Source organism: Diabrotica virgifera, chromosome 3, assembly GCF_917563875.1.
Source record: "Diabrotica virgifera virgifera chromosome 3, PGI_DIABVI_V3a".
Classification (NCBI taxonomy): domain Eukaryota; kingdom Metazoa; phylum Arthropoda; class Insecta; order Coleoptera; family Chrysomelidae; genus Diabrotica; species Diabrotica virgifera.
The window spans coordinates 236,039,939-236,184,117 of record NC_065445.1 but is presented as its reverse complement, the minus strand read 5'-3'; the positions used below and the strand labels follow the sequence as shown (position 1 = coordinate 236,184,117).

Sequence of the window (144,179 nt, the reverse complement as noted above, 5' to 3'; positions counted from 1 at the left end):
CTGGAGTTAAATTTTTGGATTCCCAAGGAATTAAATATAATCCTACTCCCTGTAAACACGTCTGCTTAGCAGATGGTTCTCAAAAATCAGTTGTTGGTACTATTGATCTTCCAATTGAGGCTGATGGTGTTTCCCAAGTAGTGAAATTTCTTGTCGTACCCTCCGTTCCCCATAGTTTTATTTTGGGAAGTAACTTTATGCATAAATTTTCAGTGTTGTTGAATTTTAGAGATGGAACATGGCATTCTTCCCAAAAGGAAGAGAAAACAGAAACTTTGTATTCTGTAGACTCATTTTCCCCCACTGAAAAAAATTTAGTAGATTCCACAGTCGCTTCTTTTGAGGAAATTTCTAGTTCCAAGTACATTGGAAGAACCAATAAAATTGAAATGGTTATTGACACTGGTGATGCAAAGCCATTTAAGAAAAGACAATATCCTTTATCCCCTTATATGAACAAAATACTACATGAAGAGTTAGATGAAATGTTACGATTAGAAGTAATCGAACCAGCCCAATCCCCATGGTCAAGTCCCATATTATTAGTCAAGAAAAAGTCAGGTGAATATAGGTTCTGTTTTGATGGTCGTTCATTGAATGAAGTCACTGTTCATGATACTTATCCTTTACCCCAAATAGACAGAATTCTTTCGTTACTTAGAGGAGCTAAATGCATTAGTTCCATTGACTTAAGAAAAGCTTTTTGGCAAATCCCGCTGCATCCTGACTCTAGGAAAAAGACAGCCTTTAATGTTTCTGGTAGAGGTTCCTTTCAATTCACTTCTGTTCCCTTTGGTTTGTGTAATAGTGCACAGATTCAACAAAGATTAGTTGATGCTATCTTTGGCCCTGAATTTGAACCCTATATATTCTGTTATTTAGATGACATAATAGTGTGTACCCCATCTTTTGAAGAACATATCCGATTGTTGAAAATTATAAGAGATAAACTGAAAGAAGCAAACTTGACCATTAACATCGATAAGTGTGATTTTTTTAAATCTGAATTGAAGTATCTTGGTTATGTAGTTGGTAACAATTCCCTTAAAGCAGATCCTGAAAAAATCTTAGCTATGGTTAATTATCCCAGGCCATCTAATTCTACTGAAATTAAAAGATTTATAGGTATGTGTTCCTGGTATCGTCGTTTCATTAGAGATTTTTCCAGTTTAGCCTCCCCTATTAATGACCTCCTTAAAGGTCATAGAAAGAAAAAACAACCAGTAGTTTGGACTAGTGAAGCTGAAAAAGCTTTTTTGAAAATTAAAGAACTCCTAATTTCTGCCCCTATCTTAGCCCAACCCAATTTCGAACTTCCCTTTGTTGTGCAATGTGATGCATCTGACACTGGTCTTGGTGGTGTCTTGACTCAAACTATTGATGGTGAAGAAAAAGTTATAGCTTATGCAAGTAGGTCCCTTTCCCGAGCTGAAAGAAATTATTCAGTTACAGAGCGAGAATGTCTCGCAGTGATCTTCGCTATCGAGAAATTTCGAGGTTATATTGAAGGAGTTAAGTTTTCGGTCATTACTGACCACCATTCACTTCTCTGGTTGAATAAACTGTCCAATCCTACAGGCAAATTAGCCAGGTGGGCTATGCGCCTAAGACAACATACCTTCGATTTGATTCATAGAAAAGGAACATCCCATTTAGTCCCTGATGCTTTATCTCGAGCTCATACCAATGATACACCCAAAGATGCCCAAAAAGTTGATTATCTAGAAATAGATCTTGACATAATAGACCCTTGGTTCGATGATTTAAGATCAAAGATACTCCGTTCCCCTGGTGATTTTCCACAATGGAAAGTGGAAAATGATTTCATTTACAAGTATGCCCCATCCCCCAATTCTTTCAAGACTAATGATATTGAATGGAAAATTTTAGTTCCCAAACCCCAAAGATTAGAAGTAATGCAATCTTGTCATGAGCCACCTACGTGTGCTCACTTTGGATTCTATAAAACTTTGTCCCGTATTCAAGAAAGGTACTATTGGCCCAAAATGCGTTGTGATGTGCTTAAGTTTGTCAGATCATGTAAAGTTTGTGGTGCTCAGAAAACACCAAATCATGCTCCTTTAGGTAAAATGGGTAAGCAGAGAGAAGCCCAATTCCCCTGGCAAATAGTTGCCATTGATCTGATAGGTCCCTTTGTTCGTTCTAAAAAAGGTTATACATGGTTATTAGTGGTTGCTGATTGGTTTAGTAAATATACCTTAGTCCATCCTTTGAGGAAGGCTACGGCTAAGAGTATTACTGAATTTTTGGAAGATAATGTCTTCCTGATGTTTGGTGTTCCCCAGTATGTGATTTGTGATAATGCCTCAAATCTGAACAACCCTCTTCTAATTAATCTCTGTAGTAGGTATAATTTTCAGAAAGTATGGTTTAGCCCCGTGTATGCACCACAATGTAATTTTGTGGAGAGAAATAATAAAACCATTGGAACAGCAATCCGTATGTATATAAAAGACCACGTAGACTGGGACAAGAATTTAGCAAAGATCAGACAAGCTATTAATACCGCAAAGCACGAAGTAACTGGATACACCCCAGCTTTCCTTAATTATGGCCGTCATGTTCCCCTGAGTGGAAACTACTATGGTGTTGATCAAAACGATCAACGAAAGCAAGATCTAGAAATTATTCCTGGTAACCGTGATATGTATGCTTCAGAAGTAAAAGGATTAAGTCAAGTCTTCGAAAAGGTCAGGGCTAATCTTCGAAAAGGATATGAACGTAACGCTAGAAGTTACAACTTACGAAGAAGAGAAGTCCAATTCCAAGTAGGAGATAGAGTATGGAAAAGGAATAAAGTCCTGTCTAATGCTGCTAACAAGTTTATGTCTAAACTAGCACCGAGGTACATTGAAGCTACAGTCCGTGAAAAGTTGTCACCAGTGGTGTATCGTCTATCTGATTTAAATGGTTCTGATCTTGGTAAATGGCATGTTAAAGACTTAAAACCTTTTGTATGTGATGAAGATAATATGTCATCCCCTTAGTCCTGATCCCCTATTCCCTGTTCCCCCTGTATTGTTCTTCAGTTCCCTTAGTCTTGATAAGAAGTTGATATTCTCTTTGATTTTGGTATGTCGTCTTTTGGTCCCTGTTGTTGTCGTATACCCCCTTGTATGAATTTGTTGTGATTTGGCCCTTGTTGTTGTTGTATCCCCCTTTGTTAGTCTTCTTTTATTTTAGTCTAGTTGTTGAAGTGAGTATATTCCCTGTGAGACGTTTAACATAAAGTTACCGATCTCGACTTGAGACAAATGTTAAGATTACGTTGTCTCATTGAGGTATTTAGAATGGAGATTCTAAATCCTCATTTTTGCTGAACCGTTGCCAACAAAATTCCCTGAAACTCGCTAGGCGTTTAGTGGAGTTTAGGCAGATGCCTATCTGCTGAGCCTAGAGCTCAAATGATTTTTTTAGTTCTCGAAAACCGCTCGCGGTTAGGCAACGAGGTGACAAGGCTGTGCCTGCCCTGATATTTCACTTGTGTTACTGTTGTGGATGTCAGCGAGGTCCACACAGGGCACAATGTTAGCTTCTTCCCCAAGGCACAGAAACTCTTGTCACCTACAGTTCATTTTAGAGTCATTACACATTTCAGTCTACTCGACTTTAAAGAGTCTGGCGATCGATGGTACGCTAGCCCAATCCCTAACGTTTGTTTGTTTAATTTAATCCCCACTAGCCATCATCTAAAAAAAATTTGATGTGATTGTTTAGCCTCACTCAAGGAGTCATGGTTGATTTTTGTTTGGTTTATCGAAAACTGGATAGCTATCCGAGCTTTCTCTTTTCGGAGGAGGCTGTGTAGCGTTTAAAAAACCAGTGAAAATATGATCTTTAGATTTGTATAGATTTTACAATCCCTCTCTAAGAAGTCCAAATTTTTTTATTCAGTTTTTTACTTAAATTCAGATTGCAAGGAATTTTCTAAAACCGCACCTGTATACATCTACAAAGTATTGCGCACATTTCAATGTGTTACAAGATTCCTGTTTATTTGAGACGCAAAAACAGAATTTGTAAGAAGTTTTGACAAAAGTACAGTTCTAATGCGTAGATGAACTTTCTAGAAGAAATGTTGAAAATCAATTTGATTGGTTTGTTTGAATTTGGTACAAAGATCGAAGCTCGTAATTGGCTCTGAAGAACGGAAGCCGGAAATTGCGTAGTGACAGGATCAAGGAATTTTGGCAGGAGACGGAGAAGAAAGCAGGCATTCTTACAATGGTAGTGAATCAGTAAACATCGATAGTGAGTAACCGGCTTTTTGGCGACGCAAAAAGAATTTCCAAGTAAATGGGATCTATCAAAGTTCTTCTGTGTTGTTGTTAAGTAGGTGTACCATCAGTTTGATGGTGTAGCAGTTCCTTTTTTGATGGTAAAAGTGTAATATACGCTTTGTAAAAATACTGCGTATGTATTTATGAAAGCCGGCATAGTACTATTAACGTAGTGATGAATTAAACCCAAGCCTCCCGTCTCCTGGATTAGAAAACCTATTTCCCGAGGTAAATAAGCAAATTTCTTTTGTTTTATGGTATTTTCATGGTATAATGGTATATGGTGCAATCAGTAATTTTCCATTGACATTTTCCCCTTCGAGTGACGTATGAACTACGTACGTGCTGTCAAGTGTCATGTCAAGTTTCACAATGGTGAAGTTTTGAATTTTAAGGTATAGTGACTTTTAATAATTATAAAATTCTCAAACTAATAACGTTAATTTCTTTCAACATAAAAAATAAATCTTTTTGGAACTTAAAATACAAAAATGAAAAAGTAAATTGTTGAACAGAACAAAGAATAATTTTGCTTCCATCATTAAAATATTATTGTAAAGACATAATTGTAAGTTAATGTTAAAATCCTTTTTGAAACCTTTTGAAATAGTTAAAAATAAAAGATTTACGGAATGATATTTGACAGGTGACATAGTTGTTGTTATTTTCAATAATTAAGTACTACGAGGAGTAGTCAGTAATTCTTTAATGTAAACATTGTTCCCTGAATGAATATAAATTTTTGTTTTAATGCAAATGCTATAATATATGTCATAATTAGGTCAGTCAGTCAGTTATACAAGTCATAATTAAGTCAAATATCAAATCCTCAATGCAATAATATTATTGTTTATCTTTTGGTGCACCACAACCTATGTTCAGAAAAGTAGATGTATTTTTTTACAGGTAATCTTTTATGTAATCTGAAAGTTTTGTTATCTCAAGGAATAATTTTTCAATAAATGCCATAACTGTGTATTTTGTCCTGTTTATTTACCGCTAACCTATTGGCAAAATTTTAACCACAAACTTTAAAAGCTTTTTAGAGTCAAATTTTAAGATGTTGGATGATCATAGAAAGTAAAATTCCTGGTAAGGCGCCCTAACAAAATATAGCCAGGATTTATATTTAACACCCCAGGATATCTGTAAGTACCCTTGTTTAAATTTTTGATAGTAGTAAATATTCCCTAATCCCTAACTTCTTCTTAACGAACTCATAACCTTAGCTCTCCAACCAAAACACGAGCCGCCGTAGCAAAGTAGTTTTTAGAAATATCCCCTAGTTTTCTCGACCCTTTTGTATTTAAGCAGTATCTAAATTTTCCAAGCTTTTATCTTCCCCCTTATTTCTAAGTGCTACAAGTTTTTGTAAATATGTTTATCTGGGGTATTTATAGCCACCAATAGAAGCGATTGGAAGAAATGGATAAAAGGCGGAACCTGACATACGACGCCCTGAAGGGCACTAGGGATTATGAGAAAGAAGAAGTTTATCTCGGGTAAGCTAATGTCAGGTTCAAAATGAGTGAGTCGACCTAAGAAGTCTATTTTGGCTCATTCCTAGGTTAAAGTTGGCCCTTCAGCCTAGCCTTTTTAAAAAAGTCTTTTATGGTAGGTGATACTAAAGATGTAGTAGGTCTTAAGTTGACAATGCTCAAATATATTGAGTCTTATCTTATACAACCCAATGCATTCTCATAGAATCTGTTCCACTATCTTATCAGCCTAAAAGATTATGCAGTTCTTACTTTCTGTCAACTTGATTAATGTGCCTCTTGAAGCTATGAATATGTATATCTAGTAGATCAGCGTTTCCCAAACTTATTTTTCCGTGGCCCGGTTATTTTTGTGTTTATCCTTCGTGACCCACTATTTACATACTACATACTCACTACATACACTGGTGTGTGTGAGTGTGTGTGTGAATGAGAGGTGCGAGGTCCGAGGTGCGAGGTTCGTGGTGCGAAGTGCGTGGTGCGAGGTGCAATATGCGAGGTGCAAGGTGTGAAGTGCGAGGTGCGTGATGCAATGTGCGAGGTGCGTGGTGCGATGTGCGTGGTGCTTGGTGCGTGGTGCTTGGTGCGTGGTGCGGGGTTCTTGGTGCGTGGTGCGTGGTGCTTTGGGCGTGGTGCGTGGTGCTTGGTGCGTGTTGCTTGGTGGGTGGTGCTTGGTGCGTGTTGCTTGGTGCGTGGTGCGTGGTGCTTGGTTCGTGGTGCGTGGTGCTTGGTGCGTGGTGCTTGGTGCTAGGTGCGTGGTGCTTGGTGCGTGGTGCTTGGTGCGTGGTGCTTGGTGCGTGGTGCTTGGTGCGTGGTGCTTAGGGCGTGGTGCTTGGAGCGTGGTTTGTGGTGCTTGGTGCTTGGTGCGTGGTGCCTGGTGCGTGGTGCTTGGTGCGTGATGTGTGGTGCTTGGTGCTTGGGGCGTGGTGCGTGGTGCTTGGTGCGTGGTGCGTGGTGCTTGGTGCGTGGTGCATAATGCTTGGTGAGTGTTGCTTGGTGCGTGGTGCTTGGTGCTTGGTGCGTGGTGCATGGTCACCTTCTTTTGTACTTTAAATACAGTTAATTGCTACCTTGTAATGTTATATTTAGATTGTTCGAGTAATAAAAAATACCACAAAGATAGCTACCTTGATTAACCAATTGACATAATGAAAACTGTCTTTACATTGAAATATTGCATCCATAGTCATTGATGGATGTTGTTCTAAAAATAGTGAAATTTCTTCCATTAATTCAATAAGTCTTTTTAAAAAATTCTCTCTTGATAGCCAACGAACTTCGCAGTGTAAAAGATGTTCATGTTCACTTGAAGATCTGAAGCGACGAGGCGAGGCGACCCGGCATTTTGCTTTCATGGCCCGGTACTGGGTCGCGACCCACCGTTTGGCAAACACTGTAGTAGATCGTTTATTCTTTTATGTCTCAAAGATGTCTTGACATAAACCAAGATGTATTCATGTGTTTCATAGATTATAACAAGGCCTTTGATAAAGTACGGCATGATCTGACTCCTGGCAGAAAAGAGTTTAGATAAACGAGACATCCGACTAATAGCAAATACATATGTACTACAATCAGAAATCAGTAGTGAGAGTAGAGAATAATACCACTGAAGAAATTGAAATAAAGCGAGGTGTGAGACAAGGGTGTATACTGTCTCCAACCCTGTTTAATCTCTATTCCGAAGACGTAATGAATAGAAAATTCTCTGAGCAATCCACAGGAATTAAAATATATGGTGTTAGATTAAACAATCTGAGATTTGCCGACGACACCGTTCTGATTGCAGAAACACTTAAAGAGCTGCAGACATTGGTGAATAAGATAGCAGACTACAGCGAAGAATATGGACTATGAACATAAAGAAAACTAAATTTATGGTAATATCGAAATCAACACGAAATGTCCAAAATTTATATTTACACAATGAAATTATCGATCGAGTGAGCAAATACAAATATTTAGGCACTTTTATAAATGAAGACAACGATAGATCAGCAGAAATCAAAATAAGAATAGAAAAAGCCAGATCCATATTCACTAAAATGAAGAGAGTGTTCTGTGGAAGAGATTTGAGCCTTGAAATGAAACTTCGCCTGATGAGATGTTACGTACTTTCTGTGCTGTTCTACGGAATGGAGTCATGGACGCTGAAAAAGATTGATACCAAAAAATTGGAGGCATTTGAACTGTGGATGTATCGCAGAATCTTGAGAATATCATGGACGGTGAGAGTCACAAACGTCGAGGTCTTGAGAAGAATGAATAAAGAAAAGGAAGTCATATTTACGAAAACTGCAATACTTGGGACACATTACAGGAGGCGAAAGATATGAACTGCTTCGAATAATTATGCAGGGGAAGATAGCAGGAAAAAGGTCCATAGGAAGAAGACGAAACTCCTGGCTAAAGAATCTACGGGAATAGTATAGCTGTAGCAAAAACGAATTGTTTCGGTCAGCAGTTTCGAAAATACGTATAGCCCTGATGATCGCCAACATCTAGAACGAAGATGGCACTTAAAGAAGAAGAAGAAGTTACTTTTTATTCGTTGTATCCTAGAAAACACCTAGAATAACTTTGTTAATTTTTTCAATCCAAATCCAAACTACCTTGAAATTAATCATATTCGATACCAGTGCCTTTAATGTCACCTGGCTATCACAAATAATTTTTATAGATCTGTCTCGCAACCATACAATAGGACAGATCGCACATAATACGTATTTCAAGATCTGTGACGATAAACTGGTTTCCACGTCATAAAAGCAATACGTGATATTTCGGTCCTGGTTATTTTCTCTTCATCAAAGTCACAATTTACATTTAACTAGGTATTACAAGGTACAACGGTTAATACGCTATATCTTCTCTCCCTTCAAATATTTTCTCTCTCATACAACGACTATTATTATATTGCTCATGGACGCTACCCCCACCGGCACCTTTAGAATCTCTCCAGTTAAGGGTTAAGGAATAGAAATTTGAGAGAATTCCACTAGCCACCAGTGATTGATTTTATTGGCACGAAGGCTATTTCAACAAGTGGGTTCGACTGTAATACCACATTTTTAGAAAATTTGATGAATGAATTGTGGCCATTTTTGTAGGTAACTTAGTACACAATTTTAACATCTTCTATAAGTTATAACTGAGCTAAAAATAATATATTTGCTATAATTTTTATAGGGAACACAGTTTACATTATTTATAGATTACTTTCTACATATGATTAAATATAAACATAAAATATTAGATTTAATCACTGTCACCTTAAATTACTTCCTGTTCAAATATTTTTCTCAGAATTCCCAAAATCCATTTTAATTTATAACTTATACACTGAAATATTTCTGTGGGTACAGTATCCAAAATAAAACCCCGGAAACTTGTGTCAAAGTATATTGTGCTACTCAGTGAAGAAATTTATTATTTATGTTAGTAACATTCGTATGGGGCTCTATTGAAATCTCTCGCCATATCCACCTAAAGCACGCTTTATAATGTAAATAACATTAATAGTATTTGTCCTTGTGGTGGCTTTAATCTATTGTTTACTCGGTCTGTTCCAATGTTTCGCCCACAAAGGAATGGTGATAGTGCACAGTCAATATTGATATCCAAAATGCAATACAAATGTGTTTGGGTGTATGTGCAAAGTATTTTATGAACGCAAAAAGACTGTAAATATACGTATAATAAACAGGGCAATTATAAAGAAAATAGGCACACAAAGTGAAAGAATTAAAAATTAACAAAAATAAAATTATTTAGTCTATTGGAAAGTTAAATTTACGGTAGCTTCAGAGGACGTATAAGATTGGCATGAGCGGCATTTGGCAAATTGAGCTATAAAAATTGAGGTATAAATCTACTGAAAACCGCACTTAGGCTAACCTCAAAAGTCCTAACCAACAAAATCAATAACTAACAACTTTATCAGATGAACAACAAGGATTCAGATCCGGAAGGTCCTGCATAGACGCCGTATTTGTACTGAGACAAATAACAGAAAAGCCATCGACTGAAATAAACCAGCATATCTATGTTTTCTAGACCTGAAAAAGGCTTTCGATCGCATACAAGTCGAAGACGTCTTACACTTATTCTATAGAAGAAACATACCAATCAATATTATACAAACCATCGAAAACATCTATGTACTTCCATAATCGAATACAGGCAAAGATAAATGAAAAACTAACACAGTTTATACCAGTTCCAAGCGGAGTCAGACAAGGTGACTTGTTAAGCCCACTCCTCTTTAATAGGCGAAATAATAATTAAATGGGCGAAATAATAAAAGCAGTAGGTAAAGGTCATGGTTATAGAATGGGGAAAAAAAGCCAAATATTATGTTATGCAGACGACGCCGCATTAACCGCCGAGACAGAAGACGATCTCCAAAGATTAACGCACATATTCAATAAAACAGCTAAGAAATACAAAATGATAATATCAGCAGAAAAAACCAAATGTATGATATTAACATCTAAATATCCACTACGATGTAAAGTCAATATTGATGGGAAAATAATAAAGCAGGAAGCAAGGTTTAGATATCTGGGAATAGATATAACCAGTTACGGAGATGTTGAAGAGAAAGTACGACAACAAAGCTTAAAAGCAAGTAAAGCGGCAGGATTTCTTAATGACACAATCTGAAAGAACAAACATCTAAGACAAGACACAAAAGCAAGAATCTATAAAGCAGCAATTAGACCTATATTGACATACACGGCGGAGACAAGACCTGACACATCTAAAACGAGACGACTACTAGAAACAACAGAGATGAAAATACTTCGACGAATATCAGGGAAAAGTCTGTTTGATAGGGAGAGAAGCGAAAACACAAGAAAATCATGCCATGTAGAAGATATAAATGGATGGGTGACAAAACGGAAACAGGAGTGGAACGAACACATTAGTAGAGTGGCAGAGGAAAGGACAGTACGAATAGCACGAGATAAGTCACTAAATGGACGAAGAAGTATTGGCAGACCAAGAAAAAGGTGGTGCGATAATTAAAACAATTTAGGAGGCTAATATTGAAGAAGAAACAGGCTTTAAAGCCAACATACAAGAAAGAAGAAGAAGAAGAAGAAGGGCTACATCCTGAAGAATAATAAATTTGAGCAACCTCTTAAGTTCAAAGTCTTCAACCAGTATGTTTTACCATTAATTACATATGGAACATAAAACTTGGACACTAACCAAAAATAATATGGATAAACTTATAAAAATATAGAGAGCAATGAAAAGACAGATGTTGCAAATACGCTTGAAGGGCAAAAGCGAAACAAGTGGATTCGAGACATTACAAATTTAAAGGATATAAGAAAAATGTAGAACATCAGACACAGAGATAGACACGATAGGTGGAACAAGGAGATCCTACACTGTAGGCCATACGAATACAAAAGAAGTAGAGTAAGAGCACACATGAGATGAGATGGGTTGATGATTTTAAGAGGCAAGTCGGACCCAGACGGATGAACTTAGCACAGCACAAATATAAACAGAGACAGGAAGGGGAGGCCTACGTCATAAAATGAATAACGTGGGCTACATATGTAGATATGTGTGTGATTTTGATGTAAACATGTTTGCATCTAGACTCTTTTTTTTTCTAAAGCATGCTGTCTAAGGACCAAACCAGATGGGCGACTGTGCAGCGCTCCTCTGTGGATTCACAACAGGCTGAAAGTTGAGAATGGTTCACAACAGGTTGAAACGTAATGATCTTTTAATTTAGCCCGTGAATTTTTACATCGAAAAAGCACCGTTTTATTTTTTTATTTCTAAATTCGTAAAGCACGTATCCACTATGTTCGCGTTTTTGTTGAGCTCCGCGCTTCTGCAACTTCTCCAAATAGTGGACACGTGGGCTCTCCAATCGGTGGCAGTTTATATAAACCTCATTTTTTACAGTTTCGGATATTACTTTAAGACAACTCTTACAGCACTATAAGTCTAAGACATCTTTGTGAAGTAAACGTTGTTACCATTCTGGCGCTCAAAACATTTTTTAGTAAGTTCCTGGTTTCAGTATTGTTTATCTCACCCATATATCATTTTTCTATCTACTCGTCACATTCATTGTTAGTCAATCTTTTACGGGCATGAAAATTGACTGAATCCTTCCTTGAGTGTTAATTGGTCATTCTCGTCATTTCAGCATTTCAGCAGCAGCATTTAACAATCAGTATCTGATTCTAAAGTAATCACTAATTTCTATTCAGAGAACTCAAACTAAGGTTTACCTAATTATATTTTTATTCCTGACATGACCAACTAAAATCGTTTTCCTTTGTTTTAAAATCAAACGGTTCACTTGCCGAATAGGAGGATCATCTTATCCTTTCGCCAAAAGAATACAAATCCATGCCAACTTACTTTTAAATCTGAGAGGAATCTAAACGTTAGCGTAATCTCCTGCTATTAGTTTTTTTCAACGAAGATTCGTGCAATTGAACTGATATTATTAAGAAAGATATATTTAAGTCGTATTTACGTCGTTTTCAATTTGAGGTTGTTAGATCTTATAATAAGACCACCATTACAATGTTAGCAAAATACGTATTTAGCATTAAATAGTGTTCTTTTGTCCAACAGTTTATGGAAAGTGTGAATTAATTAAAATTCCAAATAAATAAATTTTACTCTCTTGGCCGTAACTTATTAGCTATGCTGACTTACCAAGCTGGAATGTCAAGGTTCGATTGACAACAGAAATTTGTCAAATTCTTATCTAACTGAGTCGCCAAAGTGCTTTGAATGGTACATAAAGCTGTCGATTCCCTCTACGTATGGGATGTGAGAAACGCTGGAGCCACCTTACCTTATTACTAGACCTGAGCTAGAAAGTTAGACAAACTTTGCTTTCCACCCTTGATAAAAAACCAAATGACCCAATAGAGATGTATCTTATTTGCAATATAAAATAATTGCATCACAAAAATTCATTACACGTAAAATAAACTAATGAAAGAGATACAAAAAGAAATAAAAATTAAGTTCGTACTAATCAATGTTACATAAATTACAACAACGACTCTTTAATTTTCTTGTTTTTCAGAAAGCCTGTTCCCAACATTTTTTTTGTGCCCCCATTATTAAATAAAATACAGTTTTTATTTTAACACGAATTTATCATAGCTGCTTAGTTTCCTGTAAGGTTGTAAAATCAAATTTACTTCTGCGCCAATTGTTTTAGTTTTCCTTACTCAAACGACCCACAGATATTACACGTTGTTATCTGTATACTTATCCTTTGCTAAGCTGTTCTTATTTTTTACTATACTATGTTCTGGTTTTCCTTTTCCATGCCTTGTCGTTATCGTTATTTTCCACTTTCTATTTTATTTGTTAGTTTTTTAGCTATCTTTGCTTATTTTTCCCAGTCTGTATTCTTCTGGATTCAATTTTCATATTTCCTTGTCGATAAATAATTTTTAAAATCCAATTAACATGCTTTTCTTTTGTACTTCAGTCCTTTACATAGTTTCTGATTTTTGTTTGTATATTTTTTTCATTTTGTTCATATCGTCATTTATATATAGATGATCTTTTCTTTCATGTTTTTTAATTTATTACATATTATTTTGTCACAACTGTTATTTTTTATTCTTTACTACTTGACTCAACCAAACATGTGTTCCTTTCCCAATTTTTTCGCTGTATTTACTCTTATTTCTGGTCTTATTTCTTTCTTGATAAGTCCTTTTTATTGTAAGTCCTTGCACTTCTATATTTTTTACTCATTTTTCACTTTCTATTATTTTCCACTCTTTATTTCACCAAAGAGTGATCTTTTTTGGGTGCTTCATTTTTTTTTCATGGCTTTTTGATTAACTTCCTTTAGAGGTTTTATTTATTTTTGTATCCTTTTTGTTTTTCTTGAATCTCCTTGATCTCCTAACAAATGACACTATATTAAAGATACCCGTGCCAAATAATTTCAGGCAAATATTATTAAAAGAAATAGAGTAATAGAAAAAAAGAAATACAGAAGTAGTCCAAATTGAATGTAGAATCATCGGTGAAGTATCTATGAACCAAGCCATTTACTGAAAATACCATAGATATAATCAGGAACTGGTCAGCAAAATCTCAAAATCTCTCTGTAAATAATTTTTGTACTCGTACTATCAAATGTAGACAACAGCACATTACAGGGCACTACGAAGAAATGAATACTACGTAAAATCATCAGAATCATGAAATACTCCGCATCAGCAAAAATACATGACGTAGCCAATATTCCTCATATAACCCACAGGATAAAATTCCATGGCAAAAAATAGTATCGATATTTCTTCTATATTAAATATCACATTTTAAACAAATATATCTGGTGGATAGTTATCCCTAGCTTTTCTCTAAAATTTTCTAAATTTGTACAGTCGAACCGGCTTATTGGAATAGCCTTCGTGCCAAGCAAAAATATTCTTATAACCGGGATATTTTAATAACCGATCGTTGGTGGCTAGCCGTAATAAGTGTAGCGAATATACGTAATAACAGTACATACTATGTTAATATGTATATGTATATGGTTTTAGGTCTTTTTATGTCAATAATACAATGGCGTAACATATTTATTAAAAACCAAATTACATTATTATATTATGTTGATGCATACAGTAATTAATATGAAATGTATGCAATATATAGATTATGTAAATATTTTCGTATTAAAATACATAATATACTTAATAAGAAAATTACTTATTTAGTCTTTAGAAAAATAATCGGTAATTGTAGCTTGTTTTCTTGTTACATAAAATACTAGTCACTTTTATTGCTATGAATTATAAAAATTAGAAAAATTTACAATGGTTTGGCCACCCCGAAAACGTTTCATAATTTTACAAGGTATTAGGATGGGCGAACTGTTTCTTAAAAAATTTATTACAGTCAACTGGGTGGCAATATGTATAGTTTCTAGACAAAGGAAATTATTTTACGACTTAATTTGTCGGTAAACGATTTAATTGGTACTCATAACAACAATAAAATATTTACTACCTATCTGACAAACCCAAATAATATAAAGAAAACAGCACTACAGGCCTTCGAAAGCCCTTGGCGAGAAATTATAGTACAAGACATAATTTAAATTTTTAGGAATTTCGAAATTATAGGTAAAAATTTATTCGTTGACCTGAAATATTATTCTAATAAACGGTATTGTCTTATGAATACGTATGCCAATAAACGGATAAATTTATTAAGGAGTAAATGGAAACGTTTCTGGACCTCGAATTTATATTCCATAAACTGGGATATTCCTATAACCGGTACTCTAATAAGCGGGTCCGACTGTAGTTTTATTGAAACCCAAAGGTTTTTGGTTTATCTCAGAGTAAAGAAAACTCAAACACAAGAAAAAGTGAGTCATAAATAATAAATAAAAGAAATTCTTCCAAAACAGATTATGTAAGATTCCGTCTTAAAAGCTTTTAAAGAAATAATTTATTTAAAGTTGGTATTAGCAAATTTGTAAAAGGATTTAGTGCTCCTTAACTTTTACTATTATTAAAAAAAACTGTGGAACGATCCCTAAATTCATGAATAACCAACGGATAATGTTCCTCTAGAATTACATTTCCTTTCGCTCTTACATATTCATAAAAATAAAAACTCGAGCACATCGTTACTCGAAATTAAGAAAATTATAAATGCTAATACCATTAACTAAATTCTTTCCACGCTCGCCTTTGGAGCTGGAGAACGATAATAGACCAGTTATTTTCATCTATGCTTTGACCATTGGCCGGTTTTAGTATTTTTGTTTAAAATTGTAGGGATTAGAGTCGAAATTTTGCTGGGATCACTAGATTGAGATAAATAGTTCTACAGTTTTCGATGCCAGTTTGCTATTTCCTCGATCCTGGAAGAAATTACAGGGCTGTCGTTTACTGAGTCCTATACGATTTTTAGTTAATGCAAAATAAACTTATAATAAATTCGTTTAAGTGTTTTAAGCTAGAGGTTAGATAATTCATATACAGGGTGATTGAAGCGTCTAATGTCTTCTGATTGATGAGTAATGGTCGCTGGGTTTAATTAGTTAGGTAGTAGAGACAATGGACTGTTTAGATTTGTAGAGATAAGATATATATGTGCATTTAGTATAGCAAAAATGAATAAATGTGTGTGTTTGTACGCAAATGTGAAAAAATTGACCTGGCTATATGTTCATAAATTGTATCAATGTTAGAGAAAATATCGCACCTACCTTTAAAACGAATGTAGTTGGATCGCGTCTTCATTAGTGGACCCCATCTCCGCGTGGTCGACGCGTGGTGGACGGCCGCCCTTTTATCAGCTAAAGCGAGGTAGTTCGTTCAACTGGTAAATTCGTACTGATTTGAGTTTTGTCTTCCTTTTCCTTGGCAAGGTTCAGGTACCGCCCTTTCGGGGTAAAGAAAACTTAGAAGTCATAAAAGGCCGACACATGGGGTTCCTTGAAACACTTTCTAGCCTGATACATGTGCCAAGCAAACTTTTGTCAAAGTGAGTGCGTTTTCTCTTTCAACAAGAAAATATTTATGAACAGCCAGTGGTGTAGCAAAGAAGGATTTAACTATGAAATCTATTATATAAAATGAAGTTAAACTATGTATATTGTTATATTTCTATTTGATATGAAAATTAAATTTTGATAATTATAAACAAAATTCACTTTAATATAAAATATTTTTAATTTTCTCAACCTCGGGCATATAAATTTAGAACAACCTGTATACAACAAATTGTTATATTTAATTTTAAGAAGTGATTAGAATAAGCGTACGAAACTCGGAACAATGTGCTTAGATAAACAAAGTGAATGACGCGTACCATTATCGTTCTTCTCGGAAGGTCGATCATTAGCCTATGCTAAATAAAACTCAGTGAAATAGATGATAGTTCATTATCGTTTTTCGCGGAAGGTTTCGATCATTAGCCTATGCTAAATAAGACTCATTTGAAAGAGAGAATAGGTCATTAAAATTTGTAAATAGTTAGAAAGTATTTTAGAATGGGAATTAAATATTTTCTTTTGAAATCCATTAAGCATATTTAGAAAGATTAAAAATTGGTTTTGAGGAATATTACGAATGATAGTTGGTGGTGGAAGGTTGATTTGTGAATCTGGAAGGGATATTTAGAAAGTAGGGGAATGAATGACAAATAGAGATCAGAATGTTTTGAGCTGTGTAGAAGTGAAGTCGAGTAGTAGACGGTAGTGTACGGAGAGTGAGAAAGCCGGTAGTTCCGTGAGTGTGGAGTATCTATCGTGGAACGAGAAGTAGGCCAGGTCGAGAGTAAAAGAACCTCCTTGAGCCAAGAGTGTCCCGGTAGCTGATAGCAGTTTCGAAAAAGGTAGAACACAGCATCACGACCGAAGCAGGAACGAGAGCTATTCGAGCTAGTTTTTCAAAGGAGTACATTACTGGAAGCCAGGACGAGGTTTGATCGCAGCCAAGGATAGCAGGAACGGGTTTTGTGTGAGGACATTTTCAGTTCACCAGGAAAAGGTCAGTCTCATTTGTTTGGACATGAATGTATGGGTTTTTCGTATTAAATTCCACATAAAAAATTGAATAACATAATCAATAATATCAGAAAAGCTTCATCAAACTTGAATAGAGTTGTTCCTAATAACTCCTAATAGTTAAATGTTAATAAAAACTTTCAATTGAAAACCAAAAGGAAATAAGATTCCCATTTGTAAATGTTATGTTTAAGAATAATAAGAAATAGCAAATATTAAGCATTGATTGCCTTTTAAATAAAATAAAAAATATTTTGATTATAATTGTAACCCATATGTGTATTTTTTTTACTCTTTTCTTTTCTGTCCCGATTAGGAACCATTAAGAAATATTTAGAAGCCACGAAAGTAAGTAATTAATTTATAATTCGCCCTGAGATTGAAAACATATTGATATGTGATCTGGTTAATTAATTAGATTAGTATTAATACATTGATTAAATTAAGTGACATATAAGAATATTATCTCATATCAATAATCAAGATCACATCAACTGTCGTCCAACGTGGAAAGCATTGTAAAGTATTTCTAGTGGCAAATTTGAAGGATAGAAAGAGTAAAGCCGGTATTTGAAAATTTATATGCCTGTGGTAAAAAGTGAGATACTTACATTTGACAACATAAAATTTTAGATCTCTTTAGGTACAAATTTTACATAACTGATTTAATATTTTATTTTTACGATATTTACATTTGATATATTTATTGACAATTTATAATATTTGGGTGAGAAAAAGTCGTCTTGGTAACATACTAGTAAAATTTCATATTTGGCGGGGATAGTACTTTTTGAAAACAAATGTCTGTGACAAGAAGCCAAAGCAAACACAACAAAAAACAAAAAGAACAGTCAGACCAAGAAGAGATTTTAGACACGACAATCATGGCATCAGAACAGCAAGAATTATCAGGAATAGATAAACTATTACAACTCATGCAACTCCAGTCACAAAAACTGGATGACAATCAACGAAAAGTGGATCGAAAAATGGATGAAACACAACAAAAATTGGATCAAAAAATGGATGAAACACAACAAAAAGTGGATCCAAAAATGGATGAAACACAACAAAAATTGGATCAAAAAATGGATGAAACACAACAAAAAATGAAACAAGCAATAGAAGAGAACAACAAGAAAATGGAGGAACGCATAGGAAAGTATGAAAAGGAAGTAAAAGGATGTTTGACAATGATCAAGAACGATATGGGACAACAAGAGACAGAGATTAAAGAAATCAAAAGCAAAATAAAGGAAATAACGAATTGCCAGAAAAAGGAAATAGAAAATTTGGAAAATAAGTTGGAAAATGCTATTCAAGTAGACAGAGAAGAAGTGGAAAAAAGAATCACAGAAATAGAAAAACAAGTCAACGAAAACCGGACGCAACAAAATGTCGGAGAAAGAAGAGAAATGGTTATACATAGCACAGATGACGTGAAGATAAGGTTTGGCGGGGATGTAAGAAGATTACACCCAGTGCCGTTCATAAATAGCCTGAAAAAGAAAATACAGCACATCGGAAATTTCGAAACAGCAAAAGAAACTATCAGAAACCATCTCAAAGATGAAGCAAGCCTATGGTTCGATTGCAAAGAAGAAGAATTTGATAGTTGGCAACAATTTGAACAAAAATTTTTGAATTATTTCTGGGGAAAAGTCCAACAATTGGAAATTAACAAGGAATTGCAAAATGGGAAATACAATGATAGGATGGGTATATCAGAAAGGACATATGCATTACAAATTTACTATAACGCAAAACATTTACAATATAATTACTCATCGGAACAATTAGTCGAACTGATTGCAAGACATTTCGAAGAAACGCTGGAAGACCATATCACATTGCAAAACTACAAAGACATAGATAGTTTATGCCAATTCCTACAAATAAGAGAATTACGTGTAAGAGAAACAAAATCAAGAAGGTCGCGAGAAGATTACAGGCCCCGAGAAACACAGGATTACAGAGATAGAAATCAAAATAGGAGGGACTATACAAGACGAGATTTTAATCCCAGAAGGGAAAACGAAAATAGAGACAACGGAAGAGGAAATTATGAACAAAGAAATAGGCAATGGAATGAGGACAGAAATCGAGAATACCAGAATAGAAACACCACACGCTCAAATCAAGAAAACAGAAATAATGGTAGACAAAATGAACAGGGATATCAAGAAAACCGAAGCAGATCCGACAGACCAAGAGAAAATAGAAGAGAAGTAAATAATACGCAGACAGATGGATATGACGGAGAGAGACATTATGACGAAAATATAAACAACGATGAGCAACCGGCGTTTTTTCACGACGGCGCTCACTAAAAACCAAAAATCAAACAGGAATCTTTTGTAACCCCAAGGAGTTTATTAAATTGGCAAGAAACAACGAAAAGAAAAATGGAGTTAATTTAAAATTTGTGGATGGATTTATCAACGAGAAACCAATTAAAATTATGATAGACACTGGATCTGAAATAACATTGGTCAACAGAAAACTAATAGAAGAAGTTAACTTAACAAATTTAATTTACAAAATACCTAGGGTAAATTTAGTGGGCGCAAACAAACGGACATTGGCAACTATAAATGAAGGCATACGAGTAATGGTACGACTGGGTAAGAAGATGTATGCACTACAATGTGTAATAATGCCAAACATGTCACATGACATGATAGTAGGAGTTGATGAATTGGCAGAAAAACATGTAGTGATAGATTTTAAAAATAATACGATGAATCTAACAGAAGAAAAAGAAGAAGAACAGGACAAGGAACAGGAGAAACAAAATACGGACGAATCAGGTAAAGAACAAACAGTGGAAATGAATTTGGCAACGAAGCAAGGACAAAGAAGAAAAGGGAGAAAAAGTCAGAAAAAGACAAAAGAAAATGAAACCTGTGGCTCCTCAAAAGAAGAGTTGAGCCCAGAAGAAGAAAATTTGAGAGTATCAGAAACAAAGGAAACCTGGGATTCCTCAAAAGAAGAGACGAGCTCAGGAGAAGAAGAAATAAAGCAAAAAAATGAAAGCGAAAAAGATATGATCGAAACAGTGGCATTTGAAGAGGAGGCATATGAAAACGAGGATGCAGAATACACGATAAAAGTATGTGAAAAATCTGAGGAAAAAGACAGAAGATTAATATGGGAAAAAGGGAAAGACAACATAATAGCCGACACTCTAACACAGGATGAGGACACTGAAAATAAGGAAACAATTACTCTACAGGTGGGACTAATTAGAGTAATACAAGAAGAAGGGGTATAAGACGTAGATTAAAGTAAGGAAATATACAGGGAGTTGGTTTTGCCTCGAGAAAATTTATTTAAAAATGCAGATAAATTTTATCGAATACAAGGCGGGGATTTGTTATATTTCTATTTGATATGAAAATTAAATTTTGATAATTATAAACAAAATTCACTTTAATATAAAATATTTTTAATTTTCTCAACCTCGGGCATATAAATTTAGAACAACCTGTATACAACAAATTGTTATATTTAATTTTAAGAAGTGATTAGAATAAGCGTACGAAACTCGGAACAATGTGCTTAGATAAACAAAGTGAATGACGCGTACCATTATCGTTCTTCTCGGAAGGTCGATCATTAGCCTATGCTAAATAAAACTCAGTGAAATAGATGATAGTTCATTATCGTTTTTCGCGGAAGGTTTCGATCATTAGCCTATGCTAAATAAGACTCATTTGAAAGAGAGAATAGGTCATTAAAATTTGTAAATAGTTAGAAAGTATTTTAGAATGGGAATTAAATATTTTCTTTTGAAATCCATTAAGCATATTTAGAAAGATTAAAAATTGGTTTTGAGGAATATTACGAATGATAGTTGGTGGTGGAAGGTTGATTTGTGAATCTGGAAGGGATATTTAGAAAGTAGGGGAATGAATGACAAATAGAGATCAGAATGTCTTGAGCTGTGTAGAAGTGAAGTCGAGTAGTAGACGGTAGTGTACGGAGAGTGAGAAAGCCGGTAGTTCCGTGAGTGTGGAGTATCTATTGTGGAACGAGAAGTAGGCCAGGTCGAGAGTAAAAGAACCTCCTTGAGCCAAGAGTGTCCCGGTAGCTGATAGCAGTTTCGAAAAAGGTAGAACACAGCATCACGACCGAAGCAGGAACGAGAGCTATTCGAGCTAGTTTTTCAAAGGAGTACATTACTGGAAGCCAGGACGAGGTTTGATCGCAGCCAAGGATAGCAGGAACGGGTTTTGTGTGAGGACATTTTCAGTTCACCAGGAAAAGGTCAGTCTCATTTGTTTGGACATGAATGTATGGGTTTTTCGTATTAAATTCCACATAAAAAATTGAATAACATAATCAATAATATCAGAAAAGCTTCATCAAACTTGAATAGAGTTGTTCCTAATAACTCCTAATAGTTAAATGTTAATAAAAACTTTCAATTGAAAACCAAAAGGAAATAAGATTCCCATTTGTAAATGTTATGTTTAAGAATAATAAGAAATAGCAAATATTAAGCATTGATTGCCTTTTAAATAAAATAAAAAATATTTTGATTATAATTGTAACCCATATGTGTATTTTTTTTACTCTTTTCTTTTCTATCCCGATTAGGAACCATTAAGAAATATTTAGAAGCCACGAAAGTAAGTAATTAATATATAATTCGCCCTGAGATTGAAAACATATTGATATGTGATCTGGTTAATTAATTAGACTAGTATTAATACATTGATTAAATTAAGTGACATATAAGAATATTATCTCATATCAATAATCAAGATCACATCAATATATTTATTATAAGAAAACTAAGAGGGTATTGGCTATTACATAATTAAGTAGTCATATGCTTAACTATAAAAAACTAATAAACTAAAATACTAAAATCCGTTGCATACTTTCCCAAACAGTGGTCCTTAAGTAATTGTACAAAAAGAAACAGTAGATTGTACACTCTAAAATATTACGATTTAACCCAACTTACTTTAATAAAATGTTGATATTAGGAAAGATACAGGGTGGTAAAGTTGAAATTTAAAATTTAATTTTTCGCCATAACTTTCATGTTTATGGAAATTTATTTACAAAAATTTATAAGTAGAGGTTTTGAATATGAGGATTTATAATTTGATGCATAATTTTGATGTATCTCATAGAGGACGCCACATATGCCAGATATTTGAAATCAATTTTCGCTTAACTTTTTTGCTCTTCGAGTTAACACTATTGTTCTGATAAATAATAAGGATACGATATTTCAACAAAAGAAAAGGTATACTTGTTAATAGCTTCAAAACTGAACAGTTTTCGAGATAATCGCATTTTACAAATCAGCTGCATAACTCTGTTTATAGTGTTGTTCTGAAGCTATTTCCTTGTGGCATTTTTATGATTAATTATTTATATGGGAAATAAGCCACAATTAAAATTAAAAAGAAGTCTCTAACGCGAGAATTTTACTGTCGTTGCATTTGGTTGTCTTTTTAAAGACATATCACATGCTATAATTTTTTATGACGGATATTCTTGAGTTGGGGTTAATTTCATGTAATCGAATGAACTATCTTTCAGTAAGTCGTCCCAGGAACGCAACTCATAAATATTGGCAATATCATTTTAAAGTCTTCTACTTTAAAATGTATAATATATGTCTGAATTGCCAATATAAATGAGTGAGATTAAATAAATTATTAGAAGAATTTTTTTTTTGCTTAGCAACAACACTTTAGTTTATTTTAGTAATATTTTGTATTTTGACAACGGCACCCGATTTGGGCGTCGAAACGTTAATAAAATTCATTTTAATTGTGGCTTATTTCCCATATAAATAATTAATCTGTTTATAGTATAGTATAGTTGATCCAAAAGATGGCATAACCCAGACATCCAAAGTGAAAGTTATCCTTCAACACCAAATTGTTCTATATGGTCCACACAATGTCCAGAAAAAAGTCACACCATTTTGAGCGTCGGGTTTGGGGGGTAGAGGGGGGAGAAATCGGTAAATTCGTAGTTTCTTAAGTTTTTCGTCAATATTTCTAAAACTGTGCGGTTTAGCATGAACAACCCTCTATACAAAATTATTCTACATTAAATTTGAAATAAAAAAGGCTCTATGCATAATCTTTCTAAAATTAATGGTTCCAAAGCTACGGAGGTAGTATAGTATAACTGGTCTAAAAAAAGGCCTAACCCAAACATCCAAAGTAAAAGTTTTCCTCCTACACCAAATTGTTCTATATAGTCCACATATTGTTCAGTAAAAAGTTACACCATTTTGAGCGTCCGGTTTGGGGGGCAGATGGGGGAGAAGTCGGTAAATTAGTAGTTTTTTTTACGTTTTTCGTCAATATTCCTAAAACTATGCTTTAGCGTAACCAATGTTATATACAAAAATGTTCTACATGAAATTTAAAACAAAAAATTCTGTATACATAATTGTTATAACATCAATGGTTCCAGAGTTACGGAGGGTGAAAAGTCGAGGTTTTCGATACTTTTGTATTTTTTGGGAAATGTATGGTATAACTATACCAAAAACCCAGACATCCAAAGTGAAAGCTATCCTCCAACACCAAATTGTTCTATATGGTCCACATAATGTTCATAAAAAAGTCACACCATTTTAAGCGTCGGGTTTGGGGGGGGGAGAGGGGGGAGAAATCGGTAAATATAAAAAGTATCGAAAACCTCCACTTTTCATCCTCCGTAACTCTGGAACCGTTGATTTTATAACAATTATGTATAGAACCTTTTTTGTTTTAAATTTTATGTAGAACATTTTTCTATAGAACATTTTTTACGCTAAAGCATAGTTTTAGAAATATTGACGAAAAACTTAAAAAAAACTACTAATTTGCCGATATTCTCCCCCATCTCCCCCCAAACCGGACGCTCAAAATGGTGTAACTTTTTACTAAACAATATGTGGACCATATAGAACAATTTGGTGTTGAAGGAAAACTTTTACTTTTGATGTCTGGGTTAGGCCTTTTTTTTGACCAATTATACTATACTACCTCCGTAACTTTGGAACCGTTCATTTAAGAAGGGTTATGCATAGGATCTTTTTTATTTCAAATTTAATGTAGAACAATTTTCTATAAAGTGTTGCTCATGTTAAACCGCATAGTTTTAGAAATATTGACGAAAAATGTAAAAAACTACGAATTTACAGATTTCTCCGCTCAAAATGGTGTGACTTTTTTTTAACATTATATAGACCATATAGAACAGTTTGGTGTTGGAGGATAACTTTCACTTTGGATGTCTGGGTTTGGGTCTAACTATACCATACTATTAACGCAACTATTCCAGGCAACGAATGAAAAATAGAAAAAAATATCAATACTTATAAATTTTGGTATGGAATACCTTCAACTAAAGTTGATAGTTTCCAAAACATTAAAGAAAAAAGAGTATACGGTATTATTTTTTTTTACATACGTCATTAAGGTAATAATTAATCTGTTATTGGATTTGACATCAAATATTTTACATTTCATATTAAATTAAAGTCATAATAATATCATATTTTATTTTCAATTGAAATTAAGAAATAGTTTAACTGAATAACATAAAAATTTTATCAAAGTAAGTGTTCGATATGTCCACCATTTTCTTCAGTGCATTTATCAATGCGTTCCATAAAAGATCGTCTCCTATTAAATAGTATTATTGGTTAAAAAGAAACAGCTGCAGCATTTATTTCTTCCCAAAGTTGGTTGCGAGTGTTTATGACATTCTTGTAGACATGTTGTTTTATTGCTCCCCATACACCAAAATCGAGCGGATTAAATTCTGGGTTACGTGGTGGCCAAGGGAAAAGACTACCACGACCAATTCAGGAAAGTTATTATCTAGGTATGTTCTCAGTGCTCTCGTATAATGTGTTGGTGAAACCATCTTGCACGAACCACATATTTTGCCTTAAGCTTAATGGCAATTCTTCCAGCAAATCAATAAAATCATTTTGTTAAAAATGTAAATAGTTATCACTAGACAGCGGAATATACGCAACACAACATTACCAAAATATGCGCATATACAGTATGTCCCTGTAAGTTGTATCCATATGGAAAACTTTTTTATTATTAATTTTACGAAAAAAAGTTATTCTTTATAAAAAGCTCTGCATGGTCCAAAAGCTAAGATTTAACCATCAAATATCAAATTTCTTGAATATTATACGAGGTATGTCAAAAAGTTTGAATTTCACTCAAGAGTAAAGTAGCTTTATTTTTCGTAATATTGGAAATTGCTATTAAGAAAAGTTGTTTGGAATTAAAAACTATATTCTAATATGCAATTACATCCTTCTAATTGAAAAAACAATTTTTTTTGAGAAATTTGGATCTCATTATTTTTTCAGTTATTTCAATTCTGATAACTCTTTTATTATTAATTTTACGAAAAAACGTGATTCTTAATAAAAAGTTCTGTATGGTCTAAAACTTAAAATACAACCACCTTATATCAAATTTTATCATGTTTATACGAGGTATGTCAAAAAATATAGATTTAGATCAAAAGTAAAGGACCTTTATAGTTCAGAATATTTCAATTAGACGGATGTAATTACATACTGAAACATAGTTTTTAATTCTAAATAACTTTTCATAATAACAATTTTCGATATTGTGAAAAATAAACGTATTTTACTCTTGAGCCAAATTCATATTTTTTGACATACCTCGTATAAAATTGATAAAATTTGACAAAAGATGGTTGTATTTTAGATTCTAGACCATGCAGAACTTTTTATTAAGAATCACTTTTTTTCGTAAAATTAATAATAAAAGAGTTATTTGAATTAAAATAACTGAAAATAATGTTAGTTATCCATATTTTTTCAAAAAAAAAATTCAGTTAGAAGGATGTAATTGAATACTAGAATACAGTTTTTATTTCCAATCAACTTTTAATAATAGCAATTTTCAATATTGTGAAAAATAAAACTACTTTACTCTTGAGTGAAATTCAAACTTTTTGACATACCTCGTATAATATTAAAAAAATTTGATATTTGATGGTTAAATCTTAGGTTTTGGACCATGCAGAGCTTTTCATAAAGAATAACTTTTTTCGTAAAATTAATAAAAAAAAAAGTTTTCCATATGGATACAACTTACAGGAACATACTGTATATGCATTACTTTTACTACAAATATGCAAGTATTTTTTCTAAATTTCTATAAATATGCAAATGCATATTAAAAATACTCAAAAATAAAACAATATATTAAGTCGTAAGATCTTTAGAAAAGTTGTCTTCAAAAATACGTACAACTTTCCTCAAACAATCGAAGCCCTCATTTTTTTCTAAAACATTTTTTAATTTATTTCTAATTGTAATCCCTGTGTTTCCGGGAATTTTTTGACAATGAGCAGAAAAAGTGTTAACAAGATTAACCGAATCACTTAATTGTAAATTCCTTTGTTCTAATGACTTTATTAGATCTGGTAAAAAACTAAAATTAACTTTTATGAACATAAGTTCTTTAGCAATTTGTACGTTACTTAAAGAACAAAGTACGTTACTTAACCCGCCATTACACGCGCTATGAGGGAATCCCTCACCATATTTGTTTATAACCAATGAAATTGTGTAAACTAATACGATAACCTTAAGCACCCAGGAATGCCTTTAGCATGGTTCATGAGAGGGTATGAAAAAGTTATAGAATATTTCTGGCGGTCAGTTTGCTGTGTGATAGTTGAAAGAAGAGACATCCCTCTTCAAGTGAGGGAATTCCTCACTGCGCGTGCAATCACGGTGAAATCACGTTTCTGTTATCTCAAAGAAACTTTTAGGTTTTTATTTAATATTTAGGTAGGTTTAATTAAAATATTATTGTTTGGATTAGGTTAGGAACAGTGGCACACCGAGTGGGGGGTTTAGGGGTTAAAAGCCCACCCAGAGCATATAGAAATATATAAAAAAGAAAGTAGGAAAATGTAACTTGTCTTTCACAAATAATACAAAAAACTTTCGGTGCCCAAGCTAAACCCCCCTCCCCCCAGAGGAAAATTCTAGGTGCGCCACTGGTTAAGAACCCATTTTTAAATTTACCTATTCTAATTGGGAAATAATCCACAATTTAACTTGAAAAATTGATTTTATTGACGTTTCGAATTCCAACTCGGACGTCGTTATCAAAATACAAAATATTAATAGTTAATTACATAAATACCACAAAGAAATAGCTTCAGAACAGTTGTTAATTTTAATTTGTATTTTTAGTAAAATTAATTCGCGTAAAGAACGTTAATTTCTTCAGTGGCTTGCTGAAATTGAAAATTAAGAAAACTTGCTTTTGATCTATCTATATTATTTTTACTTTTGTTTTGTTAAATTAATAAAAAAAAGTTGGTATACGAGACTTTCTATAATATGTGAGTACAACCCATTTTATATTTATACATGTTGACATTCATTCTTCTTCGAAATAAGTCGAACTTATGTAGGTGAGGGCGACGCTCATACGCGTGCAACCACGTCCGAATAGAAGACGCGTGTAACGGCGGGTTAAGCTGAAGAACAAAAGCGGAATTGTCTACAATTTGATGGATTTTTGTATTTTGATGCTTCTCTCTATGTCCGTCTTTATAGAAGTAAAAGCGAATTTGTCAAATAAAAACACTCTTTCCAGAAAAATTTCTTTTGTGGGACATGATGCTTTTGTTTGTCAGTTCCTCATTTAAAAAATGAAATGTGAAAATGAATGTAACTTAGGATTTTGGAACAGGCCTTGCAAAATACTTTGTCTCCACTTAGCTTTAACTCGGGAAAACACTTTATCCAAGCACTTTTTTGAATGGTAGACATATGTAAATTTAATATATACCAATCACTTCAAAAACACTAAATACGATACAACGTTTACTTTAAACAAATGTTGGCCGGAAACTGACAAAATAATTATTAGACCCTTAAAAGCAGGTAGGTACCTACGACTTGCTACGCTAATAAAATAATATTTTTCTGGGAACACCCGTAATTGTTAAATTCAGGTAGTAATGGGAAAGTCCAGATGAGCGATAGATAGATAAATAACGAGCTCGTTCATATCGAAGTTATAAAATTCCAACTAAGAGAGGAAAATTTTAAACTTTTGTATTTTTAATTTTTAAATTTAAATTGGAAAAATTTATTTTTAAAATATGCAAAATAAATCGTGTTTAGCTTAAATATGCAATGTTGTGTTTGTTGTCTGAAAATATGCAATATATGCATCTATATGCATTTTGCATATATTCCGCTCTCTAGTTATCACCATTCAAATTACGAGGTAACTCGCATGGCCCTAAAAAATGATTTCCAATGATTCCACACCATACGTTTATTTTGAATTCATGTTGAAAATGCCTTTCTCTTTTAACATGAGGATTTTCAATATCCCAGGAATGATTGTTCCTTAAATTAAAAACCCCACGGCGTGTGAATGTAGCTTCGTCCGTAAATAATATTCTATCGACGAAGGAGTGGTCAAGATTTTGCCTGTTTCGGATATCATTTTGCAAATTTTGTAAATCTGCATCTTAAAGGTAAATAGGTAAAAATAGATTTTGTACAGGTGTAAAGTGGTAAGGGTCAAAATGCTCGCGGTGTAGGATTTTTAAAATTGAAGTTTTGTTGATTCCGAACGGTGAAAATAAACGTCGTGTACTTACTTGAGAATCATCATGAAGGCAAACCATTACTTCATCTTCTTGATCAGGCGTAATCATTTTCGGTCGGCCTAAATTGTCACGTTTCGCCTAAATTCCGAAATATATGTTGAAATGTTTGGTGATTAGGCTGCAGCCTGTCTGGGTATCGTTTTAAATATTCCCTTTTCGCTGCACGCCCGTCAAGATATTGCTGACAATAAATAGCAATCATACCTCTCATATCGATATTTGAAAAATTAATATACCTCTGCATTTTCTGCTTTTGTTTAATAAACCAACATAAACTAAATATTAAAAAAGTCACTCATTTATTGACGCAATACTTATTTGAAGTTTTCAACATCATTAGTGACATCAGCCTACTATGTTAATGAAACCATACTTATTTTAAGTTGTCAAAATCATTCGTGACATCAGACTACTATGTTAAAATTTGCCGTAATGAATTAAATGAGAATGGGGTTGTCTAATAGTGACATCCAAACTGGCTCTAAATGAAGCATTTATCAGGTATTCAGTGCTTTAACGCACAAATATCACAACTAAGAATTATTGTGTAGCTGATTCCAATAACAGTATTAATATGATCTTAATGATGTATGTAAAAAAATAATAGCGCATACTATTTTTTCTTTAATGTTTTGGAAACTATCAACTTAATTTAAGGTATTCCATACCAAAATTTATAAGTATTGATGTTTTTTTTTATTTTTCCTTGGTTGCCTGGAATAATAATTGCGTTAAACAGAGTTATGCAGCTGATTTGTAAAATGCGATTATCTCGAGAACTCTTCAGTTTTGAAGCAAGTATACCTTTTTTTGTTGAACTATCGTATTTTTAATATTTTATCAGAAAAATGGTGTTAACTAGAAGAGAAAGAAAGTTAAGCGCAAATTTATGTCAAATATGTGGCATATGTGGCGTCCTCTATGAGATACATCAAAATTATACATCAAATTATATAATTCCTTATACGCAAAACCTCTACTTATAAGTTTTTGTAAATAAATTTTCATAAACATGAAAGTTATGGCGAAAAATTGAATTTTAAATTCCAAATTTACCACCCTGTATCTTTCTTATTATCAACATTTTATTAAAGTAAGTTGGGTTAAATAGTAATATTTTAGGGTGTAGAATCTAGTGTTTCTTTTTGTACAATTACTTAAGGACCACCCTGTATATTCTAGTGATGTACCATGGCTGGATCGTCCTATGGCTGACTTTATTTTTATACTTTTCTACCTACTGGTTACCTGGCTAATGTGGTAACGGTCTGAAGGGTAATCTGATATATTTTTTATATCCAGAATAACCAGATAATAATTGACCTGCAAAACTTAAATAAAAAATAATAATATTTTCCTGGAACTCCTCGTGCCCGAATTAAACTTCTTACTGTATTAGGTACACCCTCAATTAATGCATTCAAAAAATTTTGATCAAAGTTGGCAATATGTGCTTCACAGCTTCGCTTATCTGTTGAAGCGTATTCACAGGATTTTATAACATATTTAGTTGTCGTGTTATAGCGGCCCTGGCATGTTCTATGCAGTTCATATACATATGGTGACTGGGCTGGCCATTTTCATTCTGACAATTTCGTCGTGGTGCTGTAATCTTTCCTTCACAATTCTTGCACGGTGGGGAGGGGCATTGTCGTCAATATGGACAAAACTTTCTCCGATTGCATCTGCAAATGGCAAAATAATTGGTTCTATAGCCAAACCTCTATTATATCTCTGAGCCATCATCGTAGCATTTGTCAGAACCACCAAGTCAGAGCGGTCGTCAAAACAAATACCACCCCAAACGCAAATAGAGTCTCTCCCAAAAGCAGCTATACGCACCCTATATGTTCGTTATACCTCTCTCATGGTTCCCTTCAAACCAAAATACGACCATTGGAATTGTTTGTACGAAATCTAGACTCATCTTTAAATAAACAGTTCCTCCATTCGTTGATTGTCCCGTTGCGGTGTTCTTCAACCCATAGTCTTCTCCATCTGCGATGCTCTCTGGTTAGTGTTGGATGAGATGAACGTGATTTTGCTCTTATATGCAACCTTCTTCTAATCTAATGGATTAGTTTAAAATTATTCTTCCAGTAGCTTTACGCAATGTTCTGTTGATGCGAGAAACAGTATAATATGTTGGGGTCCGTCTAGCAATAATTCGCATATATCGGTCATCAACAGGGTTGGCACTCCATTGTCGTCCTTCGCCATGAACATATGAGGCTACACTATTTGTCACATAACGATTCCAAGCTCTATTTATAACACTTTGGTGAAAACTCCAAACGTTGGCCACTTCACTTTGCGTTAAACCTTCGTTGATCCACCTCACAATCTGTTGCATTTGGATAATATCTAAACGTCTTCGAGGCATAGTTTATAACTAATTAATAAAAATTATGGCTTATTTCCCATCTAAATAGTTAATAATAAAATACTCCACTATTTAACCTTTAACTACACGCGCTGGCGTATTTTGTACGCCAAATATAAGAATTCGACTGCAAATATATTTAAAAATTTAATTTTTGACCATGTTTATCTACCTAACCTGTCACTGGAATGTACTTTACAATTGGTTTTACTTTCGTTATAATCGGCGTTCTGGGAAGATCGTAATTTACATTTTAGTATTTGTTGTTTCCGGTGGTGCACAATATACGCCACGATTATTGTAATATAAGTAGTAATATAAGTACATCTTTCAATTGTTTTTAAGTCATTATGGCACAAAATATATTTTTCTTTATAAACAATACTTTTTCTCATGTAAAAGATCATATTTAAAAAAAATTTATTAGTAATTTTATTTATCATGGAATCAGATTCCAGTTATAAATCCCAATTGGCTTACTGAGAAGGAACTCCAAGTATTCGCTGATGCCGAATAAGGTTTATAACAAACAACTAAGTGTATTTAAAAAAAAAATAAAGAAATCCGCTATTTTTAAATGTATTTTGTTGTGGCGTATAAAGTACGCGACGCGTGTAGTTATGTGATAACTTGATGCGCGGTTAGTTAAAAATTAAAACAACTGAAGCCAGATTGTGTTAAGAGTGTAGGCGCAAATATTTTACGGCTATCCCTACTTTTTCCGTCTTTACACGGCAAATTATGTGTAGTAAAATTCTCACTGGTATGGATATTTAAACATTACTTGACAATGTCATCATTAACTTTAAGGAGATGACTTTTGAATGTTCTTGGGTAACTGTTACTTGTATAATTGAATTATTAATTCAGTTAATTAATATGATAATTTTTTTCACTAATTATGTACTCAGTGATTGTAATAATGTATATACTGTAAAACAAAAGCTAATACTCAATCGAGAAAAGAGGAAAAGTGATAAAGTGATTTTTTAATAATATATTGTTACTATGGAACGCTTACAATTTTGAACATATTTAACAATATAATACTTGGATCACAGAATATATCCTGTTGTATTCTCTGCTGGGATTTTCCATAAATAATAAACAATAAAAAACTTTTTATTAAGTTCACGTCATAAATCAATTATTTATCAAATAAACTATCAATATTAGTTAATCAACAACTCACAATATTCCCGATGCCATGTTAAATTTTTTAAAATTTTCACTGTCTTGTCACCATATTCTATAAGACTCAGTGCGTTGTATGCCAAAAATAGCGAATGTTTGATTTGGAAAATATCACCACGGATATGGTGTCCTTTTTTTTTCTAATCCTGAAAAAACTAATAATTATTTTTAACAAATTTAAACGCAGAATGAAAGACTAAATTATTATCGAGGGCCGAAAGTCCCTTACAATAAATAAAAAGTTTCTTTTAAATGAGATATTTGAAATTAAAAATCACACTACATATTCTCTGAGTTTTTCACCCCTGTAACTTATTAAAATAAACGTTATAGAAGTTTTCAGGGACTTTAGACCTCGGTAAAAACATAATCTTTTATTCTGCGTTTAAATTTTTCAAATGTACTTATTAGTGTTCTCAGGATTCGAAAAAAATGAATCCCATTTAAATAGCATTGGAGTCGAAACTTTGTACCGATCCCCTTAATATTAAATGAAAATAATATATTACTTTAATATATAACTTTTTGCTCATGAGAGTAAAAGAAGGAAAAACACGGATGGCCACAATAACAAAATTTATTTTATTTCGTTTAAAATTGATGGGGCAGTAAATGAGGTTATTTGGTTCCGAATTCCATCCTACTACATCGATTTATTTGAGATTTTCACAATAAGTAGAGAATAGCTCAAGAAACAAAGTCTACCCTATATCGATGTGCGCTTTTATCTTGGGAGTGGTTCTCACCACTTCTCGAAGGTGTAAAAATTTTTGGTTAAAATAGTGACTAACCTAATTCTAAGCAAAAACTGTTCAATTTTTTTTTTGACAACTCAATAATTTTTGAGATATTCGTGGTTGAAAATTGACCGTTTTCATTGAAAAATTACATCTTTTCGGGCGGATTTTTTCGAATGCCTTAAAATCTATGCATCTAACGAAAAAAACTATACAAACATTTTTGTAGATTATAAAAAAACAAAGAGATTCGTTCCTTCATATACCTTCTAGTTATATTACAAAAAGAGATATGGTAGGTGAGAAAAGTTTGTTTTTTTGGTGCATGTTGAAATCGGTGTATTCAACTTGAAATAAAAGAGAAACGGTCGATTTTAGTTGTATAATGACACCAATACCTTTTGTAGTGATTGAAAAGACCTATAGAATGAGCAACATTAAATGTCGATTACATTCAAAGTAAGCGAGATATGCTGCAAAAAAATTTGCTGACTAATGGAATTAAAAAAAAATGTGAAGTTCATTTAACCCCTCCTCCATAAGAATTTAAATGCATAGTTTTCCTTCTACAATACTTTTTATTATAGTGTTATTTCTATGTTCAAAAAGTTGGATGGGTTTAAAATGAATAGTTTTAAAAAAAATGAGATCAAATTATAGAGTGCATTTTTACATGTTCTTAAGAATCTTCCTTTTTCTCCATGTAACTCGAAAATGATAAGAGATACGAAAAAAAGGTTCCTCACAAAAATGTAGGATTTTGTTGAATAAAAATTTTGTTTTGTGTTTCATCATTGTATCTCTTATCATCTTCAAGTAACATGTAGAAAAATAAGATTTTTAAGGAAATCTAAAAATGCTCTCTATCAGTTGATCTTATGTTTTTTTCAAAAACCATTCCTTTTAAAACCGTCCAACTTTTTGAACCCGTCCATAATGCTATAATAAAAGGTATTGTAGAAGTAAAATGCTGCATTAAAATTCTGGTGGATGATGTTAAAAATATACTTCTCATTTTTTCTTAAAATACATTAATCACCAATTTTTTTGCAGTATATCTCGCTTAGTCTGAATGCAATATACCTTTAATATTGCTCATTTTAAAGATATTTTTAAGCACTACAAAAGGTGTTGGTAACATTATACACCTAAAATCGACCGTTTGTCTGTTATTTCAAGTTGAATACAACGATTTGAGCATGCACCAAAAAATAAACTATTTTCACCTACCATATCTCTTTTTATACTATAACTAGAAGATTTATGAAGTAACTAGTGTCTTTGGTTTTTTATATGCTACAAAAATGTTTTATATAGTTTTTTTAGTTAGATGCATAGTTTTTAAGATATTTCCAAAAAACCGTTCCAAAAAGTGTTATGTTTCAACGAAAATGGCCAATTTTCAACCACGAAAAACACAAAAAAATACTGAGTTTAAAAAAAAAATTATAGAACAGTTTTTGCTTACAATTAAGTTCTCTAGCCACTTCCGTGGTTATTTTAACCAAGTAATTTTCTACCCCCGAGAAGGGGTGGGAACCACCCCCAAGATAATAGCACACATCGTCATAGGGTAGACTTTGAATTAGAAGATAAGTGGAGGCTATTCCCAAAATTTCATTAAAATCCATGCAGTAGGATAGAATTCGGAGGTAATATCCTCTTTTTGCTCCCATTGACTGGCGTATGATAACAAAGTCGTGGTATTAATATTACTTTTTGCACGATTGATCATTTTTGACTGTTTACCGTGACAGATTTTACGTCAGTAGGTGACATCTACTAGCAACTCGACGGTAAGTAATCCATCTCGACGGTAAGTACTCCAACTCGACGGTAAGTAATTCACTTATCGTCGAGTTAAAAAATCTCTTGATTTTAATTTATTTTTTAAAAGAATAAAGAAAACTAACGAATTATTAATTAATATTGATACTTATGGTACAATTTGTTAAATTATTTAATGAAATCCCACTTGTTTGGGCTGTTGTTTCACTTCTAACAGAAACTTCTGCAGAATCGCATACATTAGTAGTATCCAACATTTTTTCTCTTCAAATACGCGATCAAAGTTGAAAACTTGGAAATATCAATGCCATCATAAAGAAAAACGGTGGATTTAATCATTGAATATTCTGCCCAGAGGCTTCTAGGAGCTTTCAACTGCATATGTCTTTGAACGAAATATGCCAATAAAGTCTTTTCTTCGATTCTTAAATTCTTGCCTTCGCACCATTTTTTAAAACTTTGGTAGGTATTTTTTTAACGGATTTTGGATTTTTCGGGAATAATTGCGGAACACCTTTCTTCTCAAGCCCGTTCAATTTCTTCAAATTCACTTTCGCTCATATTTTAATTTATAATAATCAAAATTGTACTTTTTTTTTATTAATGGCTTTGACAGAGCCAATTAGCCAGAAATTGTACTTAAAATTATTGACAACTAAATAAAAACCCAATTCTCCGTTGTTGTTATGCACCCTAGTTACTACCTAACAACCAAAGTATCTACCTTGATAACATGAATGAAACTAGTCAATATGATGAAAATGTTTAATTTTATAATTTATAATGCTATCAATCGTGCAAAAAACGTTATAAGCATGTCGAACGTCAAGGGTAACCGATCTCAGACAATAATTGGAGTCGTCGCTCCGCTCCTCCTCCAAACAATTTTGTCTTCGATCGGTATAAAACCCTTACCGTTCTCCATACTTAATATACTATTTCATTATATTAGATTTTTACAGGCGACCATTTTTGACGATATTACTTTGATCCTTATTAACTGTTGAGCACTGTATATCTGGTATCGTCAATGGCTGTACTACCATAATATGAATTGTATTTCATTATTTAGCTATACAGTAGTGACAGTATGGTGCTAATGAAAGGAATAAATTCATTATTTCGTAAACCGGCGACTTTAAGGAAAAATCCCGAAACATGTGGTTTTTTATTTTTAAACTATGATATGTTAGCATATATCACCGACTGACGTCATGCATCCGTGCGTGATGACGTAATCGATGATTTTTTTAAATGAGAATAGGGATCGTGTGCTAGCTCATTGGAAAGGTTCTTCAATTCTCTATTCAGTAATATAAACATTGACATAAATATTTATACAGGGTGTTCAAAAATAATTTTTTATATTAAATTAATTAACAAAAGAAGATTGTATGTAATTTATTTAATTTAAAGTACATTTACTACTGTCAGAAAACAGAAAAAAAAATATTTATTTGAAATCTAAACATTGCTTTTCGCTTAAATTCAATGTTCAGACCAGATCCCTCTAGGCACCTACTTTTTGGAAGTTTGAACATTTAATTTAAGCAAAAAGCAATGTTTAGTTGTTAAATAAACAGTTTTTCCTGTTCTCAGTCAGTAGTAAACGTATTTTGTATTAAATAAATTACATACATTCTTCTTTTTTTGTCAATTAATTTAATTTAGAAAAAATTTTTTTGGGCACCCTGTATAAATAATGATGTCAACTTTTATACTACTGAATCGAGAATTGAATAACCTTTTAAATGAGCTAGCACACGACCCCCATTCTCATTTAAAAAAAACATTGATTACGTCATCACGCAAAGATAGATGACGTCACTCGTGTGATATATACGCCAAAATATCATAACTTAAAAATAAAAATCGACCTTTTTCGGGATTTTTCCGTAAAGTCGCCGGTTTACGAAATAACGAATTTATTTCTTTTATTTACACCATACTGTATACATTATGGTATACGGTTTTAGTATTTTTGTTTAAAAATGTAGGGATTACAGTCGTATACCGTAAATCCTAATCTACAATTTTTGCTGGCATCACTAGATTGAGATAAATAGTTCGACAGTTTCCGATGCCAATTCGCTATTTTCTCGACGCTGCTGGCTGGAAGAAATTATTCTGAGATAAAAGTTTTTTATTTATACAAGCTGCTTTCAAGTGTTTTTGTTATCGCTATGTACGATTTATGGACCTTAAATATCTTAATATGATACTTCTTTATATTTAGGATTTAGAATTCCATTTTATCTGGTAACTCAAAAACTATAGGACAGTGTTAGGATTTGATAATATAATTCCTTTATGATCTTTTGAATCTTTCAAGGAAAAGCAGAAAGAAAACGAGAACCAGGAAAGAGAAGGATTTCCGGGCTGAAAAATCTACGTACGTGGTTCAACACAACAACCACAAATCTTTTTAGGGCAGCAGTGTGCAAAGTAGAGATTGTCATAATGGTCGACCTAGAATGTTTTCTTTATTTAAACTTACGGCTGAACCATAAACCTTAATTTACATATTTTACAGAAAAATGTTTACAATAAAATAAAATAATTTGATTACCGATTTGACTTAATAACAAGAGAAATATTACCACAATTAGATAGAATCTTGAAACTTACAAACCTTATAAATGCAGTACTCAGGTCACAATATATACTAAAAACGTGGAAAACAGCTGAACTAATCATAATTTTCAATCCACGGAAACCAGTAAATAAAGTAAACTCGTACAGACCAATATCGTTGTTACCAATGAACAAATCCAACTGCCAGAGTTCCAAGGAAGGGTGGACAATCAGAACAAGGAGAAAGGGTGGACACTAGGGTGCATCCAAAAAAATAAAAGTTGGAAAGGTTATATCTAGTAGTGTTGCTACTGTAAGTTGCTACTGATATTTTTTAGCATATCATTAATTTTGTTTTTTTTTTCTAAACGAATTTTCTGCCTTCCCAACGACCTCGAATTTTATTAAATATCTGATTTTTATGGAAATTTCAATTTATTTTATTTCGAATAAAATATGTGCTAACTCGATCTAAGACCAATTATTAAAGAAAACTTAAAATGTTGTCAATTACAAATTTGAACAATATTTAAAGTTTTATTTGTTTTTTCAGTCTCCCCAACCCCTTTGAAATTTCCCGCTTTTTGAGTCCGTGCGTGTAATTTTCGTTTATGTTTAGTGCGGTGCGTTACTTTTGGTAGGGGAACCCAAGCGGGGATTTTTGCAGTAACTCGAGCCCGTCAGATTATCATATCCCTTACACTCCCGAAACAATGTAAGTTGACATATAAAGTTGTTCAGTTTATTTTTCAATTTATATGGGAACAAAGAGATATACTATTTTTTTTTCAGAATTTTGCTATGTCACTTTGACAGATTTTATTGATACTCACGATTGTGTTTCGCAGAAGTATATGCATGACATGCACAATTATTGTGTGGCTGACACATTTGTGAGTATTGGGAGTGTATGACTACTCCCCCTAGGAAACAAAACAAACAAATTACAACATTGCGAATTACAACGAAGCGAATTGTAAAAAATCGAGGCCCTGGAGATTGGAGTGAGTTAAGATATTCATCTGTAAGCTGATATCTGTATAAATTTTTAATAAAGTTCATTCTTAATAAAGCGGCTTCGCACACACAAGTTGAGCCAAACATAGTACACAATTTCATGGCCAAACATTTTCAAAATTGCCAAACACTAGGAATATTCTGAATATAATGACTGTCCGCGTAAAACTAGCCCACGGTCCGGATGCGGACCGCGGTCCGCCAATTGGTGACCCCTGATCTATCATATGAGCACCTGTTGATAAGTGGCTATATTATTGAGAGTAAATATGCTTGTCTTCCGAAGAGTCCAAAACCGTATACTATGAAACACAGTCAACACTCCACGATATATCCGCAACAAACACGCGATCGGGAACTCCGTATAGTAACAAAAAAAAAAATAAATAAAGAAAATTACCAAGGGTCACGAAAAATGACAACGTAACCGTACAAACAGGCAAGTGTTAGAACAGTCAGATAATCATGACTAGATTTCCAGGGTCGAATGCACTACACGTTTTCAATTTTAGACCAGGGCGCATCTGTTAAAATATTAGTACATTTGGACGTTGAGAGGTGACTCAAATATTTTTGCAAAAATTGCTTGAAAATAACTCAAATAATAATATTTGAGTTATCCTCCCTCTCAAAAAGGTCCGGAACATTGTTTAAATAATCAAAATATCAAAAAATGAAGGAAAAATTTGATTTTTTTCTTCGTTTTTTGATTATGACTTTAAAAGTATTCATATCCGAGAAAAGTTGTACTGACATAAACGTTGCGTAATTAAATTTCCTACAATACAGAATTGGTGAAAAATTTAAAAAATAGTCACCCTTGTTGCAAAATAGCAATAATTGCGAAAAAAACATACAAAAACAAGTATTCGCATTTTACGTTTTTCAACCATTTATGCTACACTTAGGACCTTCATATTTCACCCAAAAAAAACTCTATGATACAGTAAAACAATACTGTAAACTTAATTAAGATCGTTTTAACAGATTTTGAAAAATAAATTTTGCAATCCAGCTTTCGCAAAAAAAAATCACTTTTCAAAATGTTACAGGACTGAAAATAAAGCAAATAGAAATTTGAAATTTTTTTTTGCCTATAGAAGTGTACTGTAACTTTCACTTGAAATTTTCAAAATTAAAATCGATTAACTACCACGGCGGCAGGAATTTTTTGAAATAAACATTAATTATTGGTGCTACGCGCAGGATAGCGGATAGCTCTGATTGGGAATTCCAATAACCTTTGAAAATTATTGATAAATTTTAATTTTTATTAAATTTCGATATAAATAAATAAATTTGTTTATTGCAAAATAAAAACACATACTCTATCTTTTGAAATAACACCTTTTTTAGCAAAAACTTTTTTTGTTCATATATTTTATCTTAGAAAATAAAAGTTTATTATTTTTAAACATACGCAATTGTTTAAACAATATTTCACAAACAATACCTAATAAAATTAGTTTGATTTTTATGGAATTGAAATATTAAAATACAACAAAATATAGAGTAAGAAAATAATATATTAGATAAAGATTGGAAGAAATTTTGGTGGAAATGAACTTGTGTGAATCGAACACCGTTGTCCTGCGCGTAGCACCAAAAATTAATGTTTATTTAAAAAAATTCCTGACGCCGTGGTAATTAATCGATTTTAATTTTGCTAATTGCAAATGAAAGGTAAAGTACACTTCTATAACTAAAAAAAAGTCAACTTGCTATCTGCTTTATTTTCAGTCCTGCAACATTTAAAAAAATGAATTTTTCTTGCGAAAGCTGGATTGCAAAATTTATTTTGCAAAATCTATTAAACCGATCTTAATGAAATTTACAGTGTTATTTTACTATATCCTAAAGTTTTTCTGGGTAAAATATTAAGGTCTTAAATGTAGCATAAATTGTTGAAAACCGTAAAATGCAAATACTTGTTTTTGTATGTTTTTTTCGCAATTATTGCTATTTTGCAACAAGCGTGACTATATTTTAAATTTTTGACCAATTCCGCATTGTAGGAAATTTAATTACCCAACTTTTATGACAATACAACTTTTCTCAGAAATGAACAGTTTTTAAAGTTATAATCAAAAAACCAATAAAAAAATCAAATTTTTCCTTCATATTTTGACATTTTGATTATTTAAACAATGTTCCGGACCATTTTGAGTGGGAGGATAACTCAAATATTATTATTTGAGTTATTTTCAAGCAATTTTTGCAAAAAAATTTAAGTCACCTCTCAACGTCCATCTCAAAATAGATGCGCCCTGGACTATTTGTCTGATAGATATAAATGTATAAATGTCAGTTCAAATTCGAACAGTAAATCTAGCTAAGTGATTCAAAATAAACAAAACTAAAAAAAAAAATTAAACAAATAGATAAAGAAATACATTATTAGAAATATAAATGAAACGTAGACAGAAGCTAAATTACCAAAGAACCCAATTTAAATAGGTATGCGAAAGAAGGTTGTGCACAATTTAAAGTAAATGTTGGTGCTGGTAATTTTTGCATATTTATTAAGTTTGTTAAATGTGAATATCTTTGAATTGGCTGTATTTTAGTTAACAATACAGTAGGAGTATTTGACCCTATTTACCAGAATATAAACCAAGCAACGAGCTATAAATTTTGTTTAGACTTAGATTAGGGGCGAACTTTTCAGTTCTACTTTTTGCGGCTTACGAATCACTTCAATGACCAGACTACCAACAAACTAGGTTATTTTTCCAAGTTGTACGACACATTACAAGAAAACTCCTATAAATCTGAAAGTTTACTACAGAATCCTAATAAAGCATCGGCTCCCTCTCGTTCCATTATACTCTACCTTAAAATAAGTGACGTTCCTGAATCCGGGACAAAGTTCAACGAATAAAGTTTGTTTTTCACGAAAAAATCTTGGAGGACATCCGAATGTAAATTGTTTACTCATTTATAAACGGAGAGAAAAATTAGAAAGAGAGAGAAAGAGATCAAATTCATTAACAAAAAAATATATTTACCCATTGATTGCGTAAAATAAAACATAAAGTTCATTATTATTAATTTGTATCGTATTAGTTTAAAATTGTGTTTTTAGAAGTATATAGAAATTAATAAAAGTTATAGGAAAGGAAAGATTATCAAAGAAATATTACAGATAGCGGTCAAAATAGTGATCAAATACATATAAAGGGACTTTCATCATCATCATTTGTCTCTACAACTCTATGTGAGTCTTGGCCGCGTTTACTATTTCCCTCCATTGTTGTCGGTCCTGAGCAGCTATTTCCCATTGCTGTACTCCCATTTTGCGTAGATCGCTGGCTACTGCGTCCTTCCATCTCTTTCTTGGGTGACCAACTGACCTTTTTCCATCGGGCCTTTCCCAGAATGTGGCGTTTAGAAGTCTTTCGTCACTTGATCTTAGTACGTGACCCGCCCATCGTATTCTGTTTGATTTAATGTAGCGTACTATGTTTTCATCTCCGTATATTGTCTGGAGTTCATCATTGTGTCTTCTTCTCCATTCTCCTGTTGTCTCTTCTCTTCAAGGCCCATAGATAATCCGCAGTATCTTTCTTTCAAGTACCAGTAATTTTGTTGTTTCCCGCTGATTCAGAGTCCAGGTTTCGCTTCCATACGTTATTGTGGGACGAATTATTGTCTTATATACTCTTATTTTTGCTGGTCTTGAGAGTATTTTTGATTTAAGTAGGGTCCTTAACGAGTAATATGCCCTGTTTCCTGCAATAATTCTGGCTGCCACGTCCTTTTCATAGTTATTTTCAGATGTTATAATCGCTCCCAAGTACTTAAATTCTTTGACGACTTCAAAATTGTATTCATTAATTGTTACGTTTTGTCTAACCCTTGGTCTTGGGTTCTTCGTAACCACCATGTACTTGGTCTTGTCCTCGTTGACCTTAAGACCAACTTCCTTGGCTCCGTTCTCGAATAGGGTGAAAACTTCTTTTGCATCTCTGGTGGATTGTGCAGTTGTGTCCACGTCATCCGCAAAGGCTAATAGTATTTTTGATCCTTGGGCGGCAAATCCGTTTGTCAGTTGTGGCTGAGCTTTCCTTACTGCATGTTCCAGTGCGAAGTTAAACAGCAGGGGGGCGAGAGGATCTCCTTGTCTAAGTCCGGTGTCAATGAGGAATTCCTCCGACGTGTTGCTGCCAACTCTGATTCGTGCGGAAGCGTTCTCCGTGCTCACCTTTGCTAATCGTATCAGTTTTCCAGGTACTGCCATTTCTACCATAGTCTCCCACAATGCTTCTCTGCTAACAGAATCGTAAGCTTGCTTGAAATCCACGAAGATTTGGTGTACATCGCGGTTGAATTCCCAGTTTTTTTCCAACACCTGGCGTAGGACGAAGATCTGGTCTATAATCGACCTTCCCGGTCTGAATCCGCTTTGGTAGTCGCCTATTATTTCCTCTGCGTATGGAGTTAATCTTCTAAACAGTATTATGGATATAATCTTGGGACATTAAATCAACAATATAAATATATAAGAGGCAGAATATATATCTAAGTAAGATTCTCGTATTAGATTCTTTGGTATCATTGCCTTTAATTTTCGAGTTTATTTGTTGAGTTAAGTCGTAGATCGATGGTATTGGTATTGTTGAGTTTGGATAAACATACCGCTAGTATGTATGTTCCGAATAATAACTCAGTGGCAATGTTATTTCTTTGTAGCTTATTTGAAGTAGGGATGGGAATTAGGGAACCTAAAGCAGGTACTCCACAATAATCAGTTTCTACGGTTGTTTTATTGTCCCAGTTACAACCGTTTTTAAAATTATACTTCTTTATGATTGAGAGTGAAATTTTATAATGCTGGGCGCATGCGCACATAGACAGTACGTAGTTCGTTGCTAATCTTTCAAGATATGTATGTATGAGCGGTGTCAGCGCAAATAAGTCATTAAAAGGATATATTAGTGTTTTTAGCAAATGTATTATTTATTATAATTTTTGTGTTTTTGGATTTGTCTTCCTCTGGAATAAGATATTTTATAATAATAGTAAGTATAAGATAGTATATTTAAAGTATTTTTGTAGACTCCACTTGGTCTATTAAATTTGTCAATATATATGAGAAATCTTGTAACCTGTCAAAGCGAAGCCAGGTTAGCTCGGTGGTAACGCGTTTGACCGGAGATCGAGAGGTCCCGGGTTCAAATCCCGGACGATTCATATTCCTTTTTTTTTTAATTTTTGGTATCGTTTTAATAAAAAAAATTTTAAAACTGGTAGGTGAGAAAGTTAGTTTTATATTTAAATAAAATACAAATAAACTGTTAAGTATATTTATTTATTTGAATTTATATAATAGAAGCATAACTTCTTACGTGCGTACAAAGTACACACACATTCTTTTTTTTTTAATAATAGATGAAGAACCGGATAAGTTATCCCTGGAAAAAATAATTAATTCATAGAAAAAATGGGGAAATTTTTCGCCCCATCACGCGCGATGTGGAAACTTTAACCTAACCAGAGCCGGCAAGGATTTGACAACACTGATTACTGCTTTCTGTTTTCGATCTCCAAATTGGTTATCTCCAACTTCTAGTTACCCCTTCCCTATCACAGTACGTAGTACAAAATATACGCAAACGCAGTTTATATCGCTCGATAGTATCGATATCAATAATATTGGTATCGATTTGGGTGGAGTATCCTAAACTAAAACGCAATGCAAATGTAACATTGCAACCTATTTGGTATTGGCTATTGATTAACTTTTAACTATACGCGCTGGCGTATTTTGTACGGCAGATATAAGAACTCTACTGCAAATATATTTAAAAATTTAATTTTTGACCATGTATATTTATCTAACCTATCACTGGAATGTGCTTTAATATTGGTTTTAGTTTCGTTATAATCGGCGTTCTGGGAATATCGTAATTTACAGTTTATTATTTGTTATTTTCGGTGGTGGACAATATACGCCACGCTTATAGTAACATAAGTATTAATATAAGTACATCTTTCAATTGTTTTTTAGTCATTATGGCACAAAATATGTTTTTCTTCATAAACAATACTTTTTCTCATTTAAAAAATCACATTTCAAAAAATTTTTATTACTAATTTTATTATCATGCAATCAGATTCCAGTTATTACTGATTACTTATTACAATTGGCTTACTGAGAAGGAACTCCAAGTATTCGCTGATGCCGAATAAGGTGTATAACAAACAACTAAGTGTATTTTTTCAAAAAAATTAAACAGAACCGCTGTTTTTAAGTTTATTTTCTTGTGGCGGATAAAGCACGCGACGCGTGTAGTTATGTTATAACTTGATGCGCGGGTAGTTAAAGGTTAAGAAAACCGAACATAAGCTTTTAGAATAACCGTTTTTTTAACCAGTTGTAACTGTCAGTTTAAACCTGATAAAGATTTTTGATTTTACTATAGAGAAAAATTATTACATCATATTTTGCATTTATTTAGAATGTTGAAATAGTTAAATTATTTATTCTGCCATAATAATGTGGTATAGTCTTAAATTACTGTTCCAATTAAGTAACATAAAGCGAGTGGGATAGAACATTGGCTTTGCGACTGGCTCTTAAGCCGTTCGATACTGAATTATGCCAAATTTCCAACAATGAATCAAATTAAAACACAGCGAGCATTCATCAAAATCTAACCACTATTATTAACGAGGCCGGAATATGAGTCTATAATTATATTTCGTCTATTGATTAATCTCACATTCAATTCTAACTCAAAACAAGTAGGGGTGTAAGTTTTGAACAATTTGATGAATGTGCGATTAGATACTTATTATTGAATAGTTCGGAATTAATGGAGGAAGCTCTTAACGGAAGGCTTATAATAATACATACCAAAAAGTCAAAGAACAAAATTTTCTGTCGGCTTTGAAGTTGTATCTAGCCTTTTGATATTAATAATTCAACAAAAATAATTACACTTTTATAAAAAATAACTTTTTTATAATAAAATGTTTTTATTATTTATAGGAAAGAATATAAAATAATTTGACTATACACCTAAAATGCTTAAAATTCAAAAAATTACACTATAATAAAAAAGTACTTTTTATAATAACAGTGTTTTTTTATACAGTGAGCACGTAAAGGTTGGAATAAATCCATTTTCTCAAGAGCGGACGATTTTGGAAAAAAATCCCGAAACAAGTAAATTTTTATTTTTAAATTACGACTTTTTGGCATATATATCATACTAGTGGCGTCACCCGTCTGGGCGTGATGACGTCATCGATGATTTTTTTAAACGAGAATAGGGGTGGTATGATAGCTCATTTGAAAGGTAATTCAATTCTTTATTCAGTAATATAAACATTAACATAATTATTTATACAGGGTGCCTAAAAAAATTTTTTTTTTAATTAAATTTATTGAAATAAAAAGAAGAATGTATGCAATTTATTTAATTCAAAATACATTTTACTGCTATCAGAAAACAGAAAAAAATGTTTTTTGGCAAATAAGTGTTGTTTTTTGCTTAAATTCAATATTAAAGGAGCCACCCACTAGCCTCGTGACAATTTGAAAATTTAATTTATATTAAGCCAATATCAATGATTATTTTTCAAATATTAATTTTTTTCTGTTTTCTGAGAGCAGTAAAATGTATTTTGAATTAAATAAATTACATATATTCTTCTTTTTATGTCAAGAAATTTAATCCAAAAAAAAATTTTTGGACACCCTGTATAAATAATTATGGTAATGTTTATATTACTGAATAGAGAACTGAATTGCCTTTCAAATGAGCTATCACACGACCACTATTCTCATTTAAAAAAATCATCGATGACGTCATCACGCCCAGATGGGTAACGTCACTAGTATGATATATATGCCAAAAAGTTGTAATTTAAAAATAAAAATTGACCTGTTTCGGGATTTTTTTCCAAAATCGTCCATTCTCGAGAAAATGAATTTATTCCAACCTATACGTGCTCACTGTATATAGGACAAAACATGTTTCGAAAGAATAAAATATGAATTTTTAGTAGGTGTATTAACTGTTAAAATTATAATTCCAAAAATTACACAAGTATAAAAAAGTACTTTTTATAATACCACGTTTGTTTAAAATGGTATCTATAATATTTATATATAATAATTAACTTATAAAATACGAATTTTAAGTATATCAACTTTTAATTATTATTTATTAAAAAAATTCAAGAAAGATACGCAACAGGCGTGTTCGAACTAGGGAACTCTCGGTCTGCAGTCTAGTGCCACTGACCCACCATTAGAGCTCCATTTTCCCGGCCCCTTTTGATTTTCCGGGAACCGAGAGCTGGTAATTTGGATTTCCCGGGAATTCCCGGGAATGGGGGAATTTAAAAATAAAAAGAATTTTTTTTGTTCTAATTTTTCAATGCAGTTACTATAAAATATTTGATTACAAATTAAGAATGTATAAAAAAATTCAAAAATTTAAAAGAAAATTAAAAATTTTAAAAATAGAAAAATTATAAATTCGTGTAATTTGAATTTTCGTTGTTTTTATTATTGAAATATGTTTTAAAAACATAAATTGTTGAGTGTTTGATCTTTCAGGTTGCCTCTTTTTTTATACAGAAATTTTCTGAAGTTGAAAACGAACTTTCTGTTGATGTAGGTCTGATGCTTTTTAGTGAAGTGAGTAATTTTTTAAACTTCAGGTCAATTGATTTGCACTAATCTAATACCTACCGTATTAAATTTCCTATGTACTAATTCTTCATAAATCTAATTTTAATTCAAAATAAATATTTGTGTTATAATTCTGGATGCTTCAAAATGAATCACATCGTCGCATAAACAAAAGAATGTTTATGCTGACGGATGTGATACATTCTGATTTTACCCCAAAATTGGAAGGTTTAACCTGGGAGCATTTGCGCCAAAAAATTTTATCCTCTTCCGTGATAACTTGAAGAAACATTTTGTAACATAAATTTTTACTCGTAAATGCTTCGAGGGAGCTTGTAGTAGTGCGTGGGAATTTTTTTAAATTTTAAAAAATTCTTTTTTTTCTTTTTGTGAAATTTACGGTTTTGATGAGAACCAATTAGCTTTAAAATTGTTAGAAATATACATTTTTAACTTAACAAGTCAATAAAAATATTATGCAATAGAAATTTCTTTTAAATTCGCATTTAAATTCGTATTCTGAGATTTTTTCTCCACGCGCGACTACTTACGTGACAAAAATGAGCGCGACTACTTACGTGACAGAAGTGAGCGCGACTGCACCCGGGTTAAAATATAATGAAAAATAAATATTTTAAGTGGAATGATTTAAAATGATTATTAAGCAGAGATAATAATTGTATCATAATCATTTATTTATTGCGAGTTAGTAATATGTCAGCTCATAATTTAAAATAAAATATTTTAAAATACCGAGAAATATGCAAAAATTCCCGGTAATCGGGATTTTCATTTTTTATTGATTTCCCGGAAAATGTGTCCCGAGAATTTCCCGAGAATGCAGCTCTACCCACCATGAATTTGTAGATATCGATTTATTAACGAACTTTAAAATATCATTGCGTTAGCCACACTTTTCCCCACAGGGGAAAAGCTCCGTAGATCCGTTATTGTAATAGATAGCAATATAATAGTACATTGTTTACCGGGTAGGAAAAGCTTAACATTCCTGGACGACTGTGAAGATTGCTAAGTCGAGGCGCAAGCCGAGACTTAGCAACACAGAGTCCAGGAATGTGGCTTTTCCTACGAGGTAAACATACTATTTTTCCGCAAATGGTTTAAAATTCGACAGATATTGAGTGATTTAAAAAAAACGCGATAATTTTATTCCCAAATAAATGGTGCTTTGAAATTCCTAATAAAATTACTTGGGTTACTATGGAAACGTATTGAGGTTGAATTGTCAAACTTGACAATGTTTTCTATCATTTATGTAGAACACTAACAACTGTACGGAAATATCATTTCCTTACGGTAAGGAAATGACATTTCCTTACAGTAAGGAAGTCCTGACTTTTTCTTCAAGAAATTTTGACAGGAATGTCAAAATTTCCTGGCGATTTGTGGAAAAAGTAAATTGTCAGTTTTAGACAACTCAGTCATGGCTTACCTAAAATTTGGAAAGATTTAGACCCGCAATTAATAATTTGCTTTGAAAAATGAAAATATCTCAAAAATTAATAAATTTAGACATAGGGAATGTTATGTAAACTAAAGTACGGTAATAGTACTTTTCGATAGTGATATAAAATACAGGGTGTTTCATTTAAAATTACTGAGAAAATAATGTAATTGCGTTTTGACTCACCTAGTATTCAGTATAAAGAAAATCTGTACCATCCGTGAATAAGTGGATAAGTCAAATTTTCGTAAAAACAAGATATCTCAATCTTGAAATAGTTCTCTTTCAATTCCGTCAGGTGAATAAATGAGTAATTCAAATATGCAATAGCTTACTTGGTAGAAGCCCGTGAATATTTGGATTTGACGATTTATTAGGTATCAAAACCGGTATATCGACTTATCTAATATTGATGTTTTAAATATTAGTTTGAAATATTGTAACTTAACTTGACCATCCGGGTACATAATATTCAGTCCGTGAATAACTAGGTATGTAGAAATACCCACTTGGATGAAGATGGCGTCTGGTAACTAGTTTTTCTTAAATACCTCTAGAACGCTTTTAGTCAGAAAAACGAAAATTGGTACGCATATTTATCTTCAGGAGAACAAAACGATCTATTGCGAATTTCTAGTACCGGACTAAGGCGTTCGTTTTGGGTAGAGCTATAGTTATTTTATCGCCTAACTTTTTTGTATTTAACTTTTAAGCATGTTTGACTCTGGATTATTAAATTGTGAGGTATTCTAGTACTAAAAGGTACTGTTGCTTTAAGTCGGTAGGACACACCCTTTTCTAGAAAAATCTATTTGAAAGGTTTTCGTTTTTTTGACTTTGAAAAAAAAATTGGAAATTTTTTTCAAAAGACAAACGCTGTATTTTACCAACTTAAAGAAAGAGTTACTTTTAGTACTAAAATACCTTATAAGGTTATTGATAAAGCTCAGGCAGCTCGTTATCTGTTCTTCTTATCCATTGTCAATTTCAGTTTTTTCCACCAAATATTTTGCACTATATTTTCCGATAACCCAAACTAATAAGAGCTCCTGGTGTTTGTCTGTTGTGACCCATGTCTCAGAAGCATACGTACGTCATGATCGGCTGTATTACGGTCTTGTAGATTCTTAGTTTTACTCTTCGAGATATTTTTGCTTCTTAACAACCCATCGAGAGCATATTATATAACGCGCTTATCCCACATAATTCTTTTCTGATTTTTTTTTTCACTCTTAGGTTATCTTATGAAGACAGTTCCTAAGTACTTAAACCTTTCAACTTCTTCGAATTTGTTTCCTCTGCTGTTGTCATTGTTATGTATTGCCTCCGAACGAATTGCTTATTTGTACATTTCATACTTGGTTTTAATTATTAATAAGATTACCAAATCGTCCGCAAATGTTAAGTACTGATGTTTTTGTGGTAAATCAGATATGTTACATTAATGGTTGCTTCCTGTATAAACTTATCTAATATTTTGCTAAGCATTACAGATAATAATGGATCATCCTGGTGAACTCATTTTATGACATCAAAGCTATCTGTTATAATTGCTTATCTTGACTTTATTCACTTTCGTTGCTGAGTTAATTTTATAATTCTAATAAGCTTTGGAAAACATTCATATCTTGCAATTCTGTAAATAAATCCCTTATTTTGACTAGATCGAAAATCTGTTTTTTTTTATTTAGCTAAAGCCTCGACCACTAATGGCCATTCACATGGTAGATACGAATTTTAGCAGTTAAGTACCTAGTGTCATGTGTAGTATGTGTGTTAAGTAAGTGTCTTGTTACTTTGCAAAGTCGACGTCATTCTCTTTGCAAAGAGATGCTAATTGTATCTAGTGATAAGCGAGACTGGTCTTGGTCTTGCAGCAAGACCAAGACCAAGACCAAGACTGCCTTTTGGTTTGCAAGACCAAGACCAAGACCAGGTATTCATGACCAAGACCAAGACCAAGGCCGAACCGTGCAAGACTACGTAAGACCAAGACCAACCTGCAAGGTTTTTTATTATTTAACTTTATTTTTTTAGTTCAATAACATATACTGACATTATAATAAACCTTAAAAAATATTATATCGAATTTTTAAAATACATAATATTTTGGTTATATTTTTAAGTCGTTTTGATTAAGTCAAACGGTTTGCATTTTCTCAACCTTCAAAGTGTCCAAAAGGCAAGTTTTCAAACGGCGACAGTTCAGACAATTGAAATAACTTGTAAGACAAAAAAAATGTAATTATGTATAGATAGGGTAATCCATTTAAAAAAAATGCCATTAAAAACGATTTTTATGTACCAGCAGTTTTCGATTTTGTGTCTAATAAAAATACTGACACTTATTTCAATTCTTTTCGCATAATCGAGGAAAATGTAGGTCGTTAAATTTAAATTTAATACCAAAAAATATCATAATAGATTTTGAAAAGGGATTCACAATGCTGTGAAAGCATTGTGGAAAAATAATAAAATTTTTTTGAGTGATACTGGATTCCTCGGAAAATTATTTTCTTTAATTTTTCTATTTTCATTTATTCTCTATTATGAACAGTTTCCGAGATATCGAGCTTTGTCACACTATACAGCCACCCTGTATATGCAGACTATTTACTAAGTATGTGTACAGTATGTGTAACTTTATAGGTTAAACGTTCATATGAACTGAAAATAAATTTTATTTAAGGAGAAATCAGTGTTCACGTTCAATACATCATTTCAATAGGAATTTTACATCTGGTTAATGAAAGTTTTTTAAATTTTTTCTCCACATAAAAAACACAGTTCTGCTTTTGCATTGTATAAGTATGTATAATTAAATAAAGCGCATATTTCCTCCAAATAAAATAAAATGTAACTAATAAGTTTTTCTCATTTCGTCTTTTTTTTTCACTTTTTTTTTCTTTTATATCGTATGCTATTGAATGTATAAAAAGCAGGCTGTGTCTCAATTCAACTTAAAATTGAAATTTGAAAATAAACCTTTATATTTGAAACATATTTTTAATGAAATAATTAGGTGAATGTATAACGTTAAAATTGGTATCCGTTTGAAACTACATTCTACATTTTTTTAAAATTTTAAAGCAAAAAATATAGTTTAATTCTTCACATCTTTATTAATTTCAATGTACATTTTATTCGAAATTGTTTGGTTCAAATTCTTACTACCAAAAAAGCAAGACCAGCAAGACTCTTGCAGCAAGACCAATACCAAGAACAAGACCGGCTAGTGCAAGACCAAGACCAAGACCAAGACTACCTTTTAGCTGCAAGACCAAGACCAAGACCAAGCTTTCAAGAACAAGACCAAAACCAAGACTAGCCTGGTCTTGGTCTTGTTCTTGTTTTGCTCATCACTAATTGTATCCGAACGTCTGCGATCCCTATGGTGAGTACCGATCCCAAAAGGACAGATACTATTTTCATTTATTAATTTATAATAAACGAAAAATTTCTGATCCTGGTGAGATTCGAACTCACGACCATTCGAACCTTTCGATCCAAAGGTAGGCGCTCTTACCACTCAGCCATGGAGGGGGTAGAAAACCTGTTTAAAACCAACGAAAAGAACAATTTTATTGTGTCTTTATTGTATTCGTAAATTTCAGTCTGTATTTCTCGTAGTGTGAAAACCCGATCCACAGTTTTTTTGCCTTTTATGAACCCACACTGATATTCGTTGTTAATATATGCTTAATAAGCATAGCCAATATTTTATATTTAATCATTTTAACCAAATATTAATTTATATAATCCCCAATTTGATTATTTTATAGCTTTTCTCTATAATATCTTGTTGCTTAGCATCATAATGTCTCCGTTTTTTACCGTAGTAATTTTTGATTTTATTTATTTGGTTGATGTAATTTGCTGTGCTTCTCTTGTTTCTAGAAAACAAGAAAAAACTGAATGTCTACGTCCCATCCTTGACCTACGTCCCATCCTTGACTGTATCACGATTTAGGCTGTCATTAGGAAACTTGATAACTAGAATAATAAAACATTGTAACTAATAATCTATAAATAAGATTTTCTTACTTTACCAAAGAACGAAAACATGTTTTGGATATTAAATTATAGGTACACTTTCTAATGACGATTTAACCTTTTTGATTTTAATTATTTTATTAACTTAAATAAGATATTTTTTATTGAAGTATTGGCTATTTGGTCCTTTATGGACCAGTCCAGTGTGGACGTGCGTGTACATTCGAGTATTCCAAAGACAATATCAATGGGAAAAACCCAATAGTTGGCTGTATGTGTATACCATAGTTGAAAAAACTCATACAGAAGTAAAAACTTGAACTTGTATTCTGGTATAAAATCGTTTATTAAAAAACTATAGCAAAATAGTATATTATTCAACGAGCATGTAATGATGGCTATTACTCACGATGATGAAGTTTGCGACACGAGCCGTAGGCGAGTGTCGTAATTCATCAGAGTGAGTAATATCCATTACATGCGAGTAGAATATTATACTTTTTCTACGACCCTTTTTTTTATTTTAATTAGTAAAAAATTTAATTATCAACTACTTGAGATTTAAATTATAATAATTTACAAAAATACCTAAATGCTATTTACCCCTAGTACGTGGCTGAATAATTGGTTGCCTACTATTACTAAATTCCTATTTATTTTAAAAATACAACTAGAAATAGTCAATATAAGTTCTATTCGTTTCCCAGAAATTATAAGCTTTTTGGACCTACTGTCAGTGAATCTAATAAGTAATGGCTGTTGTCGGTGGACGTATTTCATATACATATATAATATAGTTATAATGTATATTTACATTTAACTATATATAATATAATAATATAGCTATATATAATATGTTATAACATATTTAACACAATATAACTTAAAAATAAACACAATATTAGTTATAAATTCCACATAGTTATAAACATAAACAAAATGCGCTAATGTCACTGTCACTAAATTAAATTATAGACGTCAAAATTTTTAGTAAACAAGATATAAACGTAAAAAATATACTGATATTGTTACAGCTAAAATTTCTTTAAAAATTTTTCGAAGTTAATTTTTGGTATAAATTACAATAATTATTGTATTAAATAAACAAGTTTAAGTAATTTTATTTGCAGTTTATATACGATTATTATTAAAAGTGGCATGCGCCACTTGAATCTAACTTCAGCCCGTGAGTAATGACCCGTGAGTAACTTCAGCCGGTGAGTAATGAATTATTACTCACGGATACAGTAATGGGTGCTATTATCTATGAAAAAATAGCGAATAATGAGCATGTTATTAAACGGTCGTAGAAAAATTATTTAAATATTATAATCTATTGTAAAGTCTCAATTAGCAACTCTCTATTCCAGAAAAACTTATGGATTTTATAGATTTAATGTGGGTATATTTCATGTTTCAAAATATGACGTCATCGAATGTGGAATGACAAGATGAAAGTTAAATTTAGTTAAAATGAAATGAAATAAACTACAAACTAAACAATTAATGTACTGACGTGGAAGAATAGGAAGCTAAGGGCCGGTACTTTATGTCCCGGTTAAACCTCGGTTAGCTAACCGGGGTTTAATCGGGACAGAAAAGTACCCCATAGGGCCTCTTGCGTTGTAATAAAAGCAATTATAATTATTATTATAATTATTTATGAATATAATAATAAGTATAATTGCGTTTATGTCTATGTTTTGCATATATTTCTGTCCCGATTAAACCTCGGTTAACTAACCGGCTGTTAACGGAGACATAAAGTACCGGCCCTAAATAAACCAAAAATCAGAGTTTTAAGAGGTTTTTATTACATGTACTGTTGGTTGCCTAACAAGATGGTAGTGGTTCGAGTTTTAATAAACGATATTATACCAGAATACAAGTTGAAGTTTTTACTTCTGCATGAGTTTTTTATTCCAAAGACCTTGGCCTTGGAATAAATATGGCCTTTTAAAATAAAGGTCATATTTATTACACCCGAAGTACGTCCAAAGTCAGACGTTTCGAGGTCGTCCGTTTAAAGTCCATGGACGTTAAGACTAGAACTGGACATTTTTTGGACATTATTTCAGAGGACGTCGTGTGTTATTAGGGTTTCTAACGTGGTATTTTCTAGGTAAAAAAACATTTGCTATTTTCATTCAATGTATAATGTTTCAGTTGTTTAAAATTATAAAATATATCACATCAAAAACATGTTTAAAACTAAATTGTTTAAAATTGTAAAATACATCATATCTCAAAAATATAAAATAACTTATCGAATAACACCTCTAAAATTCGTAGTTTTGAAAATATCTTTTGCATCTACATTTTGCATTATACCTTTATACTTTTTTTCTTGTTTAGTTCCTCGTCCAAAAAAATCCCAAATACAGAAATTTTCTTCAGTGGTTGCAGCTCCTGAAAGATAGGTAGATATTTGTATAATAAGTGGCACTTTTCCTACCGAGAATGAAGTTTATTGCCCGACGCGTAGCGGGGGGCAGTAATCATTCAAGGTATATAGAATCATTCAAGTATAATATGCTTATTCCGCTTCTCTCAAATAATAAGTCATTTTTTCATTTTGAGGACCAATTCCTCCATGAAGGTAATGTCTGTTCCAACAGTTTGATACAGACTGTTCCAACGAAAATTTGACCCCCTCAGAAACTCAGAAACCAAGAGCTTCTTCAAAATAAAAAAACACGTTAATTTTTAGTGGAAGGGGGATGAATTTTCATGCAAAATTCATGCCCTTAAATGTACCCCCCCTACTGCCCCGCATCAACCCCCATTTTTTTTAAATAATAGCAAGGGTAGTTGAATGGCACATCATTAATTTACGTAATAAGTTTGAAGACAATTTTGGACTTAAACAAATTTATTGTAAATTAGTTAAATCCAAAATTATCTTTAAGGTTATTTCGCAAATTAAAAAAAAAATAGAGAGTCCTGTACAGAAAACAAATACCTTTCAAATGATATGCCACTCGACTACACTTGCTATTTAAAAAAAAACTGGGGGGCTGATGTGGGACAGGGAAAGGAGGACAAATTTTGGATGAAAATTCGTCCCCCCTCAATACAAACTGACATGTTTTTTATATAAATTCTGAAAAAACTCTTGGTTTCTGAGTTACTGGGGTGGGGGTCAAATTTTTCGTTGGAACACTCTGTATATTATTTAATCTCAGATGAGAGCAACACTAGTACATCACAATTTCGACTAAGGCTATTATTCTTCTACTTCTTAAACATAAAAGTCCTGCAGGGCTATCAATTTGACGTGCTGCATGGGAAAATTACTAAAAAATATTATCAACGCAAGGATCACCTTGGCACTTGAAAGTTCAAATCTGGTGATAAATGAACAAAATTCTTATTAACCTATTCGCTACCTACCGACCAAGATGGAACTCGGTAAGGGGCCGTCCTGTTGAACGGCACCTGACTGAAGTAACCATATCACCCTCTAGGCCTCGATTTTTGACCCTTCGCTTCGTTATCGAACGTATTCACTTCGTATCTGTTTAGTATACGAAGCAAATACGTTCGATAACGAAGCGAAGGGTCAAAGGCCCTGGGTCTCGAGTTTTAACCCTTCGCTTCGTTATCGAACGTATTCGCTTCGTATCTGTTTAGTATACGAAATAAATATGTTCGATAACGAAGCGAAGGATTAAAAATCGAGGCCCTGGACCTCGAATTTGACCCTTCGCTTCATTATCGATCATTCGCTATCTGTACATAAAACAGCTACGAAGCGAATACGTTCAATAACGAAGCGAAGGGTCAAAAAAGGGGTAAAGGGCCTCGATTTTTTACCCTTTGCTTCGTTATCGAACGTATTCGCTTCATATCTGTTTAGTATACGAAGCAAATACGTTCGATAACGAAGCGAAGGGTCAAAAGACCTGAGCCTCGATTTTTGACCCTTCGCTTCGTTATAGAACGTATTCACTTCGTATCTGTTTAGTATACGAAATAAATATGTTCGGTAGCGAAGCGAAGGATCAAAAATCGAGGAACTGAACCTCGAATTTGATCTTTCGCTTCGTTATCAATCATTCGCTATCTGTACACTAAACAGATACCAAGCGAATACGTTCGACAACGAAGCGAGGGGTCAAAAATCGAGGCCCTGGCGCGTTATTGGCAGCGAATGGGTTAATGCTGATGATACAATCGATCAGGTATAGATATCTAACATAATAGACTTAGTAAGCGATATTCAGGAAACTGTAGTAATGGACAACATTGTATAGCAATATTTTTCGATTTAAAAACTATTTCACACGTGCTGGAGGTACAAAATTTGAAAAAAAACTACACTTAGAGAATATTCGATTTTACGACATAGAACATTTGGGGTTAGAGTTTAATATTCATAATTAGAAAAACATGTTGAAGAAAACTGGACCAATCAAGGTTCTATAATCAGGAAGTATGTCTTCTCCAGTTAATGCAGAAACCGAAGTAATACAATTTCCGTACTTTCAAAGGTGGTCGATAATAATTATTGATGTAAGATGTTCAAATTATATCTTCTTCATTTCAAACTTATTATGATTTATTTCTCGTTATCTCGTTTTAGATTTTAAATATTTTTAACAGAAAACAATACATAACTGGAAAACAATGGATGACAAGCACGAACTATAATAAAAACAATATATTTTATTACGTGGTTACAAACTTCCTTACCTAGTTTGGTTCCTGTTGGGTCCCACATTAAATAAGGAATCTTACATTTATTACACCTTACTTCATCAACAATACAGTTCAAATTCTTCATAACTCTCAAGTAACTAACTCCTTCATTGCCGTCTTCATCATAACAATGTTGACTTACCTTAAAAATAAAAAAAAATAAATAAAAAGTATAAAGAAACACTTATCTACATAAGCTGTTTGACGCGTTTTATTTATAATGTAAAAAAGACAGTTAGTCTGCTGTGCTGTAAAATCTATTAATGATGGCAAAAGGAAAGAAATAAAGATAACTTAATGAATAACTGAAATGAATTAAAAATAAAAATATGGCATATGGTTGCTATGATTGGTATATTTACCATTTGGAGCTATCCAGAAATCATTATGAATGTCTATTTGGCAAACTTCGTGTTTATTATAGATAGTATTTCTGATTTTTCTAAGTTTACTAGTCGCTCTCCATTATCATTGGTAATTTCGTATTTGCCAAGACTAGAGATAGTGCAAACACTCCTGACCACAGCGCAGTAGACGAAATTTGGTTTAGTCCCCACTTTCATGCGAAACGCACTGTATCTACAATAGAACATTTCTGTCTTTCCGTGAATTTTGACATTTTGACTCCGCCTTCGCGCAGCTCCATGGGCAGGAGTGTTTGCACTATTTCTACCTATTACTGTATTATGAATTTCTTCCTTTAAAATATTTGCATTGAAATCTCCTATTATTGTCTTTATTCAGTCGTGTTCGTAAATAGTTAAAATGTTTTTTTGTTTTCGTACTAAATTTTCTTCACAACCGTTAGAAAAAACAACTCAATGATGAAATTCCTAATAGTGCGGCAGATTCGTGCAAATGTGACAAGAACTGTGCATTTAATGATATATAGTCCAGGGCGCATCTGTTTTGAGATGGACCTTGAGAGGTGACTCAATCTTTTTTGCAGAAATTGCTTGAAAATAACTCAAATAATATTATTTGAGTTATCCTCGCTCTCAAAAAGGTCCGGAACATTGTTTAAATAATCAAAATGTCAAAAAATTAAGGAAAAATTCGATTTTTTTCTTCGTTTTTTGATTATAACTTTAAAAGTATTCATTTCCGAGAAAAGTTGTACTGAGATAAAAATTGCGTAATTAAATTTGCTACAATATAGAACTGGTTAAAAATTTAAAAAAATAGTCACCCTAGTTGCAAAATAGCAATAATTACGGAAAAAACTATACAAAAACAAGTATTCGCGTTTTACGTTTTTCAAACATTTATGCTACACTTAGGACCTTCATATTTCACCCAGAAAAACTTTATGATACAGTAAAATAATACTGTAAATTTCATTAAAATCGGTTTAACAGATTTTTCAAAATAAATTTTGCAATCCAGCTTTCGCAAAAAAAATTCATTTGTTCAAAATGTTACAGGACTGAAAATAAAGCAGATAGCAAGTTAAATTTTTTTTTACTTATAGAAGTGTACTGTGCCTTTCATTTGCAATTTGCAAAACTCAAATCGATTAACCATCACGGCGTCAGGAATTTTTTTAAATAAACATTCATTTTTGGTGCTACGCGCAGGACAGCGGTGTTCGATTCACACAAGTTGATTTCCACCAAAATTTCTTCGAATATTTATCTAATATATTATTTTTTTACTCTATATTTTGTTGTTTTTTAATATTTTAATTCCACAAAAATCAAACTAATTTTATTATTGTTTGTGAAATATTGTTTAAACAATTGCATATGTTTAAAAATAATAAACGTTTATTCTCTAAGTTAAAATATATGAACAAAGAAAGTTTTTGCTAAAAAAACTGTTATTTCAAAGGATAGAGTATTTGTTTTTATTTTGCAATAAACAAATTTATTTATATCGAAATGTAATAAAAATTAAAATGTATCAATCATTATCAAAGGTCATTGGAATGCCCAATCAGAGCAATCTGTCCGCTGTGTTTTTATTTTGCAATAAACAAATTTATTTATTTATATCGAAATGTAATAAAAATTAAAATGTATCAATCATTATCAAAGGTCATTGGAATGCCCAATCAGAGCAAACTGTCCGCTGTCCTACGCGTAGCACCAATAATTAATGTTTATTTAAAAAAAAATCTGACGCCGTGGTGGTTAATCGATTTTAGTTTTGCAAATTGCAAATAAAAGACACAGTACAATTTTATAAGCAAAAAAATTTCAACTTGCTATCTGCTTTATTTTCAGTCCTGAAACATTTTGAACAAATGAATTTTTTTTGCGAAAGCTGGATTGCAAAATTTATTTTGAAAAATCTGTTAAACCGATCTTAATGAAATTTACAGTATTGTTTTACTGTATCATACAGTTTTTCTGGGTGAAATATAAAGGTCCTAAGTTTAGCATAAATGGTTGAAAAACGTAAAATGCAAATACTTGTTTTTGTATGGTTTTTTCGCAATTATTGCTATTTTGCAACAAGGGTGACTATTTTTTAAATTTTTATCCAATTCTATGTTCTAGGAAATTTAATTACGCAACTTTTATATTAGTAGAACTTTTCTCGGAAATGAATACTTTTAAAGTTGTAAGCAAAAAACGAAGAAAAAAAATCGAATTTTTCCTTAATTTTTTGACATTTTGATTATTTAAACAATGTTCCGGACTTTTTTGAGAGGGAGAATATCTCAAATATTATGATTTAAGTTATTTTTAAGCAATTTCTGTAAAAAAATTGTCGGTCTTGACGGTCCAGTTAGCTGGGGCTCAGTCGATCGACAAGTTTAGTGGATTTGCGATTTGCGGTCGCTGGTTCGAGCCTCAGCTAGGTCATGAAATTTATAAAAGGCCAACGCCGTAGTATAAAACTCAATAGAATCTACGGCTTGGTCTGGAATAAACTGTCGTCTGATCGGCCTATGGAGGAGCGGTACGGGAAGGGATAAGGGCTTCCGGCTTGGTGATACTCCTCCATAGATCCCTACATGTAAAAAAATTTGAGTCACCTCTCAACGTCCAAAAGTACTAATATTTTTACAGATGCGCCCTGGTCTAATAAGCATATAATTTGGACCACAAATATACTATACTTATAAAGGTTTAAATTTAGGTATGAGGCCATCTCATATTTTGGCTTTTACAAAAATGGCGGGCATTCAAAATGGCGACTATACACATGTACCTAATAGCACGATAACTTTTGAACGAAAAGTTTGATTTGAACTAAATTTGGTAGATACGTTCTTTTTTTCATATATAAGATCCGGCTCGTGAACCGGAAGAATTTTACGGTTTATCAAAAGTTGTGTTTTTGCTGGCTTCTTTTCTAAAAATAGTTGGCTTCTTTTCTTTGACATTTTAGTTTTGTTAATTACCATTTAATAAATGCATAACGTGTCTTTACATAATATATTCTTATGAGCATATTTTTCTGTAAACTACACATTTTAAGTCTAAGTTATGTAAATATGCATTGAAAATTATAAATCATTATGGGTCGATGAGGGGGCCCATAATAACTACTAGGAGGGGGATCGGTGGGGTAACTTATCCAGAAGCTAAATAGGGGAGTGCATATAGATTTTCACTTCGGAAAAAATCAAACAAGATAGAATTTTTTGTAATTTCATTAAGAAATGTTTAATAAACAACATTTAATAAACAACATATCAAAAAGTTCTACTCGAGAAGTAGGTGCTTCATTTTTTATTAAACAAATGAACTACTAAATTAGATGATTTTTAAATAACTCCGAAAATATACATTTTAGAAAGAAACTGACTTGACCATTGAAAAATTCAGAAAATTTTACAAAAAAAACTTATATAAAGATTTTTCTAAAATTAAATCTGCAGCTTCTATAATTTTTTATTTATAACGCTAAAGTCACCCTTCTCACAAACACTGGCGCACTGTAAACTAGCGTACGCCGAAGTGCACGGTTGAGTTATTTTAATGTAATTCTTTAACTAATGGATCAACTGAAATTTTACAAATTGGACATGAAAGAAGAGCAATTAAGCTATTTTATGGTTATAATAAAAAGAAATAAAATATATGGGGATAAGTACGGTGTGGGCGGAAATTGAGACTTACATGATTTTTGTTTAAAAATGATTTAAAAATTTGTAAGTAATACAAATTTTCTTATAAAACGCTCAATTTTGCACAACTTACCTTTTAAACATCCTACTTAATGATGATTTATTAAAAAAAATCTCAAAATTTAATTCAAAAGATACGACGTCTCAAAAAATATAATTTTTAAAAATCTTCGTAGTTTTACAGAATTACCACCACTTTAAGACGGTATTACTCAAGTTTGAACAGATTTATTAGTTTTATAAATGCTTTTTTAAAGCTTAGGATGTAATCTTTAAAATGCACTGAATTATTTTACTTTAAAAATGAAATAAACTATTTCTTTTTGAGAAAATAAAAAAAAAAATAAAAATGTAATAAAATATCCGAGAATTACCAGCTAAAAAATGTTTATACAAAGTGATCAATACTTTTTTCTGTAAAATTTACCTAAAATACATTTAATAATAAGCTTTAACAATAATAAATGTTCAACAAAAATTTTTTTTTTTAGCTCTTATACAGTATGTCTGCGTAACTTGGAACCTATTGATAACTTTTGTTTTATCAGTTTTACGAAAAAAAGTTGTTCTTTATAAAATACTCTGCATCGTATATAGTCTAAGATGCAACCATCAAATATCAAATTTTATTTATTTTATACGAGGTATGTCAAAAAATATGAGTTTCACTCAAGAGTAAAGTATCTTTATATTTCACAATATCGCAAATTTTTATTAAAAAAAGTTGTTTGAAATTAAAAAGCATGTTTTAGTATTCAATTATATCATTCTAATTAAAATATTGTGAATAATAAAGGCACTTAACACTTAAGACAATCTCATATTTTTTACATACCTCGTATAAAATTGAAAAAGTTTGATAGCTGATGATTGTATCTTAGATTTTAGACCAGGGAGAGCATTTTATGAAGACCAACTCTTTTTCGTAAAATTGATAATAAAATAGTTATCATAATTGTAATAAAATGATGATGGGTATCGGTAATTTGAGAAAAAACTGATTTTTTTTTTTCGATTAGAATGATGTAATTGTATATAAAAACATGATTTTTAATTTCAAACAACTTTCCATAAGAGCATTTTTTGATATTCTGGAATATAAAAGTACTTTACTCTTTAACAAAATTCATATTTTTGACATAACTCGTATAAAATTAATAAAATTTGCGATTTGATGGTTGAGTTTTCTATTTTTGACTATCCAGAGCATTTTCTGAAGAATAACTTATTTTGTAAAATTTATAATAAAAAAGTTTTTCATGTGGTTCCTAGGTACGTAGACATACTGTATAAGAGGTTCTGTATAAGAATTTTCAAATTGAAATGCCATATTCGGATTAAGCCTAATCAAAAACAAAATACAAACATATTTGATCAAAGTAAAATGATGAATTCAACGATATTTTTAAAATTATTTATACAAAAAAATTGTTATTGTTTAAACAATTAATAAACAATTAGCGGTCAAATCTGCGAGTAGAACTTTTAACTTTAACATGTATATAAACTAACAAAAAAGTATTAGAAAAATATAAGCTTGTTTGAATTTTTTCAAAACAATGAATATTTTCGTTCTAATTGCACTCCCCTAAAATGTACAAAGTAGGAGTTGAATATTTTAGTATCAAGCTTTTAAGTCTCAGGTTTCTGCGACAGGGTTATGTATTAAAAGGAGTAATTTAATCATAATACATCTATTCATTATCCTCTAATTATAACAAAGTGGACTGAGAAATACAATGTATAAAGATAAAATTCAAAGCAATAATGTTATTTGAAACAAATATCGCCACAAGTACCGGGTGGCCAACTAAGAACGGCCGTCGGCTATATCTCAGAAACGGATTATGTCAGAGCTTCGGGATAAAAAATTTTATGACAAAAGTGACCTCGAGAAAAGCCTGGAAATTATTTTTAGAATTGTAGGTCTACCGCTAGATGGCGCAATTTAAACAGAAAAATTTAAAAAGGAAAATTTGACAAAATTTTACCAATTAACAGGCATTCAAAATACGATCATCTTATTCTTCATAAAATTATGCGTATATTTTGTAATACAAGTTTTGGTCAATCTTTTAAAATAAGAGGTAGGGGAGAGTGGGAACCTTGTTACGGAAAAGTGCTTGTAAGTCCGGTTCTGCTTAACCGATCTTTACAAATTTGGTCTTGTTGTAAACAGCTCTTTACTGGCAATGTAGGAGTTATAATGTCGAAGCAACCTAATATGTTTGGTACCTGCTAGAGGGCGCTATTTAATTTTTATTTTAAATCTAGTTTTCCTTGAAAAATATTAAATAGAAACATACCGTTTTGTTATCAGATTATAAAAGAAGAATAAATTAGCAATAAAATACCGAAAACAGCATGTCGATATCTTCTTCCAATCCGGAGATATCTTAAAAAACGTGTTAAATGGGAGAAACTTTTATGCTTAACTTAACAGTAGTTATAAACCCACTAACTTAACTAATAATTGCATAGGTCTTACAAATTACATTAATTTACAATAACAATACATTGTAAATCATAAATTATAAAAAAAATGCTCAGATACAATTGGCTTTTAACTACATAAATTAAAATTTATACTTACCTACTACCAATAATACACAAACTAAGTACCTAAGTAAATTCCAAAATAGTAATTACTGAGAAAAAACTAAGACTAATGGCGCCCAAGGTGCTCAAAATGTTGTCCATCATTTGCAATACAAGACAAAAGTCTCCGACGAGTGGATAAAACGGAAGCTTCAATTTCTGCTACTGGGATGCTTTGTATTGCATCTCGTATTCTTTGAATCATATTATCCCTTGTCGTAGGTCTATTAATAAAAACTATCTCTTTTATTCTTCCCCACAAATAAAAATCCAAACACGTTAGGTCGGGGGACCTTGCTGGCCAAGCAAATAGGCTTCCACGTCCTATCCACCTATCAGGATAGGTTTGGTCTAAGAAATTCCGAACACCTCTATAGTAATGTGCTGGGCACCCATCATGCTGAAAAATCATGTCTCGACGAGTTGCTAATGGTACGTCTTCTAAAAGTAGTGGCAATTGGTTCATTAGAAAATCTAAATAATTTTCTCCATTCAAATTTTCATTAAAAAAATATGGTCCAATTATTTGTCCACCTAGAATACCGCACCATACATTAACAGACCAACGACCCTGATGCCGAACCTCCTGCATCCAATGGGGATTCGTTTCAGACCAGTAATGCATATTATGGCGACTTACATGGCCATCACTACGAAATGTAGCCTCATCTGACCACATAATACTTGAAAGTAATTCGGGGTTGTCGTCTATCATATTTAGTAGCCAGTTACAATAATCCAGCCTGGTATCGAAATCTTCAGCATTTAAATGTTGGTGTAGGACAAGGTGATATGGATGCAATCTAAAATAGTAAATTTTGAGATAATTAAAATTTTGCAAAATGTGGAAAATATAAATATTTACAAACTATCATTCAAATATTGGATGAACTATAAAAATTATGGCGTATTCTAATTGCGAATAAAGTAAACGAATATGATTTACTAAAGTTACCTGTGGTCTCTTAAAATATTTTGGACAGTGGTTCGACTTATTCCCAAACTTCTGGCGATAGCTCTTGTGCTTAAATGGGGGTTTACATTTATAAACGCTAAAACGTTTATTACATTTTCCTCAGTGCGACCTATACGACGTCTTCGATGCAAAGGTAAATGCACACTTCCTGTCGTACGTAAACGTTGTGCGATTCGAATAAAAACTCGTCTACCGTGATGTCGTCTGTTGGGATACTGCTGTGCATATACTCTAGCAGCAACAGTGGCATTTCTCATACATTCAAAATAAACTGCCAACATGTCAAAAGCTTCTTCATTTGTAATAATCATATTTTTATATTTATATTAACGAATGTAATTAATTAAAAAGGTAACAACATAAACAATAGACACAATTACAACGCCATTAAAAGTTTTGACATTAGAAGCGATATTCATTTGTTAATCATAGCCTTGCTTGTAGGTATGTAAAGGGCAATTTATTTTATACTTATTACTGAAGTGTAATAATTTGACTGTTACTGATTAATCGACTTAGGTAATAGTTTCCTAATACTTTTCATCAGTCCTTGATTCATAAGATAAATGGTGGTACAATATACCTACTTACCTAATAATATAGTAACATAATAAGTCGAAATTAGAATATGCATAAAAGTTTCTCCCATTTAACACGTTTTTTAAGATATCTCCGGATTGGAAGAAGATATCGACATGCTGTTTTCGGTATTTTATTGCTAATTTATTCTTCTTTTATAATCTGATAATAAAACGGTATGTTTCTATTTAATATTTTTCAAGGAAAACTAGATTTAAAATAAAAATTAAATAGCGCCCTCTAGCAGGTACCAAACATATTAGGTTGCTTCGACATTATAACTCCTACATTGCCAGTAAAGAGCTGTTTACAACAAGACCAAATTTGTAAAGATCGGTTAAGCAGAACCGGACTTACAAGCACTTTTCCGTAACAAGGTTCCCACTCTCCCCTACCTCTTATTTTAAAAGATTGACCAAAACTTGTATTACAAAATATACGCATAATTTTATGAAGAATAAGATGATCGTATTTTGAATGCCTGTTAATTGGTAAAATTTTGTCAAATTTTCCTTTTTAAATTTTTCTGTTTAAATTGCGCCATCTAGCGGTAGACCTACAATTCTAAAAATAATTTCCAGGCTTTTCTCGAGGTCACTTTTGTCATAAAATTTTTTATCCCGAAGCTCTGACATAATCCGTTTCTGAGATATAGCCGACGGCCGTTCTTAGTTGGCCACCCGGTACAAAGTGCGGTACACTTCAAGCAGCCTTATTTCATCGACACTGTCGTGTGCAGCTTTTCTTGCAGCCACACCGAATTAGTTCTCTGTATATTTGGGAAGCCTCTGGTAATGTCGTCGAACATGTTATATCTAAAATCATAGTTCGACATTTATAGAATATGTGGTTAAAATTGTATGCTTCTCTCATTAAATGCACAATAATTCTTATAATATTTGCAACGAATCTGCCGCACATAGGTACATGTAAAGATACGTTATGTATTTACCCAGATAGCACAAGCACGTTTTATGGACATCCAATGGACGTACATCTGTGTACATTAGAACGTCCAATGGACGTCCCGCTAAGGTACAACGGGCATCCGATGGACGTCCAACGAACGTCCAGAGTTCAAAAATTGGACGTCCATAGAACGTCCGCTACAAACGTACAGTGTACGTTGTTGAAGCTTTCAGTGTACATCTTATGTACATTCAATATACATCTGATGTACATTCAATGTACGTCTCATGGACATTTTTGTAGGGCACTTTTCAGAAAGCAATCTAGTGTCCATCATTTTTTGAATACATACATAGCAAAGAGCCTTTAGGTATAGGAAATAGTTCCTATAATACTAAACTTATACTTTAAAATATTACACAAAATACCTTTTTTATTTCTCTTTATTATAACTTTATTATGTATACTTTATTATAGGAATTTCATTAATGCACGACTGCACTTGCACGATAAACAGCAAACACAAAGATATCACAGGATATATTATATTGTATGTAATAACTTAATAAAGACAAAATTCAGATAATGGCGCCCTATGAAGCATGCACATTAAAAGAGGTTTATTTCTGTTCTGTTCTGAGTGTTCTGTTTCCTTCCAAACATTATTTCTTAGAACTTAGAGTCAGTACGGTTGTATAATGCAAGCGGGTCTGCCATTCTGTGAATTATCATAAATAAATCCTCCTTCAGTATTCCACAACAATTAACAGCGATAATCCCCTAAAAGTACCTGCCTAATACTACCTTTTACGACAGATAGTGTGAAGAGCGACAACGTTGTCAAGAAGTTTCTCATTTAGTTTGGAAGAAATTTAACAGTTACAAAATGCACATTTAAGATTTAAATTGGTAGTGTCTAATTATTGTAAGTTCTATAATTATCGATGAGCGATGTAGCTCCGTTATTCTGAAAAAGTTTACCATCGTTTTATCATCATCTAATATATAGGTTTAATTAAAATAATTTTAGTGGTTCAGTGTTTTAATTCGATGTAACGTTACAAACGTCACATCTTTGGTATTTTATTTTTAAATAATTATTTTACTTTATTTTCTTAATATTTCATTAACAATAATTTTCTTCTATTTGTTTTACCAGTTTTCTTCGTTAACAACTCGTTGGAGCCCTCTTTTATTATTCTCTTTTATTATCCTCTTTTATTATCTTCTTTTATTATCTTCTATTTACTATATCTCTTTTCATTTAAATCATCGATTAAACATACTGAACGTACCCCATACATTTTATCATCTCTTGTGTTCCATGTTCGTTATTTCAAATTTCGGTCCAATGTTCGTTGTCATGTCATTTTAATGGCAGTGGCAACCCCCCGTATTTCATTCTCAAAATGGTAGTGAAAGTGTCATAAAAGGCAAAGAAGCTTAAAAAATAAATCATTTTTATTCCAAATCAAATCTTCCTCTTGGGGTGAGTTTTACATAATTTTTTTTAATAATTTCTTACAGTCATTATATTCCATCCATACCTAGCATCTTATAACAGTTTTTCTAATATTTTTTATATCTAACCTCAAATGTTTTTTTGAATTATATTAAATTTCATTTAATTTATTTTTGTCACCTGCTACTCTTTCTGACGATTAGAACGGCAGATGGCACACGTTGGTTTTTCTTCTTGATTATTGATATGTGTCTCTATTTTATAGTTTTTGGGAATAAGATCACCGTTCTCCCTCCGGGAGTTTCAACAACCCTCAAATCGCCGGCGATAGAACAACGAGGATATGGCATCCATACTGCAACCACAACAACTAGACTGCAACGACCAACATCTGTAGGCCTGGTGGAGTAAAGCCTTTAGAACTCCAGAGCCCGTTGTAGAACCAGCAGCAATAACATACGACATCAAGAAGTTACCATCAGCTACCAAAAGCCATAAGTATAATCCAGAATTGTTAGTTTTTGGCAAGAATTTGAATACATTTGTTAATGCAATTTACTAAGTCATATTTATATTATATCTTTATTGAACACTAAACATGATTAGTTAAAAATAATATTTTGTTTGCTTCCATTCTAAATTTTCAGAGTTCATATCTAAGGTTAGGACAGGACGAACACGCACCTGAGTGACTGAGCTAAGCTAAGGGTGTAACGATGGCTATCTTGGATGATGGAGGTAATATTTTCGGATATTATTTCAATTAGCTAGGGTAGTCCATCGCTTATTTCGTTTCAATAGTCACATATGTATAGTCTCCAAATTGAATGCCCGCCATTTTTTAAAAGGCAAAAATTTGAACCTTTATATGTGTCGTATATGTGGTCTAAATTATATGCTTCTACCATTAAATTCACAATAATTCTTATAATATTTGCATGAATCTGCCGCAAATAGGTACATGTGAAGATACGTTATGCAGTTGTTAAATGGTAATTAACATAATTAAAAAGTTCAAAATATTTCTTAAAAAATATTTTTACGCCCTTTTCAATGGCGGTTTTACCTTTTAAAAAAATTAATATATGCAGGGTGAAATAACTGATAAAACAACTACACATTTTTACATTAAAAACCACGAAAAGCACGACTTTTGGTAAAGCGATTCTTCCGGTTCAAGACCTCGATCTTATATATCAAAAAAGAACCTACATACCAAACTTGGTTGAAATCGGACTTTTCGTTCAAAAGTTATCGTGCTATTAGTCACATATGCATAGTTGCCATTATGAATGACCGCCATTTTTCTCAAAGGAGAAATCTGAGATGGCCTGGTATCCAAATTTGAACCTTTTTATGTGTAGTATATATGGTTCAAATTGTATGCTTCTATCATTGAATGCACAATTGTTTCACATATCGTCAACACTATAAAGATTGACAGGTAAAATAATAGAAGGAGTGAGCAAAAAACACTGTTTTTAAAATTCTATAAATAAAATTATGCGTATATAAAGGGGTAGTGAAGAAAAATACATGATGCTGTATCTTGTTGGCATCACTTAGGCCCTCCTACTTAATTCCAATCTTCACCTTCAAGTTGATACACACCGATAAGCTGAGCTACCTCGCTGGAAATTGGGTAACCAACCCCCAATGGAAGGTGGGGTCGGCGCTGATGAAGAAGAGAGTCTTGGTTCTCCGATGAATTGGGATTGAGCGAAGGGCTAACCCGCCCTGGTAAAACCTAAACCGAACTCAATTGGCTAGTATCAATCGTTGGACTGGAATCAGAAGATGAAGTAGCAGGCATATAAATAAATGGCCTACCCATATGTGAAAGTAGATACGCTGACGACACAATACTAATAGCAGAAACTATTACAGATCTACAAAGAATTTTAGATAAGGTTGCAATGAGTGAAGAATTTGGTCTGTCACTAAACATAAGAAAACAAAATTCATGGTTATATCATAAAAAATATTGGAAACATCAATCTACAAGTAAATAATAAGACGATAGAACGAGTTCAGAATTATAACTATTTAGAGACAAACATTAGTGAACCAAACGATTATACCAAAGAAATCAGAATTAGAATAGAAAAGGCAAGAAGTGCATTCACTAATATGAAACAAATATTATGTACTAGAGACCTCAGCCTAAATCTTAGAAATCAAGTTTTAAAATGTTATGTATTTTCTGTTCTTTTGTATGGTGTGGACACATGGACTCTTAATAAGCAATCTCTCAATAGATTGGAAGCATTTGAAATGTGGACATATCTAAGAATGCTGAGAATCTCCTGGACATGCAGAATAACCAATGAGAAAGTACTAAGAAGAATACAGAACAGCAGGGAGATACTGGATTCCATCAAAATAAGAAAACTTCAATACTTGGCTCGTATAACACGTGGTGACAGATATGAACTCCTAAAATTAATTATGCAGGGAAAGATTCAAGGAATGTTGTTCTGAAGCTATTGCCTTGTGGCATTTTTATAATTACGTATTTTTTATGGGAAATAAGCCACAATTAAATAGTAAAATTGTGGCTTATTTCCCATAAAAAATACGTAATTATAAAGATTCAAGGAAGGCGCACCATAGGTAGGAAAAAAATGTCCTAACTGAGAAATCTCAGAGAATGGTTTGGATGTAGCTCAACTGAACTCTTTCGGACTGTAGTCTCAAAATTAGAATAGCAATGATAATTGCCAACTTTCGTCGCGAAGATGGCACGTAAAGAAGAAAAATCGTTGGACTAATTTGGTCCATTTTTCGAGCAGGGAGTTGTATGCTCCTTTAAAGTGATATTCTATAATATCGACCTCGTGTCATCACATTTTTAAAATATAACATATTGATATGGAGTGGGGCGGATAGCTCAAGCGGTAGGGTATCTGACTTCCACGCAGAAGGAATATCAAGGCATTTTTAAAAATGTCTACAGGCACCAGGACGACTCAGTCTGAATAAAATGAGTACCTTGTGAAAACCCAAGGGTAATAATAGACTGTTAAAGCGTAGCACTTAGTCTAGGCGCCAGAGGGATCACCGTGTCCTTTCCAATTCTGATGGACAAACTCAACGGTTTCTTATGGATTTTTGGCTGCTGATTACGAATTTCGAGGGTGTATTTCGATCCGAGTGGTCAAAAAATTGTTATAAACAATTTAATTGTTTATAAATTGTTTATAAGGCTCTGGCTCATAAACTAAAAGAGGTAAAAAAAATGTTTCAACTAAAATTTTTTCGCTAATAAAAAACGAAGAAACAAAAAAGAATGTGTGTGTACTTTGTACGCACGTAAGAAGTTATACTTCTATTATATGATTTAAACGAATAAATTAATATACTTTTTATTTATATTTTATTTAAATATTAAACTAATTTATACTTATTACTTCTCAAACATTTTTATTAAAAAAGTGCCAAAAATTAAAATAATAAAAGAATAAAACACACACAAACATATTAAAAATGCCACAAATGATTTCTGAACATTAATTGTCGGAAAATTTTTTAACTAAATACGTATTTTCTGAAAATAAAATTATATAATAAATATACTTACAATCATAAAATTTATAAAAAAAATACAAAAATAAAAGTTTTTATTGGGATTCGAACCAGCTATCAGCGCGGTTGGTATATTGGGGTTCATTCGCCTTAAACGCTTCGCCACGGAGGCAATGTATCATTATGTGCCAAGATCGACTAACTAAACGGATTAAGCTTTTGACATTTTTGAATTAAATTAAATTATTTTGATTTTGAATTGAAATGATTTAGAATTGAAAAAATACATCAAAACATAGAGTAAGAAAACAATATATTAGGTGAACATTGATAGAAATTTTAATGGTAATCAAATTATGTAAATAAAAGTATTACATACTATGTATTTTGGTAGGTTCAAATAGCTATGATACATTTACAATTATTATTACTTACCTGTTGCTTTTAAAAACTATTTAAATGTCACTACAATTATAAACTTTTTTGTTTCTGTCCTCACAACAATATAACTAATATATTATACATTTGTTTACCTTCATATTGAAAAATTATTTATTATTGACAGATCATTTCAACACCCAATCAGAGCCCGTATAACGACTAATACCATACTGTCGGTGTGCGCATGCGCGCAGATCAATATAAATTCACCCTCAATCTCAATTGCGCCTAAAGAAGTATAACTTCAAAGAGTTTACTAAACTTAAATCCAACAGTTAGAACTCAAGATATTATAAAATTAGTGCACAATGCAAATTGCAAATTGCAAAATAAGTATTTGTTGAAGCTTTGTCGATAGTAACTCAGCTTCTACACATGCAGGTGAGCCCTAGAGGGTCTCATTTTAAAGCTTTATTAATAGACTTTCAAACAAAGTTTGTTAAATTATTTTATCTTCATAAAGTTATACCCGTTTGAAGTTATAATTTTCTTAAAAAAAGTGTACATCAATTTGTTTATAAGGGTTTCAAGTAAATTTGAGCTGTAAACATTTATACTTTAATTGACAACAATGATAGAAAAACTCAAAAGGAACATTTTGAGCTTTTTAAAATGTTCCTAAGATTATTTTTGGTCAAGATATCGATATTTTAATGGCGCGCTATGAGGCGCAAAAGCGGCTCACAGTCAAGTATGTAAGTATTTTTCGACGCTTTATCGATGGTAACTCGGCTTCTACGCATGCAAATGAGCCAATATGTGATATCTATACAAAAATGAATCGAGTTCTTTTACAGCATCATCATTGCATATAAGACGAGCATTTATGTTGTGGCGGCATACACACAATTGACGTGCCTTGATGATGTTGCAAAAGAACTAGATCCACTTTATATGGATATCATCTAGATAATTAGACTCTGAAGCCCCAGAAAGTTTTAGTTTTACTGCCCACAAGAACATACTTAGTACCACCATGTAACTGTAAAAATTGCTCTAAGAACTTATGCAGATGTAAAAAACCTGAGATTATCTGTATATCTCGATGCAGATGCATGAAAGATAATGTTTGTAAAAATAGCATTAATAAATAATATCAACTTACTTTTTAGTTATATTTCTGAAATACTAGTTTTTAGTGGTTTCTTTTCTCATTTAGTACAAAAAATAGAAGACAAAGTAAATAGAATGGAAGGTGATGCGGGGTAGAGTATGATGATTTAATTATAAAAATTATATGATAAAATTTTATTAGGATCTTCAGAAATGAAAAATGAAGATAACGTATATAATATATAGAAATTATAATTTGCATCGAGAAGTTAGGGATTGTCCATAGGTGGGCGGTTTGCGAACGTCGACAGCGCGGTTTACCTGTTTTCCCCTTGTTTTTCTTGGTATTAGGGTGAAACTTCAAAGGCGGCATTAGGGTGAGATCAAGTAAAACAGGTAAACCACGCAGTCGACGTTGGCAAACCGTCCACATATAAACAAGCCCTTTGCTCGTGAACCTTTACGCGGTGAGTCAATCTCGCGCCTCAGAGCGCGCCATTTAAATATCGATATCTTGGCCAAAAATAAATATACGAACATTTTCTTAAGCTCAAAATGTTCCTTTTGAGTCCTTCTATCATTGTTGTTAATTAAAGTATAAATGTTTATAGCTCAAATTTGCTTGAAACCCTTATAAACAAATTAATTTTCAATTTTTTTTGAGAAAATTTTAATTTTAGACGGATATAACTTTAAAACAAATGAAGACAAAGTAATTTAACAAACTTTGTTGGGAAGCATATTTATTAAACTTTAAAATGAGACCCTCTAGGGCTTATTTGAATGCGCAGAAGCCGAGTTACGATCGATAAAGCTTCGAAAAATACTTATTTTGCAATTTGCATTGTGCACTAACTTTACAATATCTTGAGTTGTAATTGGTGGATTTAAGTTTAGTAGACGTTTTTTATTCGTTTTTTATTAACGAACAAATTTTATTTGAAACATTATTTTTTATCTCTTTTAGTTTATGAGCCAGAGCCTTATAAACAATTTATAAACAATTAAATTGTTTATAACAATTTTTTGACCACTCGGATCGAATTCCACCCTCGAAATTCGTAATCAACAGCCAAAAATCCATAAGAAACCGTTGAGTTTGTCCATCAGAATTGAAAAGGACACGGTGACCTCTGGAATACCGTAGGCTCTACAAATAGCAGACTATCCTGCTATAATTTTAAAGCCGCGTTAGCGCTATAATTATTCGCTCCGTGCATGACTGATGCGACACCTAGCGTCACCTGACATTTTTAGCGACAACAATTTGAAGTTGTTGTTCCCATGTTCTCTCAACTGTCATAAATGCGACTACCTTCACGCGTAACTTTTATACGAGAATTATAAAAAAAATATGCATTGATATCCAGATTCCGTAATTTTTTGAGCGTTATAAAGTGAGTACAAAGACATACATATTTCTTTTTTTGTAATTACAGCTTCAATTTACCGTGCACTTCTCGTAGACTCCGCCGATAAGGTAGAGTCGTGTTGAGGAAAACTGGCATGCCCATAGACAATACGTGCCCTATTGTGAAGTTGCAAATTATTAATAATGTCTTTAAACGATATATTTTCAATATTAAGAATTGGTTTTCTAAAAATTCATCACAATTTATCTTTTTAACCACAAACGAAAAAAAAATGGGAAACATCTATCCTCAGTTTTAAACTAGGAGGAATAATTCAAATTTACCGCGCTATAATGCTTGTTTGTAATTGGTCCAACCGCGGGCAAGTTTACTCCACTAAATTATGGAATTTTGACATTATTAACATTTATGAAATTTTGACACTGTTGACTTTTAAATTTTTTAGGTTAATTAATTATATCGGCGATTTTTTGTGATTTTTGAGTTATTTCTTTAATTTTTAGATTTTTATCTGCATTTATATAAAAAAATTGTTGTTTTTAGAACTCTTCAGCAAATTGTTATTTTATTAGTCTTATAAGTTGCCGGATACTGATTATTGGATTACCTTCGACATGGTCAAACCCAAAAGAATATGAATCTGGTGATGTTCACAGTGACATTATTTTGTGTGAATCTGTCTTTTGAGTTTATTCTTCCTAGTTTAAATATTTTTTCTAATTTACTTGTCATTATTGTAGATCTATAGAAATTACGCTTATTTTTGGAGATCATTAGCACAATTAACCCGGGTGCAGTCGCGCCGTTAGAAAAAATCTAACATTTTATCCTTTCCGTGATAACTTGAAAAATTTTGCAACATACCGTAAAATTAAGTGGCTTTATGACAGTCAAGTGAATTTGTGATGGTATGTAGTATAGTTTAAGTAACCAATACAGTGAAATGGGTCAGATTTGTCAGTCCTGTTAGTTCCCCTTTAATATAGTTCGGAGGCTGGTTGTTTTTTCTTGTGATTAAATATGTAATTAAAAATATTTATTTTTACTTAGATATACCGTTAAAGCAGGACATATCGTATGTACTAAAATTAATTATTAATTAATAAATTAATCTTAAATTAAACAACATTTTACACTCCATTATCGAGCTTTAAATCACACACCTATACTCCAGTAAGACATACTACTGAACTAAAAGTTTTGTAAAACTTGTAAATGTCTGAGGGGACCGATTATGTGGGTGTGAAAAACAGATGTCATCAAACGAACCGCCTCTTAAAACATCTTTGACAAAGAATACCAAATTTTGCCGACCTTAAAGCTGTTTCACAATATAAATTTCTCGAACTATACCCCCACTAATTCCAATGACCACTGTGACCACTGTGAAGGTCACCAGATTCATAGTTACCGACTGAACGCGCAGCAGTTGTTTTCAATGGCATTGTACGGATTGTGTGTGTTGATTATGGGCCATATTAACGTTTTTAAAACAGGTAACTAGATCGTGTGTGTAATTAAAATAAAAGTAAATATTTTAGAATCTTTACTTTGTTGGTATACTTTCATTTGTAGAGCTCCAACTCTTTCATGTAGCTAGAGTTTATAATATGTACAAAGTAAGTCATAGCTTAGGTTATGTTGTCATGCATACATTGTCTCCAAATTCCAACTAATAAACCAGTGCGTTCACCTTAAATGAGAGTTCGACAAAACATGAGATGACTTTGTGACACAATTAATAACAGATTTGGCAAACATGAGGTGAGATTGTAACATTACAATTGTGAAATTACCCCGAAAATACCAGAGGCTACCGGGAACAGAGTATCAAAGAAAATTGCCACCATTGTGGGAGAGAAAGGTGCCGCCGCTGTGGAAGAAGAAGCTGCCACGATTGTGGAAGAGGAAAATGCCAGCGCTGTAGAAGAAGATGTCACCACTGTGGGGGAGAAAGATGCCGCCGCTGTGGAAGAAGACGTTGCCACAATTGTGGAAGAAGAAGATGCCAGCACTGTGGAAGAAGAAGATGCCACCACTGTAGGAGAGAAAGATGGCGCCGCTGTGGAAGAAGACGATGCCATGATTGTGGAAGAACCAGATGCCACCACTGTGGTAGAGAAAGTTGCCGCCGCTGTGGAAGAAGAAGATGCCACCACTGTAGGAGAGAAATAAGTTTTATGTGGCTTGCATCCAGAATCCGGAATCCGCTCTAGCAAAGGAAGAAGTAAATAAGCCAAATATAGGGGACTACGTCATTATCCAATACGAGGGGTCTATGTTTCCAGGAATGGTCCACTGGAGTGGAAAAGCAAGGCGTGAATGTCAGCGCCATGGAGAAATGTGGAAGATTTTGGAAGTGGCCAGACCGGAAAGACCAGCTTATGTACGAATTTGCTGATGTTGTACAAGCGAAAATAAATTCACTCGTCCAAATTTCTCGAAGAGCAATTTTTCAAGTGCCTGAAATGGACATTTATGTGAATAATTAGAATTATTACCGATTCAAAATGATTTATTTAACTTCTTTTATTTATTATTTGTTTTTAATAACATTTGTTTTTATTATTAATAAAGTTTTCTGTTCAACTGGTGGGGTGATTTTATGACAGACCAACTCCATATGCTCACATGCATATGGGTGGTTTTGTGATAGATCTAATATTCAGATTATAATTACAGGCGACCTCTGTCACATTTCTGACCCATTAAAACGCCGACTTTAAACTTGTATGCAGAATTTACGTTGCCACAATGTCACCCCAATGAAAGGGGCGAGAATGTGACAAATATTTTTGTAAATTGTTGTACTGTTTGTAAATTTTTCCCAGTGAAATCCAGCTAAGTTAGAAGTTAAAAGTTATAAGTTTCTTGTAAATTTTGGAATGTAACAATTCCATAAAAAATATCTTAAAATTTACAAAAACTTCTGAGTCTGTCACAAAGTGACCTCGTTTTACGGTAACTTTCCACTCGTAAGTGCCTCGAGGAAGATTTTACTAATGCGTTGGTATTTTTTTAAAAAATTTTTTTTATTGTTTTTATTTTTTTTGTGGATTTTATGGCTTTGGCGAGAACCAGTTAGCTTTAAAATTGTTAGAAATAAATATTTTTAAAATAACAAGTAAATAAAAATATTATAAAATAAAAATTTGTTTTAAATTCGTACTGTTAGATTTTATCTAACGCGCGACTGCTTACGTGACAGAAGAGAGCGCGACTGTTCTCGCATTAAATACTTTCGCAACATTTATTTACCATCTATGATAAAATTTGTTATACAAACTGATATTACAAAGAATCGAAATGAATGAAAATGATTACGAAAAATAATACTGATATTACAAAGAATGACCAAAATTGTCATATTTCGCCGCTATGGACGCTGGCATCGTTTCGTGTATCCCCCACCATGGTCACGCACGGAGCGAATATGTTTGATCATTGTAGTCTAAAGGTCTTTATACCTAATAGCTCGATCAAAGAACAATCTAACCAAAAAAAAATAAAGGAAGGATGAAAATTTGGGAATAGGCATTTGAAATTGTCTATTATTATATAAGAAAAAGTTTAGAATTCTACATCTCCTCCATTTTACACAAATGCAGGGAAATACCCCTCTCTAAGGTGAAAAATATACATTCAAAATAAGACAGGAATTGGATAAAATGACTAATTCTAAACAACTTTTGTTCTATAGAGTTTTCTCGCTAAGTCAGTACTTTTCGAGTTATTTGCGAGTAAATATGTTCATTTTTAACAAAAAAACAATGTTTTTGAACGGTTTTTCCGTTATAACTCAAAAAGTAATTAATTTATCGAAAAAAAAATATTCTTAGCAAATTATAGCTTACAAAAAACTGAAAAAAATGGTGTATTCACAAGGTTTGTCGACCCAGTAGAAGCAGAGTTGTAGCTAATGAAAAGTAGGTTCTTCTTCGTCAAATTCCAAATCGAAAATTTCAATGTGAGATAACCCAAAAACGGAGCACTTTTCGGGGAAAATTCATTTCAACTTTTGTAAAGTGTTTAAAAAAGGTTTATTTTTGTTTTATTTTTAAAACGTCTAACATTAAAAGTAAGTGAGTTACGCTCAAAATATTGTTGGCATCTTTAATTTTTTGGTAAAAAAAAATCGCGAAAATCACCCCCTAATTAGCACCACAAATAAATTGTATCACTACCACTTGACAAGTTACTTTGCTTATGTATTATTTATATGATCTGTAAGTTTCATCGCTTCAAAGTGCTTATTTTTGAAAAAGCTGTAGTTAAAATGGCTTAAACGGGTAACTAATCACGAGTTTAGGGAAATTGTGAACAGCCATAGCATAACAAATTTTTGTCTGACAAGAAAACAAAAAATTAAAAAAATTCAGAAAAGCAAAAAGATCATTTTATTACTCTTGAGATTTTTGGTATTACTCATAATTTTTAAGTTCCATACAAAATTTCCATTTTTTTTCAAAATAAAAAAAATTGAAGGCGCTCGTGGGAGTGCCGACAGAAGTGAAAACTTCATATAGTATATAAATTACGAGCTCAATTCTTTTCCCCCGTCCAAAAAGAAGTGCTATACATATATCATATACGCGATGCGTATGCCCTATGCTATTTATGTATACATAGATACACATAATTACACGTACAAAATTTATTTCAGCAAAGCGATGACGGTAGCAAATGTAATACTTTTTCCCCATCCAAGGAATGCACAACGTCCCTAAAGAAATTTTCAATTCAAAAATTTATTTCGTCGAAGCGATGACGATCGCTAATTTAGTAATTTTCTACATCCAAAAAGTACACAACGTCCCTCAATTTATTTCATCGAAGCGATGACCGTCGCTAATTTAATACTTTTTTCCATACAAAAAGAGCACAACGTCCATAAAGAAGTTTTCACTTCAAATGTTTATTTCGTCGAAGCGATGACGGTCGCCAATTTATTACTTTTCTCATCCAAAAAGTGCGCAACGTCCCTAAAGAAGTTTTCATTTAAAAAATTTATTTCGCTGAAGCTATGACGGTCGCTAATTCAATACGTTTTTCCCATCTAAAAAGTGCACAACGTCCCCAAAAGAAGTTCTCACTTTAAAAATTTATTTCGCCGAAGCGATGACGGTCTCAATGACGGTCGCTAATTCAATATTTTCCCCATCTGAAAAGTGCACAACGTCCCTAAAGAAATTTTCACTTCAAAAATTTATTTCGTCGAAGCGATGACGGTCGCTAATTGAATACTTTTTCCCCATCAATACCCTCAATAAGTTTTCATTTCAAAAATTTATTTCTTCGAAGCGATGATGGTGGCGATGACCGTCGACCGTAGCCAATTTAATACTTCATCCAAAAAGTGCACAACGTCCCTAAAGAAGTTTTCACTTTAATACATCTACGTACAAAATTTATTTGGCTAAAGAGATGACGGTCGCGAAATAAATCCTATTTCCCCATCCAAAAATAGGTTTTACACTTACATATTTTAAATTTAAACATTTCTATACAATTTATGTATAGATACACATAATATAGATACGTACAAAATTTATTTCGCCGAAGATATGACGGTCGCGATGACGATCGCAAAATAAATCCTTTTTCCTCATTCTAAAATAGGTTTTACATTTATTTTAAATTTAAATACTTCTATACGATTTATATATACATACAAATAATATATAGCATAAGCGATGACGGTCGCAATGACGGTCGCGATGACGGTCGCGAATTCAATGCTTTCCCCTATCCAAAAATCGCACAACGTCGCTAAAGAAGTTTTCACTTCAAAAATATTTTATTTTAAACCCATTTATTTTCAAAATTGAGCACTTTCAACCAATGAAACTTATAGATAATATCAACAATATATAAGTAAAGTAATTTGTGTAGCGGTAACCATTAATTTTATTTGGGAAGCTAATTAGGGGGTGATTTTCGCGATTTTTTTAGCAAAAAGTAAAAATGACCAGCAATATTTTGAGCGTAACTTACTTATTTTAATGTCAGAAGTTTAAAAAAAAAACAAAAATAAACCTTTTTTAAACAGTTTTAAAAAGTTGTAGTGAATTTTCCCCGAAAAGAGCTCCGTTTTTGGGTTATTTCAAGTTGAAATATTGGATTTGGAATTTAACGAACAAGAACCTACTTTTCATTAGCTAGATCTGTTCTTCTACTGGGTCTACAGACTAGGGCTGGGAAAAACCTACCGGTTTAAACCTAAAACCGGTTTTTTTACTCCGCAGTAACCGGTTTTACCGGTTGTTTTTGTCCCGGTTATAACCGGTTTTTTCTTTTTAAAGTAAAAACCGGTTATTAGGTTTTTACGGTGATTAGGATTAGGTTAGGTATTATTTTGGATCCCAATCATAATTATTATTCTCAAATAATTCTTCCAAACAAAACCATAATTCAAATTTTATTTTATTTTATAAAATACAGAAGCAAACTGAAAGTGCAATCTCACATCAGCCAGAAACAATTATTAAGTTTTATTATAATATTTCCTTGAAAAGGTAATTGTAATCATAATATTTACATAAGAAGTGATCTGGTTGAATTAGACGCAAACATCATCTATTTTTCACACTTAACTCTTGACATTGAAAGTGGGTGAATGACTTTTTCTGATTACCAAAAGTAATGCTCTGACTATGAATATCGAATTAGTGATTACGAATACGAATCTCCAAGAATTTCGCTACGTTTTCAAAACGATACACTCATACAGTATACATGTTCTTCCGATAGTATGTACTCTATTTGATCATATTGATATCGAGTAGAATGGAGTATTGCAAACTAAAGTGTATTGTAAATGTAACTTTGTAACATATTGGATTAAAAAAACCGAAAACCGGTTTTTCCAAAAACCGGATTTTTTGGCCGGTTATAATCGATAGGTTAAACCGTAAGCAAAAAATACCGGTATAACCGAAAACCGGTGTTTTGTCAAAAACCGCCATCCCTACTACAGACCTCGCGCATACATCATTTTTTTTCAGTATTTTATAAGCTATATTTTGACAAAAACATTTTTTTTCGCTAAAATACTTACTTTTTGGGTTATCTGCGAAAAACCGTCCAAAAACATGTTTTTTTTTTGTTAAAAATGAACATATTTACTCGCAAGTAACTCGAAAAGTATTAAGTTAGTGAAAAAACTCTATAGAACGAAAGTTACTTAGAATTAGTCATTTTGTACAATTTCTGACTTATTTTGAACGTATATTTTTTCACCACCGAGAAAATATTTTTCACTCAGCGTTTCCCAATTTTTGTAAAATGAAGGGGATGTATAATTGTAAACATTATCTTATAGAATAACAGACAATTTCAACTACCTATTCCCAAAATTTCATCCCTCCTTTATTTTTTTGGAGGTTTTCGTAAAATTGTGTGTTCCCTGATCGGGCTATAGATATATGGCTAGTGAAGATAATTCACTAATGATGGTCCGACTAGACCAAAAAAAGTAAGGCGCAGAACAAGATAGTTGAATGACGTAGACGATGACCTGAAAACTTTTAATTGTGGGACAATAAAGGAGAAACGCACAAGAGAGGTCTGAATGGAGCAATATAGCCAGACAGGCAAAGAACCGTTCAAGGTTATGATGCCAAAAAAAGACAAAATAAAATTATAGGTCACAGTATTTTTGTGCTCTTATATCTCAAGCAAGCAAGCAATTTGATTCAACCCGGCCTGTGGAAGATGTCCACCCTTTCGAAAATAAGTACATTCGGGTGTAACAATTCATTGGGAGGAGGTGTTTTGGCCCGAATAAAAAACAGGGATCACTCCACCTCGCTCCAGTGCCCCAGGCCATCCCTTTCCCCCTATAGCACGCTGATGCGCGATAGGGGCACAACTATCAGCCAAATGCTCTTCACAATAGAATCCTGGGTAATAAGATTCCAATGTAGTGCCGTAATCGAATTCAAAACTAGGCCAGCATGAAGCATTCTAAGCCTTTATCTTCTAATTACTTATCCGCGGAACTCAAATTGCTTTCTGGGGCCCCAAGTCATTGTACCAAGCCCGACTGTGTTCAGTCCAATGGCTTGGTGTTCAAGTATTTTTTTTGTTTTTTGTTTTTTTTTGTATGCTGACTTTACTTGATCGTCTGTCTGGTGCCTTGGTTGACTTCTTGGACTACCTTAGTCACTATGTTTGTTACCATTCTGACTAGGTCGTCTTCATGTTGGAGGATCGCTGTGGTGTTTTGCGTCGTTTTGGCTTGTGTGGCTTGGGCATAGGATATACCGGTTGTCTGCTGTCGTATGTTCGTCTGTTGTTGTAGCCTCTGTGGTGGTGGTCTTTTCCTGGTTGGGCATCTAGGGCATCCTCTGTAATTTGCGGGGTGGCTTCCGTTGCAGTTGGAACATGTTGCCTTTATTTCCCTGGGTCTTATACACATCTTCGTGGGGTGATCTTCTCCGCATTTCACACACCTCGGGTTCTTGTGGCACGCGTTCTGTGCATGGTGATAGCCCTGGCAGTTGAAACACTCTTATATCTACCTAATTGAACGTCACACACGTCATATTGTTTGCTTACCAGCAGTTCAGCAGACATCGGATTAAATATTAAACTATCGATGTAGGTGTTCGGAAATGGCATTGAACAAGAAATATTCTGACTTTGAACATTCCACAAAAAAAGGTAATCCATCTGACCCAGCACTAGTAAGGAATCTTTCCAAGGATGCCAAGCTATAGCCTAAAAACAAGAATATATTTTATTTATTTATTAGGTATCTCGAAAGAATATAAGAAGTTAGGTTATAATTTAAAGTGTAAAATAAATATAATCGTGAAGTATTACGGGCACACTGGGAGGTGTACGGGAAGAACATAATAAACAATTGTTAACATCTGTTTTATTAAATAATGATTATCCTTTATCGTTTATAAATAATGAATTGTCAAGATTGGATCGAATGAAACATAACAACTTAGAACGGGATCCTACAACATTCACAAGAAATAATACGAGGAAAATATCGATACCATATACTTATAAAAGGACTATCCGAGAAACTAAAAAAAAAGGAAATAAATTCAACAATATTAAAAACAACAAACACATTGAGAATTATTCTATCTAAAACTAAACCTTACAATGAACAAGAAAGAACAAAGAATTGCATTTATAAGATACCTTGTGAATGCGAACAATTTTATTTAGTTGAAACATCAAGACCTTTAAATGTTAGAATAAGTGAACATCAGTCTCATATTAAAAATAGAGAATTTGATAGATCTCAAATATGTCAACGTGCATGGGATAATGAATATAGAGTTCAAAGGAGAGATTCAAGTATAGTTTTGAAAGAATCATATAGTAAAAAGAAAAAAATCAAAGAAGCGGCTCTAGTATGCTAAATGAAACCAACTGTGTCGCAAATTCCTCGGTAGAATGCAGTAGGATGTGGTTACCCATATTGAAAAAGGAAGTCAATAGAAAGAAAATACCACGATTAGTGGAACATATCGAGTTAGTACAAATTTTATATTTTAGTATTACTTATTGTATATCTATTTATTATTAATATTATTTATAATTTAAACATATTAAAGTCAGAATTTGATATTAGTTTCTTTGAAAGTAAATTAAATGTAAGACCAAATACTTACGATGTCGGGATAGTATCGGGAGGTTTATTTTAGTGATGACCACTTTGCCATGGTTTTGATTAATATTCGTTCTATAAAAAATAAAACGGATGAATTATTTTTGTTTCTGGAGGAATTAGGATTTCCTCCGATAGTTGCGGTTACAGAGCACTGGGTTGAAGTCAACGAGCCTTTTTTGTAGAAAAATATACCACAATTGCCAGGTATGATCGTTCAAGTTCGGCTCATGGACGCACCCTCGTCTCACTAATTAATGATTCCTTCGAAAAAGGTAAATTTCCAGAGTGCCTTAAGGCAGCCATTATTATTCCTCTTCATAAGGGTGGTGAAAAATCTAATGCCTACAACTATAGACCTATTGACTTACTACCGGCACTCTCCAAAATTATTGAGAGACTCATTAAAACTCGGCTTATGTCCTTTATCGTTGATAACAACATTTTATCTCAAAATCAGTTCGGCTTTTTAACTAATAAATGTACCACTGATGCCATGCTTTCTGTACTACATGAGGTTTATCAAGCACTAAACAATAATCTTTATACTGCCACTGTTTTCTGTGATTATGCCAAGGCTTTTGATTGTGCAAATCACGACATCTTGATTAAAAAACTAAATTTCTATGGAATTAGAGGTATTTCTTTGAATTGGTTTCAATCCTACTTGAATAATAGGAAACAACTAGTTAGAGCAAATGATACTGATTCTAGTCTAAAAAAAATTGTATGTGGAGTACCGCAAGGTTCAGTATTGGGTCCTATTCTGTTCCATATCTTTATAAATGACATCACTAATTTAAAAATCAAAGGGAAAATTTTTCTTTTTGCTGATGATACCAGTATCAGTTGGAGCAACTCAACTATTGCATCTCTTTATGAAACTATAACTTCGGATCTACTGACGATAAAGACCTGGTCTGACTCTAATTTACTCTCTTTTACTATAGATAAAACCGTAGCATTATCCTATAAAGGAGAACTTCAACCTTTGCCTCTTAATAACAGCTAGATCAGTACCGTTGATTCTGTAAAATTTCTTGGTATTTTTTTTAGACAGCAACAAATGGTCCCTTCATATCGATTCGTTAAGTAAAAAACTCGCCTCAGCTTGCTATGCAATAAGATCTGACTCAAGAGAACTCAATTTAGCATCTTCTAAAATAACATATTTTTCGTTGTTTGAGTCTCATCTTCGATAATGGTCTTCCTTTTTGGGGTTCTAGTACAGCTGCTCAATTTGATTCTTTGATCTGATTTGATTTGATTTTTTAATTGCAAAAATGAGCAATAAGATATCTTTTTGGCCTCAGAAGATCTACACATTGCAGAAGTTACTTCAGACACGGAATTTTAACACTTCCATCTTTATATATCCTAGAAACGGTTTGTTTAATTCGTAAACACCTTCATGTCTTTCCAGCAAGGCCCAATGATATTTACTCCACCAGAAATTCAATCTTTGATATTTATTTACCGATCCCATCCACTGAGTTAGTAAAGAAATCTATATTATATTACGCAAAAAAACTTAACAACTATCTCCCTTTACAACTTGAATCTGCAACATCTTTCCCAAAGTTCCGCAAAATGACAAAAGCCTATCTATCTAAAAGACCATATTATTCAATAGAAGACTTTCTTAATGAATAACTAAGAAAATTGGGTTTCATTCGCAGTAGATGAAACTGTCAATTCCTAATGTTTTATTTTATTTGTTGTAAGTATGTTCAATTTGCAATTTATATAAATTTTGTAATGAATTGTTTTTGTCTTTGGTTTTATATCATATTTACTGTATATTGACGATTTATGTAATTTTAGTAAATTGTAGCTGTTATTTGTTATTTGTTGTTGATATTATTTTCTTTTGTCTGTATGTAAGCTTTGTCCATAAAATTGTAAACATTTTCAGTGGCAATAAAGCATATTTCTATTCTGTTCTATTCTAGGTTTTTTCCTGGTTTTTCCTCGTGATTTACTATGGAATCTCTAACGCGAGAATTTTATTGTCATCGTTGCATTTGGTTGTTTTTTAAAGAGAGATCACATGTTATGTTTTTTGTGACAGATATTCTTGAGTTGAGATTGCTTTCATGTAACTGAATGAACTATCTTTTAGTAATGTCGTCCCAGAAACGCAACTCATAAATATTGGCGATATAATTTTTAAGTCTTCTACTTTAAAATGTATAATATACGTCTGAATTGCCACTATAAATGAGTCAGATTAAATCAATTATTAGAAGAATTTTTTTACTTAGCAACAATATTTTTGTTTATTTTAGTATTATTTTGTATTTTGCCAACGAAACCCGATTTGGGCTTCGAAACGTTATTAAAATCATTTTTTAGGTAAAATTGTGGCTTATTTCCCATTGAAAATAGTTGAACATAATAAACATCATACAAAAGTGTACGCTCCTACAGCAGACAAAGACGAAGAGGAAACAGAACAAATCTATATTAACTTAGAAGAGGTGATGAGAACAACAAAGAGACAACACATTAACATAGTAATGGGCGATCTGAGCGCCAATGTAGGTCAGGGTAAAGTTGAAGAAAATGTCGTAGAATATGGCTTAGGTAATAGAAATGAAAAGGGTGATCGTTAAGTTCAGTTTTGTCCAAGCGAAGGTTTAATAACAACTAATACATTCTTTAAATTACCACCAAGGCAGCTGTATACGTGGACGTCACCTCAACACACACAAGAAAAAGTAATCAGAAACCAAATAGACATAATGGTGACAAAAAGATACCGTAATGCCGTGAAATCTACTAAAACTTACCCTGGAACTGATATTGGTTCGGATTATGTATGTAATCCAGTAGTATCTGTGTCAGAAGCTAGCCGAAAGAAAGTGAGAAAAACCATCATCCCAGCGTTAGACTTAAGCCAGCTTAAAAGTGAACACTTACGACAAACAGTGCGAGAAGAAATTAACACCAGCGTCAGTGTAGCAGAAAGCCAAATCCGCAGAACAGACAACATAGATGAAAAACTTTGTATAAGTATACAGGGTGTTTTGTAAACCTTAGTTCCTTCTACCTCCTAAAACCTCCTAAGGTTTTAACCTTAGATTCCTGAGGTTAAAATAGGTTGATTTAAGCCAACTTACCTTGGCTTTACGTACGAAAGTTGATAATAACAGAAATACAGGGTGTTAAATTTAAACTTTTACTTTATTTAATTTAAATATTTCCTGACAGGAAGCAGGTAACAACAAGGAATTGGGTAAGTGGGGTTTTTTTAGGACGATAAACCTAAATTCCCCACCAGAAATTATATATTATTCAGAGGGCGCCACATACGTCTTTCAGCGCCCATTTACTACGTTCAGTTTTTTATCCCCCACTCCACATAATTATAAGATCAAATGTTTGCTCCCCTAATATTTCTAATTGAAAAAGGTATAATACATTTACCATTTTTCCATTCTAAACCAACTCAATATTAAAAAAAGGCTGTCCACAATATTTCTGCAACGAATTCTTCAATTCTTTGGTCACGTGGTTCGCAGAGGTGACGACAGTTTGGAGAAATTAATTGTTTCTGGAAACGTTCCGGAGGGAAGATCAAGAAGACGATCACCAACTAGATGGTCTGACCAAATAAAGCAAAGAGAGAGAGAGAGAGAGAGAGAGAGAGAGAGAGAGAGAGAGAGAGAGAGAGAGAGAGAGAGAGAGAGAGAGAGAGAGAGAGCGACTACATTTACCTCGCAAAACTCAACCGTTTTCGAGATAAACGCATTTCAAATATACGTACCATGCAAAATTCAAGTTTTTGAATTTCATTGTAGTTATTAATAGTCCAGTCGCCAGGAGGGTACAACGGCCTCCTTAATTCAGATAGACTTACAGTATTTCTCATGATCATCTTTCAGTGCGTCACAGTTATTCGATTTGTTTCTAACGCATTAAATTGTATGTGACAGAAAAAAAGGCACGTCGGTGATTACATTTCGTCGGCGACATTTTTATAACATTTTTTCTAGTTATTCTAGTTGTCGATAGATGGCGCCATAATAAAAAAATAATTTTTTTTAATTAGATAATAATATTACAAATATAATCTGTATAATTTATAAGACTATACAAATCAAAGAAAATACCATTTTATAAATGCAAGAAACACATTTGATTTGTTTTTATTCCAAATTGAAAATAAAATTTGACAACTGTCAGATTTAACTAAAATGTCATGTTAGAATAAATGTCATAAATGTGTATTATCACGGACTTACCCTTTTTCCTATCATTTGTGACGCACTGAAAAATGATCATGAAAAGGACAATACCCAAGTTTTTTATGTATTTTGACCCGTAGAACACGAATTTTCTGGGTAACAGTTGATTCGGATGTCGATAAGATTGTTATAAACAAAGAACTTGAGGAATTACATAGCAGCGATTTTTCGCAAAACAAAACATTTTTTTGCATTTTCTGGGTGATTCTCAGCAAAAAATGATTGTATAAGTTTTTTAGTAGGATGCATAGTTTTCGAGATAAACGCGGTTGAACTTTCAAAAAATCGGAAAAGTACAATTTTTGAACCGGAATAACTTTTGATTAAAAAAATAAAATAGCAATTCTGCTTACTGCATTTGAAAGTTCAAGTCAAATTCTATCGATTTTGGTTATTTGCATTGCTAAAAATTAAGTTTTTATTTGTTAAACACAGTTATAAACACATAGTGTTTCCCGTGCCCAATGCATGCGTTTTAATGTACGTAATATACGTAGAAATTCTGTATGCGCGCCTACTCGTTCGATTTCAAATTAGAAATGCATTGAAAACATCATTCAATCACTATGTGTTTATAGCTTTGTTTAACAATAAAAAAAAATCATTTTTAGAAATTAAAATAATTAAAACCGATAGAATTTGACTTGAACTTTCAAATGCGGTAAGCAGAATTCCTATTTTTTTTTTCAATCAAAAGTTATTCGGGTTCAAAAATTGCAATTTTTCGATTTTTTGAAAGTTCAACCGCGTTTGTGTCGAAAACTATGCATTCTACGAAAAAACTTGTAAAACCATTTTTTGCTTAGAATGACAAAAATACAAAAAAATGTTTTGTTTTGCGAAAAATCGCTGTTATGTGATTCCTCAAGTTCTTTGTTTATAACAATCTTATCGACATCCGGATCGACTGTTACCCAAAAAATTCTTGTTCTACGGGTCAAAATACATAAAGAAAACTTGAGTAAGTCCATCTGAATTAAGGAGGCTGTTGTACCCCTACTGGCGACAGGACTATAAAAACCATTTGACATATCCTTGTCATACTTGGTAGCAAGTGTAAGTACCAAGTGTAAGAGGTTTTTACTAAATTGCTAAAGCTCTTGAATGATGAATCAATAGGTATAATATTTCACTTATTTAACACAGTACACAATACTGGTATTGTACCTCAAGAGTGGCTGTTGTATACATTCGTTACACTGCCAAAGAAATCCAATGCAAAAGAGTGTTCAAAACATCGAACAATATCTTTAGTGAGCCATCTACTAAAGATACATACAATTTATAAATATCATCCGCAACCAAGTTTATCAAAAGTTGGAGGTCAGGTATTAGTAATACACAGATGGGGTTCAGAAAAGTACTAGGTACTCGAGAAGCTCTCTTCGGTTTGAATGTTATTACACAAAGATGCCTAGACGTTAATCAAGAAGTACATGCATGTTTTATCGATTTTTAAAAACCGTTTGACCGAGTATGCCGCGATAAGCTAAGAGACACTCTTAGCTTATCGCGAAAGAAAAGACATAGATAATAGGGTGGGTCGAAAAACAATAATGTTTCATTTTTTAATCGCTATACCGCGGAAAACTTGCCTTTGGGGTATATAAGTAAAATGCAAAGTAAAATAAAGTTATATATTGAACCCCCAGCTAGCGCATCATACTTAAAGTTTAGTTTTTTTTTCAGAAATCAAGACAGTTTTCAATTATTTTTACAATCTTTAGCCAATAATATTTGAACGTGCTATAGTGAAAACTGTTTAGTTAATAGCTTAAAAAATAGGAAATAAATTTGAAACAGCCAATATCTTTTAATTTGTGGTAGCGCAAAATACTAAAAAATTATTAAAATTCACATATTAGCACCTTAAAAGAAGGTGTGGTCTAGTATGTTGTGTTGAGTGTAAATAGCACAATCCATTTTTTGTTCTTTTACTTTACACCCCATTTAATTGGAATATAATTATTATAGTGTGTTTAAAGTTATAAAGGATATAAATAAAACAACTTATAATTTTGATAACATGTTTAATTGAAACAAAAAAGAAACCAAATTGTAGCCAAACAATGTCAACAAATTAAATGAAATTTTGACTTTAGGAAGAGTCTTTTACTCATTATTTCTGAGTGGGTACGTTGAAGAAGCGCTTGCTGTCAAACTTTGGCTCTGGATGCTACGACAGATCTTATGAAACCGTCTCGTTCCTAATCACTAGGAGGACTAGTTAATCGCAATCTTTTGAGTAAAGATGAATAGTATCTTCTAGATATAAGTTGTGCGATAAAGTCAGGCAACTGCCCTGTGAACTTATCTGTTCGAGAGCCGGGTCCATTTTCCCACTCTCGATGGTTGACTATAGCTAACAGAGTTTTGACGTCAGTCACCTTGACGTCAGTCGCCAGTGACTAACGTCATCGAGAGGATAGCCAGGTTGAAGTGGAGATGAGCAGGTCACATAGCCAGAATGACAGATGGGCGATGGACGAAGAGGTTATTGGAATGGAGGCCAAGAGAAGCGTCGTTCGACCGCCTACAAGATGGACTGACGACTTAAGGAGTATCCTTCATTTTTAGATCATGCATGCCTCTATGGTTCAAAATAAAGTACAGCAAATACATAACAGATGGACCTGAACACGTTTTTGAGGCTATCAAATCAACCAGATTTCTACCAGAGAATTTGATTAAAGTAGTTGATCTTGTAATCGAAAGAAATGCATTTTTCTCACCCAGAAAATTTGCTACTGAGGATCATAGTGGATGAAGGGAAACACATAAGAGAATTAGGATTCCGAAGAATAATCAAAGCAAGGATGTTAGCTACAGAAACAGAAACAATTAGGGTTCTTCGACCTCCAAAAATCACCTTTCATGCGACTGACTCTACTGAATTATTTGATTGGAACACCACTGAAATTACACCACCATCATCACTGTTACGGAGATTCTCTGATGATGAAGTTTGGGTTAAAATCACTGCTGGTGAAACACCCGAGGATTGGAACTTTGGAAAATGTTAAAGGTCATAGTCAAGCCGTGGAACGATGCGTCAAGTAAGTCACTGAAGCATCTAAAAAAGTCGTCGGTGCTAAGTAATGAGATGGTTTCATAAGATCTGCCGTAGCATCCAGAGCTTCGATGCCAAAGTTTGACAGCAAGCGCAGCTTCAACGTACCCACTCAGCAATAGTGAGTAAAAGACTCTTTCTAAAGCCAAAATTTCGTTTAATTTGTTTACATTGTTTTTCTATAATTTGGTTTCTTTTTTTTTCAATTAAACATGTTATTAAAATTATAAATTGTTTTATTTATATCATTTATAACCTTAAACACACTATAATAATTATATTCCAATTAAATGGAGTGTAAAGTAAAAGAACAAAAAATGGATTGTGATAATTACACCCAACACAACACACTACACCCCACCTTCTTTTAAGGTGCTAATATGTGAATTTTAACAATTTTTGAGTATTTTGCGCTACCGCAAATTAAAAGATATTGTCTGTTTCAAATTTATTTCTTATTTTTTAAACTATTAACTAAACAGTTTTCACTATAGCACGTTCAAATATTATTGGCTAAAGATTTTAAAAATAATTGAAAAATGTCTTGATTTCTGAAAAAAACTAAATTTTAAGTGTGATGCGCTAGCTGGGGGTTCAATATATAACTTTATTTGAGTTTGCATTTTACTTATATACTCCAAAGGCAAGTTTTCCGCGGTATAGCGATTAAAAAATGAAACATTGTTTTTCGACCCACCCTAATAGATAATAAAGATCTGCGAATAATTCTCAATTTATATTGGATTCAGAGAGAAAACCATACATCTTACATCCAAATAGAAAATGAGACATCTCAAGAAATAGAAATACGTAGAGGAGTACGACAGGGATGTATTTTGTCACCACTGCTATTTAATGTATATAGTGAAAGCATCTGCCAGGAAGCCCTTTTGCAAGCAAACGAAGGAATCGTAATCAATGGAGAGGTTGTAAATAATATTCGATACGCGGACGACACTGTACTAGTTGCAAGAACAGTAGAAGAATTACAACGATTACTTACAAACATAACTATTGCTCTCCGATTAAGAATGCTAAGGGGCTACGTATTTAACACGCTATTATACGCTGTAGAGGCCTGGACTCTCAAACAGAACAACATAAAACATATTGAAAGTTTCGAGATGTGGTGCTACCGTCGAATTCTGAAGATAAGTTGGGTTGAAAGAGTCACAAACCTTGAAGTATTACGAAGGATAGAATAAGACCCAGAAATTTTGTTAACGATAAAACGAAGAAAACTCAAATATCTGGGTCACCTGATGAGAGGACCTAAATACGCATTACTTCAAAATATAATGCAAGGAAAAATAGAATGGAAACGTAAATCCAGGCCGTAGATGAATGTTATGGTTGCGGAATTTGAGAAAGTGGTTTGGCTGCACCACTAATGAACTCTTTAGATCAGCTGTAAACAAGGTCAGGATAGCCTTGATTATTTCCAATTTCCGATAGGAGTGGCACAAGAAAAAGAAGAAGGGAGGTGTGCCCTAAGTAATTAGCTTGGTACAGACATGTCAGAAAGCAGACCAAAATCGTTGGATAAAAAACAGAGTGGAGCCCGATAGGAATAAGGAAGAGAGACAGACCGTGAAGATCCTTCAGAGATGAAGTGGACGAAGCAATGGAGCAGCGGCGGCTGGTCAGAGGAGGCAAGGGAGACTTAGCCTTCCCATAAATTTTTTACACGGGCTACACTCTTTTGTTTATTTTGCTATTTTGCTTCGCGTTAGAGATATCGGAAAAAGTTATTTGAACAAGTTATTTCAAATAATATTCTAACCCCACATACCAAATTTCATCACAAAATTCGCACTTTTAGTTTTTTCATTATTTGTAGTCAGGATCCTAAAATCGCAGAGGAGGCTGCTGGCCGGAAAATCTCACTTGCTAATGCTCCGCGCAGCCCAGCAGAGTTTATAATAAGGGTCGATTTCTCATACCTGCGGTAATCTATGGTTCAGTTGAACCGGGTTCACGGGTGATCTCCGGTTTTGTTTGGAATGCATTTCTCATTGCACGTTCATGTCAGTGCTCGTTCTACAGCTTTCGAGAAATGCCAATAGATGGCAAAAGGTAAAAAACTGTCGCCATTTTGAACTACCTTTTTTATGCTGTTTTTGAATAAAGTTAAATTTAAGTTTTTATAGTCAAATAGTCATTTTAATAATTATAAATAAATATTATAAAAACAAAAATAATGTTATCGTTTATCGTTAGGCTTAATAAAATAAAATAGGATATATTTATATTATGACAGCGTTTCGTGTTAATACAACTCATGCGTAGTCCATGAAATCATCTGAACTGAGTTCTGAAATCTTTGAACGGCCGAATTCCACCGTTCAAGCATCGTTCAAGTTTAAACTGCCATCGGTTGAAAGTGAATTGAGAAAGACGATTTTGACTTTAATTTGACGTTTACTAGAAGTTCAGGTTAAACTGGAGTTGAACTCGATATGAGAAATTGGCCCTAAGCATGGTAGTTTAAGGAGACCCGGTCTCCTTAGAACTGTATTGTCGCTTAACGCATACGCTGGCTTTTAAAAATAAAACATATTTTAAGGCAATTACACGAAAAGGAACGTGTGCTCTCAATAAAAATTTATTGTACAATCAACAGTAAGTAAAACAGAATTCATTGATATAAATTTCATATCCGTAAGCCCTTTTACGGAATTAATAGCAATTGTTTATATTTACATTTGAATAACGTCAATCTTAAAATGTCAAATTAATGTTGAAATTTAAACGTAAACAATATACTAACCCATTGTTACAGTTAAAAATCCTTTAAACATTTTTCGAATTTAATTGTTGATATAAATTACCATGACTATTTTATTAAATAAACAAGGTATATTAATTAATAGGTATATTAAAAGTGCCATGCACCACTTGAATGTAACTTCAACCCGTGAGTAATGAACCATTACTCACGGGTAAAATAATGGGTGTTATTATCTATTAAAAAACAGCGAATAATGAGCATATTTTATTATTAAACGGTCGTAGAAAAAATACTTTGTTTTTGAAAAATTATCATTTATATTAAAATTATAATTATTCGTAACAAACAAATAATAATATTGAGTTATATTCGCGGTCGGACGGACAGAGAGCCTAGGTCAAATTTCTCACCTTTAGTACCATCCTTGGATTATAAGTTTTCATTGGAGACCTCATTTGTCATTCTGCCTGGTACAATGACGGAGGAGTTGAGTTTACGGACAGAAATACGGACGGACGGGCGGGCGGACAGACGACCTGGATAATTCAACGTTTCCACATTTTTTCAAAATTGGTGAAAACAATATTAATTCGTACTCGATTTTATTCGTAAATGTATATTTTCCTTTAATTTTTGGAGAAAACCTCATCATTTTATTTACTATTTTTTATATTATTTAATTATACAAGAATATTTTGATTTATAGCATGTATCAATATCTTCATTCGATGTATCATAATATGATAAAATATATCGATGTATAATTTTTTTGCCATCCCTGTTGGGACGTGATTTGGGAATTCCCCGCCTGTAAAAGTCCTTACATGTTAGGTAAATTACTTTCGACTCGGCTAAATTAGTTTAGACTTGGCCGTACTAGTTTATCCTGAAGTGTGAGTCTTTATTATATCAGGATAAACTAGTTTGGCCTAGGCCAAACTAGTTTGGCCTAGGCCAAACTAGTTTGGCCTAAAGTGTGTGTATTTGTATCAGGATAAACTAGTTTGGCCTAGGACAAACTAGTTTGGCCTAGGCAAATTATGTCCTGAAATCGAGTTTGGCCGGTAACATATACGTTAAATTTAACCAATCTCTTACCTTTGGGGTTGGTAAAGGGAAAGTTTGAATACCATCAAAATTATGATAATTCATAATAAACACAGTGTGGTCGATTCCCACTGAAGCCAAATAGTTTTCATGGCAAGACAATGCTAGCTTTACAATAGCTGCACTATTTGGGATAAAACGGAAATTTAGCCATTTTAAGTTTGCGCTGAACATGGTCAATGTACCATAAGAACATCCTGTTAATAAGATATTTGATTTTGTCCATTCTGCTGAGATGATATTACACTGAGATCTGCACCTGTCCTTGTGCTGAACAGAACAAACGCAGCTGCCAATATTTGAAGTAAACTGAAACAGAAATTTTTTTAAGAAATAATTAACTTGGGCAAATATGAAAAAATAGTATATGCAAAATTTTGCATATTTTTATAAAAGTGGAGACCACAGAATGCTCTTTTGGGTTTTTTTGTTTATGACCCAAATTTCTGCGGCATATGTCATGATGCTTCGTACTATTGTTTGGTATATCATTTTTTTTTATTTTTCCCTTGTTGTTCTTATTCCAGATTACATTATGGAGCATCAGCAAAAATAAACTTAGAGACGCCCAACTACTTATCAAGAATACACCAGTGGACCGAGTAAAGCAGTACACCTATCTTGGAACAATAGTAAAAGAACAATGGGATCATTCACAAGAAATAAAATGTAGAATAGAGAAGGCTTGGAGCGCATTCAATAACATGGCCAAACTCTTTAAATGCCACAACCTTAATCTGGAGATAAAAGTAAGGCACCTACGATGTTATATTTTCTCAATATCATACTACGGAGTTGAATCCTGGACACGCATTGAAGCGATTGAGAAAAAACTTAAAGCCTTCAAGATGTGGCTATACAGGCGAATCCTAAGGATATCATGGACGGACGAGATAACTAACGAGACCGTAATACGAAGAATGGGGAAAGACAGAGAGGTGATGTATACAATTAAAAGAAGAAAGTTAGAATATCTCGAACACATAATATGAAACTGCACTAAATACAGATTACTGAAGGTAATACTTCAAGGCAAAGTATTTGGAAGGCAAGGAACTTGGAGAAGAAGAATATCATGGTTAAAGAACCTGAGGAAATGGTTCTCCACAACAACATCTAATCTCTTTAAATCATGGGTAAATAAAGTAATTATAGCCAGAATTACCGCCAATATTCAAAACGAATAGGCACAAAAAGAAGAAGAATAGAAGAGATAGAGCTTACAAAGAACTGAATACGTAATAATAAATACAGGAATAATTTCTGCAGAATGGAGAACCACTCAAATGATAGCGTTATTTAAGAAAGGTGATAGGGCAGACCCCAGTAACTATAGAGGGATAAATTTACTGAGCAATACACTGAAACTCACAACAAAAATACTGATGGAGGAAATAATGGCGTGCATAAATATATTGGAAGAAAACAATGATTTAGAAGTGGAAGATCATGTAACGACGTAGTTTTTGTGATAAGGCAACTAGCGGAGAGATCATTAGAATATAACAGGCCAGCCTTTTTCTGTTTTATAGATCTAGAGAAAGCGTTTGATAGAATACAATTAGAAGATATTAGAAGAATTAATTAAAAGATGTGATACACCCACTATATAACAAAAACTTACCACTGGATATCATAAGACTGATAGAAAACTTATATGTAAGAAATAAAATAGAAATGAAAGTTAATGAAATAATAACAGAACCCATAGAAGCAAATACAGGAATGGGGCAAAGAGATTCACTAAGGCCTCTATTGCTTAACATAATAATGGATGCAATAATAAAACAGTTGAGAAAAAAAAACAGGGTACAAAATGGGCGATAGAGAGATAAAAATAATCTGTTACGCTGATGACACCGTGTTAGTAGCAGAGTGCGAAGACGACCTACAAAGATTACTGCACGAATTCAACATTAACGCAAAAAAATGAATATGAAAATATCAGCCCAAAAAATAAAAATCTTAGTAATAGCCCAAGAACCAATAAGATGCAAATTGGAGTTAGACAATCAAATTATGTAACAAGTAATGACTTTCAAATACCTGGGAATTAATCTATGAGCCGACAACAATAACGAAGAAAAGGTAAAAGGTCAAATAATTATTAAAAGCAGTAAACGGCCGGATGCCTAAGCACCTAACACCTAAGAGTGGAAACAAAGGCACGAGTATATAAGTCAGTTATTAGGCCAGTTATGACTTACACGTCCGAAACAAGACCAGATACAAGCAAAACACAAAAACATCTAGAGACCAACGTAATGAAGATCTCAAGACGGATTGCTGGAAAAGGACTACAGGACAGGGTAAGAAGTGAGGAAATCAGACGCATATGTGGGATAGACAATATGAAGACCTGGGTAAAGAATAGAAAAGAAGAGTGGAATCAACACATAAGCAGGATGTGTGGATCAAGAATAGTAAGAATAGTCAAGGACAAGTCACCGTTAGGCAGATGAAGTACAGGGCGCCCAAGGAAAAGACGGAATGACAATTTATGGACAGAATGAAAGGCAGCGTTGAAAAAAAAACTGGTAATACTGCCTATATAAAAGAAAAAGAAGAAGAAGAAGAAGAGGAGACTCCGAGGACCAATTTCACAATTCCGTCAAATTATAGATAGAGAAACCAGTTGTCGGAGTAATACAATAAATTATTGTGCGTACGTCTCTCTTTTATATTCTTATCTCTTTACTTACTTTGTTTCCCAATATATCGAACACTTCTACCTGGTTATTGTTTACAGCTACGGCAAACAAGGATCCATCCCTATTCCATCTTATGCATCTTGCCACAGTTAATTCCGTTGTCACTTCCAACGAATCTTTTTTATTCGGATGCCACAAATGTACTTTTGAATCAAATATGGTGGCAATATAACCTGTGTTACCCCAATCGACAATATTATTAACTGAAAATGAAGATTATGATAATTTTATAAAATAAAATGAAAATTTGCAACTAATGTTTGGCAAGTCTACATCCTGGCCGTTCTTTCCATCTTTTCACGGTTTGCGTGTGGGAGTGACATTTGACAATTTCCGCGATTGTTGTAGTTGACCAGCCAAAAAGATCACCAGGTCCTAAGAATTTTAGGCCTGCCGCCTTTCTAGCTAGCCGGTCAGCAATGCGGTTGCCTTTATTTCCGTTGTGTTCTTTAACCCACCTCAGGATGTTGTTGTTACCATCCGAATCTTGGGCTAGTGATTCATGACACTCCATTACTAGCCCTGATATAGCACGTGGTCTGCTCAGGATTAGTAGCGCACACCTTGGGAAGTCTGCATCAGAAAAGTACTTGAGAATGACCAAGAAAAACCTACGCTTGACAGTTGGTTTTTTAACTGGCCATTGTCAACTAAGAAAACACCTCCACACACTAAAGCTAGTAGACACACATCTATGCAGGAGGTGTGAACGAGATGATGAAACTGTCGAGCATGTCCTATGTGAATATCCGGAGTTATGTTCAATACGAGAGTATGCGTTCGGCGAGCCTTGGCCTACACCTGCCGATATAGGGGAGATGTCACCAGGTGATTTGCCGCCTTCTTGAAAATGATAGGATGGATAATGAACTAAGGACGACAACCCCCTGGGAGGATGTACAATGGGTCAATTGTGGCCTGAGTGCTGTGGGACTTGACTCACACTCCCTATTCTACAGATACAGAACTAAGATTTGGAAGGTCGTCATCATAATTAGAAATATAAACCAATCGACACTATGTAACGAAACGTATTTTGTGGTGGGAAAACTTTAGTCAGTATAATATTATAGTATACGAGACAATCATAATCAATAATCATCATTATCAGTCCGTTTCAAGTCCCATAAAGGAAGTAATCCTCCTCTGTTTGTCGTCCAGGGTGCACGGTCTTGTGTAGTATGGATCCAATTTTTTGTCAACTTAAGCTGGCCACTCATGACACCGCGGCATCGTTCAATTTTGTCGAATTCGATTAATTGACAACAATTTTGATTGTGTGTGACCGTGCAACCAACAATATCGTTACAATTTTACCAAAGAGAAACAGGTTTTCTATACTGCAGTACTGCATAATTGGACCACGTTATGTAATAACGGATTAACCGCCAAAAGTCCAAAATCGAGATAATAGTGCCATCTTGCAGCTAGGGTGCAAATCTATGTATAAAAATATGTTTTTTGTAAAAAAAATTTAAAAAAGCTGTTTTTAAATGCCTGTATTAAGCGACATTTTTTATTTTATTAAAAAAAATCTCACACTAGGATTTGTAATATCGAACTAAACGCCAATAATGGTACATAATCCATTGTCATAAACAAAAATCCGCATCTTTTTAAGTGTAATAACGAATCAAGCGCTACGAATAGTCGGTTAATTCTTTATTACAAAACATAACATATTTACTAACGTTTAAGATATCGAATTAAAAGACATCCTTAGTCAGGTAACATCAGATTAAGCGCCAAATATGTCTCTTAATCCGGTATTCGGATCTTAACTCATGCGTATCTTAAAAAATCATTAACGAATTAAGCGACATTTGATCGAATAACATTTAAAATATAAATTATTTTTAAAAAATTTTAAACACATGTAAAAGTCTATTTACATTTGCATTAATATATTAAATATGAAACATGTCAGTACTATTATTTTAGAAATAGTACCAAAAACAAATTTAAAATCTTTAAACCTATTTATCTCAAAACTACGTTTTGGCGCTTAATCCATTATTACATAACGCGGTCCAATTGATGTCATCGACGATTTTGTCGAACGACACCGCAGTATCGTGAGTGGCCGGTTTTAGTCATAATAGTTATACGTTTAGTCAAGAAATTACTAACAGAACAATGACTAGAATTAATTAACATAGAAGACAACACATATAAATTCATCACCGTTACAAGTAATTAAATCAAAGATGGAAGAAATAACCAAATCCCTGAAAAATGGAAAATCCCCTGTTCCTGGTTACATCATCCAGCCTCAAAAGTCCACTGCTGAACATAGGCCTCCTCCCCTCGTTTCCAACCCCATCTATCCTGCGCCGCCCTCATCCAGCTTTTATTTACCTTTCTTAAGTCGTCAGTCCATCTTGTAGGCGGTCGACCGACGCTTCTCTTGTCTTCTCTTGGCCTCCATTCCAATAACCTCTTCGTCCATCGCCCATCTGTCATTCTGGCTATGTGTCCTGCCCATCTCCACTTCAACCTGGCTATCCTCTCGATGACGTCAGTCACCTTTGTTCTTCTCCTGATTTCTTCGTTTCTGATTTTGTCTCGCAGAGTTATTCCTAACATTGACCGCTCCATTCTTCTCTGCGTGACTCTTAGTTTGGTAGCCGAGGCTTTAGTTAAGGTAAGTGTTTCTGATCCGTACGTCAAGACTGGGAGGACGCACTGATCGAATACCTTTCTCTTTAGACATGTGGGTAACTCACTTTTAAAAGTTTCTCTCAGTTTTCCAAATGCTGCCCACCCAAGACCGATTCTTCTCTTCAGCTCATGAGTCTGGTTATCCCTGCCAATCGTAATTTCATGTCCCAGGTATTTATATCTATCTACGAGTTCTATTTCCTTCCCACCAATACTGATGTTCTGGTTGGGTACCAAATTTGTCATTATTTTTGTTTTTGAGATGTTTATATTTAAACCAACATTTTCTGTAGCTACAACGAGTTCTTGTACCATCTCTCTTGCCATACCTAGATCCTCAGCTACCATGACTATATCATCGGCGAAACGTAAGTTGTTTAGGTATTCTCCATCTATTTTTATTCCCTTTGTCATCCAATTCAAACTCTTGAAAGCATGTTCTAAGACCGTATTAAAAAGTTTAGGTGACATTGGGTCTCCTTGTCTAACCCCCCGTTCTATTTTTATGCGATTACTGTTAGTATGTAATTTGACAGTGGTTGTTGCCTGTAAGTATATTTTGTGTAATAATTTTGTATACCTAGAATCTAGCCTGCATTCTTTAAGCGCCTGTAATATTTTGCTAAGTTCAACTGTATCAAAGGCTTTATGAAAATCGATAAAAACTAGAACTAGGGGTTTATTGTATTCCACTACTTTCTCTATCAGGGTTTTTATACTTTGTAGATGGTCATTTGTTCCGTAATTTTTTCGGAATCCTGCCTGTTCTCTTGGTTGATAAGTCTCTAACTTTCTTTCCATTCTCTTAACTATTATTCGCGTAAATAACTTATATAAATGGCTGAGGAGGCTAATCGGTCTGTAATTCTCTAAATTGGCTTTGTCTCCTGCTTTGTGTAATAGAATCATAGTAGCGTTGTTCCAGTCTGTTGGAATATTGGCGTTGTGAAGGCAGATATTGAAAAGTTGTTTAATTTTTTCAAGTAGTATATTTCCTCCAATTTTTAGTGCTTCTGATACTATTCCATCTTCACCTGGGGTTCGATTATTTTTCATTTTCTTCAGAGCCTCTTTGATTTCTGATTTTGTTATATCGGGCATTAAATCCGATCCTTGATTTAATACTCCAGTTTTTACTGTAATTGGAGGTTGCGCATTGTCATCTTTTTTTCTTGATTTGTATAACTCTGTGTAGAACTCTTCGACTATTGTTAATATTTCATCTCTGTTTGTAGTTTCTTTTCCAGTTCTGTTTCTTAGTTTGTTGATTTCTATTTTTCCTTTTTGTACGCTTACGTTCTTCAAAACTTTCATGTTCTTTCATAAGAACATGAAAGTTCCTGGTTACATCCCTGCAGAATTAGTGAAAGTCGGCAAAGAAAAACTCCAGGAACAGTTAAGAAAACTCTTTCAAGATTGCTTAAATGGTGCCGAATTAGCAAAAGAATGGAAATTATTCATCATGTCAACCATCTACAAAAAGAGCAGTGCGAAAATTACAGAGGTATTGCGGTAACCAGCACAATAAGTAGGATGTATGGAAAACATATTAAGAAGAAATTAGAAAATGACTATAGAGATTACGAAGCAGAGGAGCAAGCTGGCTTTAGAGCTGCGCGGTACAGAGTAGACCATCTGTACTCTATTACGCAAGGCATTGAGAAAAAAACAGCCGTCAATAAAGAAGTTAACCTGGTATACGTAGATTTACAAAAATCATATGACAGTGTGACCCTCAGCAAAGTATGGTCAATCCTACATCAAACCGACGTTAAACATGGTCTTATCAAATCAGTCCAAAGTCTGTATAATGGAACGACTGCAAAAATTAAAACTCGATCAAGGATGTCTGAGTGATTTAAGGTGACGAAAGGATTGAAGTAGGGTTGTTGTATTTCGCCTACTTTTTTAAAAATTTATCTGGAACAAACACTCAAGCTGCGGAGAAGAAAATGTAATAGCATGGGAATCCCTCTCAACGACGAGACAACACTATATACTTTATGTTTCGCTGATGACCAAATTCTGATTGCTCAGGATCATGACGACTTTAGCTACACGACGTGGAAGCTAATAGAAGAATATAGCAAATGGGGTCTCGAAGTCAATATTAAGAAAACTAAAGCCATGTGTATTGGAGGGACAAAGATAAATACTCTGATGAATATGAGCACGTGGCTATGAAGATAACTTAAGATGGAACACTCGTTGCTGCTATAAAAGACAAAAAAATACAGGTTAGAAAAGCCATATCCAAGATAAACTGCATTCTGTGGGACCAAACAATATCTAAAGCGAACAAACTCAGTGGCGTAACAAACTCCGTCGGCCCCCCATCGCAGAATTTTAAATGGGGCCTCTTTTAACCCGGGAGCTGTCGCGGCGCCGTTAGAAAAAATTCAACTTTTTATCATTTTCCGTGATAACTTGATGAAAAATTTTGCAACATAACTTTCTACTCGTAAATGCCTCGAAGAAGATTGTAGTAATGCGTGGGATTTTTTTATTTTTTTTTAATTTCTTTTGTATTTTTTTTGTGGAATTTATGGCTTTGGTGAGAACCAATTAGCTTTAGAATCGTTAGAAACAGATATTTTTAACATAACAAGCAAACAAAAATATTATAAAATAGAAATTTGTTTTAAATTCGTATTTAAATTCGTATTTTTAGATTTTTCTCTACGCGCGACTGCTTACGTGACAGAAGGGAGCGCGACTGCTCCCGCGTTAACCAATTACTAAAAACGACTTGTTTAACAAAAACTTTTTTGGGTTAGCGTAATCATTCACTGTTCATAACAACTTACATTTCTCATCTTTATTGGTATACCGAACCGTTCCGACCCGGGGTGCAAGGGGGCAGCGCGAGCCGCCCTAAAAATAGGGAAAAACAAAAATTTTATAGTGGATTTTACTCCAAAAGTGGATGAATTAAAAAGTAAATAGAAACATTTCTGAACAAAGTAAAATGATGAATTCACTGATATTTTTTAAAATTATTTAAGTACACAAAAGAGTTTCATTGTTTAAACAATTACTAAACAATTAAAGGCTATATATAAACCATCAAAAAAGTTTTGGAAAAATATAAGCTTGTTTGATTTTTCCCGAAACAATGCAAGTTTCCTACATTGACTCCCCTAACGTAAAGTAAATATATAATACCCTAATATAAAGCGTAAGTGTTATAATTTCCTTATCTTACCATTTATCTGTTGAGAAATTGTCCAACGATTACACAAGAAAGTCGTCAATAATTGATCAATAAATGCATACCAAACTGATGCAACTATAACCGTAAAACAACATAAACATAAATAACATTCAATGCAAACAACCAATATGAAACTACTGGCGATAATATTGTATCGAAATACTATACGTAGGTAAAGAATAACGAGAAAAGAGAAAACCAATTTCTAGTTTAAAAAATAGTGTTCTTAAATTCGGCAAATTGCAATTCTCAAAGATTTCAATAGTCACGTACAACATTCTAGTTTATTGTCGTTACCATAAAATTTCGGTAGGCCGGAAGGGATTAAACTTTCTAGATATTATGAGATAATATACTTGGCGAATACGTCTATTTAGAAATAACCGTTTTTAAATTTAAACACACAACGTAAAATAATATAACAATAACGGATTTTTACATAATATTATCAGATGACAAGATGGGCCCCTAAACGATTGGCCCCCCCGCAAGTTTCATGCTGCGGGGGGCTCTGTTACGCCCCTGAAACAAACAGCTCATATCCAATAACATACTTAAAAGTGTAATCACATATGGCAGTCAAGTTTGGCCACTGAAACAAAGAATGAATAAAATGTTACTAGTCACAAAAATGGACTTCTGGAGAAGAGCAGCAGGCAAATCAAGAAGAGGTCGGATACCAAATGAGTGAATACGAGAAATGATGGGAGTCACACATACAATAATTGATGACATACGAACAAAACAACTAATATGGTACGGCCATGTACAAAGAATGCCAGATGACTGGATCCCTAAACAGATTTTGGCACGGACATCACAAGGAAGAAGAAAAAGAGGAAGGCCGAGAGAAAGCTGGAGGGAGAGAATTAAAAAAGAACTACAGGAAAGAGAAATCCCTCCAGGTCTATGATTAATTAGAGAAGAATGGCGGTTAGGAGTCGGAAGGCGTCGGAGAACGCTGTAAACCGATAGTAGTAGTACCTGGTAGTTGTCTCTTTCTCTTGTCATTTCCCCATTACTGAGGATAGTGGTTTCTTCCAATATTCCTAACAATGTTTCCCCATTGGTCTCTATCTTCAGCTGCTCTAAAAGCTTCGCAGAATGAGTTTTCAGCTGAATGCTTTATTTGGTCAGACCATCTAGTTGGTGATCGTCCTCTTGATCTTCTCCCTGGAACGTTTCCAGAAACAATTAATCTCTCTAAACTGTCGTCACCTCTGCGAACCACGTGACAAAAGAATTGCAGAATTCGTTACAGACATATTATTGTGGACAGCATTTTTTTAATACCGAGTTGGTTTAGAATGGAAACGTTTGTCCTATGAGCTATCCAAGCTATGCGTAGCATTTTTCTCCAGCACCACATCTCAAAAGCATCAATTTTTTGGCGCTCACATGCGCAAAGAGTCCAAGTCTCTGCTCCGTATAGAAATATTGAGAATACAAGGGCATTCACCAGTCTCATATTGATATTTTAAGAGATAGATCTGTCTTTCCACACTTTAGTTAGGTGACTCATCGCATTTTTTGCCATACCAATACGTCTCCGAACTTCTGCTTCACAGTTACCATCGTTAGCTATACTAGACCCGAGATAGGCAAAGGTGTTTACTATCTAGTATTCCTGTAATATGTAAGTCAGTTGAATAGTGTCGAATCTGTCGACCACCATTATTTTTGTCTTAGCTTTATTTATTTTCAGACCAACTTTATTGCTTTCGTACTCAACTCTTCGCAGAAGATCAACCATTTCTTGCTCATTTGCTGCTATAAGTGTAGTGTCATCAGCAAATCTTAAATTGGAGATTTACCTACCAGCTACTGATACTCCACCGGCCCATCCTTCTAAAACCATCCTCATGATATGTTCGCCATAAATGTTAAATAAGTCACGCATTCTGTTCTAACATCCCTCTCGGTCTGGAATTGGTTTGAGAACTTCTGATCTAGTCGTACTGTCGCTATATTAGACTGGTACATATTTTTAATAAGAGGCACCAGGTGCATTGGTGCGCCCATTTCTATTAAAATTGACCACAGGTTTATCCAGCTTACACAATCAAATGCTTTTTGTTAGTCATCGAAGCATATAATCATAGGTACTTGAAATTTTCTAGACTTTTCAATGAGTTGTCTCAGGTTCAGGATTTGTTCCCTTGTACCTTTACCCTTTACAAACCCCGCTTGTTCCTGAGGTATTTGGTAATGTGGATAGGTTTTTATGCTGTTTTTGATAATATGCAACAATATTTTACTAGCATGTGTTATGAGTGACAGTGTGCGGTAGTTTTCACATCTGGTACTAGTTCTTTTTTTGTGTAGTGGGATATAGATTGAGGTACACTAATCAGATGGCCATTTTCCTGAATTTTAAACAGCGACCCAGATAGAATGGATGCTATGTAGTCCTTTGTCACCTAGTAACTGTAGTATTTCACATGGCATTAGAACAATGCCTAGTAGCTGTACGTTGTCAAAAAATATGTAGTTGAAACTACTTAAATAATTAGGTCTTGGGCCCATCATTAAAAAAAGTATTACTGCCCTCATGAGACTTTTTTATTCCATTATTTATATCGGGCAACTTTTATATTTCGGAAAATTTTCGGGTGGGAAACATTCCAAATATAGAAGTTTTTAAAGTTTGGTGCATCAGACAACTGGTGTTCCCCTAAAACCGTGTCGGGTAATATTACCAGTTAATTGTAAATATTTTTATCACAAAATCCTGGAAAAATCGTGCGCCCCGCCCCCAATAGGGGGCCCACTATTCAGTCATAATTGAAGATTTTTTTACATAACTCTTTGATAAAAATACTTACAATGTACTGGTAATATTGTCCGACAAATTTTTAAGGGCACTCCAGTTATCGGACGCACCCAAATTAAGAAACTTCTATATTTAATAAACGCCCCCTCCCAAAAATTTTGAGAGATAAAAAAGTTGGCCAACGCCACATGAATAACTGAATAAAAAGGTAAATAAAGCGGGATAATACCCGAAGGTTGGCTGTATACCATCTTTCTGTCTCCTGTCGTTTCCCCATTAAAGAGGATCGTGATTTCTTCCAATATTCCTAACAATGTTTCTCCACTGGTCTCTATCTTCAGCTCCTCTAAGAGCTTCGCAGAATGAGTTTCCAGCTGAATGCTTTATTTGGTCAGACCATCTAGTTGGTGATCGTCCTCTTGATCTTCTCCCCGGAACGTTTCCAGAAACAATTAATCTCTCCAAACTGTCGTCACCTCTGCGAACCACGTGATCAAAAAATTGCAGAATTCGTTGCAGACATATTGTGGACAGCCTTTTTTAATGTTGAGTTGGTTTAGAATGGAAACGTTTGTCCTATGAGCTATCCAAGGTATGCGCAACATTCTTCTCCAGCACCACATCTCAAAGGCATCAATTATTTGGCGCTCGCATGTGCGAAGAGTTTAAGTCTCTGCTCCGTATAGAAATATTGAGAATACAAGGGCATTCACCAGTCTCATCTTGATATTTTGAGAGATAGATCGGTCTTTCCAAACTTTAGTTAGGCGACTCATCGCATTTTTTGCCATACCAATACGTCTCCGAACTTCTGATTCACAGTTACCATCTTTAGTTATACTAGACCCGAGATAGGCAAAGGTGTTTACTATCTGGTATTCCTGTAATATGTCAGTTGAATAGTGTCATATCTGTCGACCACCATTATTTTTGTCTTAGCTTTATTGATTTTCAGACCAACTTTATTGCTTTCGTACTCAACTCTTCGCAGAAGATCAAACATTTCTTGCTCATTTGCTGCTATAAGTGTAGTGTCATCAGCAAATTTTAAATTGGAGATTTTCCTACCAGCTACTGTTACTCCACCGGCCCATCCTTCTAAAACCATCCTCATGACATGTTCACCAAAAATGTTACATAAGTCAGGTGACAACACGCATCCTTGTCTAACACCTCTCTCGGTCCTGAATTGGTTTGAGAACTTCTGATCTAGTCGTACTGTCGCTGTATTAGACTGGTACAGATTTTTAATAAGTGTCACCAGGTGCATTGGTGCGCCCATTTCCATTAAAATTGACCACAGATTTATCCAGCTTACACAATCAAATGCCTTTTGGTAGTCAACGAAGCATATAATCATAGGTACTTGAAATTCTCTAGACTTTTCAATGAGTTGTCTTAGATTCAGGATTTGTTCCCTTGTACCTTTACCCTTTACAAAACTCGCTTGTTCCTGAGGTATTTGGTAATGTAGATAGGTTTTTAAACTGTTTTTGATGATATGCCACAAGATTTTACTAGCATGTGTTATTAGTGACAGTTTGCGGTAGTTTTCACATCTGGTAGTAGTTCCTTTTTTGTGTAGTGGGATATAAATTGAGGTACACCAATCAGATGGCCATTTTCCTGAATTCCAAACAGCGACACAGATAGAATGGAGGTATTTGGTAATGTAGATAGGTTTTTAATTTGTTTTTGATGATATGCCACAAGATTTTACTAGCATGTGTTATTAGTGACAGTGTGCGGTAGTTTTCACATTTGGTAGTGGTTCCTTTTTTGTGTAGTGGGATATAAATTGTGGTACACCAATGAGATGGCCATTTTCCTGAATTCCAAACAGCGACACAGATAGAATGGATGATATGTAATCCTTTGTCACCTAGTAACTGTAGTATTTCACATGGTATTGAATCAATGCCTGGGGATTTATTTCTCATTAGTAATTTAATTGCATCTTTGACTTCAGCGAGTAAGACAGTAGGTTCTCTAGGGTAGTCAGAAGGCCACTGCTCTTCTGCTGATACCTCGTTATTTTTATATAACTCACCACAGTAGTTTCGCCATGTTTCGAATATTTCATCAGTATCGGTCTTTAAATTATCTTCCTTATCTATTACAGACCACGTTTGAGGGTTAATTTCTTTGGTAAGAAGTTTGATCTTCTGGAAAAAGTCCCTCATTTCATTTCGGCAGTTCGTCTATCTCTCTGCATATTTGAGAGATGTAATCAGCTTTATCTTTGCGGCACTGTTTTCTGATTTCTCTTGATAACGCTCTGTATTCATCGTTTGTCCGTATCTAGTTTTATGTTATTTTCTACGTTGAATCACAGTCCACGTATTATCGGATATCCACGGCTTACGGCCAGTGGAAACCGCTGCCTCACAGTCTTTTGCAGCCTCGATTACCTTATCTTTGAGATAGATCCAAGTGCTCTCAGGGTCACTATCTATTTGGCCTAAAGAAAGAGCATCTTCTAGCTTTTGTTGGAAGTCATTAATTTTTGATGGATTTAGAGACATGACTTTTCTCTGGGGTCTTCTTTTGAGGACTTTAAAACGAAGTCGAAGGTTCAATACCAGGAGTTGATGATCGCTTCCGCAGTCTGCGCCAGGATATATTTTACAGTTGATGGACGACGACTTCCATCTTGATCTTATTAGGATGTAGTCTATATGATTCCTTGTTCGTCCATCTGGGCTGCGCCATGTGTATAATCTCCGTGGATGATGTTGATATAACGTGTTTGTAATTGTAAGATGTTGTTCTACACAGAACTCCACTAGACGGTCGCCATTCTCATTTCTCTGTCCCAGTCCATTTTTGCCCAGCACTCCTTCAATATTTTCATTAGATGACCCCACTTTGGCGGTAAAATCTCCTAAAATTATGGCGAGTTCACGATTCAGAATAGTGCGAACAGTTTCTTCTAGACGACCATAGAACCTGTTGATGTCTTCTTCTTGTGCAGCTGTTGTAGGAGCGTATACCTGAACAAGGTGTAGGGTATTGGTGGATATTCTCGTTTTAAGAGATATTATCCTGTCATCAATAGTATTATATCTAATTACGCAGTCGTTAAGTTTAGAGGGTAAAATTATTGCGACTCCATTTGTACTTCTGTATACCATCGAGTTAAATACAATTTAACTTGAAGTAGAACACTCATTGGTGTAGTTGGTATATTTTAATAAACGTTTAAAAAAATTTTAAAATCCAAAAGGATTACGTTTAGAACGTTTTCGGACTTATCAGTCCATCATCAGTGAACTCTGTCCTTGCTAAATATCCACAATGCCAAACACTGGTTAAGTTGTATGTTCCAACTACATAGTAAAAATAGTAAAAGGATTTGGCCTAAATTGGGCGCCAATGGATTACTTCCAGCAACATGATGCTCTACTGTATTACATTAAAAGATTTATTATGTGATTAGGTCTTCATTGAACCACGTTTAGTCTGTCAATTGACAGTAGCCATTGACAGACTAAACTTGGTCCAATGAAGACCTAATCACATAAAAAATCCTTTAATGTAATACAGTAGAGCATCATGTTGCTGGAAGTAATCCATTGGCTTCAAATTTAGGCCAAATTCTTTTACTATTTTTACTATGTAGTTGGAACATACAACTTAACCAGTGTTTGGCATTGTGGCTATTTAGCAAGGACAGGGAGTTCACTGATGATGGACTGATAAGTTCGAAAACGTTATGAACGTAATCCTTTTGGATTTTTAAATTTTTTTAAAATTTTTATTAAAATATACCAACTACACCAAGGAGTGTTTTATTTGAAGTTAAATTTTATTGAATAAAAAAGTCTTATTAGGGAGGTAATAATTTTCTCGTCGACCGTCCATTTATGATCAATTTTAACACCCTCAAAATCATTGATTAATGACCCCTATTAATGAATAATTTTCTATTAATGAACGATATCATTATAGGCAACACAACGTACATTGCTTGCATAAATTAATTAAACGCTCTGTGATTGGCAGTGACCTGTTGTGTAGGCAACCAAACATAGACCTATTTATATTCCCACTAAAAAATTTAAAATCAAGTAACCGCTGTAAGTACTATCTGTCATTGTATGTCATTATTTACTTTATTGTTTAAAATTCTGTGTATTTCAAAAATCAAAAGATGGATATTGACGAAGAGTTTAATTTAACTCCACCAGAATTAGCAGAAACTGCAAATGAAATATCTTTAAATTTACTGCTTGAAAAAAGCAGAGTGTTGTACGAAAAAAAACATACGCTGAATTTATTGCATGGTGTGACAGTGTGACGAGAGAAAAATAATACGATATTCAAAATCTGTATTGTTGATATATTCTTCAAACATTGCCGAAAAACGACGAATAGCAAGTTTGTGGACCAAATATTCGATGCTAAAATCAACCTTAAGTCAGTGGTGTCATGGCAACATTAGCAGTGCCGGAACGCACTGCTAATTTTTGTTTACAAAACCTAAATTCTCTATTTATTTTTTTTTTCTTTTCTTAACCAGCGTGGGAACGGCGTTCCCACGCGTTCCCACACCATGACACCACTGCCTTAAGTTTAAAATCAAATATTGATGTATCTAAATATTATAAGTTAATTATGTTTATCAAGAAAAAAGAACAGGTTATGTACCAAAGAAATCGAAAACACTTGAAAAAGAACAAGTCCAGAAATTCATCTCTGATGCTCCTAACGACGTATTTCTAATGATAAAGGTAAACCAGTAAATTAAGTTTATATTTGATACTCGTATTTCATAACATTTCATTTTGTAGGTTGCATTGATTTTCGGAGTGGCTGGTGCGTTAAGAAAGGACGAACTATTGAAATTAGAAACAAATAACGTTCAAGACTTGGGGTCAAAGTTTCTTGTCACAATAAAAGCATCATAAACACACACAAATAGAATATTTACCATGGTAGATAACGAAGCAAATACCATTCTCAATGCGATCAAAAAATATATTTCTTTAAGACCGGCACACACATCACATAAACGATTTTTAATTTTTTATAAAAATAACAAATGTTCCACACAGCCAGTTGGCATAAATAAATACGTTTTCCAAAATTCCTTCCGTTATTGCTAAATTCTTGAAATTAGAGCACCCGCATCTCTACACTGGGCATTGTTTTAGACGTTCTTCTGCCTCAATACTGTGTGACAGTGGTGCAGACTTTTCAGCTATTAAAAGACTAGGTGGCTGGAAATCGACTGCTGTAGCAAAAGGTTATATAGATAATTCTATGCAGAATAAACTTGAGACGGCTGAAAAACTCTTGGGACAAAATACCACTAAACCTTGTCAAAGTACTTCCTTTAGCATCACCGCTTCTTCTTCTATCACAGAATTTATAGAGGTACAAGAAGACTTAAATATAAATTTGTCAAAATGCTATACAGCAGATAATCATTTATCAATACCTTCCTTTAATTTCAGTACATAATTGTACTATTTCGAATATTAATGTTGACAATAATAAAACTACCACTAAGGAAAATTAAACTTTGAACAAAGTTAATGAAAGCTGAAAAAATTGTTGTTTATCGTTAAGTAAATAAAAATTTAAACTAAGATATCTTTATTTCTGAAAAGTGCGGTCGACGGAAAAGTTTTGTAACGAACTCGTGAATTAAAATGGCGATTAACAATCTCGAATATTAACGCGCTCGCCCGCTCACGCGTTAAAGTATCTCAATTGTTAATCGCCCTTATTAATACACTTGTTGGTTAACTAACTATTAATGGTGCGCCCAAGGACTAAATTAAAAACGAAACTGATTGTGAGAAATATGAAAATGCTGTATTTAATACGTATTGAGAAAGTCTACTCACGGTAATGTGCGTTCAAATCTGGTAAGTCCAAAAATACTTCTGGTGAGTTGAGCAATAATGGTTTTTTTCTGGCCTCAACTGGCCAGTGCTCTATAATTTCATGGAGTTTTAACTGAACGTTGTTATTCCCGAAATTATCCCCGATTATAGATTTGTTGGAAAGCATTATATTTTTTAACCTGCAATTTAAATATGTGTAATTAATTAATTAGTTATACAGTGAGCACGTAAAGGTTGGAATAAATTCATTTTTTCATGAATGAGCGGTTTTGAAAATAAACACTGAAACAGGTCGATTTTTATTTTTAAATTGTGACTTTTTGGGATATTATATATCATACTAGTGAGGTCATCCATCTTGGCGTGATGACGTAATCGATGATTTTTTTAAATGAGAATAGGAGTCGTGCGATAGCTCATTTGAAAGGTTTCTTAGTTCTCTATTTATTTATGTAAACATAAACAAGATTATCTATACAGGGTGTTCACAAAATTTTTTTTATTAAATATTAATCGAGACAAAAAAAACAATGTATGTAATTTATTTAATTCAAAATAACATTTTACTGCTGTTAGACAGCAGAAAAAATGTTTATTTGAAAAATAAACATTGCTTTTCGCTTAAATAAAATGTTCAAACTGCCAAGTGGCAGATGGGTGGCAGCTTTACCATTGAATTTAAGCGTAGGACAGTATTTAATAATTGTCAATTAAATATTTTTTCCTGTTTTCTGACAGCAGTAAAATGTATTTTGGATTAAATAAATTGCATACCTTCTTCTTTTCCTCTTAAAGAGTATTTAATTCAAAATGTTTGGGCACCCTGTATAAATAATTATGTTAAAGTTTATATTACTGAATAAAGAATTTAATAAGATTTTATCACGCCTAGATGGATGACGTCACTAGTATAATATGTATGCCAAAAAATCGTATATTAAAAAAATAAAAATCGACCTGTTTCGGGACCAATTTCCAAAATTGCCCATTCACGAAAAAATGAATTTATTTCAACCTTTCCGTGCTCTCTGTATAGAGTAGGAAATCTAAAAATGTCAAATAAGGTTATTTTAAGAGCCTTAGGCGTAAAAATGTGGGCGAATGCTTTTTAAATAGTCCCGTACATCATAAAGTCCCTTAAATAGAAACTTTATAAAGTCCCTTAAGAACAAAAAAAGTTCAGGACCAGACGATATCACCTATGAAATGCTTAAATACGGAGGTAAAAAATTGCAGAATGAATTACTAACCTTATTTAAGAATATTGAACTGCACCCCTTAATGAATATTTTTCACCTATTTTTTGGTGCCAATTTTTGTTACCTACAGAGTGGAAGAACTATTACGATGATACTCTTACTGTAGAGAGTATGAGAGTAGATCGAATTTTTCCCATCTCGGATATGAAAGAGACACAACTTTGCAGCATGCAGGATGCAGTAGTAAGTTATATCACAACTGATAAAAAACAAGCATTACAAGGTATGAAAAAGAAGACAAGACCTACAAGTGATAATAGAAACCCTACTTCTTGATACATGTAACGACTGTTTAACACGGAAAAATTTCGAAAGGATAAAAAATAGCAATTTATTTAAGATCTATTTATATAACAAAATTACAAGAAAAATGCATAAAATAATAGAAGATTCCGTAGGATGTTATCTATTGTATTGGTAGACTGTGTTGAGAAATTTTCAGAAATCGACTAGAAGAAGAAATTAGAGATGTAAAAGATCAAGGTTGATTTAGAGTTGGCAGTTCTTAGACAAATATTTTATTCCGTCTTATACACCTGCTATAGTTACGGTGACCATATCTTTTTAAAGAAAAAAAAGTACAAAAAACAAAAATGTATTAAAAACGCAAAATGTATCTTGTTATTGGACAAATATAACTTTTTGGCATTAAAAATAAATAAACTATGTAGCTAAACATAAAAAATTATATCAGTTATACTAAAAACATAACACATTACATTAACTTTGAAAAAGTTACAAGCCTGTAATTAAGAGTTTTTAGATGAGGCACCTGGAGGCATTTTAGATGAGGCATCTTCTTCCGGTTTTTTTGCATAATTCATATTTTTCTGAACTTAAAATTAATTTAAGAAGGTCCGGCTTCGACTGAAGTAAATGAAACATTTCATACAAGTCTCATCAAAATTTGCTTACATCAGCATCGCTGCCTTAAGAGTGGATATGGACATTTGTGACTTTTCCGACGTCCAATAATAATGATTTATTACAGAAAATAAACGTTCGATAGCCGCACTAGTACCCGGAAGACAAAAAATAAATTCGCATAATATTTGTAAGTTTTTCAGTTTTAATTGATCTACACTACACACTTAAAAACTTTAAGCCATCAATACTGACTATTTTTTTCTTCTCTGTTCCACTCAGAAATTTTTTCACTTGTAGCCACGTCTTTCAAAATTCCCAGTTCGTCAAAGAGTTGATCTTCGTTTAACATGGTTGCCTTGATATACAATTTAAAAGCGTCGAGAGAATAACAAACATCGTTTCATGTTATTTCACTTCTTATGCGAGCTCCACACTCTCGCCGAAGTCGACCGAGGTTCAACAAGTACGAGAGTGTAGACGGCCACCTTGTGTAACTTTGCCTCATTTCGTTCTACTTCCATTCTCTGTCGGTCTGGTCAAAGGGATCTTTGTCGGTATCGCACTTCCTCGCGAAGTAGAACGAGTGTGTATAGAGGGTACTTCGGACAACTTTGGCGAAGTAACTTCTCCAAGAGTGTGAAGCCCGCTTTAGATCTATGCTTTTGAATAGTTTAAATTTATGAAAATTTGTACTCCAGTTTTCTAGGTAGGTTACACATTTTGTAACACTTGTATGGATATTGAAGAAACCCATTTTGGATTTACACTACTTATCCAGAGATGCTTGGATGTGAACCAGGATATGTACGTCGGTTTCATTACAGCAAGGCTTTCGATAAAGTCCGCCACAAAGAGCTAATGGACGTCCTCAAAGCAAAACAATTACAATACAATGACCTTTTAATTATAACAAATCTATATTATAAACAGCAATCACACATACGCATTAACGAACACACATCAGAAGAGTTCGAAATTAAAAGAGGAGTGCGACAGGGGTGTGTATTGTCACTACTACTATTAAATGCATACTCTGAAGAAATTATGAAAAAAGTTCTTGAGGGAGAAACAGCAGGAATAAAGGTACCTAAATGGAACGCCAATTAACAACATTAGATATGCGGACGACACTATCATAATAGCGGACAACCTCCAAGACCTCCAAAAGCTAATGAACAAAATAGTTGAGTATGGAGAACAATATGGATTATCAGTAAACATCAAGAAAACTAAATTTATGAGGATATCAAAAACCCAAAATAATGATAAAAGCCTGACAATTAAAGGTAAAACTTTAGAACAAGTTGACAACTACAACTATTTGGCACAATAATTAATCACACAAACAATTACTCCAAAGAAATCAAAGTTCGTATAGAGAAGGCAAGAACCAACTTCAATAAAATGAGAAAGGTAGTTTGTACAGGAGAACTGAAATAATTAAGAGTTGAGAGTTAGGCTGACAAGGTGTTATATTTTCTCAACTCTGCTTTACGGGATAGAAGCATGGTCAATTAACGCGTCGAATACTAAAAAGTTGGAAGCATTTGAACTGTGGGTGAAGGTACCTGAAGGTAGCATGGACTGAGCCTGTAACAAACAACGAAGTCATGGGAAGAGTCAACAAAAGAATGGAAATATTGGAAACCATCAAGACACAAAAGCTGCAATACCTGGAACAGTATACAGAGAAATTTGTTTAAAAGTAGTAAAAGATAAAAATATTCATTTTTTAGAAAAAATAAGTACATTCGCGGGTCCTTAGAAAGGTCTTAAAGTATATTAGGACAATATTTAAAAATAAGTACTGTCCTACTTAAATAAGTACATATGTTCACCGTAGCTATAGTCCAAGGCGCATCTGTTTTGAGATGGACGTTGAGAGATGACTCATATTTTTTTTGTAGAAATTGCTTGGAATTAACTCATATAATAGTAAATGAGTTATCCTTCCACTCAAAAAGGTCCGGAACATTGTTTAAATAATCAAAATGTCAAAAAATTAAGGAAAAATTCGAATTTTTTATTCGTTTTTTGATTATAACTTTAAAAGTATTTATTTCCGAGAAAAGCTGCATTGACATAAAAGTTGCGAAATTAAATTTCCTACAATAGAGAATTAGCTAAACATTTTAAAAATTGTCATCCTTGTTGGAAAATAGCAATAATTGTAAAAAAAAAGAATGTGTGTGTACTTTGTACGCACGTAAGAAGTTATACTTCTACTACATATTATGTGATTTTTAAGGCAATACCAAAAATTTAAAAAATAAAATAACAAAACGCATACAAACATATTGAAAAATGCCGCAAAGAAAAAAATGATTTCTGAACGATAATAATTGTTGGCAAAAATTTTAAATACGCATTTTCTGAAAAAAAAAAATTATATAACAAATATACTTACAATCATAAAATGCATAAAAAAATAAAAAAATAAAAACTTGCGTCGGGAATCAAACCCGTGACCTTCGGGGCGCTTTGATTCGTAATCGAAGCCTAGACCCACTCGTCCAATTCCACATTATTTGTCATGTGGAAAAATAGGGTAACTGAACGTTTTACTGTTTGACAGTTGTTTTGAATATAATTAAATTATGTAGTTTAAATTTTGTGAAAGAAAATATTAAAATATAACAAAACAGTAAGAAAACAATATATTAGATGAAGATTGGTAGAACTTTTGTTGGTAATCAAATTAAGTATGTAAATCAAAGCATTACATACCTACTAGATAAATAAATCTACGCCAAAAAATCATAATTTAAAAATAAAAATCGGACCTAATTTGGGATTTCTCTCTAAAATCCCCATTCTTGAGAAAATAAATGTACAGTAGAGCGTCGATTATCCGAACGTCGATCAACCGAACGACCGCTTATTCGAACTGTCGACTCCCGCGTCCCGCACTCGAATACCGAGCAAGCGTTAGTAATTGACGCTTAAAATATCTTCAATTTTCTTCAATATCGTATCCAAAATAATTATGTTGTTGCAAAGACTCCACTTTTTTGTTTAGTTGCTATTTGTCATTATCAAGATATAAATAAATATGTAGGTATATAAATATGGCTTTTATTCACTTGTGGATAAATATGTATGACTATAAATATGTATCAATATATTGTAGTTCGATTATCCGAACAAATCGGTTTTCCGAACACCTATGTCCCCCAATTAGTTCGGATAATCGACGCTCTACTGTATTTCAACCTAATCCAAATGTATAATTACAATATGATTATAATAAAAACTACTTACCAAATTAGAATGAGTTTTCCTTGTCCAAAATAGTCCAAAAGTCCAAAAATATAGGTATATGAAAACTATTTAAAAAGGAAGTATAACTATTAACTAACTTTTGTTTGTTGTTTCTTTTCACACAAATTTTAAAACGCAACAACCATAAATAATCAAACTACAGCTGTACCACAGCCGCCATATTGAATAATTTTTGACATTTCATTTGGACATTCAATCAGAACAAAGTTATAATGCGCATGCGCCGGGATCATAGGTTTTAACTTATAAAAATTCACCCTCATATCGCCGGTAAAGAAGTATAACTTCAAAAACAAATAAAAACAAGTATTTGAATTTTACGTTTTTCAACCATTTATGCTACACTTAGGACCTTCATATTTTATCCAGAGAAACTTTATAATACAAACAAACAATACTGTAAATTTCATTAAGATCGGTTAAATAGATTTTGTAAAATAAATTTTGAAATCCAGCTTTCGCAAAATAATTCATATTTGCAAAATGTTACAGGACTGAAAATAAAGCTGACAGCAAGTTGAAATTTTTTACGTATAAAGGAATACTCTAAATTTCATTAGCAATTTGCAAAATTAAAATCGGTTAACTACCACGGAGTCAGGAATTTTTTTAAATAAACATTAATTTTTGGAGCTACGCGCAGGACAGCCGACAGCGATGTTCGATTCACACAAGTTGATTTCCACCAAAATTTATTCCAATCTTTATCTAATATATTATATTCTTTGTCTATATTTTGTTGTATTTTAATATATTAATTAAACAAAAATCAAACCAATTTGATTATTGCTTGTTAAATATTGTTTAACTTTCCGATGACCAAGCGGGGGAAATTGTGACCACAGCGTAAGTTTTTCTTTAATAAATTCAAAAGTATTTTCAATATTTAACTCATTATGTTTTTGTTTGACTTTAATATCATTCTACATATCCTCATATTTTGAAATAAAAAAATTCCCTATATTTTACGAATAAAAAATATATTCTGAAGTTGATGTATAGTAAAATAGCGTCTATTATGTGTAATTCCAAGTAGTTTTACGCTAATGACGTCGACTTTGCAAAGTAATAAGACACTTACTCAACATAAACACTACACATGACACTAATACTCATGTTGTGACTGGCTGAATAACATAAAGTCCATGCCATAAAAAAAATAAAAAATGCTTCCTTTTTTGGTAATTGTCATTTTTGACATTTTTAACCTGGGGTCATTTTCCCCCCTTGGTCATCCGTGTAACAAAAAAAGGTTGGCCATCGGAAGGTTAAACAATTGCATATTATGTTTAAAAATAATATACTTTTATCCTCTAAGTTGAAATATATGAACAAAAAATTTTTGCTAAAAAAGTGTTATGTCAAAGGCAGAATATGTGTTTTTATTTTGAAATAAACAAATTTATTTATTTATATATAAATGTATTAAAAATTAAAATTTATCAATCATTACCAAAGGTCATTGGAATGACCAATCAGAGCAAACGCATCCGCTGTCCTGCGCGTAGCACCAAAAATTAATGTTTATTTAAAAAAATTACCGACGCCGTGGTAGTTAACCGATTTTAATTTTGAAAATTGCTGATGACAGTTACAGTATTCTTTTATACGCAAAAAAAACTAAACTTGATGTCTGCTTTATTTTCAGTCCTGCAACATTTTGAAAAAGTGAATTTTCTTTGCCAAAGCTGGATTTCAAAATTTATTTTACAAAATATATTGCACCAATCTTAGTGAAATTTACAGTATTGTTTTTATGTACCATAAAGTTGTTTTGGATGAAATATGAAGGTCCTAAGTGTAGCATAAATGGTTGAAAAATGTAAAAGTTATAATCAAAAAACGAATAAAAAAATCGAATAGTTTCTTAATGTTTTGACATTTTGATTATTTAAACAATGTTCCGGACCTTTTTGAGTGGGGAGATAAATCGAATATTATTATATGAGTTATTTTTAAGAAATTTCTGCAAAAAAATATAAGTAACCTCTCAACATCCAAATATACTAATATTTTTACAGATGCGCCCTGGTCTATTAATAGAGCAAACTAAACAAGCTGGTAACACACTGGACTTACTATTTACTGACCCAAAAAAATAGTTAATTATGTACCAGGTCAGTAAAGTGACTCTTTATCGAACGAGTCTGATATTATGAGCCGAGCGAGCGTAGCGAGCAAGGCGAATAACAGACGAGTTCGATCAAGAGTCTTTGCTGACGTGGTGCATACAAAATTTTATCTCAAATCATAAAAAACATTAACACTTACTTAATTACATCCTTCTAATGAAAAAAGAGTGTGTGTGTACTTTGAACATACGATAGAAGTTATACTTCTATTATCATGATTTCAACGAAATAAATATGTTTTAAACAATTTTATCGTATTTATATTTAAATAATATACTAATTTTAATACTTAAAGTAAAATACCAAAAATTAAAAATACCGTTAATAGTTACGTCATTGTTTATGAAGTGTAGCGTGTAGCCTGCCGCAGCGAAGTTGGTTTGCCGTGATGAATACATAGTAGACAATCTAAATAAATATATTTGCTAACAAATTATCAGTACCTACATATCTATCACCGTCCTATATATAATAAAATTAACAAAAACACCATTTCATACTATATTCGCATTAATACGAAATTTAAAAGATTTAAGAATTCTTTTACTTTTACACAAAATAAAAATTTCGTATGACAGTAATGACAGAAGACTCTTGCTTGCATGATGGGCGATTTCGATTTTTAATCGATAGTTGTTAGGTATCAATATTGAATACCTAATTACTAAATCTGTAGAGTTGTGATTTATGTTTTATAAATATAATTGCAAAACACTACAGAATTTGATTTTCTGACATAAATTTAATTAATAATAACGTAAATTTTGTACGATATTTTTAATAATTAAAGTAAATAAATTTTAAGGTCACTCAAATAAAATTGATTACTGCCATCGACCACTTACATTCAATCTCAGTTGATTTGATTAGTCGCGGCAAGTAAAGTAAAATTCTTCTTTCAGTACAATAAAGTGTTACTTTACTGCCGCAAATGGCGGCAAATGAGTACAATAATGAATGACTTTAGTGACGGTTGGCGATAAAGATTATTATAGCGTACCCCTGAATAAATTTTGATTTGAAGTGACACAAATATGTCATTAACCCATTTGCTGCCGATCACTCGCCGGCGCGTGATATGGTTATTTCAGTCACGTGCCATTCAACAAAATGGCTTCCAGCTAAGTTCTAACCTCTTCGATAGGCAGCGAATGGGCTAGCCTACGTAAATTCTGTTAAAGAGGCATATAAAAATAAACTTACCTGCATAGAAATCGGCCCACTTAAAAATTTGCTCATTTTTGATGTCTCATATTTCCTAAACCTGTTGGCCGATTTAAGTGATTTTTTGAACATATTATAGCCTGATTCTTATGCAATACCATTGTAATATTATTGTTGCAAAACAGGTAAATCTTCATTGTATACCGGGTGTACCAATCAAACTCTGTTTTTTTCTCAAAGTTCGCATCAACCTGTGGAATATTCTAGCATTTATAAAATACTGAAATTAAAGCCCAACTATAGCCTCAGGTTTTCTTAACATTCTGTGTTTTGATTCATTCGTTTATGTTGAATAATAAAAAAGTTAAGTACTTTAACAACTAGACATGTTCTTCATCGATACACAGTGTTTCTAAATAAGTGCCACAAACTCTAAGGAGTAATTCTGCATGAAAAAATAATGACAGTTGACTTTACAAACGTATGTCCGCAAATGTTTCGTTTCCGAGATACGGGATGTTGATTTTTTTCTTACAAATTGTTATCGCGGATTTTTTTACATAAAATTAAGAATTTTATATTCACCATTAGAGTGCATACGGGTAATATGATTGGTCATATTACCCGTACGCGCGCTAGTGGTGAATATTAAATTCTTAATTGTATGTTAAAAAATGTGCAATAACTACGTCTTAAAACCCACCAAATTTCATTGGCATATCTCAACTGGTTTTAAAGCAATAAAATAAATCGTCAGTTTGTAAGAAAAATTTCAACATTCCGTATCTCGAAAACGAAACATTGGCGGACATACGTTTATAAAGACAACTGTCATTATTTTTTCATGCAGCATTACCCCTTAGAGTTTGTCACACTTATTTAAACACACCGTGTATTGATGAAGAACATGTCTAGATGTTAAAGTACCAAACTTTTTTATTATCCAACTTAAATGAATGAATCAAAAAAAGAATGTTAAAAAAACCTGTGGCTATAGTTGGGTTTCAATTTCAGTATTTTATAAAGGCTAGCATCTTACACAGGGTGATCCGAACTTAAAAAAAAACACAGTTTGATTTGTACGCCCGGTATACAATGGAAATTTACCTTTTTTGCAACAATGCTATTACAGTGGTATTGATAAAGGATCAGGCTATAAAATGTTTAAAAAATCACTTAAATCGGCCACCAGGTTTAGGAAATATGAGACATCAAATATGACCAAATTTTTAAGTGGGCCGATTTCTATGCACGTAAATTTAGTTTTAGCTATTTAAGATCATGGAACGGCTGATTGATTCCTAAATAAAAAAATATATTATAATATAGAATTCCAGATATAAATGTTAACCATAAAATATATCGCAAATCGCTAATCGCAAATTTGTATTGGGGCCAGGCTGCATGTGTTAGGGTTGGGAATCAGTGCCCTGAAGAAGTAACAATCAAATGTGGAGTTCGACAAGGCTGTATATTGTCACCAATGTTGTTTAATCTTTACGCTGAAACAATCTTAAATGAAGTGTTGGAAAACGCAAAAGACGGAATATTCACTAATGGTATGCTTATGAACAATATCATATACGCAGATGACACTTTGTTACTGACAGGATCAATTGAACATCTTCAAGCGTTATTGAACCGAATGGTGGCATTCTGCGCGATATATGGACTCAAACGCAACGCAAGAAAAACAAAGTTTATGGTTATTATTAAACAGGCAGCCGTAAATAATAATAACTATAACGTAAAAATCGGTAATGACTCGATTGAACGAGTAAGTAATATTGTGTATCTGGGTACTCATACTAATGAAAGCTGGAACCCTAGTGCAGAAATAAAAAGTAGAATTGCCAAAGCAAAAACAAGTTTTATGAAATTTAAGAAAATCCTGTGCAGTCATGATCTAAATTTGGAACTTCTCATTAGAATGGTTCGATGTTATATATTCCCAGTACTACTTTACGGGGTTGAAGCATAGACCCTGACAGAATCGCTTTTAAAAAACCTAGAAGCATTTGAGATGTGGGTCTACCGCCGTATTCTGAAGATCAGCTGGGTAGAAAGAGTCACAAACGAAAGGGTTTTGCAACGTTTGAATAAAAGTTGCGAAGTAGTGAACACGGTTAAAAGGCGCAAATTGGAATAATTTGGTCATATAATGCGTCACCCAGAAAAATATGACATACTTCACCTTGTCATTCAAGGTAAAATAATGGGAAAAAGAAGTGTGGGCCGCCGTACAACTTCTTGGCATAAAAATCTACGCCAATGGTTTGGGAAAACTAGCACTGAACTATTTCGTGCGGCTGTAAATAAGACAGTGATTGTTAATATTCTGGGCAACATGAGAGCCAACGATCGACAAACGGTCTCGGCACCTTAAGAAAATAAAATATAAAGTTTATATTGAAACCATAATAGTTATTTATGAAACAGTTGGTGAAATATGATTTTTGCTAACGCACCGATGTTTAGAGATGTTGTTACGCTATACATCGCGTAAATTCGTAAAAAGTACTTCACGCACAGTTTCATAAAATAGATATTTCACCTACGATAAACAAATAAAAAACTGCAACTCTTCGTCACTGGAATTCATTTCTATTCTACAAGTTTTAGAATTTTGATATTTAAAAATTCTAACTTCTTTCAAACCACAAAACTGTCAAAACTTTTGTTGTAATTTATTGCTCACATGTCATCACCATGACAACGCGAAATTTAAGGATATTTGCTTATATAAAAGGGTGTCAAAAACAGTGCGAAAAAGTAAATCCCATTTAAAATACATTTTTAATTCACGCACACTCTAAATCCTTCATGCACTGCTATTTATAATGACAGTTTTCACAAACTAAAAACTTATACATAATATGACATAGACTAGATAATATTTATTTTCACTTACATACTGCGATAGTTATTATGAAAAAACCTTTCTCTGGCTATGTTAACATAATGGAAGCTCTCATCATGTGATTCTGCATTATCGAAAGGATCATCATCAATTGTACTTTCATGAGTTTCAAAATCAGATATAGATCTTTTTCTAATAAATCTGTCCAAGGCAATGGGTCTTCCAGTCTAAAACAAATAAGACCTAGAGTAGATATTGGAATTTTTATGATTAAAAATGAAACATCTATTTTTATTTGATTTTATTTCATTTTGAATCATCACTGAATTTAAAGGGAAGAACTGTGTAGATGGATGTGCAATATACATCTATTTTGATTGTCCTTTTCTTTTGAAGTCCTATTTGTTTCTCATTCAGCACTTTGGATATTTCTTGGTCTTTTTTTCTGAGCAATATAAGGTTTCAATACTAAATCTCATCTGGGTTTTGGATACATTTTTCTTGCATTATATCTTGCTGTGTTAATTTTCATAGTATCAATCAGGTTCCGAGGCTTCTTATTTCTTTTAGCAGTATTTTCTTTTGCTATTGATTGCCAGTCTTCTGCACATTTTATCCGGGCTTGGGACCAGCTGTGGTAAGCAGAGAACTACCCTATCCACTCCTTAATTTGCCCAGGAACTGTTTCCAATATACATAGATCCATCAGAAATTATCGACTGTAATGTGTCAACTTATCAGAAATAGGTAGCGATTATAGTCTATACTAAAATCACAGTAAAGATGCACTAGAAATAAACAAACCAAGACACGCTGAATGTTACAAGTAGCACTCATAAATAATGATTTACAGTGTACATATTATATATACTGTTATGATCTGCTTTCTATTACTTTTATTTTAATTGAGTATTTATTTAATTAATTATTGAATTGACGCAAATCATACATAAACAATTAATAAAAAATCTCAGGTTGCTTTTTGTCATAAAAATTAACTAATATTATCTTAGGTCTGGATCCTGCGTATGAAAAAAAAGTTGATTAATAGCAAGCTGAAAATTTGTTAATAGCTTAACCTTCGGAGTACGAAGACTGGGTCAAGCGTGACCCGAAATTCAGTTATTTCTTAATATTTTATGAAATAATTTTTTTACAAATCCGATTAATCGTAAGTTCTCCTTATTTGCTTCAATCTATTTTTTCGTTTATAATTCGTGAACATGCAAATTACAGTTTTTCCTCTACGTAACATCTATGATGCCGGGTCAGTCCTGACCCGGTTTTCGGATTTCGAAGAATATTTTCAATATGTTTGTAGGTACACGTAAATCGCAGCCGTCTCTGTTTACGGGTATACGTACAGTGGAACCCCGATAAGTCGGCCTCCGATAACCCGGAAGTCCGGCTGAGCCGAACCGATTTACATCAGACAAAACAAACATTTTTTCACTTTGACCAAGTTTTTTACCAAGAAATAAACAACACTGTATACAACTGTACGTAATTTAGATGTATTGTGCATATTTTATGTATTTCATGTTTTTGCAATTATAATGGAGTTTATCTGTAAGTATACCGTGTTTTATTAATTTTTACCATATTCTCCGGCTAACTCGGATTTTCGATAACTCGGATCGGCCGCAGTCTCGATTAATCCGACTTATCGAGGTTCCACTGTATTCAAATATATGGCCGGAGCAAATTTACCTATGCCCGTTTTCTGTAAGGTATTAAAATCTGGCCGCGGGAGCGAACTAGTATATGCCCATGGGTAACCATCTTAAAAAATTTAAAGACAATAATTTAGGATTTTCTTTGTTTTTTATTAAATTAAAGATACTGTTTAATAATACTGACTATTTAAAACATCCTTATAAATAAAATGAGAATGGGTCACGCTTGACCCATCTTCGTAATATAAGTAAGTCAAATAATCTTCGTACTCCGAAGGTTAAGGGTGTCTAGTCAAATAAACTTTGATATATGGGAACACTGAAACAGGGGCAGTTTTAATTGTGGAACAGGTTAAAAATTTGGAACGGTCACAGCACGAAAACGGCACATTTATTTTGTCCGACAGAACAGACTTAAACTCTCCGAACAGAGATTAAACTCTCATGAAAAAATCAGACTGCTATTTATTACCTGTCATAATTCCTGTCATTTGACATATTCTACATGTTCCACTCATTAAAACGCCCATTTGGTGATAAACAGCAGTCTGATTTTTGCATGAGAGTTTAATCTCTGTTCGAAGAGTTTAAGTCTGTTCTGTCGGACAAAATAAATGTGCCGTTTTCGTGCTGTGACCGTTCCAAATTTTTTACCTGTTCCACAATTAAAACTGCCCCTGTTCCAGTGTTCACACATATCAATGTTTATTCGACTAGACACCCTTAAGCTATTAACAAATTCTCAGCTTGCTATTAATCAACTTTTTTTTTCATACGCGGGATCCAGACCTATCTTAGATTATAATCCTTTCTCGTGGCTTCAGTATCTCTTAGTTGATCCTTATCGGGATAAAATAGGAAAAGGAAATAAATAGAAAAATCATAAATAAGCACATACAAATACCTTTATTATCAAAAGCAATGCTCTGAAAATCTATCAATTAAATCCTGTGGGCCGTGGGCATAATTGTCCAAATGAAACTTTTACCATATAATTAATCTAATTTAAACAAATATTTGTCGCTTTGTTCCTGATACCATTTATAAAATAAGCTAAACAAACAAATTTAGATATTTGCAAAACTACTTATACTTCCTATTAAATTCTTGAAATGTTAGAACTTTAATTCATATGCTTTTACGCAAATATTTTAACTTCTGATTATAAAGAACATCTATCACACAAGTTATTGACTGACCTTTTTGATTCACACACAATGATGTCTCCTCTTGACCCAAACAGCTCTTCCTTGTTGATTATGTTAGGCTACCAATCAAAGCCCTCTCCGTTCTCAGCATCAATCCAGCAGCATAGCAGCAACTATTTCTCCAAAACACAAGCCAGGCCGCTTTTGACCAGTACTCGTTCAATAAACTCCAAAACTCTCTCCTCTCTTTCTCTTAACCCGCCGTTACACGCGTCTTTTATTGTGACGTGGTTGCACGCGTATGAGCGTCGCCCTCACCTACATAAATTCGACTTATTTCGAGGAAAAATGAATGTCAACATGTATAAATATAAAATGGGTTGTACTCACATATTATAGAAAGTCTCGTAAACCATTTTTTTTATTAATTTAACAAAACAAAAGTAAAAATAATATAGATCAAAAGCAAGTTTTCTTAATTTTCAATTTCAGCAAGCCACTGAAGAAATTAACGTTCTTTACGCGAATTTATTTTACTAAAAATACAAATTAAAATTAACAACTGTTCTGAAGCTTTGTGGCATTTTTGTAATTAACTATTAATATTTTATATTTTGATAACGACGTCCGAGGTGGAATTCGAAACGTCAATAAAATCAATTTTTCAAGTTAAATTGTGGCTTATTTCCCAATTAGAATAGGTAAATTTAAAAATGGGTTCTTAACCAGTGGTGCACCTAGAATTTTCCTCTGGGGGGAGGGGGGTATGCTTGGGCACCAAAAGTTTTTTGTTTTATTTGTGAAAGACACGTTACATTTTCCTACCTTCTTTTATATATATTTCTATACGCTATGGGTGGGATTTTAACCCCCAAACCCCCCCCCCCCCACGCTGTGCCACTGTTCCTAACCTAATCCAAACAATAATATTTTAATTAAACCTACCTAAATATTAAATAAAAACCTAAAAGTTTCTTTGAGATAACAGAAACGTGATTTCACCGTGATTGCACGCGCAGTGAGGAATTCCCTCACTTGAAGAGGGATGTCTCTTCTTTCAACTATCACACAGCACACTGACCGCCTGAAATAATCTATAACTTTTTCATACCCTCTCATGAACCATGCTAAAGGCATTCCTGGGTGCTTAAGGTTATCGTACTAGTTTACACAATTTCATTGGTTATAAACAAATATGGTGAGGGATTCCCTCATAGCGCGTGCAATGGCGGGTTAATAAAAATCTCCGGAGACCCAAGTATATTTTTTACTTAGTGTCACAAATAATTTTAATAACTATAGTTCTTGTAACTTACTCTCTTGGACTTTACAGAATCAAAGAGGTTTTTCTTCTCAATTTGATTTGTCTCTCGTTCCACTTTTCAGCTACTCTCCACTATCAAACAACCACTAGTACTTGCTTCTGAACTATACGCGAAAACTTTCGACTGCCCTTCTCGGATACCGACCACACAATCATCTTTCTTTTCCAAACTGTCTGAATACTCAAAACCTCTCTTTCCCCCTTCCAAATTGCCAAGCCAATCAGAAACATTTCTCTTTTCCTTTCGAAAAACCCAGGCATTATTTCAAACAATACTTTTACTCAAACTAATCACTTTTCGGAAATTATACAAAAATTCTTGTGTTTAAACAAACAGCCTTAAAATTCCAAATCTCTCTACCTTTATTTTTCTAAAAACTAATAATTAAAATTACCTGTGGATTTTACCTTTCCCGTAACAAACAATCTTTTTAAATTATAATCCGAAATAAATTGTCATTTCACTTCACTGTATTTACAAATGTCTTTAAGTCTTCAGGAAAAACTCATTAAGGAGAAACCCACTGCGTAAAAGCTACCTTCTACCAAATAGTTACAAATCAATATACAGGGTGTATCAAATTTATGTGCCCGCGTTATATAAAAAATTAAAATTTTTACTCTATCTTTGATTGATAAAGAGATACATAATAATACCTATTTTAAATCCTAATTCCTGAGTTACAAAGTTTATACATTGTAAATCCTGATTCGGGAGTGTTCCTCGTAACATTTAACGTGTTTTGGGTTCATTATTTCTAGTGTATCTTTATTGTGATTGTAGTATAGTACTGTCAAAATTAAGTAGAATAAAGAATTATCACGAAATACATCACACTCAAGAGATTGACACTAACACAAACAACAATTAGAGTTAAAGGACTAAATACGGAATTCACGGAATACTTATACAGAAATAATATAATATTAGAGAAGAATATTATGCTGAGAATAATAATAATCAAATATGCTAGAATAGCAATATTAGAAGATAAGTAATCATAACACCGAGTAACACCGAGAGAGCTAAAAAATAACATAATTACATCTGTGGTCTGATGGCAGAAGGCGATATGTCCAAAAAATCGTGTTTTTGGTTTTTAATTGATAAAAACTGTAAAAAGGATGTTTAACAAAGTGGCATAAGAAGATATGTGCCTACGTGAAAGATGAAGGTGTTATATGAAGTGGCATAAGTTGATATGTCAAAATTAAGAAAAGCTTAAGTAGCCAGAACATGATATGTTACATATCAAGTGATAGTAAAATGAATAATTTGTAAATATTGATACTAATTAGTTTTATCTTTTATACTATTTACTTACTATGTATCAATACAATACATATTTGTTTTCTTAAGTTTGCAAATTATTTTGTAATTGTTATCAATCTCCTTATTTTGATATGTCATAGCAAAATAAAAAAAGTTGGCAAAAGTTGATATGTTTTCCCCCTCCGATTTTCACCCTCCTATGTAATAAATTGTATGTGAAAGTAAAAAATTTACATATTGCTGTCCATATATTTTTGTCTACTACGATTTGGTTCACATATTCGAGTGAAACGATTTTATATTAACAGGACAAGTTGTTTTTTTCAAATTAAAAAGAAATGGCAAAAGTTGATATGATTTTTCCCCTTCGATTTCCCCCCTCCTATGATATAAATTTTTTTTGAAAATACAAACTTTATATAATGCTTTCCATATATTTTTGTCTAATACTATTTGGTTCACATATTGGACTGCAACGATTTATTATTAACAGGAAAAGTTGTTTTTATCATTTGCCAACAAATAGGAATTTGGACATATTACCTTTTGCCATAACGCCACAGACATATAACATAACGCTGCAACAGAAGCACTTGGGTGGAGGAAAGTAACAAACGCTAACATATGAAAAAAAATCTCATAGTTTAAAAAAGAAGTGAAGATACACTATGATGAAGAGAAGAAACAGTTTGTACAGAAAACAACAGACACAACAGGCATACAACCACTACAGTTGAATCAGAAACGAAAAGAATACATTAGTGACAAATATAACGAAATATTGGGAGAGCTTCTCAAAACAGGTAAAACAGTACTCTTATTTGAAGTACAGGAACATTTCGGGAAATACCTAATGATACCATCAACTAAAACTAGTGTCACCAAAACATCAGATAAAAATAAAAAACTGTATTAGACTATTATAAACATAATAATATAAACTTTATAGATGTACTTACTTGTCTCTTTTTCATATTTATTTTGTAAAAGAAATTGCAACTGTTTTATAAAATAACAAAACAATAACAATCACATTAATTTAACTTTTGTGATATATTTATTAGAATATCGGTAGGTATTGGAATAGTCAGGTTTTTGCAGATACTACACTTTTTGTTTTGAATACACTGCTCATCAATGATTTTCCGGAGAATCTATATAAATATTATTATACACAAATCACAAAAAGTATCGCATAATTTTTGAAACAGAAAAAAAGTTTAAAAATAATTTTTAATTTTTAGGAGGATGTTATATCGCCGGTCCGAAATAAGAATGACGTAACTGTAAATTTTGTCAATTCCTGTTTATTGCGAAATTAACTTCTAAAATACTGTATACAGATGATACAAAAGCGACAGGACTGTAACTATGTGCTAGGCCATCACAGGATAGTTGAGTCGTTATTGAAATATGCACCCTTTTAGACCTTGTTTCAAATGAAAAATGACGTAACTGTAAATAGGGTCGAAAATGGGGGGACTAAATTAAGATAATGAAATTCGGACCAATAGGGATGAAAATAAGAGCCACCGCTGTAAGAATAAAAGGCATAATGAATATTTAAAGTAGTTTTCTTACAGAAAAATTTTCAGATCAAGAATGACGCAACCGTAGATGGAGTTGAAAATAGGGGATTAAATTGAAATAATGAAATTCGAACAATGGGGATGAAACTAAAAGCCATCACTTTAAGAAAAAACGCCATACCGATGCTTCGGACGGTTACTCTTTATTTAATCACTATTTTAAATATTTAAAAATTTTTTGATAAAAAATGACGCAACTGTAAAAAGGGTTGGAATGGGTGGATTAAGTTAAGATAATTAAATTCGAACCGTTAGGGATAAACATTTTCTTCTTCTTTTGCCACTCCTATCGGAGATTGGAAATCATCAATGTTACCCTGACCTTGTTTACAACTGACCTAAAAAGTTCATTAGTGGTGCAGCCAAACCACTCTCTCAAATTCCGCAACCATAACATTCTTCTACGATCTTGGTTCCGTTTTCCTTCTATTTTTTCTTGGATTATATTTTGAAGTAATGCGTATTTATTACCTCTCATCAGGTGACTCAAATACTAGAGTTTTCTTCGTTTTATCGTTAACAAAATTTCTGGGTCTCCTCATATCTTTCGTATTACTTCAAGGTTTGTAATTCTTTCAACCCAACTTATCTTCAGCATCCGACGGTAGCACCACATCTCGAAACTTTCAATATTTTTTATGTTGTTCTGTTTGAGAATCCAGGCCTCTACACCGTATAGTAGCGTGTTAAATACGTAGCCTCTTAGCATTCTTAATCGTAAAGGGATGCTTATATCTCTGTTGCAGAAGAATTTTCTCATCTTTATGAAGGTGGCCCTGGCAATTTCGATACGTCTTTTTAATTCATTGTTTGGTCTCCAGTTTCGTTTATTAAAGTTCCCAAGTTCTTGTAACTTGATAATTTTTCAATTTGAATGCAGTTTATACTAATATGTGCTGGTTGTGTCATGATTTTACTGAATACCATATACTTTTTTTGTTTTTTTTATATTAATGTTTATGCCATAATTGTTGCAAGCAATATTTATGTTTGTAAGTAATCGTTGTAATTCTTCTACTGTTCTTGCTACTAGTACAATGTCGTCAGCGTATCGAATATTATTTACAACCTCTCCATTGATTACGATTCCTTCATTTGCTTGCAAAAGGGCTTCCTGGCAGATGCTTTCACTGTATACATTAAATAGCAGTGGTAACAAAATGTATCCCTGTCGTACTGCTCTACGTATTTCTATAGGTATAAGTGCAATATTATACCTATCGATTCATCATTCAAGAGCTTTAGTAATTCAGTAGGAACCTCATCGGGTCCATTTGCCCTTCCAGTCTTGGAATTTCTAAGTACCATTTCTACTTCACACTTTAGGATTTCAGGTCCCGTTTCACCATTTACCCGGACAATGTTATTTCTGTTGTCCTCAAACAATTCTCTTATGTATTCACTCCATCTATTAATTTTTTTTGTTAAGTCTATAATAATATTTCCGTCTTTGTCCTTAAGCAGACTTATTTGATGTCTTTTTTGGGTTCCTGTAATTTCTTTTACTTTTTTATGTATATTGAATGTGTCATACTTTCTTTCATAGTCTTCCATTTCTACACATTGTTCTTTAATCCATGATTCTTTGCCCTTCTTTATTATTTGCTTTATGTTCTTATCAACCTCTCTGTATTTTTCTGCATTATTCTTCAATTTGCGTCTTTCGTCCATTCATTCTAATATGTCTGGTGTCATCCACACCTTATGTTTCTAATAAAACATAAAAGCCATCATTGTAACAATTAACGCCATACCGATGCTCCTAGACGATTACTCCTGATTTAATCCCTATTTAAAATATTTAAAAATATTTTTTGCTCTCCTGAGGAATTTGGCTTTTTGCAGCTACGTCATTCATATTCCGGACCGGCAATATGTAATACTCATCTATCGTCTTTTTTAGGTGTCTACAAACTCATAACATTTCAAGTTAAAGCGTGTTTTTGCAGAAAAAAAAAACAGTAAACAAAACTTTGTTAAAACACAATATTATTTTAGACATTTCCGTTCGAGAATTTGATCTGTGCATAAGGTCTGCTTGGATTTTTAATGAGGAGATGAGTTCTCTAGAATTGTAGGTTTAAACGGAGATGGACGATCGCAGCAATATCTTGCTGATGTTATGGGCATCCACCAATCCAGCGTTCTAAGAGCTTTAAGAAGGTATAGAGAGTGCGGAGGATACACAAGAAGACCAGTTCTAGGACTTTCCAAGTGCACAAATTCCGCAGATAAAATTTAACTATATCTGCAGACTTTGCGTTCTCATCATATTATTATAGATAGATAACTGCCAAATGATCTTTCCACGGCCAGTGGCCAGTAATGTTCGGTTCGTAAAGTGCTAATTCCAGTAGAAACAGATTAAGTGAATTTGAAATCAGAGCCAGAATACCTGATATTGTTTCACTGTTGTAGCACGTTTAACTTTTGCACCAGAATATGTCGGTCAATGGCGGCTCGTGGCTTTAGGGACAGGGTCAGCAAGGTTTTGTCTCGTCAGATAGGTATGACATCTAATTAAAAGTCTTCAATTTCATAGGAGATTTTTGGTTTATGTTTCTTTTTATTTCTTTTATTTTTTTTTGCTTTTTTTTTTGTTTTTTTTTGTTTTATTTTTTGTTTTATTTTTGTTTTTTCCTATAAATTTAGAACCTAAACCTGTTTATAAATTAAGTATATTTAGTCTATGTTGTTTCGAAGTGGCAAAATGGGTTATAACGTCATTGTAAAATTTGTTATTGCTTTGGACAGATTTTAGAGTTTTTTTCCATTGACATTTAAAATTTAAGACAAGTTTGACATTCTCTCTTTCTCTCTTTTTTCATGCTGTTTCGACAATACGTTTTGACCCTTTTGAGACAAGAGAAATCCCGTTCATTTGAGGCAGAATTTGACAATATTTGAGCACAATAATTCAATAATTTCGGGAACAGTTTGTTGTACCTAAAGAATTGCAGTAAGTATATACAATTATACATATTTTGTAACTCATCCCAACTTCTGAAAATATTTGGATCAGCATATAAACCTGTTAATCCATTTTCTTATTTTATTTGATTAAAGAATGATGATAATTTTTAGTGAACTTGTCTAATAAATGTTTTGAAAATTTTTTGGCGTAACTTTTAAATTTTGCATCGTCAAAGAAGTCAATGACTTATAACATTGAGTAAATAATAGTTTTGCCTGGTGCAATAGTTTTAACTTTTGCCTGGAGACTATACAATTCACCGGACATCAAGGCAGCGCCGTCATAAATTTGCCTTACCAATTTATTTTTAATATTAAAAAAATGTTAATATGTCCTTTAAAACACCAAAAATATATTCTGCTTTATGGCTTCTACACTCACGTCTGAAAACCTAAAAACCTCTCATAAACATTAGACGTGACGTAATGACATGTTACCTCTATCAGTAGTTTCGTCTACTTCTACCGAAAAGCATTGAAATGTAACTAGTAATTGATTCTTTCATTCTGTGCTGTTTTAGGTACGCCGCTAAATGTCTTCTACTTAGTCAGAAAGTAAATTAGAAAATTTGTTAAAATTTTTTATTTGTTCTCCATAATTAACTTTATGTAACGAACCCTCCGATTCATCCTGTCCCCTAAATGGTAATTCCTAGCAACTTAAGCAATTACGATATCAATCATTAAACGACGTAAAACTACCTAATTTCTTTCATAATTTTATCCCGGGCGCGCTTAGGTACGTGCCTTGCTATCGTTTGCAGATCACCGCTCGCCAGATTGGTTTCTGTCGCACTTGCCATTCAAATAAATACGGAATAGTATATTGTGCAACAAGTGCAGAAAGGTACTAATTTCTCACGAGTTTGAAAAGTTGCGGTACGAGCGCAAGCGAGTGCCGCAATTCAAACGAGTGAGAAATTACCTTTCTGCACGTGTTTCACACTATACTTTTTCTACAAGCACAGTTTTTCCTAAAAATAAAAATCACAATTTCCAAACGACGATTAATTATAATAGGTACCTATGTGATAAATTTTAAACTGTATTTAATTAATACCTACTAATCAATTTAAATTCCTTACACCTAAATAAATTGCACAGAAATCAGTTAAAAAATTAATGCACTGCCTTAATTTGTTTAAATTTAAACAATTATTACACATTATTGACATTATATTTTTATGCAGTCACGGATTTACACAAAACCTACTTCATTCGACGTCTCTTGCACAGGTTGCTAAATCCTTATTGGTTATTTGATAATTATAAAATGTTTAATAAGAATAAAATTGTAAAATAAAACAGTTGTAACATCCATAATTTAGTTTCTATGCTATAGTTAAATATAATAATTGTCTTATAGGTTATATATTTGTCTAAAGTTTAACCACAGATGTAAACAGAATATAACGTTACTCAGAATGCGGTAGTCCACGGATGTAAACAGAATATAACGTTACTCAGAATGAGGTAGTCAGCTGTGCAGAAAAGAACTTTGCGGCACAGAAACGTCACTTTGCGGCACAGAAACGTCACTTTTCTGCACACTAATGTCAAATATCTTATACTGTGAGAAAATATCAAGTTTGCTAACATAAAACCGTGCAGAAAAGTGCACTTTGAATAGTGGTTGTAGAAAAAATATATAATTGGTTGTCTATCGACTAATATTCCATAGCTTCTTACTACAAGCAAATCTTCAATCTGGGGACGGCTTGCCGAAAACACACAATCGCAATCGGGTGCATGGCTATAGGATCATTTTTGAAAAGTCTCTTACGCACAGCGTACAGGGATCACTTAGCCGACTTAACGTGTGGAATCGATCAAATTCTTTTAAAACAATGAATAAAATTTAGTCTGTAATATCTCACAGATACTTTTTTTTATTTCACAGAAACAAATATCATCAACTCTGATTAAATTAAATATTTAAAAAAATCTATAATGTGTCCATAAATGTGTGGGTCGGCACTGCCGACCCTGCCGACCCTGACCAGCCACCACTGATGTCGATTGGGATATTAACGACTGGACTAATATTCTTTTTACGTATGAGTAAAGATTTGCACTTTGTAGATCCGACAGACATTTTGCACTACTGGATCCACAAAGCAAAAATCCTGACTCAATTATAAAAAGAATATTAGCCCAGTTGTTAATATCCCAATCGACATTTCCTGGTGCAAAACTTAAACGTACCATACGATGTGTTCTCGTTAACAGTGGAGCAGTAGCAAGCATTCTCGCTCTATTACCAAATACCATTAATCTGTATCTAACCGAATTTTAACCTATTTAAACATTATGGGCCGTGGAAAGATCATTTAGCAGTTGTCTAGCTGTAACATCGTGTGCAGAAAGTCTGCAGATGTAAATATCGTTCATCTCCGGGGTTCGTATACGTGGGAGGTTCCGAAACTGGTGTTCTTGTGTATCCTCCACTTTCTCTATCTCTTCTTAAAGCTTTTGAATTGCTGGATTGGTGGATTCCCATAACATCAGCAATATATTGCTGCGATCGTCCGTCTCCAACTCCAATTAATCCTACAATATGGGCTACTTGTTCCTAAGTTATATTACTCATTTTTATAAGAATGCACCTCCTCATTGAAAACTCAAGCAGACGTAGTGCACAAATCAAATTCTCGAACACAAATATCCAAAATAAATGTCCAAAAGAAATGTCTTGCTTAACAACGTTTCGTTTATGGTTTGTATTTTTGGAAAAAAACAAGCTTCAACTTGAAATTTTTGTGTTGATCTGAAGCTATTTTCTTGTGGCATTTTTATAATCAAGTATATTCAAATGGGAAATAAGCCACAATTTTACCTAAAAATGATTTTATTAACGTTTCGACGACCAAGTCGGGTGTCGTTGTCAAAATACAAAATTATTTTGTATTTTGACAACGACACCCGACTTGGGCGTCGAAACGTTAATAAAATCATTTTTAGGTAAAATTGTGGCTTATTTCCCATTTGAATATACTTGATTATTGAAATCTTTGGGTTTGTAGACACCAAAAGGAGACGATAGACGACTATTATAACATTTTGCTAAAATTAAAAATTATTTTTAAACTTTTTTTTCTCTTTTAAAAATTCTGCGATACTTTTTGTATATCGTGTATATTTTGTAGTTTTATAAACCTCTTTACAAATAAGTCTAGCTAAAAATAAATGCTTCCTTAAGAAACTTAAAAATTGGACGAGTGAAAGCAAAAGTTTGTTTTAAAAATTATTAATTCCATTAAAAAACAATAGTTTTAGCTGTATTTATTTATTTACACGGGTATTCCGTCAGTAAGCATGTCGGTGAATTAAAGTAATTTAAAAAAATCTATCTATCTTTGGAATTGGATAGTATCAATTACATGAATCGTAGTGGTGTTTATAGACCACAATGTTCTGACTGTGATGCTACTTATATAGGAAGCACTTGTAGATAACTTGCTTCTCGCTCTCTAAAACACACCAAAAGAGAGAACACCTCTACCTTTTCTCAACATCTTAAACATAAAAATCATACTTTGAATATCCCAGATGATGTCTCTCTACTTCACAACATCCCACAGAAAGACTTCTTAAAACTAGACTTGTACGAAGACCTAGAAATAATCAAAGAAAAACAAAAAAGTCCGAATTGTATCAACCGCCATGTTTCGTTCAATCGGGACTTCCAACCACTCCATCGACAACTTTTGTCTTAACACATTTACAATATTACTTCTCACCCCCTTCTACTGCTTCGTTCACATGTTCACATTCACACTTATAATTTATCTGGTATAACTCACAATAATCTTCTTTTCATCTTCACCCATCAAACCATTTTTATCTATCCATAACATACAAATAAATTACTGATAGCATCATCCACACACATCCACATTATATAATTTTTCATCTATATACAACCCACCACCATATTCTACATAATATGACCATTCTCACCCTATGTATTCAATCTGTCATTACCAACATGTAACACTCATCTATAGTAAGACCAAATCAAAAGTCTAATTTCCTTTCTTGGTCCCATTCTTGTTCCATTCTAATTAATCTCCTCATAGATATTTCATACCCATTCCTTCCCCCCCTACTGTAATCTTATGGCGGTTTCGTTTTTAAACCCTTAGGGATCCGGGCAGCCTGCGGGGGCCTTAGGAATTAGTCGCCTCTTGTACTTTCTTAATGATACATTCACCTAGATTATTTAAGACTATTTTACACCTCATTCACCTCCATTGTGACCTCTTTTTAAACTTACAGAAACTCCAACAGCCACCAATAAGTTAAATAAATTCAATAATTTTAAATCAACACAAAATTGCTTAGGTCTTTTGACAACAAGATTTGTGTACTGGCTTTAGTTTTCGAATACAAACATTTGTGTAATGTGGTTTGCCTAAACACCTCCACTGACAATATACGTGAATACATTTTTAACTACAACATCTAGTTTATTATATTTTAAATGATTATTTTTTACAATGGAGTGAGTGTTTTTACATCATTTCTTATTTTAACTAGCTGTACATCATAGTCTTTAAATATGACAGGGTAAGTTTTCAACTTCCTGTGGAACTGTCACTTCTGTCACGTCATTGTTCAGGAGTCTCCACCTATTTCATTGTCACTTGCTGCCATACTGTCACTATGTGAACAAGTCAAACCATAGCTCATATGTTACCTGGGGCGTATTAACGAAATATTTCTAACATCCATGCTTTAGTTAGCATTTTTAACCGATGTTTCTTTGACGGATCACTTGTAAAGGGCTTTGACCCACATATTTTTGTATAAATATATCTTTGTGGTTAGCATGTAAATTTCAAGTGAGTATAACCTACAACTTTTCCATAATCGTAATCAAAATTTCAAAATCTTTGCATTATTTTACCAGGTTATATTCATTTTAGGTAAGCACTGATGATGATTGGTCAACCAATCGCAAACTAGTTCTATGATGTAGCCCTTTTTAGGGACTTTAAATATATACCTTTTATAAAGGATTTTATTGTTTTTTGTATTACATGGTATACAGCCAACTACAGGAAAACTTTTTCCTTGTGGAAGTAATTTTATTAAAACTTTGTGTAAAAAGATACAAGAATAAAAAACCGCTAAACGCCGTAAAAATAAGTGGCGCATACAATATTCCAGCTATAAAAGATCTGATATGAATATTACGTGGCGCGAAAATGTATTTTCATTTTGATGCAAAACAAAATTCTAGTTTTATTTTAAAAGAGTTTTCCATAATGTTTGCTGAAGTAAACGCGCCACAAAAGAGTTTCAAAATTCAAAATGTATCAGAGTTACTCTTTTGTGGCGCTTTTACTTCAAATTTAGCAAATATTATGGAAAATCTTTTAAAATAAAACTAGAATTTTGTTTTGCATCAAAATGAAAATACATTTTCGCGCCACGTAATATTCATATCAGATCTTTTGTAGCTGGACTATTGTATGCGCCACTCATTTTTACGGCGTTTAGCGGTTTTTATTCTTGTACCAGGAGTTTTTCAAAGTTATTTATAAATTAAATGTATGAAGTTAAATGCAATGTTTCTCGATTACACGTTAAGCTTTATAAATAGTCGCCTTTGTCGCATTATCTCCCAAATGATCTAGTGTCCATCGAATGTACTCTAGTTTTTTTTTTCGAAATAGATTGAAAAACAAATATTGGGACGGCCGGTAAATGAACTCGAATTGCCAGTTGCCAGATCAAATTTAGCGTCGTACCCACTACCACTACATAAACCATTTAGGGAATAATCGTTAATTGGATTATACTTTTGTAGCTTAATAACTTCTAAACGGCTTAACCGATTTTGATCACTAAACATGAGATTGGAACATATTTACAAGTAGTATCTGATGAATCTAAGGTCAAGTATGATAACTGAAGCTATTACAGGAATTATTGAGTTTGAAAAACTGTTTTTCCCGTAAGAAATATATTTGATCATATTTATGAAGCCTATAACTTAAAAATTCGAATTTTCCCGGGTATGAGGTATACACCGTTAGATTCGCCTAGAGTCCTTCTACAAACGCTCAGTTATTGACGCAATTCGTAAGTTGAAATTTTAAGTAAATGTCAAAAAACCAAAATTTTCAAAGTTTAGTTTTTCAGTTTTTTGGCTATACTGAGCCGTGTGTATGTCTGATCCTGGAGGGTTAGACACCATTTGAAAGCTTAACTCAATACTATTAATTTGGTTAATTTGCGTTTCTCCTGTTTCTTCTTGAACCGAAGATATATACCCCCAAAAAATATGCCGTTTTGTACTTACCAAGTCCTATAGCTGGCTTATGGGTAGTCAAAAGTCACAAGCTACATCGGTTCTGAATTGGCCCTGGCCCCGTCTTCAAACACAGAAAAAAAATTCAGATCAGTTTAACTTTTCCACATACATACATACATATCGACAAACATTTTCCCTTTTTTAAATAAAAATTGGGTCATATTTCTGAGCTCGGTAACTTTTGAATGGTATAACCGATTTTCAAAATTATACATGAGTTAGAAAGGTAATGATCAGTACTATCAGAAGCCGCAAAGGTCGGAGTTAAATTTTCGAAGTTTTTGGGAGTTTTGGGAACGAGAACGAAAAACAGACCCTAAATAGGAAGGGCCGTAAAATTCACACCCGTGGACCAAAATGGATGGTTGACATATGAATCGGTGAGTCTTTTCCTGAGCATTAAGAAGGAAGTTGGCCCAATTTTTAATTCAATCAAATTTAGAAAATCGAAAATTTCGTGTATATATAGTGTCGCGTGTAGGGGAGTGTGGATGTGCGCCACTGGCGAGAACTGCCGTTCTCTGGTAATAAAACACAACCCTACGTGAGGTACTTCTTAAAAATTTAGCGTGCTTTGTATCATACTTTCTTGTTTAGAATTTTTGGTATGTGTCGAGAATTCCACGGAGTGATATTCTGATGATAAGAAAAGAAGATGCAGGTCTATGAAGGGCTTCAAAATGTTTTCGGTTTCATGAAATATTTTATGGACCAGGAATCCCCATTCCTACACCTTTTCTTCACACCATCCAACAGCAATTGTCAGATGAAAGTTCAAACGAAAAAACAAGTGTTGACAGGTCACAAAATGACTTAAGGTGAGACTTGGGCCTGTCGAAGGATGCTGCAGAAATCTTAGGATCACGACTGAACGATAAAAATATATTGGCTCCAGGAACTAAATTTTCGTGGTATAGGCATCGTGAAACAATTTCTCGGAATATTTTTGTCAAGAGGAATCTTCGGTTTACCTGTTGCAATAATATTTCTGAAACAGGTATTAAACTGGGAGCTAACAATGACGATTCCACATCATGGTGGTTATTCATTGATCTTTCTAAGAGAAATCTGATGGCTGTCTTGCTGCACGGGGTATTCCCATCTCGGCCCACTATAATCTTTAGTCTTTTATGATACCGCAGGTACATTTTAAAAACCTCCCAGGTCAGCTCGAAGACCTAAAGGTAGGTATTAGTACCCCATTAGTAGGTATAATAATAATTATACCTAAATATAAAATAAGGATAAACCATAAAAGCCATGGTTATATGTTTGAAACATATTGACTGTTTGGATATAACGCCACTGCTCATGTAGTCAAAAACAATTATTTCTAGTTGAAGTTACACTAATAACTAATGTCACTGTTGTTGCACTATGATTTACAAAGCACGACAAAATACTGAAGGATGTTACATCTTTAAAGCCCAGTATAAGTGAAAATTGTTATTAGCATCAAGTGAAACAAAGTGGAGATGTGTAAGGATAATTGCAAAGCTTTCATCAAAACAATTGGAGAAAATAAGAATCGAATTACGACTAGTGCCTATACCTTAACAATAATCATAATCATGATCCAGAATAAGAAAACCTATTAAAAAGACAAGTCTTAAGTCACGGGATAAAACGAAGGCTAAAGATGACTTATTTGAGAAACCTTCCAAATTAATTAGAAAAGAACTCAATAATAAAGACAATAATTTGACCAATTTGACAACAAATGATTTACATTCTGCAAAAAAAAAGAATCTGTATTATGCTCGTCGGATAGCATTACTTGATAGTAACAATTAAAATCCCATGAGCCGAGCTGGTATATTTTATATCGGACAATTTTAATATTTGCGGTCGACTTGGGACATTTTTGGAAGACCTACCTGTTTCTTGGGCCGAGATAGGCACTGCCCTGCTGCACAATAGTAATACTTATATCTTGGTGCCCGTTGCTCTCACCGTACATCTCAACAAAACATATGAGACTAGTGAGCTGTTACTAAATAAAATAAAGAATAGGGTATATTGTTGGCAACCCTATGGAGATCTCAAAGTAATATCCATACTTTTGGGTGAGCAGTGTGGATTCACAAAGTATCGCTGTTTTTGTGCGAGTGGAGAGCAGTCCAGCACAAAATTTACATTAGGTGAAGAAAAATTGGCCACTAAGAGAAAACTTGTACCTACAAAAAAATGTACAGCGTGATGCATTAGTTGACAGAAAATTAGTTTTTTTTCCTATCATAAAGTTAGGATTTATTTTATTTATTTAATATGCTCTACAGGCCTTGTAGGCCTAAGGCTTTACAACTTAACAATTACAATTTTACATAATACAAAAATGACAATATATTATACTAATGTCTTATATATATTATATAATTTGATTTAATGTTTATGTAAAAGTTGCTGCACTGTTTCTCCACCGTATCCTATTTTTTGCTTTTTCTTTCCAGTCTGTAATTTCCATCGATCCTATATATTCTTGAAATTTTTCGTGCCATCTTTTTCTTGGTCTACCTCGTCTCCTTGTCCCAACTGGTCTTCTTAACAGTACCTTCTTTGGCATTCTTGATCTCTCCATTCTCTCAGCATGACCTGCCCACCTGATCCTTTGTGCCTTTGTGTATCTTGTTATACATAGTTGGTTCCTTGTAAAGCATCCTTAATTCTTGATTAGTTCTTCTTTGCCGACCGTCTGCCGTATTTTTCCCCCGAAAATAGTCCTCAGTACCTTGCGTTCCCACCTCTCTATCATTTCTTCTTCTGTTTTGTTTAGTACCCATGTCTCACATCCGTAGGTGACTGTTGTACTTACTACAATTTGGTATATTCTGATTTTCGTCTTTCTTGATACATAATTGGATTTTAATAATTTTTTTAAACTGCCGACCTTTCGGTTACCTTTAGCTATCCTGTGCTTTAGTTCATTTTCCTCGTGTCTTTTTTATCTATTATGGCACCTAGATGTAAGTGCTTTACTCGTTTAAATTTATATTCTATTCCATCGAACACTGTTAACTTTAGCTTATCTTCACGTTCTCTTTCTGTGTTGCCTAGCACCATATACTTCGTCTTTTCTTCATTTATTTCTAGGCCGATTTTTTTTGCCTCTGACTAATCTTCTCATGGTTTTCTTTAATTCGGTATTAGTTTTTGCTAGCAGTGTAAGGTCGTCGGCGTAGGCCATGCATTGATGCTCGTTACGGTAGACCGTTTCTTGTGTTTCTATTCTGCTTTTCCTTAAAATCGTTTCCAAAAATAGATTAAATAACACAGTTGATAGAGTGTCACCTTGCCTGAGTCCTTTTTTGACTACAAACTCTTCAGATTTGTGACTGTTCCACACTATTTCGTTAGATGTCATATTTAAGGTAATTTTTATTAGCTTGATTAGTTTTTCTGGTATTTTCATTTGCCGTCGGGCTTCATATATTTTTTTCTGTTAATTTTGTCATAGGCTTGTTTAAAATTATGAAGAGTGCATATAAAACCATTTTATGTTCCTAGCAGGTTATTTGGATTTCTTTTATGTTAAATATTTGCTCTGTCGTCGATCTATTGTTTCTAAAGCCTGCTTGGTATTCTCAGCGTATACGTCTAATTTTTCTCTCACAATCCTAGCAAATATCTTATAGCACACGTCCAGCAGAGCAATACCCCTGTAATTTTGAATCATCGTTGCATCCCTTTTTTTATGTAATGGGATTATCCAGGCTCTGGCCCACTCTTCAGGCATCTTTTCTTCTTTTCATATAAGTTCTATCAGTTCATACACCTTTTCCAGTAGTTT

General features: G+C 33.1%; 1 protein-coding gene across 1 annotated transcript; it reads right to left on the bottom strand.

Annotated features, from left to right (window-relative positions):
* Positions 1 to 54,959: 54,959 nt before the first annotated feature.
* Positions 54,960 to 130,600, bottom strand: LOC126881604 (protein cortex-like). The gene is made up of 8 exons (XM_050645965.1): positions 130,468 to 130,600; positions 124,139 to 124,314; positions 112,524 to 112,702; positions 98,012 to 98,223; positions 95,301 to 95,618; positions 83,077 to 83,238; positions 57,515 to 57,662; positions 54,960 to 55,228 (listed from the first exon to the last, which is right to left on the bottom strand). Exons 1-8 carry the CDS (start codon positions 130,480 to 130,482, stop codon positions 55,083 to 55,085), a joined length of 1,356 nt encoding a protein of 451 aa, XP_050501922.1. The 5' UTR covers positions 130,483 to 130,600; the 3' UTR covers positions 54,960 to 55,082.
* Positions 130,601 to 144,179: the final 13,579 nt, after the last annotated feature.

Bases quoted from the DNA above. Each gene is read 5' to 3' on its own strand.
- LOC126881604 (XM_050645965.1), bottom strand. The intron at 95,619-98,011 runs GTAAGTAAAGAG...TTTCTGTTTCAG, and splicing joins TCGATATATTGGGAAACAAA to TTTACTTCAAATATTGGCAG. The intron at 83,239-95,300 runs GTAAGAGATTGG...TCTTGTTTTTAG, and splicing joins TCCCTTTACCAACCCCAAAG to GCTATAGCTTGGCATCCTTG.